This window comes from Drosophila mauritiana, chromosome 3L (genome assembly GCF_004382145.1).
Source record: "Drosophila mauritiana strain mau12 chromosome 3L, ASM438214v1, whole genome shotgun sequence".
Classification (NCBI taxonomy): Eukaryota; Metazoa; Arthropoda; class Insecta; order Diptera; family Drosophilidae; genus Drosophila; species Drosophila mauritiana.
Window position 1 is genome coordinate 12,831,706 of NC_046669.1, and position 121,896 is coordinate 12,953,601.

At 41.7% G+C, this 121,896-nt stretch overlaps 6 protein-coding genes, 1 long non-coding RNA gene and 6 other non-coding genes across 13 annotated transcripts; 8 read left to right on the plus strand and 5 right to left on the minus strand.

The window, feature by feature from the left end:
• Positions 1-26,613: 26,613 nt before the first annotated feature.
• On the plus strand, positions 26,614-26,685 carry Trnap-agg. The gene has a single exon. It is a non-coding gene; the product is annotated as a tRNA-Pro (tRNA).
• A 263-nt stretch (positions 26,686-26,948) lies between these two features.
• Positions 26,949-27,020, plus strand: Trnap-agg. Its single transcript has one exon. It is a non-coding gene; the product is annotated as a tRNA-Pro (tRNA).
• A 701-nt stretch (positions 27,021-27,721) lies between these two features.
• Trnap-agg lies at positions 27,722-27,793 on the plus strand. Its single transcript has one exon. It is a non-coding gene; the product is annotated as a tRNA-Pro (tRNA).
• A 1,681-nt stretch (positions 27,794-29,474) lies between these two features.
• On the plus strand, positions 29,475-29,599 carry Trnal-caa. Its single transcript has 2 exons — positions 29,475-29,512; positions 29,555-29,599. It is a non-coding gene; the product is annotated as a tRNA-Leu (tRNA).
• A 14,595-nt stretch (positions 29,600-44,194) lies between these two features.
• LOC117139352 (protein slit) lies at positions 44,195-94,237 on the plus strand. Its single transcript, XM_033301600.1, has 5 exons — positions 44,195-44,284; positions 53,694-53,731; positions 66,206-66,263; positions 79,979-80,194; positions 90,796-94,237. Exon 5 carries the CDS (start codon positions 90,923-90,925, stop codon positions 92,525-92,527), a length of 1,605 nt encoding a protein of 534 aa, XP_033157491.1. The 5' UTR covers positions 44,195-44,284; positions 53,694-53,731; positions 66,206-66,263; positions 79,979-80,194; positions 90,796-90,922; the 3' UTR covers positions 92,528-94,237.
• On the minus strand, positions 62,058-63,795 carry LOC117139353. The gene is made up of 2 exons (XM_033301602.1): positions 63,053-63,795; positions 62,058-62,998 (listed from the first exon to the last, which is right to left on the minus strand). Exons 1-2 carry the CDS (start codon positions 63,691-63,693, stop codon positions 62,182-62,184), a joined length of 1,458 nt encoding a protein of 485 aa, XP_033157493.1. The 5' UTR covers positions 63,694-63,795; the 3' UTR covers positions 62,058-62,181.
• On the plus strand, positions 64,592-64,663 carry Trnad-guc. Its single transcript has one exon. It is a non-coding gene; the product is annotated as a tRNA-Asp (tRNA).
• A 726-nt stretch (positions 94,238-94,963) lies between the features above and the next one.
• Trnal-aag lies at positions 94,964-95,045 on the plus strand. Its single transcript has one exon. It is a non-coding gene; the product is annotated as a tRNA-Leu (tRNA).
• Positions 95,046-111,428: 16,383 nt separating this feature from the next.
• Positions 111,429-111,678, minus strand: LOC117140742. Its single transcript, XM_033303824.1, has one exon. It carries the CDS (start codon positions 111,660-111,662, stop codon positions 111,483-111,485), a length of 180 nt encoding a protein of 59 aa, XP_033159715.1. The 5' UTR covers positions 111,663-111,678; the 3' UTR covers positions 111,429-111,482.
• A 1,853-nt stretch (positions 111,679-113,531) lies between these two features.
• Positions 113,532-113,732, minus strand: LOC117140787. Its single transcript, XM_033303882.1, has one exon. The coding sequence runs from the start codon at positions 113,727-113,729 to the stop codon at positions 113,583-113,585; it is 147 nt and encodes a 48-aa protein (XP_033159773.1). The 5' UTR covers positions 113,730-113,732; the 3' UTR covers positions 113,532-113,582.
• A 622-nt stretch (positions 113,733-114,354) lies between these two features.
• Positions 114,355-114,660, minus strand: LOC117141172. Its single transcript, XM_033304508.1, has 2 exons — positions 114,498-114,660; positions 114,355-114,447 (listed from the first exon to the last, which is right to left on the minus strand). Exon 1 carries the CDS (start codon positions 114,658-114,660, stop codon positions 114,526-114,528), a length of 135 nt encoding a protein of 44 aa, XP_033160399.1. The 3' UTR covers positions 114,355-114,447; positions 114,498-114,525.
• A 1,457-nt stretch (positions 114,661-116,117) lies between these two features.
• Positions 116,118-116,440, plus strand: LOC117140780 (accessory gland-specific peptide 70A). Its single transcript, XM_033303866.1, has 2 exons — positions 116,118-116,261; positions 116,334-116,440. The coding sequence occupies exons 1-2, from the start codon at positions 116,147-116,149 to the stop codon at positions 116,384-116,386; spliced, it is 168 nt and encodes a 55-aa protein (XP_033159757.1). The 5' UTR covers positions 116,118-116,146; the 3' UTR covers positions 116,387-116,440.
• A 371-nt stretch (positions 116,441-116,811) lies between these two features.
• On the minus strand, positions 116,812-117,434 carry LOC117141116. Its single transcript, XR_004459458.1, has 2 exons — positions 117,345-117,434; positions 116,812-117,272 (listed from the first exon to the last, which is right to left on the minus strand). It is a non-coding gene; the product is annotated as an uncharacterized LOC117141116 (long non-coding RNA).
• Between the last annotated feature and the right edge of the window lie 4,462 nt (positions 117,435-121,896).

Below are 121,896 nucleotides of genomic sequence, written 5' to 3' on the forward strand. Positions count from 1 at the left end.
GAGCGTACTAGAACTAGTTCAGTATGCTCACGCCTCCCAGAGATATTTATCTTTGTCTTTGTCGGAGCTAGTGAAATTCGCAAGAAATTAACACAATTAACACTTTAATTGCGAACTTCCGCTTGCGCCACTTTTCCCCTTTTTTTCACTTTGCCAAAGTTCCGCCTGGTTTTTCCCCTTCCCATCGCAATCGCACTGCATCTTTTTGTTCGACTTGTGGGTTTTTATTTCTGTTCATATGGGGGAAATGAGGACTACGCCCCGAATGAAAGCAATTAACACTTTAATGACAGTTTGAAGTGAGTGAGACAAAGTTTATGCCGCATTCTGAGCCGGATAGCCCCATCGTGGTCTCCTGGAGTCGGGATCCGAGAAGGTGGCTGCACTAACTCCTGGGAAAAAATAACACTGCGAAATAAGGAGACAAACTTATTATCTCAAGTCCCTGCAGCAGCGTACTTACCCAGAAATCTTCAAATAATGGATTTAGAAATATATAAAAAAGAGTTACAAATTGTTTTAGATATTTGTTTTAAAATTTTTGTTTAATCTGCTAACTAACCGAATATGAAATTTCACTTTTTTATTATTATTTCCACAGGAGAATTTCAATGTTTCCCTTGTCGTTCTTTTTCAGTGCACTTCCTAAGCTGATCCCATGCACTTTTTTGCATTTTTAAAGCCCATATAGCAACGACCTCGCACATTTACGTCCGGTCTGGTTATGACATTTTGCTCATTTTCAGGCAGGCTCACCAAAATTATCCCGGCCTCTGGATTGTCTGCATATGCAGAACGGAGTGGTCATATCCCCCATTCATTAGGAATCGGAATTAACAAACAGCAAATTGAGTCTAGGCCTCCGGTTTGGACTTGGTAATTCTTTCTAGTTTACCCCCGGGGCAAAGACGAATGAATGGCGTTGAGGCCTCCATTCTGTTCTCTGTCGGCCAGGAGTTATGATATGGGTTTTCCTAATTAGAGCTTAAAAGAGAGCTACACAGGAAAATTGTACAATTTGTGCAGGAAATTGGCAAACGATTCTCGTTTGAGGTCTTCACTTCTGGTTTCTTCTGCTGAAGATGTCTTTAAAAGAGTTGACAACTTTTTTGCACCGCGTTCAAAAGAAAATTGTTCCTCTGGGCTTTGACCATTGAAGATCAGGTCTTGGCCAATTGTCTGGAAAAGAAGGCTCATTAAAATTGCTTCTGGTTTGCCAGGAAGTGAAAAAATCCTTCAAACTTAGAGATGCTGATGGCAGTTTATCTTTATATTTATATTTTAAAGGCGTTAAAGCGCAACTTTGAGAGATTTTTAAGCAATATTTTCTATTGGCAACATCATGTGAAGTAAAAATGCTTCGAAAAGAACTGCCTTATTTCCACCGAAACTCCAACTTCACTTGTTCGAAAAAAACCTTCGTTTCGCCTCCTTGTGCTAGGATAAACATCAAAAGGCGAACTCAGGACTCTTGTTTCCTTTCAGCAGAGAACTCACCCGCATTTGTGTGCAAATGTGAGCAGCAAAAAAAAAAACATAAAACATCTTTCATTTAAAAGTCTGCCCGCCTTTGTTGCTCCTTCTGGTCGCACAGTTACTTCAGATCTCCTCTCCACTCCCAGCTGCATTTTGCAGGCCAGTTGCGATTCCTGCCCACTCAGAGAAAATCTAGAAAATGGAAAATATATGCCTAAAACAGTTTATTAAGTTTCCTCTTTATTAAAATGCATCGAAAGTTTGGAATATCATGTACTTACACATTATTATTAATTATACATTTATCGGTCTGACTCTAAAGGAGAAATAAATTCTTCCTGTGCCGACTTGCCTGTCAATGCAATGAGCGTAGCTACCAAAGGAGCAACGTAGCCCTCCCCAACTCACTTTGCCATGTTTATTGCAAGTATTTCAGTTGTTGGGAAAAGATAGGAGACCAGCGGAAAAGGATCCACTGGACACGGTAAAAAATTTGCTCCGTTCTTCTATTTTTTTCGGTTTTTTTTTGCGCCCGCTGTTGTTGCAGAGCTGCCTCCTTTGCATACACTTTATATTCGCCGGAGTTGGGTCATATGGCGGACTATATATATATATATATATATGTACATATATTCGTTTTTGTTGGTTTCGCTATGGGTTTGGCAGGAATGGGGCGGAAGAGCCACGCCCACTAGACGACCCGCCGTGCTGTAAGTAATTTGTGGTTTCAGGCAAATACTCGGATATGATGTTTTTCTTAAATGTTTTTCTCCCTTTCCCTGCTACCCTGCACTTCTTGTGTATCGTTAAAAAATGCCTTTAGGGCATTTAATTTCTTTTGTTCACTGGTCTCTTCCCTTTTGCCTTTTATGGTTTGCCCGGCCGGAGAACCATTTCTCAGCTACTCCTCAGCGTCGGCTAAACAAATCGGTCCACCCTCGCCATTCCAAGCAGTCCTTAGTTCCTCCTTTTAACAATTTTCAATAGAAAATTAAAACGCAACCGCAGTTTTTGGCAAGAAAAATGGTTCTTTTCGGCTCTTTTGGGGAATGGGTTGTGTATGCCATGTAATTGTTAGTTTGTTTTGGTGTTTTATGGTGAATTAAGGCGATTCTGTTCATAACTTTGTTTTGCCATTGCGAAATGTATTGTTAATAATGATGGTAATTAAATATAAATGCAAACACATTACCTAAATTTATGCAGAATGGGAACTGATTTAATATCAGTTATCAAAGTTATCAAAAACAAATATAACAATAGACTATTTGGAGTACATAAGTTTATTGTGCTTTTGCAAACATGGTTACTATCTAAAATTTGTCAAAAATGCAGCAGCTTTTTGCCCGGTTTAGCATTTATTGTATGTATATTTTTCCCCCCATTTGTTGACTTTGTCAGCATTATTTCACTCGTTTTCAACTGGTGCCGTCAATGTTTATTAATATTTGACATTCAGCACCCCAACCGCTGGCAAATGTTTCCAATCTGTGTCCGGCAACCCAGCGCGAATCTCCTTGGCTCAGTCAGGAGCTGCCGCCGCACTATTAAAATCGCCGAGTTGCGACTCAGCAGGAGGTGTATATTGCAGATTTGCGAAAGAGAATTTCAGCATTTGACTGACTGAAGGACGATTTATGAGCCCGACCATGGGGGGCAAAAATCGCGCGACAATTTCGCACAATGCGCAAAACAGGAAGCGGGAAATGAACCCGAATCTGCGAATCGCCGGGACTGAAGGTCCTTGGCCAGGAGCAAGCGTTTAATCGGCTATAAATTGCAACCCTTTTGTGCAAAAATCGAGCGGAAGTTGAGTTGAAGGGGAGCGGAAGGTAGAAAATTACAGTTATTAATGCATGGGGTGTCAAATGCTTTTTTGTGTGTTGGCCTCTATTTATTTCACTTCCATCCTGCGGGGCTACCCTTCTTTTATATTTTTCGGCAGTGCGACAATATAATTTACTCCTTTCCGCAAAATGTATGGCACAATTACTGCTTTTCGTGGCGCGCATGTCAAAATAATCTGACAGCTTAATTATATACGCGGAAATCCATACCATTGGAATAGACCATTTCTTTGCATCCATTTCGCAACGTTTAGCAATTCGTGGTTAAATCAATTTTGCACACTTGCCTCCTTTAGCAGCCCTTCCCCCTTTTTTTTTACCATTCCCCTTCATTTTTTTTCGCCAAACACTTTGACAGTTTTGGGTCAGGCTTCGCTTTGTCTGGCTGCGATTCTTTCTGGTGAAAGGTGGATGCCGTTTTTGGGCAAAGTCATTTAGCCTTTTTCTTCGGTTTTTCTTCTTTATTGTTTGTCCAGGGGTCATGAATTACTTTTCTGTTTTTTTTTTTTTTTGGGGCGGGGAAAGGGTTTGGTTTTCACCGACTGGCGCGAAATGTATTTGGCAAAGGGGGAAAATGGAAAACGGGTTCGAAATGATCGGCACAACGAAAAGTTCTCAAAGTGGGAGGTCCTAGATGGAGTTCGAGTTTAATATGGCCTGAAATTCGAGCTTATCTTTCCTAAAAGTACAATTATTACTAAAAACAAGACAATAAAGAACAATAATAAAGTGCTGTTTGACAGAAACGATTCTGTAATATCCTCTGGTCATCCCCTCTTTAATTTGCAAGACCTTCAATAAATCTCTCCTTTCAAGCAAACCTTTTATACTTTTCTTAGCTGAAGACGCCATTGTCTCGCTTGATATTCAATCAAAATTGGAGCAGCGTCATCCACTTAAGAGGTCACCATGCGCCACTCGGTGCCCATCATGTGTGGCGACCCGTGGGCATTCGCATCACCCTGCATCCTGATGGACGACGAATCCTCCCCGGAGGCATGTCTAATCTACATGGGGCCCCATATGGACATTTAAAAGCTTTACGCTGTTGTTTCAGCACTTCCTCCTCTCGAAGAACTCGCTTCCGCATCCATTTGCAGCTCAAAAATTCGATACATCATTCATCAAAACGCGTGCCGGCGAACCAAACCAAAACCCAGCTCACCCATCAGGATGTGATATGGGATGGGAGTGTGGTATGGGACCCCGTACTCATAAGTTTTTGAAGAGCCAGTTGCCTTGGAACATAATCCCGTTCTAATCGAATTATGCTCAAATCCCCTGGGAACTTGCGACGCATCGAGTTTGCGTTAAGGCAAATTCAAGCGTAAGAAACTAATTTCTGCCAGTCGCAAATCCGCGAGATATCGAACCAGACAGTCAACGAGACTTAACTCTCGTGCATATGCGCTCATTCCCAATTCAATGGAATGCTTCTGCCATAAAAATGTTGCTCCGGCCATCAGATATTTAACAATTGATAAAAAGGACGAGTGGATGGATAGAATAAGAACACCAGCGAATCAGTGGAAAACCCATGAGAGGCAGATTAGCCAGGCAAAACTAACAGTTGGCACTGAGAAAAATGGATGGAAAATAATTAAATAATTACAACAGTAAGATATATTAAAATTGCATTATATATATAAATAATGATTCATGGTTAGTGTTTAGCTGCTGCACAATGCATAAGATTATTTTCCAATTTTTAGCTTATAAAAACTCACATTTTTTTTCTGCCTGTAGATCACAGCTTGCGATGACGCAGTGAATATACCCCTAAGTGAGCAGGGGGTTTCCCACAGGACCCGCAAGCAGCCACCACCAAGAACCCAGCCCAAAACCGAAAAACCAAAACCAACTACCAACCGGCCACCCTGTTTGATCACATTGTTTTCCCAAATCGGATTTTAGTTTTACACTAATTTCTTTGGTTTAAGACTCGCTGGGCGCTTAGTGGTCCTGGTGCTGGTTCCTCATCTCAGATTGGTATTATAAACGCTTCGCTGGACATTTCTCGATGGGCAGGATAAACAGGGTGTGGGGGTTGGAGGGCTGATGAATCCTCTTTGATTGCACTAAACTGCAATCGAGACGAATGCCCAAAACGTGCGACGTCATGTGGGGTTGGGGGGGATGTCCTTCGAGTCCTGCTGCCCAGTGTGATAAAATTTCATCCTCAGTGCCCAGACTTTTTATCGCTGGCCTAGGATCGTGAGGCTTTGGCTTTAGTTACACTCGGGGAACTTTCCCCCACCACAACCGCCTTCTTTTCTCGGTAGCTGCACATTTTTATGGCGAAAACAATTTAATTGGCTTGAGACAATCACTTTTTCCTTCCCCATTCGCTTACATTGTCCCCAAAAATTCGCTGGATAAGAGTTTGATAACATTTGAATTCCGGATGAGTCATCTATCGGATTGACTCACTGTAGGCGGAATAAATAAAATCACTCTAAAGTAACTAAAAAGTTGCGTCAAGCCAGCTGAGTACTAAAACTAATCCGAAAGAAATCGAAAAAGTTGCAAAAACGAAATGGAATGAAAATTAAAAAAGTGGTGAGAAATTGATAGTCGATCAATGAAATGATGAAAAGTTTTTAATGGAAGGATTTTTGGTCAGGTGTGCGTGTTCGTTTAAAACTACTATTACTATTATTTAAAATAAAATTAAAATAAATAAAAGAATTTACAATTTTTTTCAGGGCTTATGGTTGCTTTTACTATTCAAAAACATTTATTGAATGTTGTGTCTTTTGGTGTAGATTCTAACATTAGGCAATTTTTTTAATACTTTGCAATGCCATCTTTTATTTCGGAATTACCAATCCTAAACTAAAGTGCACCTTAAATCTTGTCTTATATTTACATCCATCTGCTTTTGGTCCACCCCTCCGATGAGTCAGATGTCGAATCTTAACTTTTTCCCCGGTATTCATACCAACTCCCCTTAACCCTTTTGAGATCTCGACGTTGTCGTCGCTCCTGAGAACCAATGGCACTTAAGACGCCAGAACTTATTTCCATTTGGTTGGGCAATTATAATATTTTGTATGTCTTTCTGTCTTCGGCGAGGAGCAGAGATGCGTTTACCTTTTTTACTGCTGATTTGTGTGTTTTGCTTCTTGAATTTTTCGCAAACGGCTGTGAGGGGGGAAAACCGGAGACCCAACGACGTCTTAAATATAATATTGACATTTCTTTTGCAACGCTTTTTATTTACGGGTGGTTTAAGAGGGGGCGGGTGCCCAAAAATGAAGGGCGGTGGTGGGTGGCCACTTCAGTGGTTCCCAGCGGTCTGCAGACTTCGACTTACACAGTGCAAATAATTATAGACATTTTTGGTGGGGAAAGCAAAAAGGGTTAAGTGCTTACCCAAACGTTTTTTGGTCTGCACATTTTCATTTCTTTTTTTATTCTTTATTTGGCTCTTTGCGGGAACTGTCGCATAATTTGCTTTGAATTATTTAAGAGCTCTCTGGACCAGAACCAGCCGTCCATGCCTAATTAAAAATGCCATGCGGCACTTATAGCTTTGCTGGTTCTGGTTTTCTGCTGCCTTGGCTTTCGTTTTTGCGGGCATGTCTTTCATACTTTTGGGTTACTCACCAGCTCGTGCAATCAATCAATTAGCAGATTCCTGGACCACCGACCCTGGCCCAAGAAACCGCATAAAGGTACACAAGCTCTGACTCATCGAACACTTTCTGTCAATAAGTCTGTCAGCGAGTGATCCGCTACATTCGCGAAATTCGATAAGAGTTTCGCAAACGTACGACTTTAACATGATTTTCTCGCCACCTTCGTTATACTTTATTCAATCGATAATTAGCCTGAATGGGTCCGCAAATTTATGCATGGAATTCAAAATGATTTTATTGTTTCGCAGGAAAACTTGTCCGGCCTCGGCAGCACTTCAATGAATAAGCCCCCACATCGGACTGCTCTTAAGTTTCTTCGCACTCGGATCTTGAATTATTGTTATGATAATTGTGACTCGGAGCTGCGAAGTGGAATTGTCCAGCTGCGTGTGTTAATTTAATAAACACATTCGTTTGCTTTATTTATTTCACATTTACTTTAACGGCGGAAATGCCTTTTCGGAGAGAAAAACCCATAGATTTGTGTGCATGGTGAATTACATAGATTTTGCGAACCTGTAACACTAAGAACATTTTTCAAGCTAATATCTTGAAATTTAGTACAAATAAATTAATTTATGTAAAAGTAGAAAAACCAAACCCATCGTTATATATTTCAAACGCATATTCAATTCTTAACCAAACAAAGATGTATTTAATTTTCAAGCTTTTAATAATTTTCGACATTCCTTGTAAGAAATACATTTCTCCTTCATTTTATTTCTGGCAGTGAGTTGATAGCGAAACCGTTTCTGTTGCTTCAATTAAATTGAGTGAGTTTCCTGCCAGTTGTCCAGTTGTGTACAGCTGTCCTGCTGACCAGCTTTGCTCATCCCAACCCCATCCCTGCCAGAAAGAGTCACCAGCTGTCCAGCTGGTCGAAAGCTCCATTCCCAACCGTGCTTAGGTTGTTAGCCCTGTCGTCTGCGACTTGTGTTTTGATTTTGACAAGCCTTCTGCCAGGACTCTCCTCGATCTACTGCTGTTTGTTTAGCCGGTCATCTGGGTGGCGATGGGGGCGGTGGAGTGCGTGTGGGTGTGGATCTGGGGTGTCCTCCGGCCCATCGGATCCAACATTCTGTCAATGGTGAGGAACAGCCAGTGAACCAAAGCCAATTGTCAGGATGACAGACATGTTTCTGTTCCTGTTTTGCTTGTTTGTTTGCCTGTTTGTATGTTGTTTGCTGGCTGTTGCTAATCCCCGAATGCAATGTACCCATTCCATTGTTTGCCTGGGTGTCATGTAGCAGATTGCGTTGGCCAGAAATTATTTACAAATATTTGTAAAAATTCTTTGATAAATTATGCGACTCTCGCCATTCCCTTCAGCTGCTCGTGTCCCGCAAATATGATTGATTTACCATATGGGGGATGAAAGGAGAGGTCCTTTTTGGGGACATCGCTGTGTGTGGACCATGGTCCCCAGTTGATTTGTTCTAATGCCAGGACCAAGGTTCCCCTAAATCGACCAGACGCGCTTGAATGGATCCCATTCGATTTTCAGTTCGATTTGGAAGCCCATTCAGCAAGGACCAGTCCAGTTTGGTCCACAATCCGGAGACCAGGGCCGCCCGATGACGAGAACGACTCCAACACTCCGGCACTGTTGACAGCAATCGTATGTTTAAAAAGCATAATCCCAGACGAATGATGATGAATGGCCCCCGGCCAGGGTTCCCAAACCGAACCCAAAGCCCAGTCGCTGGGAAACGCTCTCCGCTCGACGTCGTTTAACTAAATCCTTGATGAATGATGTTGCCACCTCCCCCCGTCCTTGCCCCGGCCAAATCTCCGATCCCCTCCTGCGCCAGCAGTTCCTTCGGTGGCTGCGTTTTCATATTTGCACGAAAAATTCCAAAATGCCAGCGACATTAGCAGAGGTTCGGGGTTGGAGCGAACGCAATTTTCATTTACGCTTCATTTTAATGATGTTAAGTGATTGTGCAGAAAACGTCGAGCCACAGTCGAAATTCTGAAATGCACAGAGAGAAAAATGCTTTCTTCTGCTTAGCTTTCTATTCATAAGGTAATTTCCGGCTAAGTGTTCGTTCTTACAAGACTGAATATTTGTAAGCTGGAGATTTCTGATATTGAACTTAAACTGGATCAAGTTACAAAGCATGAGCAAGTAGCGGAAAATCCTCAAATCCTACTGCACTTCCTATTATTTTCCCCCAGTGTATAACCATTCCGATCTTCTGTTTCGGCTACAGTTTTTGCATTCAGCCAACGAAAGTTTTGCGTAAATAGATTTCTGCCCTGGCTGCTGCTGATGATGCTGCCTGATGATGCTGATGCTGATGATGAAAGCAGCTTGTAATCCATTTCAAATCATTTTTCACTTGTGTATTTGCTTCTCTGCCAGACTGCCAGTACTATGGGAGCTCCATGTGTTTGCCATGGTTTTAGTTTTCGGGCAGCGCGGCATCGTTTTGATTTGTTTGGTTAGTTGATAAATGATGTCTGCACCGCAGCCTAGACAGGTCTGCCTTGGAACCCAAGGCTTTGCCCAGTAATTGGTTGGCGTTGGGGGTTGCTTGGTATGGCTTTGGGTTGACGTTGCCCCCAGGGTTTTCCATTTTCCATTGGGACTCTTTGTTTCGTAAACAGCGAGCCGTCTCTTAAAAGCGTGCATAATTTCAAAGGCTTGCTAAAGAGTTGAAAACTATGTGCGGCCATTTGCGCTAGTAAAGTGAAAATAATGCAGATACATAGAATATATGCATATACACATATGAGAAAATTTACTTTTTCAAAAAATTTCATTTAAAAATTAATTTCTATTATTAAGCCACCATTTTTCAGACAATGCTCCCTGGACTTAATAGGTTTTAACATATCCTATATCTTTCTGTTGTAAACACCACCCCAAATTTTAAGTAACAATAAATGGTTCCCAAGTTATTAGATTTCATTAAAAGATTCAGGTTTAAAATATTTCTCTGAACTTTACCGTTCACAACCCGTTCCTTTATCAATCTTAAATTCCGTAGTTGATCTACAAGCAGTTGCCAACCCCAGGGGAACCCAATAAGTATTTCAATTTCCTGGTTTTTCATGTTTGGTTGACTTGACACCGTTTTGTGCGAAATTACTTATCGTTTTAATGTGCTTCTTGGCCATAATGAATTTGCTGGAAATTAATTTCGGAGACACTAACCAAGGCAAAGACTGATCGCACGACTGCGATTAGACCAGTGGCAGTTATCGTTTTGGGTTTCGTTCGGGGTGCTATCAATTTTCATGGGAGTGTGCCGAGCACTGGCCGATAAAAGTAATATCCTGTGAACGACACGTGTCCAACTGAGGTTCACTGGGGTGTATACATATATCCGGACAGATCCCCGAGCGAGTTAAATCATTATGGGTCTTTTGGTTCCGCGTCTAATTGCAGTGGTGCAGTGTGAACTGCAACTGGGATTTGTTCCTATTTAGAGGGCTCCTGTTCTCACTTGGCCAAATGGAAAGAGAGCAATCGCTCTACATATCCACCCTCGACACCTTGTATTCCTATGATTTTCAGGTTCTCCCTCACCCTTCGATTGAGTGCATCTACGTGAATTTATGAGCCATGGCTAAAAGTGCAATGTTCGTTGGTTCGCTTGGGGAAAGCCAATTCATCCCTGTCCTCTGAATGCTTTTTTATCCACTTTCCTTCTGGGTTTCACTTGTCACTGAGTCGTGTTTACTCTATTGTCGCTAATTGTCTGATATATAGGCTTGTTTGTTGTCCATTAGACATTGTTGTTATGGTGATTAATTCGTTGTGAAAACTTGTCAGGGGTTGCACTTGTTTATAAACCTGAACTCGCTTTCAGTTTGCCTGGTTTTTGGGCTTCGTAACTCACCTAGCTAATGGGGCTGAAAGCAGGTGTTGGGCTAAAAGGGGCTGCTATGATACTGTGCCCACAAAAGGCGTATTATGTCACCAAAAAAAGAAGGGGGAAGTAGAAGTACACTTGAAGTACCATTTGAAGTTTTTAAGGAAGCAACTGTAGCTAACATAATCTTAATTAATTTGTCACGACGCCTTTGATTGTACTTCAACAATATGAAACTTCAGAATAAACAATAGTGAATATTGGGAAACTATTAATATAATGTAAACACAAAACAAGCCTCAAGCTAAATAAATAAAAAAAACATTGAACCATCCTTCGACGAACAATAAACTGCAGCACAAATACACACAATTTTATTATTGAATAAAAATAAAATGTTTACATGAACCTGTGGTAGAAATATGAATTTCAAAATATTTTACAAATGTTATTATATATTTTAACATGTGCCTTTTGAATTTCCCCTCAGGCTGTCCCATCTTTCAAAACTCGAATGTAATTTTCTGTGCTAGCCGCAGGACCTTTTGAAGACCTTTTCTAGTTGCCTAAATATTATTATCAAAGTTCTGCCCTCCCCGGCGATTAAACCCATTCAAAGTTCACCTTTGACTTACATGACAGGTGCATGGCAGCTCTATGCCTCAACCAGTCCCCTTTCAACCAATCAAATTAACTACTTATAAAGTAATTTCGTTCAAGTTTGAGTGACTCCACACAATGCCAATGCGTCCTCAGAGCTCATGAAAAATTCTATTAACAGCCAGGGCGAAAGTGGAGACCAAGACCCCCCTTTTGGCCAAAAGCTTTGGCCAGCCGGAGGCAAATAAACGACTGGCTGTATGTACGAACGACTAGGTGTATGCATTTTTAAGTCAATCAAGTCGCAGGCCATGTTTGCTCAGCCACCAAACTCGTGCCCCTGTTCCTGCTCCGCCTGATGCTCCTGCTCCTGCTTTTGGTTCTGGAGCTCCCGTTCCGGTTTCCTGTCAAGTTTACTTTTGACACACCTGCTTTCATTTGAAACTTGCCGCGGGGCAATAATTGCAACGTCGAAGCGAAACCCGCCACAGCAGCAACAATAAACAAATGAAAACTTTTGAGCTGCTTGTGTTGGTGTGTGTGTGGGCCAGGCCTGAAATGCAGTTGTTGGCCAAGAAAAAGCCGGCGCTCCTGATTGAGCCCACGAGCTGTTTGTGCAGCGCGAAAGGGGGCGGTACTGGTGGCAGGAGAATCGGGAAGGGAGTTGGGTGATGGAAGGCTGGTGGATGAGCGTGCGCCTTAAATAAACAATTCACATTTAATTACGTCTAAATTTGGTTGCGCGAACAAACAGCGACGACAGCAGGAATAGGTCCGCAGTCTGGGTGGTTTATATGGCTGGCACACGTCCTTAGCCACCCAACCCACCGAAGATCCTGGCCAGCTCCTGGAAATGTCCTGGGCAGAACCGAGCCGAACGTCGTCAATGAATGAGTGACTGAATGCCGACAAATTGGCAACACACGCGATGAGGCGACGTCCAGGAATAATAAGCATGAACGGGAGCAGTCCGAGGGGATAGGAATTATGGCTTCTTTAAATTACTTTGCGCCAAAGGATCTCCGGCTGTCCTGTCCATACATCGAGGTCCTTTCGCAGAGGGTATGTATTTTGGCAGTGATGAATTATACGCTGGGCAATAAAATAGTGTGCTAATTTTGTTTAGTTTCTTCCGAAAACAAAGCACAACTTCTTATTTAAATTTATCACACGATTTTAAAAGTTAAGTTAAGTTGTTTGGTTCTACCTACTCTTAATCTTCTAAAGAATACGTATTTTGGATTTTAAATCATTGTCTTTTAAGAAAATACTTTACTTCATATGCATCAGAGAGATTCTTACTACTAAGCACTTAGGTATTCAGAGCTTCGATCCTTCAATTCAGCTCCATTCAGATCCCATTCCCACTTTTCTCCCCCCAATCGCCGAGTGTTCCTCCTTTTGAGTTGGAGGCGAGCCAGTTGCTGATTGCATGCAATTGAACGGGCAAAGTTTTGCTAACAAAAGTCTCTGGGTGGCCCTGGCTTTGGATGGACTCGCCTCGTTCCGATAGTTGGTAATGCACCCTCAAATCGATAGTAATGGCGGTCTGCTTGGGGAGTTCTCACCCCCAGATCCCCCTCCGATGGTGCTGAGCTGTGCCAAAGCACTAAATAATTGCCCATATGTGCCCCAGGAGCAGAGGCAGAATCAGGAGTGAAGCCACCCTTTTCAGCAGCTACACGGTAATATTTAGTGTATAATCAACAAGTAATGGTATACAATTTTTCAAGTTATTCATATATCTTTTAATACATTACTTTCATTTGTCTAATCATTATTCAGGGTTTCGTACACTTGAAGAAGCACCTCAATAAGTTTGGCCAATATTTAAATCCAAAATGGATTTTTCCAGTGTAAACCAGGGGTTGTTTGGGTGGTTCACACACCCCCATTCGTGCCTTGTTTCATCGATATTTCTTTTTTCAATTTATGCTCATTTATTCTATCAATTTAACGAAACATTCGCACACACTCGCACATGCAGATGGAAAATCTTTTGGGACACAAAAAGATTGCAACTCGTGCGTGAAGAAAAGGGAACTGGGCAGTCAGCAGGGTCGCAATCGGAGTGCTTGTGTTTGGAAAGCAAATATTTTCTGACAAGTGGAAGTCAGATGTCATATATATGCCAGAGGACTGGAATCTGGTTTCGGATCGGGATCGGGGAATTGCGGCGCTCCCAAAATGCCAAATGCTCGTCTCAATTGCTACTTGACATGCACACACACACACTCGCAGTCGGTGAAGTTGTCAAAAAAAAAAAATGACACCCCCTTTAGGAGATGGAGAAATCTTTGACATAAGAGCGAGAATACAACTGACAATTATTGGCTGACAGCTGACAAGGCCGATGGGGCGGTTGTGGGAGTGCGGAGGTCACCGAAAGAATCCCCTGACAGTTCTGTTCAGCTGCCAACCTGCTAAATGAGTAAATAACCTGTGCAATCAATCAGGCCTCTCTTTATTTTGGCATAATTACTTGCCATGGCACATCCAATGTATTTCAGTATTTGCATTAGTGTTGGTTTACTTATATATTTTATTTATTCGAAACACAATATTATTTAAAACCCAGTCATGCTGGTTGGTAACAATTTACCATTTCTTAACATTGGGTATCTGTACTCGTAAATAGAAATAGATACTTTTTATATTACATAATCTTCCATAACTACATCTTTAAATATGGTTTCCAAATATCTAAAATATTTCACAAAATCATTAACCATTGATATTCTGAAATCACCTAGTTCTAGAACTAGAAATATCTTTCGAAAGTGTATAAAATAACTCATTAGTCTTAAAATGGGAATTGCGAAAAAAGTAGAACGTTGGAGACGAGAAACCACCCCGGGAATGTCAACGCTCAGAAGACTTGTTGTATGATTTTTAATAATTTATGTATTTCCGATTTATGTCCGCACATTTTTCTTTACACCATCCACTTCCTGTTTACCTCGGCATCAGGCTCTGCATTTTATTTCGCCCATCCCACCCCCTCGAATTGGTCCCTATCAAGTCTTTTGCTTTGGGGTCTTGGGCTCATTTGTATGCGTGCAGCGTTGCGAAGCGCACTTATTGCGACCGGGGGACACTTGGGTATTAAAAAATGCCAGACTACGGGGCACTCGCCATTCTCCAAGACCCCCGCCCACCCCAAGGCCAGCCCAGTACCACCCCCCAACTCCAAATCCCTATGCCACCCTCCGTCTATTGGCACCAGTCAACGAAGCATTACTACTACAACCCACCCGCTCCACTGTCAGTCAAAAATTGTATTATGCACAAGTTGTTTTGGTTCCATTCTGCGCGGAGTAAGCATGCTTATGGTACCCCCATCTCAAAGAACAGCTTTTTATTAAGAAATCATCGTTGATTGTGTGGAAGGAAATAATGTTGATTTTACATTTTGCAAGTGCGTCGTAGGCCGGGCTTTTCGTGGGGGTGACTTCCCATTTCCCATATTCTACTTGTTCTTGTCGCGTTGCGGTGGCAAGTTTATTATAATAATAGGAGGCACTCTTTCGAGTACTTTGGGGAATTCCACGGAGAAGGGGGAATACGAGCAAATACAGTCTATTAAATTTATGACTAATGCATGATGTCTTCTCGATTTAATGGGCTTTTCAATAGACAGCAGATTTCCCAAGACAGGCTCAGTTTCGAAAGTAAAGGCAGGCACGTATTTAAAAATGAAAATGCAATTTTATACTTTCATACAACTAATTAAAAAATACCTAATGATTTATTTAACTCATTTAATGAAATCCTCCTGCGGTATCTCCCTTAAAGGGATAAATACTTTAAGGATATACGCCAGAACTTTCTTTAACCATGACCGATTTCCCCCCAAAGGTTCAGTCAACAGCCTTGCATAGGAACGATGAATGACTCTTGAGAAACGTATATAAATCTTTCGCCAGACATTAGTGCAAAAAGTATGTGCCCTCGACTTGGGTTTGGTTATTCGCCAAAACGAAATTAACACAAATTGTGTGAGGCAAATTGCTGTTATGGATGTTGCTGTTTTTGTTTCTGTTTCTGCTGGGGTGTTGTGCATAATCGTTAATGAATTATAGTGTGTATAAATGCCTGCCCCAACCCCCTTTTTTGCCATTGGAGAACCCCTTGCGTGTAGCATGTGTTTATGGCCATATGACTCTGGCCTAGTTCCCTGGGTCCTGGATCCCTTCTGCTCGGGACTCTAATGAAATTTTCACGCTGCCTTTGTTTTAATGCATTCCACACACCCAAGAAACACTCACAATCCCAAAAGCCCCCCTCCATATTTCCCTTTGTTTGTCGGGGTTTCCGTGTTTGTGCATTAGGTTTGTCGTTTTTCTAATTTCCAACCCTCGACTTTTGGTTTTTGGCAGTGCTATCCATTAGTCACGCGCCGTATCAAGGTGCTGCCATCTTGTGTTCCCAATTTCGACCGATGACCACACCTCCGCCGCCCCCCAGCACACCGTTATCCTTCGGCATTAATTGCTTTTTCATAACAATAATTTTTCTTCATTTAGGTTTTATAACAAATGCGATATTGTTAGCCGCAATTAAGGAGCACGAAATACACTGTCAAGATAAGAGATTTATAAAATGTGTATTTCAATAATGGTAAATTGTATTAAAAAAACACGGGAGAACGCCTATAGACAAGTACCTCGACCATCAGCTACCCGTTAGTTAGCTAACTGTTACGTACTTTTTAGGGAATCTAGTATATTATTCGACTATTAATAACTTTTTAAACTTTTTTTCAGGAATAATTGTGTACTGAAATATTACTTTTTATTTTTAGCACGGCTCGAACTTTGTTCAATGATTCTCCCTTTTTTTCTATACATTTTGAAATATTTTATAAACTCACTTATTTTTTTGCAAAACTTAAAAACAGATTTTTACCAAGCTGCAAGTCTTTGAACCCACTTTTAATCCTTTTTCATGGCTGGAAGTGAGCATTATGTGGAATACTTTGACTTCCTCCACGCCTCCATTTTCTTGACTTGGCCCCTGCGCATCATTCACACTTTGTTTGCTGTTCTTTCCTTGGAAAACCCCTCCAACCATCGACATGCATAAAACATTTTTGCCTTCGTTTTTCATTCATTTGAATTGAAAAGCTTTTCGCAGCGATTTGTTATGCAAGCTTAGAAAACAAGAACAAAACAAACAAAATGTTAAAAAACCAAAAAAAAAAAAAAAGGGTAAAGAAAGGAGCAGTAGAACAAGGCAGATAGATGGAAAGGAGCAGTCGAAATGAAACCTGACGCTGAAAATTTGTTGAATGCCTTGCGAAAAATCCCCCATTTTCCCCATTTCCCAGCCCCACTTTTGGTGCCCGTTTGTTTGTTATCAACTTTGTTGCTGTAAAATGTAATTGCATATGCAGCCACGCTTCAAAGCTCGCTCACAGAAAAAAAAGAGACGAATGGCAGTGAGGCCGGCAAACATTTTTCGCAATGGAGCTCCCCCATTTTCCCGCTTTTCCTCGGCTTCCCATGCCGTTTTCCCATTGCTCCGACTGAGGTTATTAGTATTTTTGATGGTGTTTTCCGTTTGAACAATTTCTGGTGTGAATTTCCACCAAACAATCCAAGCAAAATAGCTAAGAGCGGGAATTGCAATTGGATTTGGACACATTGGGTCAATTGAGGGGCAAGTATGGTTCTAAAAAAATCAATAAATTTCGAACTTTTGTCACATTTCAATATAAAGAAACCTAGAGAGTAATGCATAAGTCTTGGATTAAAGAATTCAAACTAAAATGAAGGTTTTACCATCATTTTAAAATTCTGTGTACCATTCTTCTCTTAAATATTATTATATTATATTATGGCATTAAATCAAATAATCTGTATATACCTAGAATATTTAAATTGGTTCATAGTCCTCTTTAAACACCTCTTAAAGCTCAGCACATTTTGCACTCAACCCAATTTTGGCATCCAACTAAACCCCTTACAGTATCAACAAGTCCCCAAAAAAGAAAGAACCCATACTCCAAAGCCCCAATTGTTTCCCTTACCCCCTGAAAAAGTTGCACAATTTGTTGTCAGTTTTTCTTGTTATTGCCGTTCAGCCATTTCGGGGGCTTCTGAGCCAAAACTATTTTTGGAACACATCTATTTTTTCAGCTTCCATTTAATCCTTTGAATGTTTTATTGCTTGCGAAGTGCGGGGGGGAGGGGCGAACAAGGATTCAGGGAATATCATAGCAAGTTTAATTTTTTTACGGCGCTGACTGCTAAAATAAACTATTTACACGATAGATACTATGTAATACCCTCGCGCATAGTTTCAACAATCGCATAAAGCTGAACAAACAAAAGTGGAAATCTCTAAATAATAAATTTGATACAACGTAACAAATTTTCAATGCGTCGTTTAAAAACTTGTTCACTGTCATGTTGTTTTCCTGGTCCCATTGTTTCGGTATTGGGAATGCCAGCGGAATGGGAGGGCCATCCATGGGTTTAGGGATTTGTTTTTCGGCATACCCAAAAATGTCTGGACTCCTGCCGAATTCCGGTTCGCAAGTATTTCGGCATAGGATAGGAAATAGTTTGCTTAAAGCGAATGCCCCCGCCCATGGTCGAGATACATATTTTGGTAACTTTAAAGTTCCGAGGGGCGTTTGGAGCTCAACAAGTGGTTGGCATCAATTATGTTCAATCTGGCAAACAGATCTTATCCACTCGCACATATTTGGGGTCGTCGTAATCCCGCGTCCAACTGTTCCGCACATAAATTGCTGTCTCGACTGGCATTACACGTTGTTATCCGCTGCATTTACGTTTTCAGTCGCGATTTTTCTCTGTCGATAATTAAGCTTAAAATATACTCGTCTATGGGATTATGTTTTTAATATTTTATGATTTTTAATGGCACACTTGTTTCACGTGCTGGATATTGAATATTTAAAGGCGAGCGCAACACGCACATAAAAATAAACCATACTCATTCGCAGTTCGTGTCAAAATATGAAATTCGAAAATATCATCAGTGTTTATGTGTGTGTGTGGAGCGAAGCATTTTTAAATGCATTCGTGTCAGCCATTGAATGCTGCGTTGGAAAATCCACACGGCTTAAGGCACTCAAACCAATGCAAAGAGTCGGTTTATTTTCCTGAAATCAGCAGGGGTAAATACAACTATCGAAAAATCAGAGTAATATTCACGCAACCGGGGTTTTCCGTGTTCGAGAACCCAAATTAAACCCTTGTGATTTCATCAGCTGTCGTCGTCAGGACTTTAATCCCAAACCCGGCAGTTGCCCGCCCCAAAATTAAGTATAATTAAGTTCTTGGAAAATCGTGGGCCCAAGCCAATGGAAATTCTGGTCAATCGGTAACATCACAAGTCAGTCGATTCTCGAGCCGTTGACACAATTTTACCCTTCCTTGTCTCTGTGTGTTGTATACAAATATTTGAAAAATGTATTTTTAATTGCACAAAGTCAAAAGTTTCGCTAAGCCTTTTTTGGCATAATTACCAACGACAAGGGAATGCCAATAATGGAAGTCTGCTCCTGTTTCTCCTGCTCCTTGAGTCCTGGAGCAGGTCCTGATTTGAGCTCCTGTTCCTTGACTTCCTGCCTCTGACAGGCACTCCTTGCGGCGACTGTTGATGCATATTCAGCAGGCAGGCAGAAAGGAAGGATCCTTGAGTCGAAAATATTACATAATTATTCAGCCAAGGAGACGAAGTCCCAGCTCGCTCCCCGGCGTTTTCGGGTGTTTGATGACCCTGTTTATGAATACGTTAGCATTAATTAACTTTGATTTAATTAAACGAGCCACCGAGTCAGGGCCAGACATCAAACCAGTCGGGACCTTGGTCATTTTCCGTGTCAGCCGCCTCCTGACGTCCTGCCTCACTTGACATGACTCTGCTCCCCCATCCACAACCAGTTTGTTAATCTCTTAACCCGCCGTCGTCGTGGTTTTGGGCTCCTTTTGCGGCTTGGCGCCGCCGATTTCGCACCACCCAAGGCAGCCAACTGGAAGAGCAGTCTCAAAAGACGGAGCGGACCGGATAGGAGGAACGGAGCCACCGACTGCTCTTTTTCTTAACGCTGCAGCTTGGCACTCCTCAAGTGGAAAATCCTTTTCGCCTATTTACGTGGCCTTAACAAGTCAACATTCCGTACATATACACATACATACATACTTATAACCCTGGCCGAGGTGGGGGAGTTGTCTTTGAGTTGGCCTGAAAGCGAAATGACTACTTGGTTGCTGCCGCCACCAGTGGCTTTTTGATTAATAAAATTATATTGCATTTAAGAGCTCTGATGCTCTTTCGCTGAATCATTTACACAGTGTAATGAAAGTTTGGTAAGGGCATTAAAATATAAATATAGATATACATAGAAGTAATTTATATGTAATTAAAGTGTATTGCTTTAATAGATAATTAAAGTTATATTACAAAATTTTAATAAGTTTGTTCATAGAAATTAAATGAAAGATGTTTAGTTCCTTCTAGTTTGTAAGTAAGTTAGATAGACTGTTAAAAAACGATCTTGTTTAAAGGCTAGTACTCTTATTTTGCGGTTTTCCAGCTCTTTGGTTCTAGTTCCCATGGTCCTGCCTCATTTCATATGCGCTTTGATTGTGCTTTCATTTGTTCCATCGCCTTGCGCCTTTGTTTATTTGCGTTAATAAATTAATTAATTGCCTTGAGGCTAGTCAACAACAGAGGCAGCAGAAGCGGCAGCGAGAAAGAACCAAAGTAAATAAGCAAAATATTTGCTTTAATTTATAAGCACATGGCGGGAAAGAGACAGACGCTCGGTGAGGGAAAGAGAGGCAAGGAGACACCATTCTGGTGGAGGTGCCATACCATCCCATCCTTTGTGGGCCCGTTTTCGTTTCCATTTACAAATTGCATTAGATTAAAGCGCGATAAACGCGGGGCGCGTTCACTTGGCATGATTTCGACTTATTTGCACTTACAAAAAGGCCAAGCAAAGTGGCAAAAGCCCCCGATGCTCGGCCATATTTTCCACGCCATGCACATTTTTATGAAACTGGCAACTGGCGGCCATGTAGAACATGGTTAATTAGCAATTAATGAAGCGATAATGAAGCCAAGATAAACGACAAACCAGTCCGCCGAACACGATGATGACGCCCAGTGTTGGCACTCTAATCTCGAAGGCATTAAGAATTTAGTTCAAGAAACTAAAATAAGTCGATATCCACAATGAAAATATACATTTTATTCATATAATAAATTCTCCAAGCAGACTTTACTATTAGAAGCTAAGTATCTACCTCCATTTCTGGCCATCTCTGGATTCTGCAGTGGCCTTGGAAAAGGACAAAAGGATGAGGGAATGAGGAAATGAGAGGACCCACTTCAGCTTGGTCACTTTAGATGGTTATCCTATCACAACAATACTCCGCATAGCAGAACCAGGTCCAGGACTTAATGCGCCCCAATTAAATGTATTTTTATATTTTATTACCACTTCATCATGATGGGAAAAAATTCGATTTATTTTTATAATTGAATTTCTAATATTAATGTACTAACAATACGCTATTTCTTAATATTTCGTAAAACGAGTGTGTTGAACTAAAATCATGTCACGACCTTAATATATCATTTAATTTTAAATAAATAACGTGCTTACTGAATTCTAATGAAACAGATGAGAAGTGTTTGCAATGCGCTCCATATAAATGTCCTTCTGGTTAATTACCATCCACATTGACCTTGGTCCATCTCTGGATTGGGCGAACCTACGCTTGTTTATTTTTTTCACTTTTTTCCAGCTATCCTCCTTTAAATTAAAATTTTTTGTTTTTTCAGTTGCCAGTGCTTGCCGGTCGTCTCCTACTGTCCGGAATTCTTCCACCAACCGCCTCGCCCAGGACCCATTTTCAAGCGCGCGAAATTGTATCATTTCCTCGGAAAAAAAAACATCTCTTTTCGGTCCATTTTTTCCTGTGTGTGTTGGTTTTATTTTAAGGCTAATTAGTTTGCCGGTGCCGCTTGGCCTGAAAGTTTCCTGTCACTTGCAGTGGCAAAAGGCGTTGCCAATTAGGTCTCGCTGCTTCTGTGGACAGACAGTTTTGACCTTGGCGCTGTCGATTGGCTCGGGAAGTTTTCGCTTTTTCGCTTTTTCGCTGTGTGAGCGCGGATTTGGGGCCTCCAAATTAGCTGGAAATTAAAAGCGTGCCGACCCGGAGTTTGGGCCAAGATGTGTGCCAGCTCGCGGCTAATGAAATTCGCATTCAAGTGGGCTTGAGATCTAAAAATCTGAACTGCTATAGTTTCAGATCTTTAAGAACAGACTAAGTTTCTTTATTAAACTTGAATGAATTTCAATCCTAATGCAAACAAAACTTCCTTGTTGGCATTCCCATATAATCAAAAGCGATGGCATGCAACATTACCAAGTCGACGGAACCACATCGATCAACTACACCATCTCCACTCCCAAAATTATTCCCCCATCAGCTTTACAATGGCTTTCGATATCTGCTGGTTGCTTCCTCTTCCTTATGACAGCACTAGCCGATCTAATTTTCATGTTGTTTGATAGAAAAGTCTTGTACTGCAGTCGCTACAAGGCAGGAATTTATCACAGAGCACACTGCATCTGCACTCCCTCGACATCCGATGCTGCAGTTGCAGATGCCGATGCTGCAGTTGCTGCATTTGCTGCCCTGGCTCCGACACTCTTGCCTGCTTAAATATTATCAAAAACTGTGTATCTCGGGGCTCGGAAGCTTCCTGATTCTGTCGGGGCTTGTTGGATCGACTGGGCATAGCAAACATGCTCACAGTTGTTGCCGCAGGGACGCTTCACTGGCGATCGCAGCAACAGGAAAGGAGAACTGGAATCCTAGGAGACCACGAACTTGCAAATACCCTGCGGATCTGCAGCTGTTCAAATAATAGTTTAAAAAGATACAAATATTAGGAAGTATAAGGAAGGAAATATAGATTGAAATATATATTTTTTTAATAATTGGGAATCCTATAAAATATTACTATATGTCTGATTTGAGTTGTGAAATCCCTTTTTCATAAAAATAAAATCGCTAAGCTAAAGCGAAGCTTTATACCTATGGCTATACCTTACGTATCCAACTAGTTTAAGGTTTGATGTTTAATGGCTCAGTAAAGATGCCTTATGATTGGGTATGATAACTGCAACATCCACAACTGTTGCTGCTGCTGTTGTTGCTGCGGCGCTGTTCGAGATTAAACAATGATTGCATTTTCATTTGCATTTTAAGTCACGGTGCAAGCAAAGCAAAGCAAGGCATAAGAAGTCAGAGGGGTCGAGATCTCACTTGGCAAGTGTTGTTGTTGCTGCCAATAGCCAACTGGCAACAGCGACTGCAACAGCAGCAGCAACATCAGCAGCAGCAGAAGCGAAATTCACAACAGCAGCAGCTGTTGCGGCGGTGGCTTCCCCATTTCAGCGAACAGGTTTGCTTGAGCCGAAACTAAACACATGCCGCCAAGATTGAAATGCAAATCAGTTAATGTTTCTGGGGCTACTCAGAAATCCTTGGCGAATGGAGAGGATTGAAAATTATATTGGTGTGCCCTGGCACAAAATCCCAGCAAAGTGATTTGACTTAGAGGTTATTTATATCAAAATAAATAGTTCCGAAATATAAATAAATGAATGATTATATTTAACTCGTAACTCTACTCTACGACATTTAGGTCTTTGATAAATAGGGCTTTATTTGAGACATGATGAAGGACTCATACTTACATATACTGTACCTTCCCTTGCTAGCTGTTATTATCTAATTGGCTAAGCTTGCGACACCATGCTGTTTTATTTTTCTGGCCTGCAATAATTCAAAGGCAAACAAATACCGGACCTTAATGCCAACGCGGCTCCGGCTCGTAAAAATGAAAATTTGTGCGACAGATTTTTTGCGAGGGACTAATCTTGGACAACAGCTGCTAGGGGTCGTTTGGCCCTCGGCGAGTGTCCTGTGTCCACTCATCTCGATTACGAGGTGTAAATTTACTGACGCACATAAAGCCATTTGGCCGTTCGCCGTCCTCCTTTGTCGGCTCCCCAGTTCTCCTAATCCCTGGCAGCTCAAAATCCAATTCATATATTTACCGCTCGCCGAGGGGAGACATTGAGCATTATGAGCGTTAAGCTATCCTGGCCATTTTACGCTTCGGCTGGGGGTAAAGCTTTATAAATTTTGATGATATGTGTGAGGATTGCTGCTCATTTGTGCCCGGCTTCGTGGCGCAACGTGTTGCCGCTTAATGTGCGGGATTTGCTGGACTTTGCACTGGATGACTGTGGTTGTGGACGTGGAAGGGTCCTCGAGAGCAGTTGGTGTCCCAAAAAGAGTTAAACGGTGGCTAAAGTGGAATCGACACAGCTGGACAGAATGTTTAAGTGCGGTTTTAAATTGACTGATGAACTAGAAAAAAGTGTAGTATTTTAGAATATGGAAACTATAAATGAATATAACCAGAATGTTAATATTGATTAATAAAAGCAATATAAATTAGGGTAATCGAATAAGAAAGATTGTGTCAAAATGTAACATAACTTCCCAATATTTATAAAATTCTTGAGTAATTCGCTGAACATGACATAATCTCATTTCACTTTCCGTAGATTCCCGAAGCACTACCTTCCCTTCTCCACCGGCTTATTGCCCACAAAGCCACCCATTGAGCCACTCGCAGTGTCTTGGCTCTTCGAAAAAGATTGCAACATTAACACTTACTGCACACGTCCTCGACCAAGCACTACCACTGCCACCAGCACCCTCCTCCTCTGGAGGGGCAACCTTTGGCCCCTGGCATCACACGTTGTGATGTGTGCCAGCTCCAGCTCCTCCATCATCATTATTATCATCATCATCGGCATCATCAACGCCCGGCGTCATCTGCGGCCTTTATCAATTCACCTTCCTTTGGCGAGCCTCCTCTTCTGGCTGTTTACATAACCAAGGCGGCGTGCCACTTTAGTGGGCGTGCTGCAAAACGTAAAAGAAGAATATACTATTAATACAAAAAATAAGAAAAAGTGTAAAATTTGTGTTAAAATTAATGCACGACCAGTAGAGAAGGCTGCGCCTTCCCTACGCTAAGTAAACTGGCCTTTCATCGGGTTTTGGCCATATATTTCCATTCGCCAGCCACCAATGTCGATCATCGAGCCCGAGATGCTGGTGTAGATTTTTCGAACCCATAATTACCGGGCTGTGTGTGCAAATATGTATATATCTATATATATATATAGAAAATTGTTGAGGGCAGGCGTGCGGAGATCTAGCCACGTTTTCTGGCAGATCCGAGCATGATTTAAAGGGCAGACGGCCCAGTCCTGTCTGTTGGCTTTGTTGTTGAAAGTGATTGTACTTTATAGATTGTGAGCCTTTGTAGACTCGCATTCTGCAGCACTGTAGTTGTAGTCTCTGCATTGCCAACGTTGTGCAACGTGTCAGGCATGTTTGCCTTAGAAGCCGCCACTCTGGTGGCTTTTGGCCACGGGATGCAGAAAGTGGCAGATGCCTCGGGAGGTGGTTGAGTCATGCATGGCAGCGAGTGGGAAATTTGGAGGAGACCAGGTCTTGGAAGGGCAAAAAATTAGTTTGAAATGCAGGTTGGGACCAGAAGAATTTCAGAAAATAAAAGTTTGTATGTAGGAGACTCTCCATAAGCAAACTGGCATCGAGCACGATTCAAAGCATTCAAAGTTGCTTGGAATTTGCTTTGAAAATGCGAATATATTTATTAAAATGTATATTAATAGTCCTACTACGGAACTCCGGCTTCTCCAATCATTTATCCTTCTCAGCGACCTCCGTTAGTCAAATCCCATGATAAATCCATTAGGTCTGGGCTTGGCATAGACCATTTAAACATTTAATATATAATTACGTCATCATTATTAAGTCTCTTCTGGCTCTGGGACGGAAATCCCCCAGTGACTTGGACCATTAACAATGCCACGGAGCTGTCACCTACAGGGCACCAGGATGATCAACATCAACCCTTAAACCAAATGCGCAGTTTCCACCGAATGAAAAGAATACAATTTCCCAAGAAAACGAGCCATTGAAGAGTAAAATAGCCATAGAATAAAGCTCTCGAAAACCTAATGAATTCAAATGAGCTAGCAAAGTTCACGGCCCCAAGGCTTTCACTTACTGCGATTGAGGATATCGTGCCGTATTAATTAGGAGAACCACTTACATCGTTCCTGATGGTCCGCAGTTAAAACAAGGCAGCGCTAAAATCATAACAGCTGTGACGTAACAAATGGCAACAACGGGGGGTTCCAAGGCAGCCCAGAAATCAACCACTTGAAATTCTTTTTTATGCCAGCCAGAATTAAGACATAAAACATTCCCGTGCGGGTTTCCGGCGACCCCGTCAACCCCTAATGAAGCCATCAACTCACGTAACTTGCCACAGTTGCCACCAAAAGTTTCTTCCCTCGCTGTGTGCGAGTGTGTTTTTGACCATATAAGGATAACGAGGAGAGGCTTTTGATGTTGCCTAAGCATTTTGGCAAATATTTGCCCGGAGATCCAATCCATTCAGGGTGGCTCTCAAGGTACAAATTGAAAACTTTAAAGGGCTGCAAAAGACGGAGAAAAATCACAAAAATCAATGCGGGTCACCCCTGTTAAAAAGAAGCAACAGCTATCCCTAAAAAATAAAAGACCAATGCACTTTGTGAGTAGAGACCACAACAAATAATGTTAACGAGCCCGCGGTTCGTGCGATTACAATCAGTGACAGAAGGCAAACCCAACCCCGAAAACGATCTAATCTCCCAAAAACACAGAGAGATTTGCAAGGTCCACTGTCTGACCCGTTGGCGGATTTTTTCAGGGTCCACCACCATATGTCCATAAGCAATCAACGAAAATGTACTTGGGCATATGTTGAATAAAGTGCATTGAGGCAAGGGTTTCTAATAAATCGGCGAGGAGGGTAACATGAGCGATTAACAGTTAATTGAGAACATTTATGGCCAGCTAAAAGCCTCTATAAACTGAGTGACAATAGGGGATTTGTGAGATGGCCATTAATGAGCGTTCCAAAACTTGACATTATACACTAAACCAGTTTAAATAAGAAAACTTTCGCCTTTCAACTCAAGACCACATGCATATCACGTTTGATACAATATTAAACTCGAAATCGAATTTTGAACATTCCGTTTTTAAAAAGTACTTTCGCGGCCGATGATCAACTGGCTCGTTGGTCTAGGGGTATGATTTCCGCTTAGGGTGCGGGAGGTCCCGGGTTCAAATCCCGGACGAGCCCAAGTGCAGTAAATATATTACAAAGTTTTATTTTACCTATATAACTACCTCGTTTGATTAAAATCGTTGTGATCATATTTAAGTGTGATTTCTAGCCTGGCATTTATGTCTTTTAATGTATATGCCGATGTAAATATAAGGGTCACCGCATCAATGTTTAAAGATATGCATGCAAATTTATTAATATTTAAAATAAACTTAATCTTATTGTATTTGTTTGTTTCTGAAACTGATATAAATTAGTGTGGTCTATGATTTTCAACTGGCTCGTTGGTCTAGGGGTATGATTTCCGCTTAGGGTGCGGGAGGTCCCGGGTTCAAATCCCGGACGAGCCCAAGGAAACGAATATTTTGCAGCGTAATATATCAGCCTATTATTAGTTTCATAATATATGTATTACGAAGAAAAGTTATAATTTATCATTTAATCAGAACTAAATGAATTTAAAAACACGTAGCAGTGCAGAAAATGCAATAGCAAACGTTTAAAGTTTTGTATATTTTAAATTGCTACAACTTTTTTAAGGCTTACGCCTTTTTCAAAGTCATCGATGTTGCAAAGATATTCGATCCTTTAAATAATAACAATTACTTGGTTCAGACCAAATTGGTTAAAAGGTAAGCCAAGTCGGCTCGATTACAGTTTCATTCGAGAAGGAGAGAACACAATGCAGTAGACGGATTGTCAGACGGGAGCCACAGAAATTGCAGACTGAAGCATTAAATGCATGTGTCTGTGACTCTTTGAGCTCTTAATGGAATACCGATGACCTTTGGAAAAGGGTGCGAGATACACTATAAGTTTTAAATTATTTTAAGTCTTTAGGGAAAGAAATGTTAAATGTTTAAACATATTTTTAAGATTTTCAATACTTCAAAAGTAGCTTTACAGTTCGAAACATTATACAGTAAACCCGTTTGAAGTCAAAAGCCATTAAGTTCAGACATATGCAGCTCACCTTTGATCAGTCCTACAGTCAAGTTCGAATTTCGAACATTTCTTTGATAAACAGTAGTTTAGCGGCCAATATTCACCTGGCTCGTTGGTCTAGGGGTATGATTTCCGCTTAGGGTGCGGGAGGTCCCGGGTTCAAATCCCGGACGAGCCCAAGTTATTTACGTTTTTTGTAATTGCAATGACATTTTTGTGTTGAATCAAATCTACCGAATATTTATATTTTGGAGAGTATTTTTCTCAGTGTCCAGACTGGCAATGCCCGGCCAATGAATTTTATGCATTGGAAATTAACACAACAAACTTTTCGGCTTGGCTGACCAAGCAGACACCGGCAGACCAAGAGCTCATGGCTGTCATTACCCGAAATCCATTTGCGCCCCCCGGGGCTCGAGGGGTTTTGGCTGGGCCAGATCTCTTTCGCATTGTAATAATATGGCACTCAGCCCGGCCCCTTCTCGTTCGCCGTCCCATGTATCCGATTGCAGTTCATAACAGCTGGAAGCACGTAAATCTCATTGTTTCGATGCGTTTTGCATGCGTTTGAAGTGTCTGGTTGTCGATTCCGATTTCGATTTCAATGCCGGCGTCTGCCCCAATCCTCTCGCTCCTCCGCCTATCACCATTCCCATCTCCCTTCCCCAAGAAGCCTGCATTTGAAAGCTTGCCTCCGCATGAGGAGTTACTTTTCGTAAACCATATTGGGATACCCATTGCTAAGAGAAGCGGTCAAGTGCGCGGGTTAATGATTCTGGTAAACGACATGTACTAAAATTGTTTTTAAATAGATTGTGTAAGTAAGGTAAGGTAAGGTAAGAATTGTAAAATTTGTATTACTTTGAGTATAAATGAAAAAATACAAATATTAAATTGTAAGTTGATTTACATTCTCGTTACATTTACTTGGTAAATTTTAGAGTATGTTCTTTTTTATTTAGCACTACTTGTTTCAATTAACCGGTATCTTCCTATTCGAATTCCCTTTAAAGTTATAGCTCTTTTATGATTTTTTTCTGACAAATATGTACATCACAGCAGTTGGCGAGGGGCTGAATAAAGTCTGTGGTTTCAGCACCCGGCGACAAAGAGGAACAACTCGCTTCACTCCTTAGCCACAGCCAGCGGGCTCTGCAATTGACTTGGACTCGTGGCGCATCAATCGAGTGTGTGTATATTGGGTGTGTGCACTGAGAAAGATTAGGGATAAATATGATATAACTATAAGCGAAATAGTAAAATGTGAATCCACAACCAATGCGGATACTCCCTTACCATTGACAGTTTTTTTTTTTTTTAATTTTAAATATTGACAGACGTACTTAATTGTGTGTAAATTAAAAAAACAGTAAACATTTAAATATGTTGACACTTATTATATGCATACACATATTCTCACTTTCACTACAGTGTTTTTTCATGTGCATGAGTTTGTCGAGTGTGGTTTTTTGTTGTTGCTGGGCTGCGGTTTGGGTGATTTTTATGATGAGGCCCCCGGGCAACAGAGGACAAGGCTCGATTCGGTTTTGATTGCCCTGCCGGAAACGGTGCTCAGGTTACGATTTAGCAGCGATTTAGCCGAGCGTGAAATGGCAACTGCAGCACTTAACCACATAGCAACCGGCAACAGTGACACCAGCACAAACACCAGATGCCACCAAGCTTTTATCACCTTTTTTAGCCGAATGTGTGGATGGTGATGGTATTTCCATTTCCCATTTTCCATTTCCCCACACTTGAATATATATTTTTTTTGCTTCTCTTATCATTGCTTATCTAATTGCTGTTCTATAAATAGCCCGCAGCGCATGGGGATAAAGTGTCGCCGAATTGCCAAAGTCAGGATGGCCGAGCGGTCTAAGGCGCCAGACTCAAGAGCGAAAGTCTCTTACCTTTCACAGCAAGGTTCGATTGAGCGTTCTGGTCCTCTCTGAGGGCGTGGGTTCGAATCCCACTTCTGACAAATTATTTTTTTTTAATTATTCACAGTTTACTGAATGTCAAATTAATAAAATTCGATTAACATTTTATTTGCATAAATCGTAACATTTTTGTACACTTGCTGTATCAACGATTCCCCTCATTCTATGCTCTAAAAAGCCCTCTTTGCTTTATTCTTTTGAATTACATAGACAATTATGTCTGGTTCCCTTTTTTTTTACTATCCCCTCTCCTAAATAATGTTATATCCTTAGTCCAAATGCTTTTCGCCTGATTTAATTCAGCTGTCCGTGGATATCCCCACTAAGCCTTAAGTCTGATTCCGCACCTCATAAACCCCAACTTGCGTTCTTTTCCTCTCATTTCCCTCGCAGCATGTCTGCTACTAATTAGGTTTTCATTTTTATATATTTCTTTATGGCTTTTCCAACACGTGTTTGGGCCTCCTTCCTCGTTTTTCATGCCCTTAATTTCCCCTGCCCGCTGACTGCACTTGAATGCACTTGTCAAAGTTCTGAGCCGTCGCCTACGTTGGTTCAATGCATTTTACTTTCGCAGCCACAGACAACATTGAACAACGGGGGGGATCCCAACCGTAAGTCACGCGTGCCACAATAGGCAGGCACCACTGTGCCCCTCCGCACTCACCCCACATTCTTTGATGGCCAACTGGAAACTCGATTTAAATCCAGTGCATATGCAAAGTGTCACGTAATTTCAATTACACAGCTTCAAAGACAGAGACACTTGCACTGAGAAAAAAATACAGCAAAAATTATATTTCAAGAATTTTAAAATTAATATTGTAATAAGTCCTTAAGTGTAGTTCGAAATAGAATATTCGAACTTATAATCTGATTCAACTATAAAAAGCCTAGATGCTAAAGTATAACGAAATTTGTATCACTACCAAAGTCAATAAACAGCGAATTTAATGTTTTAAAAGTGTAGTATTTTGTAAATATTTAAATATTTTCTCTAGTGTTCAATCGAGAGTGGAAGAGAAAAAAATGATTTTTCTCATTCTCCCTCTGCGATAACAAGTTTTATAAACTAAGCCAAGCGACAACGGTGCGTGCCACGCCCCCAGTCGCCGCAGCGCCCCCCACGAAAGTCCGGAAAGTGGGCGCCCCAACGCGTGTTGCATGTCAATCGCGGAATGCACTTGTTAAGGGGCAGAGCAGAGGAATCAGACGGAGGATATAGAAAGAGTGGGAAGTGACAAAGCCAACGTCTGACAATGGCCGTGCGGCTTAGTGACCCATAATGCGTTTGCCAAGAGACCAATTGAGTTAGCCCACTTCCTCGCGCTCGTCGTTCGTTTCCCAGTTTTCTCCTTCTTCTGGCCAAGTGTTCCAGCTCTTGCCTCCTCCGTTCTAACCCTGTAATCTACATCTTCAGCGTCGCCTACGCGTTCCGTCGTTCTCGAGCTCGACTTTTCCTGTTCCACTTATTGGCCTTGGATGTGCAAGTACCCTCTCGATGGGCATTATAACTTTTAAGGCATATTCAAATGAACTTTGAAATAGTTTGTTACGCATTTTTATACATTTGCTCAGTTTTTTTATCCACTAAGAAACTATAGAAATGGCGGTGAAAGTATTTAAAATATTTTATAAAAACTTGTACAATTTGTCTATTTCTACACCAATCGCCGTGAATAATCTTTTTTAAAAAGGGTATGCCGAACTTGCCGCTTTAAAACTGCACTTACCTTCTGAATTTTTTGTTTGCCACCTGCAGTTGGCTTCTTTCCTTCTATTTCTTTCCTAGCGTGAATAATTGGTTGGCGTTACAAATCCGTTTTAAATGTGACTCGTGTTGCTGTTGTTGCTTGGTTAACTGGGCAGGGAAATTGATTTTGTCTCGTTTGAGCCGTTGCTGCTGCTAAGTCCCTTGACATATGGACTTTCATTGACAACGACCACAGTACAGCAACGGCCATAACCGACATGACCGGCGGCATGTTACCAACAGCCAGCGACCGCAAGCCTTTTGTTCCGCTTCCATCGACCGCCGGACATCGTTGCACGTGTCTAAAAACATCACAGGGCCAAAAACACCTGCCTCGCACCTCAATTTGAAGGCCATGATATAAAGAGGGTTGTCAGGTGAGAGAGGAGGTGCAGTGTTGGACCCTGTTGCAGTTCGGAGTATTTAGCGGTTTGCACTGCATCATTAATTTTGATGCGCTGCTGTTGCCGATGTTGTTGCACTGGTGTCCGTGCTGCCAATGAAGGGAGTTCCCTTTGGGGTACGTAGGTACACATTTTCAGCGACCTTTATATATGCAGCACCATAAAATGTACAAAACTGATACCTACTCATCACTATTTTTGCTTATGTTGCTGTCACTCAACTGAATTGTAGCTATTTAGGTTGATGAACTTTTTGCAAGGTTAAGTGAGGGGAGGTGGGTTGAAAGTGTCAGTCTACAAGGGTCAACTACAGCTTAGTATTTGAGAAAATAAAACATTTCAATTCAATTATTCGTATTTTTCAGTTCACCATCTCCATGCTCAGCATTTTTAATATCGAGTATAACTTTTTCAACATCATTGCTAAATCCAATTATTTGTTATTTATCCAATTAAACTCAGCCCCATCGATTCACCTAAACCCTTAGCTATTTTCCCATCCCAGTGACCAGCCAGCCAAATCGCTGACAATTTCATCAATTTGCCAGACACGACTCTGCCATGCCAGATCATTCGGTCAGGGAATGAATCAAAGCCAGCCCGCAATCTTGCCACCAGTTCCAATTTTTGCCTTATCACCCGGCACAAAAGGCGGTTCTCTAATTAGCCGCTGACTGGCTGACTCCCAGACGTCCCCCGACTGGTCATAGCGGATTCACCAATTCACCGATTCCCCCCAATCCTCGTCAGACTTTTCAGAGAAGGCGGCGATGGGAAAGGCATGCAATTGGCATGACATTGCCATGTTCCAGCTGGGACAAAGCCCGAAAACCGAATTGAAAACCAAGGAGTGGGACTGCAAGCTAGTGCTGATGGAATAGTTCAGCCATGGCGTTGGGGTCTGAGGTGGATTCGCCACCAGCGTGGCATGTGGATGCCATGTTGATGCCGGCACGTAATGAGCGCATTACGCACTTCGAGGCAGTCGAGGGGACCAAGCCAGGAGCTGCCTGATAACAAGACAGCCCTTACAACCTGCCTTATTTGCCACCTTTACACGCGGAAAAATAAGTGTGCGAAAGTGCATTGTAAGCAAGTTCGAAAGGAAAACCAGAAACATAAATTCAATATTCTATGTAAAATATGTATTAGCTGCTTAACATTATTTTATACAATTATTTAATTCAGATCAAAGAACTTTATTAAAAAGTTGCCTTTGAATAGGGGTTTAATTTCCGAGTGCAGCACTCCGCCGTCCGAATGCCTTGTTATCCTTGCCACATTATCGCCTTAGCCGAATACCTGGCGCATCTTGAGTGTGCAACATTGTTACAATCAAGTCCAAGTCCCTGTCTATTACCCTCTCTTTTTCGCCTTGTTGCGGCGTCTCGCTGGCGATTGTTGTTGTGCACGCTCCGCTTTTCAGCCTGCGGTGAGGCTAAGGACAATGCCCCACCACAAGGAGCGGGGCAGGAGGGGGAGCTGCAACTACTGCAGCCGCCCTCGTTCCACTTACGCGTGTGTGTGCTCAAGTAGCGAAAGGCCCCCGGCAAGAAAATCAAGCGGTGCAACATTTGTTTTTCCCATTTGGCGGTGGTACTCTTGAAAAGAGGATTACAATTATTTCTGACAATTTACTTGCGCCTGGTAAATGTTATTTTATTTTGTGGAGATACAAAAATAATTATTTGAAAATCATTTTTGATGAGCCATATTAATATTGATATTTTAAAGCATTTGAAAGCACTTAAAGGGTATTCTATAATTCCATAGGCCACCTGTTACTTAGTTTCATTTTTCTATTGGATCCCCAGCGGATGGCGAAGACCCCTTTTGCTACTTCAAGTCGGCTAGTTTGGCGCTCTGCCAGGTTTCAGGGCAGGAGGTGGTACACATGTCGGGGGATTTTTTTCGAGTCGGCGGAGGAGGCCAATGTGTTGCACCAGTTTTAAGGCCACGACGCACAGCTGAGCTGCATTTTGCAACATGTTTCGGTGTCCCGAATGCAATGCCATGCCTCAAGCCGCAATTCCCCCACCTGCGTTCCCCTTCACCGATCTGGTTTTCGGATTGCGGTCTCTCGAAATCTTGAAATCCGTCGCTTGCCGCTTGGCGCTTGACTCTTGCAGGTGTGCTTCACACGACTTGTCAGTGTCAGCGCCAATTTTTTCATATGCTCCGCGCTCTATTTCTTCGAGTTTTGTGGCATAGACAAAGCATGGCAGACATTTTTTCTATGTTTGTGAAAATATTTTTGGCTTAAGCATTGATGGAGCTCCGAGGAATTTACGTGGCCGGGATGTAAGGCAACTGGGAAATTATCGTCGTATTTGGAAAGTAATATATTCTAGAGCAAAATGGAGCACAGAAGCATTTTAAAAATCAAATATATAAACCTTTACTATGACATAGAAAAGATCACTAGTGCTAACTGGCAGGTTTAACTTATTGCATAGGGCCTTGACCCCTAACCTTTGTTACACAACCCTGCCCTTCTGGGGTCACCGACCCTCGACGAACAAGTGTCGTTGCACACATGACACGAGATCGTTTGGCCCTTCTTCCAACTCGATCTGCATGTGGATAAAGAGTCAGTCGGCCAATTAACTAAACTGCGCCTAATTGAATACTTAATCGAGCTTGAAACTGCAGCTAGGAAAGCAGCACACTCATCAAGTTGAAGGCAGCTGCCTTAATTAGTTGGACTCTCACAGTCAAAAGTCGAAAGTTTCCCGCTCATAAATTTATGTAATTTGACAAAACAAAAACGAGGGAAAAAATCGCACATAATTTCTAATGTGAGATAAAAATCGCAAAATCGAAGGCCGGAGGAGCGTCTTCCTTAAGACCCGAGTCTATTAATTTGAAATGGCCCGAGATAAATTACTAAATGACTGTCGCTTACGTGTGATCCATCCATCAATGCCATCATTAAGCCAAAAATTTGACAGAGCGGCAATGGAACGGGCACAGGATGGGAGCCACTGGGTCTAACTTCCTCCCTCATTCCCCGTACCATATCCCCATGCCTACTAGTATAGTACAGCTTTTCCCTTTCGCAATTCCCCAGCTTGAACTGCAAAGTTCCAGAGTTCCCAATCTCAATCCCAGCCCCGGACAACAGCTCACTTCTGGTTTGGCTTAGCCGTGCACCGGAGACCCCACAGTCGGTCTTTCAGCGGTTGTCGGGATCTCAGAATCGGAGGCGACGTCTTCGTCTACGCCGCTGTCATTCGAAGCTAACTCTGGGATGTCTTTGGGTCCGGACCTCTTGGGGTTCGCTTTTTGCGGGCATGGTACCCTGGAATAGACGGCCAACTCAAATGGAGGAACCTTAGTTTGAAGCATTCTTTCATTTGTTTGTCATAACTTTTCTTGGAAATAGAATATAACATGCAGTAGTAAAAACATTAACTTATAATTCCTTATAACGCATCAATGCGTTGGTTAATATTAAAGCATGCTTTTTAAGATCTCCCAGCATTTACTAGGTATCTGTTTGGCGACCCCTAGCCCTTTTAAAAAAAGGCCTAGGGTGCTGTCAATAGGATTCCCTCTCAAAAGCGAACCGCTGGCACTCAGGCGTGTCCAGGTATTTGTTGTTGATCATGTTGATAAGTGGCCGCCACATATTTCCCAACTGCACTTGTAATAATTTGTTTGCCATTCCGCCGCTCTGCATCGCTGTAATCAATGCCGCCAAAAGTGCGTGGGGAGGTGGGAAGCCGGGAAAATCAGGGGACAGACACGAGAAGTGGCATTCCTCCAGACGAAAATCTGCCTCTGTGGGAGCCGTTTTTTTTCCTCTTCTTATTTTTTTATTTATTTTTTTTTTTGCTGCTACTGCTTCCCTTCCAGGAACCAAAAGTATTTGGCGTGCGGGTTTATCTTTTTGATTTCGTTTTGTTACTTCTGGTATTTTAATGAGTTTTAGCTTTAAGATAAAACAGAAAAAAGCCAGCGAGGAGACCTTTCCTCTCACATCAAAAGTTTATGAAACGGTTGCCATTAGCAGCGTTTCCCATCCGAGCTTTGATGTGAACCCAGCTGAACGCACGTGTGCCCCGAGATTGCCAATATCCGTCGATATTTCCAGTTCTCGATGCCAGTGTAGACAATGGCAAAATATGCAGATATGTTAATGAAGCATGTTCCAAGCGAAACTATAAACCCAAGGCGAGCCCAAAGACTTGTGAACGGCTGGTTGGCTCCGTCATAAATTAAATTATGCTGTACTGAGACAAGAAAAGTGATAGCTAGTTATGTAAAGTCGGTAGGAAAGGGAATAGATAAGGGATATAAAGGATTCCTTGGAAAGGGGGCAAATAGATAGTGTCATGTGGCAGCCTTAAGGAGACCAATAATTTAAAGAATTTTTTGATAGAAATATTCGTATTTTAGTAACTCTTAGCTTTTGGCTTATAAAATATAAATAAATAATACATATTTTATATTTATAAAAAAAGGCTTTAAGGAATCTAATCTAAACTAGATCTTTAAGTTCCTGCTTTTACTCTTTATTTTTGTACTATATACATATATAATCAAAACCTTTCCTTTCTGGCATTTGAGTTATTTGGAGGCTTTCGAGCGGCTGGCTCCTTTGAAATTTGCAATTTTCATTGAACCGCATTAAAATTCGCCATACCCTCCCATCGGGCGACTGACCCACCCAGAAAAGTGCAGTGCAACATGCAGTCCAACTTTCGCCGGGTTTAGATCGAGGGACATTCAACATTCAACATCCGACATTCACCCAGGGAAAGGGCGGCTTTGATTGCAATTATTTTGTGTGCTCTTGGTCTTTCACTTTCCCAAAGACAAAAAGCCGAAAGCATAAAAAAAGAACTTCGCATAATTTAGTCGCTTTGCCATTTAAATGGAGCACAAGTGTAACTAATCTCCAAGCGACATCCAGTAGATACTTTTTTGGGCTCTTTTTTGCGGTGCCTTTCACAAACGAAAAACCGAAAAAGAAACCTGAATGGAGTACGTGGCCAAAAAGACTCCAGTCCGCTGAGGTTTTTTTTTTTTTGCCTCCTTTTCTAGGTTAGCCACATGAACTGGCTTATGGGAAGGGGGGAGGGGGAGGAAGGCACCTGCGGCCAACAACCAGGCCAACAGAAATATGCCAAAAGCGTTGACATTTCGTGCGGTTCCATTGCAATTAGAAGCACTTGAAGCCAGCCCAGTGAACTTCGATCTGAAACTGAGACTGCACTGAAAAAAAATGGTATATATAAGTTGCATTTATTAATAACATAGTTTATACTATTTTTAGTTCATGAGCCCATTTCAACATACATAAAGTGCTTGCTCTTGGCCAACAAATGAACACAAGTTAACTATTTTTCGCCGAGTGAAAATAGTTTTTGGGGCACTTTTTTGTAATTGATTTGCCATGTAGGTGGGTAAATAAAAGCTGCCCAAAATTGAATTAAATATTGGCTCAGCCGGCGACCAAAGAAGTGAAGCTGCCGGCAAGCCAACATTTAAATTTCTTATAAACAAATCTTTTCCATTATCTGGCCAGCACTCTCGCAGGAGAGTAGCACGTGCAAACACGTGCCTTCTGTGGGTCAACGGAGGTCAGAGTCGGGCCATCCATAAAGTCTTCTCTGCGGGGGAGTAGGGTGAGGGGAGGTACTCACCGGCAAGAGCATGGCAAACTATTAGAAACTTTGACCCAAATATAATAAAACAGAAATTTACTTAGAGCAAGAAAGCGGTAGAGTTTGAAACGATACCTTACTCGAAAAGTCTGGTGATATCAATATATATAATATATATGATATTATATATTATACTATATAAACTCGAACTTCAAATATTATAAACTTATACTTTAGATAGCAAAGATTTCAATATTATTGCAATTTTGTATTATTTTATTAGAACAGCTTGCAGCTTGAACTAATATTTTAATATGTTTAAGAACATATGTCTTTTCATTCTTACATATATCTTAAATAAATGTTAGTTAAGCTTTAATTTAATGTGAGTTGTTTTATATTTGCTGTCAATTTTAAATGATTTATATCATCTTCTATCTCTGTGAAATATTTAAAATATTTTTCTATTTTGCAAACCTTGTTTATGTGCCCATTACACCCCTCTATATAGGGTGTAAATAGCTTTTTCTTTTCCATGCAGAGTAGATTGTGAGTTAGTACAAGTTTAAAGAGGGAAAGGTTATACCTATGCCACCACAGTACATACATACATACATATGTACATACATATATGATAGTATATATGATAGCTCCCCATCTGTTAACAGCTTTCCCCACAAACCCTTTAAAAACTCTCGGCCAAAGTGGGGCGAAAAAAAGTTATGATTTAGAAATTAAAGTTTGCAAAGCAAAAGCAATCTTTTATTTCTAATAGTTTCATATGCGAAAGTTTTATGGCAAAGGGGCTGGGGGGGAGGTGGCCTTAAAGCTGGCGTAAAAAAGAAGCTTGCTAATGACAAAAGTATAAAGATTGTCAGGCTGTTCCGGCTAATCCATATGGAATGCACTCGACGCAAAGCACAGGATCGCATAAAAGTTCCGTACAAGTTGGGAATCGAGAACGTTTTTGGGGCAGCAGGTGCTGTCGTTCTACCGTTTAAACAAACTAGAAACAATGTTTTCCAAAATCTAAGGGACTAATTTAAAATGATTGCCGAAAATGTGGGGCACAACAGAGAAACTTTTCCAACATTACCATAATTTTTTGCACAGATATAAGCAGTTGCAACAATCAATAGTTACATTATTTTTAATTGGAAACTAAGTGTGATGGCAAATTACATAACCTAAAAAAAAAAAGCAAATATTTGCAATTCCTCTAATTTACTCTCACTATTTGTTATCGTAAGTGTTTGTGCTGCTGTCCATTGAAAAATCCCATTAAATCAACGGAGCTGGTCAAGCCCTCCTCGATAGTAACGAAAGCCACTCCACATTAAAACAATTGTGAATGCATTTGGACTCCATTTCAATGCCAAAATTAATATGCTCCCATAAACTACATGAATGGGGCGGACTGTGCACTATATTTCCCTGCTCAAAAAATGATGCACTGAGATAAATGGGATTGAATAGGGTGGGAAGATAGTTTTATAGCTTACTTAGTTACAAAATCTAAACTGCTTTATTATCGAACTTTTAACTTAAAAAAACTTTATTGGGAAACATTAAGTAGAATGTATTCTATAAATTGGCGTCATTATTTTTTTCTCAGTGCACATAGAAAAGAAAGGAGCAGGATCCGTCCAGTAACCACAGGAGAATATTCCCCAGGTGAAAGTATGTGAAAGCATGCCATAAATCGCCCGCCTTGTTGTGGCGGAGTTTGTGTGTTAGTGTGTGTGTATGTGCCTGTGTTGGGCAGCGTGATAGTGTTGGATGGGCGTGGTGTCGAGGGGGCGAGGGTACTGTTTTCGGCTTCAAGAGATTAGAATTGATGTGGGTTACTAAGCAAACATGAAAGGCTATTACGTTAAGCGTTGCGTTACGTTGTGTTATGTTCTGTTACGTTGAAAGTGAAATAGTTTTCTTTTCATTAAATATATTAAATGACAGGCGACAGCAAAAGTCAAAGTTATAATTTTTGTTTGATTGATGGGGATGTACGTTTAAATTAAAAATATTTAACGCACCTTTAAATGTGAGTTACACAAAGTTTATTATTCATTTAGGTGTTATATATATATATATTTATTTGACACTTATCTACTTCAACAGTCACGCACTTTGTTAGCTCTTAAATTGAGATATTCAAATTATATTTCATTTGTTTTTATCCCAAATTTCTCAATGACTCAGAGCCATATTTCTGAATTGGCTGATCCCATCCACCGAATTCCCTTAACCCAGCGTTTAGCCCACGATGTGGTCCCAAAAAATATTAATTACACATTATTAATTTGCCAGCTTTTGCGGACATAGCGCGATGAACACGAAGGATATGAAAAATGATTTGTTTCCTCCTGTTCGGGCAAAGTGGTTCAGATATTATTTAAATGAATTGTTTTTAGCCACCAACGATGGCGATAAAAACACTTTTTTTTCGCCGCACGAGGAAAAAGTTCTGTTTCTGCGTGGGCGCACAAAATTCGATGGGTTACACCATCGCAGATTCGGTGAAAACTCCTCCTTTTTTATTTTTCTGATCTGACCGGAGGCCTATCTCGATTATTGTTTAATACGCTGTCATTAATCAATTTGTTTGCCATTGTTTGGGACCGCTTGTGTGTGTGTGTGTGTGTTGCCGTTCTTGTTTGGCCAAATTAATTATGGCCCCAACAAACTCGGTTCTGGGCTGATAAGCAACAGCAACAACGAACAAAACCAGTGCAGAATAGTGACAAATTTTTTTGGCCAGCATAATAAATGACTTTGTTTTTGGCCTGTCCATGCGAAATAATTGATTGTGCCATGCACAAAACTAGGTGAAAGAGGTGAAAGATGTGGAGCAATACACGAATGGGCCGATGGAGTTGAATCTCACACTTCAAGGTCGAAATTGGATAGATTAATTCACCTGGTGGTTAATTGAAATTGTAGTAATTGTAGCTTAATGACTATTTTATTTTATTCAAACAGTCCAAAACAATGCCTGCACTAAGTAAACAAAGAAAAGTTTCCAAGTACTTATATTGAATTCAACATTTATGACCTATGACCACTTCATCGACTCAACGAGTTGATGCATTTGCTGTGCATATTTCAAATGCAAATGTTTACATCAATTAAAGCGATTTATTTGCGAAATGAATAGACGAATCCCGCCAGACACAAATAATCGACATGTGAACGGAACCTAACTCAATTAAATTCGCCATCATTGAAGTGCATCAAACACCCGAAGAGTCCTTGAAAGAGCTTTGAGCTCTGCCCAGATCCATTTTGGTTTTTTGCCCCCGCTCGATTGATTTCGTTTACCTCAAACGCACTCTATAAATGCAAATCAGTAGTGAGTAGCGCATTGGAAAACCAGCGAGACACTTGTGCATATCCAACGGATACACATGCCCACTGTCGAGTATCTTTGAGGTTACCGTGTGCTGCAGGCCGAGATTTCTTTTGGCCATTTACAAATTGCTCAATGCTGGCTGTAATAAATTATTTATGTTATTGCGGCGTTGTCAATAAAGACATAAGTGCGCACAATCAAAAGCGAAACCCCAAGCGGATTGACACCGAGCGGGGGATCAAATTGCTCGGGGGAATCGGGTCGAGCAATTACTATATGCTATATGCTACAAACTCGATGGTATACCAGCTGGAACACCAACAATGGGGCCATAAAAGCGCAGCCCAAGTGCAGGCCATAAAAAATGGAAATAACAAAAACACACAAAAGGCCGAAAGAAAAAAACCTCCAATTTGACACCGAAATCAAATTAACATACAAAACTTACATTCCACATTACAATCCGGCAAACAGACGTAGCTTTTGTGCAAGCGAGCAACAAACAATTGAGTTGGGGAAAAATCCGAAAATCACAGTTGGATGTCGGAGACCTGTCATATAACACTTGTTCTCCTCACTTGTTGGGCCTTTTCTTGCCTGCATGGCCGCATACAAACCGCAGAAATGGCTTGTTTTTCCACATTTTCATTTTTGTTTCGTGTTTAGTGCGCATTTTTTTTGGCATTTACAAAATTCTTGTAGCTGTCACGTGTCGCAGCGACAAATTGGCATTGATGTGGGCGGTGGAGTGGGTGGCATTCCAACAGGTGTTCGAATTAGATGGCATTAACCAACACTGAAAGCGGCTAGCGGGTGTAACTGTACTTTTTACCTTTGTAAGATCGTTGAAATCATAGGAAAGCATAGCACAATTTACACCTAAATATCAAATACCACCTATTTTTATTAGTTTACTTTAAATAGAATTATTTTGTAAGAATGCCTCGTTAGCAGTTAATTTTTGAGCTAAGTGTAGTGAAGTGGCTTGAATGCGTCATTTTCTAAGCTATTTGCTCGTGCGATCGGTGGAGTGCAACCCCCCAAAATGTGGTACTGCTATGTAGAACAACGCCAGCATATCAAAAACTCCTTCAAGGACCTTCTCCAGTGCCACTCAAACTGTAATTAAAGCCAACGCTGCTGCTCATCGACTCTTGAAGCCGTTTGCAATCCGTTCGCCCAACAATGGGTGTTTAATGTGCGGGCCCGGGGCATTTTCATCGCATAATCTTTTTTTGTGCCCGAACAGGGATCATAAATATGTCGCAGGCACTTGAGGCAGCCTCTCGCATTTATGTCGCTGCACACGGAGGAAAACCAACCCCGTGCCACCCCATTCCACTACATTTTCGGTGCAGGTTCTTGAGTGTACGTGTACGAAGCCTGCACTCTCAATTATGTCTTAATTCGTATCTAATGGATATTTTCTGTGTGAATTTTCATGATTAATCGCCGCCCGAGGGTGCAGGGGGGGACAGCAATCACACTGAAACAAAAACTGCACTCTGAATGAAGTGCTAACTAGTTACACTAACAAATAACTGATTTTCTTCTGACTACAGAATTTTTCATTTTCTTTAAGCAGTAATAAATTTTAAAATATATATAATTTCCACGCCCAATACTAATTTGCAGAATACACCTGATATTGTTCTCAGTGTACGTAAAAGGGTGGTTTGCCGACTGCAGTTGTTCACACATGTTCACAAAAAGAGTGCAAAGATTGGGGGTGGTGGGGGGCGGACAACGGGAACTGCGAGCGATAACTCAACTCCACCGAAGGTTCCCAACTTTCTTTCCCCCTCGATTTTCTTTTTTGAAAATTTGCAAGGCGGTGGCATGGGGTAGGTGAAATTTGCAATTGCTGGGGTGTGGCAGTTCGGCATTAACGGCATATGCACCGTATGTAGGTTTTTACGTTTGTGTGCGTAGACGGCGACGTGTTGCAACTTCCGGTGACGTCGACGTAGTCGCAAAAAGTGATTACGCGGCATTTGTGGCAGCAGCAAACCGGCGACGGTTTTTGCAAACATTTCCAAGAATGCAGCCGCATTTGCCGCCACCTCGATACTCCCCCCGCCCCCCCTTCCGCGCACAAACACCAACCACTTTTTCGTTGGTAAACAAAAAGCATCTGAAATGCAATTCGCACTTCGGCAGCACAATGGCGCCATCTAGCCGCGTTTAGGCGAACTATGAAAGAGAGCCAGATAACGCGGGTGTTTTTCCGAGAGAGAAAATTGGTGGAAACCCAATCTAGTTGGGAATTTTATCTAAGAGCAAGAGAGAGTGTTGCCGGTTCTCAGTTAAATTTTCCTCTCTGTTTATCTTTGACTGCTGCATTTGCATTCATTTAAGGCGTTATTGGTGTCTCTGCTGCAACCGCTCCCAAAAAATCAGATTTACATGTCGTTGTTGTTGGTTCTTTTTTATTTATTTATTTTACTTAGCATCGCATCTGATAAGAAAGTTGTGTGTGCTGGTCGAGCAATGAACTTATTGGAGCCCCTGTAGGCAGGGCTAATTGGGACCGGTCAATGCGAGCGGTGAAGGCTAATTAGTTGTGGGCGGCGGAAGTACGACATCTTATTGGATGGGAAATGGAGAGATAGGACTAATGGAAAATCAAAGATTTTCTTTTGTTTACGGTTTGATAAGAAATTGTATTAGGCTCTGCATTGAATTTATAGCCACTGAAGGTTTTCTTGAGTACTTGATAAACATTATATGAAAATAATCCTACTTTCTTATTGGAAAGCTGTATATATCGAACGAAATATGATTTATTGTTAACAATACTAATACAATATAACTTCAGATCCTTTCAAAACTCAGTCGCTTGTTTGTTAAATTGCATGGAGTTGATATTTCAGTTAGCGTGGTTTCAAACCATCCAGTCTCACTTTATCTGACTCAATGAGAATCCAACTTGAGTCTTGCCGGCTCAGATAAGCCCCGTTATCTGAGCGAGAGAGCATCCCATATGATTTTTGCACAAAACGCCGAAGTATGCGCTCGTGCTGTTGCACACAATCGCACTCTCTTCGTATGTGTACGTGTTTGCCTCGTGGTCTCGCTCTCCCGCTCTCGTTCACTGTTAGCTCGCTTCGGCACTTAACAGCGTCTGAGAATCGAGGTTTTGAAGTTCGTGGCGTACACAGATACAATACAGCGTTAGTTCGAAAAAAATCGTGAACGTGTTTGGACACGTTGTGGAGCGCACCGTTATTTCCTATAGCAGACAGCTCAGCAGATTCGCGCGTGCAAATTCTCACCCTTCTCTTCATCCTCCTCTCCCACCCACCACCGCCATCGGTCGCTGTTGTAGCTGTTGTTGTTGTGCGGGCAACTTGCTTTTTGGGGGCGGGGCACGCGGGTCATCGCAAATAGCAAAATCGTCAATCGTCATCGGCGAAACGTGTGTGCAGAATTAATGAAATGCCCGCGCCGCTTCATCAATGAAAACAAAAAGCGAGGAGACTATCCGACAAATAGTATCTCAAAGATTTGTAGCTGTGCTTTCGGTTAACGTTGTGTTTGGGCCAACATTTTTGTTTTGACAACAGTGCGTGCTTACAAACCAGCCCAGAATTGCCAAAATTATCGCGGTAAGTCCTTCGATTGGTGCCTAATTATTATTCTGTGCTGTAATGTTACTAAGTTTAGTACTGATATTAATTGGTTTAGTTGATACCTAATATTTACTTCTTTGTTTTTGGTGTGTGTCGTATTAGTAAATATACATTGGTTTAGAAAAAAAAGCTAATAAGCATTTGTAGTTAATATGCAGAAAGAAAGAAACTGGTTTATATTGATAAAGAGAATAATACAGACTATAGAACTAAATATAAATAAGAGTACTTAGTAATATTTTGATTGATAACGATCGAATTTTAATCAATAATCCAAGCAAATTTGTTACCTTACATATAAACATCTTTATAGCTACATACATAGCTAAAAAACTTAGTTTAAAGGGTAGATTTCGATGTTTTATTACTATTTGTTTAAAATAGTGTGTAAATAAGTTAGAATTCGTAACTAAATATTGACCTTATCAGATATAACCGTTACACTTAATGAAGAAGCTCTCTTTAAGGCCCGAAAAAAACGCCTTGACAGCAGCATGACATTCTCTTTTCTTTCATTGCCGTTGTTTCAATGTTCGATCGATAAGTTTTATGAGTTTTCGTTGTGAAATTTTGAAATCATTAATTATGTCTCGGGCGGCAGACTCGCTCGGAGTTTCCGTCCAGGTCCCCAGCCGTCTCATTTTGGGGTTTCTGTCTGGGGAACAGGTTTCGTTAGAGCGAAAAACTTAAAGAACTTTTCGAGGTTTGTGCGATTCCGGGAACTTGTTAGGTGCTGCCTGGTGGACTCGTGTTTGCTCGCCCCTCTTTATGGAGATGTGGATCTTTATGAATGAACGAGGTGGGGCTCAGTTCGGAGGCTCGGGCAGCTGGCAGCTTGGGCGGCTGAGCGGTCCGAATGTCTCGTGTTGTGGGCCTTTCTCGTTGACACTTTTGAGGAATGTTCGCTTGGCCCCACTGGCCTGGCCAACTGGGAATGGGTTAGACGTGAGCTGGCGTAAGTCTAAGATGCTGGGATGTACTAAAGTTCGAGGAATTCGAACGGTGAATAGAGTTTGGGCCGAAATCAAGAAGACTTCAAGGAAATGGCAGTAGGAGAACATTTTTAGTGGCATTAAACCTAATATGCATAGTAACTTTATGGGTTTCAGAGTTACTGTGTTTTGTAAAAGTGTTCTATAGACAATATTCCGACATTATAAACTATTTCAAAGATGATCACCCATAGAAACGATTTTTTTTAAATACATGCTTATCTTTATGTTGCGCCTTCCACTCTGTGCTTCTACCAGCTTCAACCGGTGACCTTCATTATCTCCATCTGAGAACAACCTCGAGGCGAAATCTTAAAGCAAATCCCCTCTCATTAAAGCTCCCAGCGCCACTTTTGTTATCAGGCCCGAAAATGCCCACCGAAAACGCCAAGGCCGAAGCCGAAAACTTCCAACCTGCATTAGCTAAGCAGACAACTGAGCAGGGGAAGCTTGCTGGGTCTGAAACAGAAAACTTTTTAATTACCAACAGGAAAAAACATTTAAGATAAAAGCCAGGTAACATGGGGGCAGGTGGGAGAGGCCACTCTGCGCCCACCCCCACCCTCTTTTGCATAAATTGAAATTATGGCAACTGTTCCAGACTTCAGGATGAAGAAGAGTCCGAGTCGAAATCGAACCTTTTACTTCTCACTCACTGACCCGAAGGTATTTATGACCTTCGTAAATAGGAAACCGAAGGAATAAGCAGCAGGTTTAAGCCATCTGAGAGCTACAAATTTTACAGCTTACATATTTTTTAGCCATTAGATAAACAAATAGAAGGGGCAGAACCAGAGGTAGAAGAGAAGAGAAAAGAACGAAAATATCTTTCAAGTACAATGTTAGGTAAATATAAACAAAACTTTACGTCTTTAGAGCTCACACTTCTTTTTACAACCTCCAGACTTTTAGATGCTGCACTTTGGCTGTTTGCTGGTTTTTTGGTTCTTCCTTTTCAGCTACTTAAAGCTTTTAGAGCGGCAGCTAGATGTAATATAAATTACATTAGCTAAGTGCCAGGCGGCAATTAAAAACAAAAAATACTCGTGAAGTTTTCCTCCGCCTTTGTTGTTGCTGATAATGTTGTTAATGATGTTGCGGCAGCATCTTCAGCAGCCCCATCCCTTCGGCGGCATCATCATCAGTGGCATCATCATTAAGAACATCATTGCCACCATTAGCAGCATCATTAGAACGTCAACTTAATCAAGGTTAAAAAGCATGTGGCGTGCCTGCCCCAAAAAAGTCGAGGAAAACTCAAGAGATGCGGGAGCTGGCATCCCGCTCTATCTTTCTCTTTTTATGTGTGGTATATATGGTATATGTATATATATATTCGATTCTGTAATTATTGACGCCGACGTTGTCTTCCACGTTAGACATAAACATAAACATATTGCGATGACTGAAATTTGGTAAGATTAGGAAAAGTTATGCAAGGATTGGGCAAAATATGTTGGCTAACATGGGGTAATATTTTTGGGGATGAGGTAATTGTAGTGGTAAACATAAATGGCAGCTAATTGGAAAGAGAAAAATTGAGAGCGAAAATGTTGATAAATCGAATAATGATTTATAGCTAGGGAATAGAAAGGGAACTACCTCATAATGACCAGTATAATCTAACACAAAGAAATAAAAACTTAAAACCCCGATGGTTTAATGTTATCAGATTTAGCAAATCATGCCACTGATATTTTTATAACCCTTGTTCGCTTTTCACTTTTCAATTTAACCACCATTTGGCAACCCCATCATCAAGATAGAATCGAGATTCTGCTGCCTTGACATTTATGATGCCAAGCAAATACTTGAAACTCTAATAACCCCAGAAAATCACCCCAAATTACAAGTACGAAAATAAGTTACCCCGAATGACCGCCATTAGGTCTGAAATCAAAACATTTTACAACACCAATTATGTGATTTTTTTCGTTTGTTTTTTGCGCGATCAGAGCCAAAGTCAAAGTAATTTCTATTTTAATAACTAGGCAGCGTGGCCAGGCCAAGTCCATTAAAAATAAATATCTCTAGAGATATACTTTGCAATTAAATCAGCAACAAACTGCAAATGAACCGAATCGAAATGCGAGAGAAGCAGCTCCATTATATGGGCATTATCTGGCTGCCCATAACTATCGGCTCAATCATAAATTTAATTAGCATAATTGACTCCGCAAGAACGGATGTTCGTTTTCGATTTGGGTTTTCAAAATTTCGCTCACGTAGTGGCAATTAAAAATGTGCTGGCTGCTTTTCAGTGCCATATGCGCAGTTACGCCTCATCAGGCCGAAAAATATTGAAGATCAGGTGCGGAAAATGCGAGGAGAAAGGTGTGAGAAAAGCTGGCAACAGCTGGTGGAACGTGCCATTGACACTTTCGAGTGCGAGTTTATAAACATATCCAGTACTTGCCATTAAAATCGAAATATTGAAATCAAAATAAACTCGAGCCGTTTTCTAAATTATTCGTTATTGTTTATATTTTGGCCTAGCCTCGTCCGATGAACCATATAAAATAGTATTTCATTTTCCATTCTCACTTCCTCTGTCCCAATAATAATATTCTATGCGTCATTTGGCAAATGAGTGGAGTCGCTCTGTGGAACGCCGGTTATCTTGTGTTTACCTTTGGGGCGATAAGGCGCCAACCCGATAAGATAGAGCCACTCTGGATCTATGCCTCGATAGGGTGTGACTTGGCTTCGATTTCTGATTTTCCACACAAAAGTAATTCGCTGCATTCAGTGTGTGCTGTTGTGCAAGCTGCTGCTGCTGCTGCCATGGAAATGGAACGGTTTGGGGGAGTTGTGGAACTAATGGACTGTTTACTTATTTATGGGCCCTGAATGTTGGTCAATATTTGTGGTTTGCCCGGGCGTTGAGGGGCGGCCACAGGGAACAAAGCCAACTCACCGAGAGGAGCTGAATGGAAAGACGTCAAAGCTTGCTTACTGTTCTTGATGGGGAATGGAGTGGAGTGTGGGGGCATATAATGTGGAAATAATTTATAGATAGGATAAGCCCGTAAAGAAAGAATTCGTTGATTAAGAGTACTTCGACAGAAGAGGGCTGATGATTCACGTAGTTTATTTTCTATTTCGAAAGCACACATTTGCCATTGCAGTTTCTATTCATAAAAGTGTGCACTCATTTGCTTATATTTTGGTTCCTAAATATATTCACACAAAGGTATTAATATCTAAAAATAATTTTAAATTAAATAAACACATTTTTCAACGGCACAATTTATGTTCTTAACATGAGCTTCCATAGCTGATTAATGAACTAATTGCTCAAGAGATAATCGTTCAGCTAATTTCGCATTAACTAAACTCACATGTTTTCAAAAAATTTCAGGGCCAGAAAGGCCAAGTTCCGCCAGAAACATCTGTGCCGAGTGTCAAAATGTAAACTTTGCTGAAAAAATATGTATATAATGACTCGCGTTGGCCAAACAAAACAACCAAAATCCATTAATATAATGCGGAACCATTTAATAGTCCGAAAAACTAGCATGACGACAAACAGAACATGATCCATAAAATCGAGATCGGGCGGTACAGCAGCGAGCAATTTACGACAAATGTGCAAAAGCTTAAAGTTACAAGACACCAGATATGAGATACAAGATAGATAGATAGATAGATAGATTGTGTTGTGACCGCACTGGAGACGCCCACAAAAAAGTCTGAGCATAAATAAGAACAAACGTCACATGAAATGTGAGGCAGAGCTGGGAAATAAATATGAAAATTGGGCTGACAACAACAAATTTATATATATATATGTATTTACATTTGTTTGGTGCGGTTCGCTTTTAAATTTATGGGTTTATTGATACTCTCGGGGGCAGGAAAGGAATTCAAAATTTGCTTTATCAGCATGTCAGAAAGGCGAGCAAGAAAGCCCCAAACCGCAATCTGTAAAAATGTTCTCAGCGAAATGATTTAGCTTTCTATCTGTGTCTCTGTTAGCACCGCATCTCTCAGATTCTCATTGTGTTTTCGCTCGGTGTTTTGAACAATTCTGCCTAGTCGAACAATAATATGTCAAAACAAATTGGCTGAACTTGTGTAGAATGGGTAGAACAGACGTCGAAAAATTTACGTGATAATGAAAATAAATTTTTTGTACCATCTCTTTGTGTACTATTATTGTTGAGTACACGAAATGCATACAATATTCATAAGCTGGTTGAACTAAAATGTTATATATATATAGATAGTCATATGAATATAAATAGGGGGGTAAACTATGTAATGTTTTGGTTGCAAATTTGGAATATGTTTAATTAACTTTTCAGGCTTAATATACTATGACACTCACATCTGTTAGTTCAACGAACTTCTGGCCTGGATTCCTTGGAAAACCCGTCAAACCTTCACCTGGTTTGGCACTTCTGCGTAATTCTTTGGTTCGCACCATTTAGTGGCCATTTGATTTTGCATATCAATTAACGAGATTGAGCTGCCTCGGGGGCAGTATTTTGGGTCTGTTCGGTTAATCAGAGTTGTTGAGGCGATACAACGATTAATTAAAGCCTCAAGTCGCTGAATGGTTCGTTTACGGTATCGACCTCGCTGACTGCCTAGACAAAAAGATCATTAGTTAGAGCATCAAATAAAACAATTTGATTACCCATAATTATAGCTTACCGAAAGTGGAGGCAAAAAAATGACGGTGGTAAACATTTTGTCGCCTTCGGATTTGATGCCTTCATTAGGAGCCAGAATAGAATAGACAGAAACTTCGGCGGTGTGCCACACGGCGTATGCATAATCGTATAATTAATTGCCATAAATGTTAATTGCGCATACGCCACGTTGCGGCAATTTATCCTTTTAATAAAAGGGTTCCCACGCTCACATTTTCCTCCATCTCCCCGTGTCCTTTCACCCGAAAGTTTTGCCAGTTAATTAAGCAAGTATTTTCCGCTTCTTTTCGTGTTTACCCAGTTAATTTCTGTTAAGTTTTGTTGACATGTTCGTTGTTTACCTATAAGCTAGTTTGCCAGCTGCGACAAATTAACTTGCTTCGTGTTAAAGTTTCTGTGGTTTAAGTTGGTTCTGAGAAGTTGAACAACTTATTGGATTAGTCAGGTGTTTGAAGACGAATTAATGAGATTAGAAACTGTACAAGCTGAAACAAGAAAAGGCAGTGAAATGGGGAGGGCTTTAAGTGGGAAAGAAAGAATGGCCTACATTTATTTCCAATTTAAAAAATATCAAAAAGGAACTTAATTTAAGCCCTCTTTTTGTTCATAATTTACAAACAGTCAAGTTCCGAACTTTGCACTTCCTCACTGAAACTTGGAATTTCATAATTTTATGAAAGAAACTTTCATACCAGGAAGCAATTTCGGAAAATACCAGTACTCAAATCCCATTTGAAGCCTTTTCTACGAGCTTCGACTATTGCATTGATTGCTTGTTGCTGTTGATTTAACCCAAATAATTTTCGAGTCAAACAAACAGAAAATCAACAAACAAACAAACAAACAGACAAACAAGCGCAGGCCAAACAAACAAAATGAACAACAAATCAGCAAAAACTCGAATGTAAGTAAAATCAATAATATGTTTAGGGTGACGCCCCCTCTTCTATATATTTCCCCCCCCCCCCCCCCTATCTCTATCTCTAACTATCTTTATCTATCGCTGGATTGTGGATGCAACCCTTTTAAAGCGAGAGAGTGAAATTTTTTCTATCCTAAGCTCGAGCTGTTTGCTTTTAATCAAGTTTCACAACATTTATCTAATGTGTGCTCAAGTCGGGCTAATTAATGGGTTAGGGCGGTCTGGATAGTTCATTTGAATATTTAACGATTGGCGTTCAGCGGTCGCCAAGGGGGCGTGGTCGCTCGGGGGGCGCCACCTGTCCAGCAAAATTATTAATCAATTATGCAAAGTTCTCTGGGTTAAACTGCGACTTCAGCGCGGAACTTCAGCTGTTGAAATATTTGAGATTCGTCCAATTCACCTTGGGAAACAACAACAGAAATGAAGTCATTAGCTGGGCCAAGATTCAGACTACTGCGAGTATTTGAATGGCATTTTGCGAAACAAGTTTCGCTCAACACGTAAATGTGAAGCGTAACAAAACGCTAAAAAAAAAGTAAATAAATAAATATGTGAGAAGAAAAAATGAAAAGTTAAATGCAAATGCGACTGGCTTTATTTTTTGCTAGAAGGTTGTGAGAGAATCTGAATGATGTAATTTGTGGATGGGTGAGCTCAGCTAGCGAAGTGACTAACGAAAGTCAGTTAAACTGGAAACTGGAACCATCATTCTTATTTCATAGTTATATAGTAAGTAATTCTGCAAGATTTGCCAACTTTGCAGACATTCTTCTGCATGTACTTAAACTCGGCAATAAAGGCAATTAAAGCCGAAGCCAAAGGCGAACTTAAAGTGTCTCCGAAGTCAAGCGTAAATGTGCTAAAAGGTTAGAGTGCGGGCAGGAAATCCCTAGAAGCTACATAGAAAATATACACACACTGCGCCATGTGAAATAAAATGCTAAAGTTATTCATTTTGCAAATAAGCAGGGTAAATATTTAATTAACAACTCAGCAGGCAAACAAATGGCAAGGGGCGGGGGTGGTGCTTGGAAATATGTCTCACGTTTGCGTCGCGGGTCTAAGGTTTCCTGCTCGCTGAGGGTAATATAATATTTATTTATATGCCGCACAGCCAAAGTCACCTACAAAACGAGACGACGACGACGGCGATGACGACGCCCTAGAAATTGCCGCAAATTTTATGTTTCTGTTCCATACCGTACTGTCTCTCCCTCTCTCTCGCTCGTTCTCTATCTGACTCTTTCCATGAGTGTGAGTCAATGACATGTACGAAAAGAACTAGCTTCCTCAGGGGATTTTGGGTCTGAAGGTGTGCGACATAGACATAAGTCTGTTTTAGGTATCTAGAGGATTAACATTTATATTTATATTTATGAAAGCTGAATTCAATATTTAGTGTTATACAGTGTTTATTTCTATATATCAGAGTTAAAATAAAACCTTTAAAATTTAAAAGTACATATAAAATCAATCTTAAATCACATTGATAAAAACTACAAACATTTAAAAATAAAATTCTTATATTTATGGCTACTTATCTATATACTTATTTCGCGCACCTTTTGTCTTCGCCGTGCGTGCTCCCTTTGTGCGCAGGGCAATATTAAACATTGTATCGCTTGAAGTCTGATTTCATTTGGCGCGTCTAACTAAGGAAAGGAACCCCAGACAGGGACTAAATAGCTTACTACAGCCCCAACCTGAACTAATTAAATTAGTTTAGTCTGCAGAAAAAGGTTTTTCCAGTGGCGGCAGTGTTGTTAGTTGGGCCTTTAATTGCTTTTGTGATGAGTCTTTAAAGCCGAACTGTGGACTCGGTCGATAAGGTGGCTAGCAAAATTAAGCAATTAATGAGGAATTTGTTTATGGTTCCACAGAGCACAGATCCTTACACATGCACAGCGTAAAAAAAATACAAACAGGAAAAGTGTTGGGCTTTCGTCATTGTTTCAATGTTTTATGAGTGCTCGTAAACGGACGGAAAATGCTCTTATAGCTTTCTTTTTTGTTTCCATCCTTGAGGATTGGGCTAGCTATTAAAATGTCATCATGCATCGGCCAGGATGGAAAATGTAGAGTTGTGTGGGCCACCACCAAGTGAACTGTAAGCACGATAAGTCAGAGCACGCAATTCTTGGGCCTCCCAGGCGCCCGGTTTTATCGACTGGGAGAGAGAGCGATTCCTGGGCGTATTTATTATTTAACACCTAGAAACCTAAGCGGGAAATGGCTATAAAATTGTTGACCTTTTTTCCCGCTGCTCATCATCATACTTTCTTTTTTGGCACACGCGTCTCGTAACTCATGCAAAAGTTTCCCAGCCCATCTTGGGTGGTCCAAAAGACTTGGTTTTTACGACCAAGTCGGTACTCCAGTTCGTTTTACGATTCAACCAAACACACACAACATAGGTCGAAATATTTAAAAGTGCGCTTAATTATGCCCGCAAAAACGAAGGCGAAATAAACTTCGCATTAATGCCGAAAAAAACTGCCAGAAATTCTAAAAAGGCACACGGCCATTGGGTAATAAACTTTATTTGCCTTCGCTTCTGGGGTAATCAACAAAGTCTTCTATGTTATATTGTGTAAGAAGTATTCGCGGTGGGTGGGATTCTTAGAAACAGATTGGCATTTAAACCAAGTTAATGCGGCTAAAATGGTGCTTACTTTTGTGGGTGGAAAGTATAAAAGCCAACTTTCAAAAGCAGAAATCGTGTTTCCTTAACACACAAGAACACATAAGAAACATTAATAAGAATTTATAACACATTCTAGTTAACTAATTAGATTTTCTCACTTTTACAGATTTAAAACATCTCGAAACACCTGCCGCTTAAATAAGGGTAAGTTCAGACCAGAGACTCAATTCCATGCCAATTCCCAGCCATCTAATGGCATCTCAGCCGTCCAGGGCTGTTGTCGAACAAGTTGGCCGTTTGCCGGGGGATAAACTACATATTCTACATATTCTACATATTCCCTGGTAGTCCGCACCGTTGTCCATTGGCCATTCAGGCCACCGATCATAGCGAACACATTTGGAAAAGTGGGGACATGACAGGCTGAATGCTTGAGTCTGAGATCGCCGTGGAAATATCCATACTTATATATGTAGATATTCTGCAAGTGCAGTTAGACTCCAGACTCAGGTGATATATCTCACGACTCACGAAACTAGTTTACGCAACATGTGGCAATTTTGCATGCCACAAGAGGCCACAGAGGACGTGCCACACAGCGCACAGCGCACTGGGGAAAAGAAACCGAAACAAAAATTGACATTTTGACATGCGGCTTGTAAGCCGGGCGGTACCTCAAGATTCGCCTCCGATAAACTACAAATGGTTGCACAGCCAAGAAGTTGGGCAGCATACCGGTTCGCCGGCGCTCAAAAGCAATCCGTAAAGTGTCTTTTAAATACAAATGTTATCTACCGTGAAGAACCGAGGAGAGGAGTCCATCCAGACCAAGAAATAAAAACCGTACGTGCCGCATTTGCTAGTGCTGTTTTTGTTGTCGCCGGTACGATTTTTAATGGATTGACGGCAGACACCGAATGCACATTAGAAATCCAATCCTGGTCCAGGTTTGCGTCCAGTCCCAGTCCTGCGATCGCGGGTCTCCCAAGTCATGCACACACATGGGTCCATCCATGTTCCTGTCTGCATTTTCGCCATCCTCTCCAGTTTTCCCGCACCGCTTTGCGTGCCAGGAAAATTGTCTTCGCTACTGCAATTTTCCTTTCTGGCTTTTGCATTTCAATAACTGGATGGGTCAGTGGCTGTGGAGTTTTGTTTGGCACGTACGGCATAAAGTATCTGTCTGGGCTATCGCTTACCACCTCCCGGCCACGCCCCCCTGCCAGCAAAGGGGCGTGTGCGCCATTTCTTTTGAGTCAGTGTCTGCATATATTTGTTTAAATTGCATCGAGTGTTTGAGTGTCTTCCAGATACTTGATAAAACAAACTTCGTATCGGGTTCAGGTTTGGTCAACTAATTGGAGAGACCAGCAAAAGGTGGTTGAGGTAATTGCCCAGGGTGGAGCTATCGGAATGAGGTGATTGGATTAAAACGAATCCCTAAAATAATGTTAATTCCGATGTTGTAATCCTAATAGTCTACAGGAAATATTAAAAATTATCAAAGGATTTAATTAAATTGGAGTTTTCATCTAGAATATTTAATAGTTAGTTGCCATGTCATACTAAAAGTGTAACATATTTGTTTTTCAAAAATGTATCATGTTTATATGGCTTAAAACATAATGGCACTGATTCAACATTTTCCATTTAATTTGAACCTTTGCCATGGTCAACCTTCCCCCACCACATTCTACCAAAAATATTCTCAGCAATAGAATATCTGCCCAAATCAAAGTGGGGGAAGGTTGATTGTGATTCAAATTTCCGCTGTTTAATGGGCGCTAATAGATACAACCTTCATCAAATCGAATCAAATGGGACAAAACGCTATTGACATAATGCAAGTCAATATGTCAGGCGAGCAATCAACACTCGAAAACGAGAATGAAAATCAAAGCGAAACCGGAAAATTGTACAACGCCTGAAATGCCATAAATTCTTTTGATGGCATTAATAAATAAATAAATAAATAATAAAAAAGGGCTGCCGTTTGCCGTTCGATTCATTTTCAAATTCAAATTAGCGACATATCAAAAATGTGTCATCAGCAATGAAGATGGACTGACCCCACCACTGGCCAGTTGGCCAAAAAGGGGGGTGTAGTTGGGTATGTAGGACCAGGGAGCCATAAAAGTTGAACAAAAGCTATGCGAAACTGACTACCAACCAACCTAGAGAGCCGGATAACAATCACAGACCATAAACTGTGTTGAAAAAATATTTGCATACAGTCATAAAAAAAAGTTGGATGCTGCTGCAGGCTAGTTGGAGTCATTAAAACAAGCCAGCGACTATCAAAAACTAACTGGCCAGGGGACACTTTTTGCTCCAGACGTGGTAATCAAATGGGTAACCCAACTATATTGATAAGCCTGTTTTTTCTAGTAGCTTTAAAACACTTTGTTTATATTTAAAGAATTGATGTCAAACTTAGTTTACCATTTAAAGTGCGTTAAAATTGGTAATTACCATTTATTATATCATTCGCCTGTTTTCCCTATTAATATTAACGATCACATTAAACTCACTGAAGCCTGAAGTTTGATAGAACAAAGTTTATACCATAAACTTGGCAGCTAAGTGCTTAAAACGCGATGGTAAAAAACTACACTTTATTTTGTACATTTGTCATTAGGTGTCAGATCATCATTATTTAAGCAGCACAAATCAAAATAAAAAAGCTATCAAAATGAAAATATGAATATTATTTCAGTTCATTTGGTTAACAATTTTGCAAAGCCACTTATTCTATTTAAAAAATAGGGTATCTTCAAGGCTCGACTCAATCATTTGCTCGTTTCCTACTCGTCTTATTTCAGCTTTTTTTTATGTTCATTTGTGCACTGTCGTTTGGGTTGTAATTAAAACTTGTTGGCAGACTGTCAGGCAGCGAGTTAACAAGTCGGCGGCTCCACAGTGGAAATGGGGGGCAGCGGGGATGAGCTGTGAGCTGTGAGTTGGCGAAAATATTATTTAATTGTCAGGCCAGGCGCTAATTAAAGTCCAAGCCGGGCCGCCAAGTCTCTCGCCCATTTTGGCCATAAAGCCAAACACTTAACGATGCTCCACGAGCATCTTCAGTCCGATATTTATGTTTATTGACTGGTTGGGCTGCTGCTTTTGCTGGCTGGCAACTGACATCATCATCATCAGATGGAGGAGCTGCGTCCGCTGGTAAGAGCCAAGTTAGTCATAACACTTGGGAGCAATGTGGCCGAAGGTCTGCCTAGTGGAGATGTCAGACCGAGTTATGGAAATTGTTGCAAATTATTTATTTATTTATGCACGTGGCATCCACAGCCGCGTTTGTCGCCTGATTATGTGCTTATTTATAAGAGCCAGGTACACATAAGGATAAATGCGGGATTCAGCGACTGCCACTAATGAGATGCAAGCAAACGGCATCCGCGCTGCATATGAATATCAATTATGAGAGGTGGGGACCATGAGGATCATGGCCGTAATCGCAACTCAGGGGGGCTGCCACGCCCCCAGTTCTGCCAGCTGCCTCCTCCGCTCGGCTTTCGGGCCAAATTGAAGTGGCTGAACAGACGTCTAGACCAAGTACGCGATGCTATTCGGCGGTGGTCGTAACAAAGCTTTTAAGCCAAAATGTTTGCCCATTTGCATAGTAACAAAGGCCCGAAAGTGTCGGGGAATTTGAGTGCAGATAGTGCGGACAGCGAGCAGATAACTGATTCAAATGATTCCACAGCGAGTGGCTGGGGAGCATTTGGGTTTTTCGCAGATGGAGAGATTTTAGTCTGAACTTAAAAATATGCGGAATATGGTACATACAAAACTGTTGTATGTATGCGAATTGTACGCACATTTTTAAACTATTTTAATATTAAATAAAAACGTAACTATTTGTCTGGTAAGATCCGCATAAAAATTCACAGCTACATAGTCCTTCGAAATCATTTTGCATGCTAGTAAATCGTTCCTTTACTTCCATGTTTTAACGCTTCGATTTAAATAACCTTCTTTGAGCCCATCTCAATTGACATGATTGCAGATATCAAACGTCAAACCTCTTGGGTCATTTCGACACTTGACGACAACGCCTGTCGCAGGACCAGCTCCTTGAGATCCCTTAACCGGCCACGCCCTTCGGCCCTACGCCCCCTTTCGCTGTCCTGCTTATTTACAACTTGACATTTCACTTGCGATTCGCGGGGCACTTTTATGCGCTCCAATTGCATTTTATGACAGACAAAACTGACCTACTTAAGGCTCTCTCCTACGCACACAACCACCCACCCACACACACACACACCCGGGACACAGCTGCCACGCCCATTTCGTCCTTGCTGGGTTTCTGATTCTCTCTCCAGCGCATTATAAATTTAATGGGCTTGACCTTTTTTCCCTCGATGCTCGACCGCAATTCCAATAGATTGGCAAACTGAAATCTGAGTCCAGCGAAAATCGACATAAAATTTAACTAAAATGTCCTTAAGTAGCTCAAGTGCTTAAAGGGGGGCGAAATGGTTGGGGTGAGTAAGTAAAGGATCCACAAGTGGGAGAAGTAAATTTGAAACTTTTCTATGGCTGAAGAAGATGCGCTTTAAATGGCTGCGAAACTCTTTTATCTCGCTTTGTTCGCCGGCCAGGGTTGTCGCATTTCACGCTGGATGCACAGCGGCCATGGCCACGCCCCCAGCCGCCTTCGCCATTGTCAATATCCTGGCAGCCATTTCCTGCTTTGTTTTGCTGGGAAAGGTCGAACACTTTTTGCCGCCACTGTTGTCCAGTCATGGGTAAAAATTTTTGTGACTGAAACTCTCAAGTAACTTGGCTCAAAGTGTGCTTTCTTTTTTGTTTTTTTGTTTTTCATTTTAGCCGCCCACCGCTGGCATTGAATAAGGCGTCCTCAACTAGAAGCAAAAACATTGAAAATTGTTTTCTTTTCCAATTTTTTTTTCCCACTTTTCCCAGGACTGTCTGTATTTGCTTTTATTTTTGCTACATTCTCCTTGGCTGTCATCTTTTTCTTCGGATGATGCCGCTGCTGCTGCTGCACTTGAGGAACTTTTTGCACTCGCCAAATGTTATTTCAATGCCTGGGCCACTTTTTTGTCGTAAGCCCTCCGTTTCTATCTGGGCGGATTGTATTGAATGAATGATTTTTGGTTCGTGCAAATATTTTATTGACTATTATTCTGCCTGCTCTCGAGTTGCGTTTCAGTTCCGTTCGATTCGGCCGTCCTTGTCCTTATTGTTCTGTGTGCGAATCCTTCAGGGTCTCCGTCTATTTTCCTCTCAAGGGTTTATTTTGGCTGTGTTTTTCCCGATACACACCATATATGCGTACATATTTTTGTTGCGCAATTCCGCACTGCCGGATAAATATGAAGAAAAGCCGAGGAAAAACACAGAATGGCATTTATATTCTCTTAGAGCTGAGTTTGCTTGTGCAAACGAAGCAGGAAATTCAATAGGAAGAGCGCTGGAAATTGCCAAATTATGAGGAAATTTATGGCTGAATTTAAATTATTTGCAAGCCATCATTTTAAAGTTGGCACAATCGTTGTTAAGCTTCGTCATGCTCCTCGCCAGTACTTCTCTCAAATTTTCGCTAAATTCAAATAGCATGTTTAACCTTTTAAATTAACGAAATTGCCGCTCATTCAAAGCGTTTCGAATGTTTTGCACATGGCTCGTTCCCTTCGATTTCCCGCGACTCGTAAGCCCCAATGAATGGCGGCAATTATAACATTTAGCACGCATTTCTGTTCAGCTAACGCCACAGCTCATTTATCATCATGACGGCATGTCTATCCCGCTACACAGTAAAAATGGAAATATTTATGCAAGAACCATATTAACTATAAAGCATGTACTTAGGCAGCGGAATATTTAAGCAAAAGTGAAATAACTTGGAATTTGCAACCCCATGTCCTTTCAACTTAATTTGCATTCACTAGGGAACATATAGATACACAATAAATATTCCAAGTGTACCGACAACTTTTTCTATTAATGCTTGTAGAAATGTCGGAATATATGTATTTCGAATATTGAACGTCGTCTCTTTCTATTTTAATTGGCGGCCTCAAACGGCGCGAAACTAATGAAAAAATCATCATCAAAGAACCTAGAAAAAAGGCAATGAATGGATACATCGAATGGGGGTGGAGTGTTGGAAAACAGCGTTTTAAAGTCATTGCTACTAATTTTATGAGACCTTTCTTCTTTGTCACTTTTCCTTTTTGGCCCGCTTCCTTTTTCCTTTTGGGCGCTTCCGCTTCCTTTGCTCGCCAAATGATTATTGCAAGCCGTAAAAGGAGAAATGAAAATGAAACACAAATGGACGCAGCTGAAATGAAACCATCCTTGAAATCTATTGTCTGTCTGGCCGTCCAGACAATTGCAGAATAAACAAACATAAAAACTGCCGAAAAAACAGCTATGAGAAAAAACCAAATCGGGCCAACAAATGATGCCTGGCGGGGGGGAGGGTGGAAGGGACCCTTAACATAATTGAAAAACATCAAATCGAAATGAAAATCAAAGTACATGCCTGTCAGATGGGCAATAATCGAATGCAGTCCAACTGACATCTTTGAAATTTAAATACACTTTTAAGCGCCCAAGTAGCATGAAAATCAGCATAAATATTTGTTGTTATTCTCGCCATAATGACGGTGTCGTATTCCCCCCTCCCCGCCCCTGTTTTTATCCCTTTTTACATGGGACTCTACTGCAAATGAAATGAAAACATGCAAAACAATTAAAAACAAACAACAAAATGACCAACAACAACAATGGCAATGGCAACCCTGGCAGCTTGTTATTGAAAATCCACCAAGGGGTAAAGGTGGATTCGGTGGGTGGATTTCGATGGGGGCGGGTTGCGGGGCAGGGATTAAAACAACAAGACCATGTCGAACACCTAGCCAAAGGTATACAACCCATCAACATCAACATCAGCCGCTGGCAACAACAATGCACTGCCACAACAACAACACACAAACACACAACTTCATTTGCTGCGTTGCAATGGTAAAATAAATAAATATTCATGTTGGAAATTTACTTGTAAACACGCAAATTGTAAAGCAGCCGCCGCCAATGAAGGACTTTTGGCAAATATCACAGGGGTGGATTCACAGTCGATTGCTTTGTTTTCCCACTTTTCAAGTGCAGGTCAAAGGCGGGGGATTCTAAAATGTGGCAATTTCGAGAGAGGTGCCCAAATGGAACAAGCCATGTTCAATTGTAATGGTCTTGCTAGTTTCAAATATTTATGAAAACATAATTGCGTAATGCAAACGGGCTGAGAGTATGCAAAACAATTGCAAAGGGGTAGATTATAACATTTAAAAATACCTGTGATAGGGATATATGGAACATACATATGACATTATCAAGATTTGCTTATCACTAATTATTAAATGAAAAATAAGAGCTAATACCTTGTAATAATCTTTAATAGAAATTCAATCATTTAAATCATTTAGCTGGAAAAGATTAAAAACATTTAATATTATATATTATAAAAACCTTATTTACAAAAAGTATATTTGTCTATTAATGAAATCTGACAGAACACAGTTTTACTTGTGTGGCCTTATTAAAGGTAGCTTACATACGCATAAATGCATATTCCATTACGTAATACACCAAAAACGTGAACAATAATGCCCGGCACACTATTTTGCGCTGTATTTTCATGGTCCTTGGGGGCGAAAAGCCAAAAACCCACACACACAAGCTGAAAATGAAACTGGACTCCGAACATCCTGAGCTGCTACGTGGGCTATAAACAAGGACACGTACGCAATTAATTGCAGAATTATTACAAATTTCATTACATGCTAAAATATGCAAATTGTTTGACGTTGCCTCGCCTGCAGCTCCTCTCCTATCTGCCTCTCGCTCTTTCCGTTTTTGTCTCTCTCTGCCTGCGCCATGCAATTAAATGCATTTGCATACATAATAAATAAATAATGCAGACGCAAAATTGCAGCATTAACTTTGCCGCTGATGTGCGAAAAATGAAAAGAGAGCGAAATTCTTTTAATTATCATTTTAATGTGTTTATGAACATTTAGAATAGTAAGCGAAAATTGCTCCCTAAATTGCAGTGGGGTGGCTTAAAGTGCCGAGGGGCGGGGGCGGGACAGCTGCATTCGTTTGCACTGCAATGTCATAAAATGGCAACAATTTGCACACAGCTGTCGCCGGCGAGGGGTGTTCAAGTGGTTCGCATTGAGTCCGGGAATGGGTTTTATTCGCACCATTCTCTCCTTCCCTCCAGTCACTGGAAATATAACTTTTCACCTGGAAAATTGCTTAAAAAAATGTATTTAACTGCAAATATTGAATATGTATTAATTCCAGACATCGCTTTAAGTTAATTAAAAGAAATTCACATCCTTACTTTTGCACGCTTTCAGATATATTAAATGAACTATGCATTTTTTCAGTGCCCTGTCGCTCACTCAGCTGCAAATTGTTTGCAGCCTGTCTACATAAATGTTGCATGTCTACAAAATATTTGGGTTAAAACATTTGCACAGAGCCGGAAAAAAGAGTATATATTTGTATTTGCATGATTGCACAGCACGGGAAAATCCAAAAGGGCATAGGGGTATATGGGACATGGGATACGGATGACATTGGGTGGCGCATCAAGTGGCGCATCAAGTGCGGGTTCTGTTGGTCAAGGAGTGGCTGGAATCGGAGATGGAGTAGGACAAATTGGAATGGTTTGACTTCTCGGGAACCACGTAGGTGCTGTTCCTTCCAAATCGAATCGCCATCCTGCTTTCCGACTCCATCTCCTCCTCCCCTGGCACATTGATCCACACAGGTCGATGGGTAAATTTCTCGGATTGGGTTCTCTTCTCCGCGAGCCAGTGGACCCGATCCCCATACTCGTCCAACTCGGTCCGCTCCCCTTCTGTTTCAACCAGGTCCACCTCGCGATTAGACTTACGCAGCACTGACCGACGATAAGATAGTCTTCGTCTTGGGGGAAGCTGCACCTTCGGCTCTGGGGGAGATGTTGTCGGAGCTGGATGCAACACACCAGCACAGTCAGGGCCACCACGTTGGTTGCCCGGGCAAGTTAATCGCGTCCGATCACCCTCATCATCCTCATCCAAACGGCCGAATTCGCAGTACAACTCGTCCAACTTTCGCTGCAGACAATTGCGTAGATTGTTCTGCCGGCAGAGTATCTCCTCCAGCTCCCGAATTCTTTGACCCTGAGTCTTAATGACCTTTGTGAGCTCACGCCGCACCTGCTGCTCGCACTCGCAGCCGCATGGCGGTTGGGTGAAGTACTCCGTATGGGATTTGGGACAGCATTCTGGATAACAGCAGGGTTCGTCCTGTGGCAAGCCGGAAGGCTTCGAGCACTGCTCACACTTGCAGGGACACTCGTCTGTGGCATGGTGTCCGCGGCCCAGGAGCAGGACATCCGTGCAGCCTGGGAGGCAGTTGTTGCGCCGCCGCCTAAAGTCACAGAAAGTAGAAAATAATCGACACAAATGCCATGATTTTTCTGACCTAACACTCGGATCCTGCTCCTGTTCCTCTTCCTGCAGCGCCTGCATCTCCTCTTCCAGCTGCTCATCATCTTGCATGGGAGTGCGCAGAACGGTGACCTCGGTGCCATCGATATCGGGAAAGTTACTGCCGGTGTCTTTAAATTCGGATTCCTGCACAAAGATCTCCGTGTCCGATTCCTTGGAATCTAGCCTCTTGGTTATCTTTAATTCGGAATCGCCTTCTTCCGCCGGTTGTGGTTTCAAATCCACACAGGACTGTCCCTTGCCGCAATACGTGGGCAACGAAGCGCCATTCAGGAGGAGAACATTAACCGATGGACGTTCCTGACCCGGCTTACCATCATCCGGACATTTGCATCCTTCACCATCCTTCTTTTCATGGCGACGCTTCTCCTTCTCGCGCTCCAGATTTCGCAGCCTCTTCCCGATTTTCTTGGCCCGCTTCACAAAGTCGGGAATGTGCTCCACGCAGACGCAACACTGGTTCTGAATGCTCTCCAGGCAGCAGTTCTTCGCCGCCATGCTGGACTGCCAGATCCTGGCCTCCTCCTCCGTCTTGGGATACGCATACGCCTCGTTGCCCTGCGCATCCTTTGCCGGTGGCTCCTCGCCACAGATGACACACCTTCGCCCAGACATGTAATGGAATTTTTCTTTTTAACAAGCTAATTTTAAATTTTCTGGATCTAACGAATTTAAAACATCAGAATTTGTAGAGGAAAACTATTTCTGTAGGGTTGATGGCTAAAGCAAAGATTGTTAAGGGAAATATTTTTGAAGCACGGAAATGAAAAATAACATCAATAATGACAACTTTTTTTTAACTTTTTAGAGGCTTAAAGGAAGTTAAAATATTGCAAGAAGTATATGTGGTAGAATAAATTGTTGTGTTGCAACGCTCGTTTTTATTGATCCTCTTTTTTATGGAGATAGCGAAATAGATCGCGCTGCAATCCATCTTGCTTGCGTAATTGCTTTTCCTTTGTTTTTTTGTGCAGGCATTTTTCGCTTTGAATGCTTTTGAGCAACTATAACAACGCACCTTGCGGTTTTTGCGGCAAGTGAATTGGGCTGTGAAAGCCGAACGCGTTGCATGCGGATTCGGTTTGGTGTGGGGAGCGGTGGGGAGTATGGGAGCAGGGGCAGGTGTTTCACCTGGCTGTTATGAGGTGGGAATGATTTCGAAACCGCTGTGGCACAGACCCACTCCCGACTGCACTTCACGGCTGGTCTCTGGGGCCCCAGAAAAAAAAGAGAGAACGCGCTCTGGTATGCCCCATAAAGTGGGGCAGCAAGGCGATTACTATGCTGCGAACGCATTAAAATCAATTGATTGCGGTGGAAAATGTATAAGATATGTGAAAAATCCGGATCAGTAATTACAACAAAATCTGTAAATTAAATTGTTTAAAGTTGTCGCAAGCGAGTGGAGAACGGGCGTCTGAAATTGCTTAGTTTTTCTATTTAAAAGTTCTCATTTCTCAGATAAAAAGTGGGCTTATGTCTATGAGTATAATTTGACAATCCGAAATCAACATCCTCGATAGTATAGTGGTTAGTATCCCCGCCTGTCACGCGGGAGACCGGGGTTCAATTCCCCGTCGGGGAGATGGCTAAATTTTTTTTGTTACTATTTTTTTAATAGGCAAATATTTACTTGTGGAAAATAACCATAGTTATATCTGCAAAATGATTAAACAACTTAAATTAACAGGTTAGGCAAAACCAAACCAATATTTTTCAAAAATAACAAAACCACCTCGACCACTAGTGGTCAATTCCCATTAAATTCCCCCAGGCATTAGGCCCTAAAAAACGACTAAACTGTCAGAAAGTCGCGCCAACGCCCACTAAATAATGGAGAGCGGAAAAAAGTGCGTTTCGATTCAGTCAAGCCCAGAAATCTGCGCAAAACCGCAAAACAATAGCTACAGTGAGCGGAAAATCTATGTCAACCACCTACCCTGCAACAAAAACGACCAGCGGCCAGTGGACCACAAAAATCACGTTATTTCAATTTGAATGCCAAACAATCGCCGGTCGAGCACTAGTATCAGAAATGGGTCTATCTCTGGCCTGGTTTGGCATTCTCCAAATGCCTTTTTGTGGGTTAACGCCCACGGCCAGAAATTTGAATAATCTGCTGCCGTAATATCGCCAATTTATCACTGGACCATTGGGCCCAATCCCAAAACCCGGAGCTCCGTTCGCCAACCCACCAGCTGGACGCATAAAACGAAAGCAAATGTGGGCAGTTCACATTTCACTTTCGTTTCGAATTCAGATTCGGAAGGGAAGAAAATCGGTGGGGAGCCAGCCGGTCACAGACGCCTCTGCTCTATCGCATTTTCCAATTTATCAATGGCAACACGGAGGCGCGCTGTTAATGAAGAATTATGTTCATAATTTCCAAATATATTGTCGCACATCTTCGCTTCTTCACTTCGAGCTGGCTGAGGATCGCATCGGATCGGATCGTTTGGGATGCGATCCGCTGATGATGGGGGCTGTCCGACACTTAAGTGTGTCAAAATGTTATTGCTGCCATGTGGCATGCTGGCTCCGCCGAAGATCCCCCGATGGAACCATCATCGTGTCAGTTACGGAGACACATTTCAAATATTTATGATGTTTGCTCGCTCTGACCGAACAACACACAATCCACACACTCCAATCCGTGGCACTTCAGGGCCATCGATAACTCCATGTTCCATGGTTCACAGTTCAAAAAGTCATTTCAAGTTTCTTGTTACAGTTTCCAGTGAAAGTTTTCCCCTGGTTTCCCAATTTTTTCTCTTCGACTATTAATTTTCACTTAGTCAGCGTTCTTGGGAAAGTATTCAGTTTCCACTCAATCCTTTAAATCGAAACAGATGCCAAAACATTTTCATTTTGCCATTGGCAACGGTTTTTAAGTGGATTTAATTTGTTTCCGAGATTCCCCCCGCATCTGTTTTTGCTTTTGTTGTCCGCTATTTTTAGGCTTTCAATTCTTTTTTTTATTTTTCTGGTGGCTCTCTATCTAATTTAGTGTTCAGCTCGAATGATTTTTTTTGGGGGCCGGCTCTAGTATATAGATTTAAGTGCTCATGAGAGAGCGGAAAATTTATGTGACAGCTTATTAAATTTATATGTTTGCTCTTCATTACAGATTATACCGGCAGAACGTCAGTGGGGCAACGAGTGATTGGATACACATGTGTTAGCGGGTAAGTGCTCGGATGAATGGGCTTTGGCTATATCGAAACGATACTATATGTCGGATTAAAGAGCTTCGGAAACGGGGGCTTAGGTTAATTCTTCATGATCTCACACATGTGTCAGTCTGTTTGGGAGCATTTTAGTCTATTTGCGAGGGATTTAAAAGCTATTGGGCGGGCAAAGATCTGGTAATCAAAACTATGAGATGCGTAAAAAAATATACTAAAGTACACATTTTAAAATACACTAAACTACTCCCTGTAATTAAGACATAATCACCTCTTAGTGGACCATTCGCTTTGTGTTCGAGTGCTTCCCCACTAAACGTGCCCTGGACTCGAACATAAACCCAACGTTAACCCCATTCAATCCGTACTTAAATCAACTGAACCTCCACCCACCTGTCAACCGGGCCGTTGGCACCTTCAGCCCAGCAGATAACTCAACTCGGCTCAGCTCGGGGCTCAACTTGGTGCAATCGCTGAATGCCAGCCAGCCCAAAACTGCAGCTGACTTGATGTGAAAATTCACACTATCCTCGCCGGACACAATAAAATGTAGAGCCGCGCATACGTCCCCAAAAATCGTTGGCGCTCTGGCACTTCATTAAATAGACGCCGTGGCGGCGCTTTTCCCCACAAAAACACAGCGCAAAAAAAAAAATAACAAAATGAAGAAAAATCCAAATGGAAAAAATTCGTTGACGACCACACCCCCCACATTACTTGGGGGCTGAGCTCGGGAAACTTGCTTATTTTTCACACATGCGCGTCAACAAAAAATAAAAAACAAAACCGGCGAGAGGCAGAAATTTAAGCAACAAAATCGTGGCTTTTTTTTGCTTTACTCACATTGTTTATGATGACAATTTGGCGTTGTTGTTGTCGTCGACATGTGGCCATAAAGTTGTCGGTAAATAACAAACAGGCCTTTCCTCTCATCCAACTTTTTCCTTTAAAAATACCGAAACTGCCGACGACAACTTTTGGAGTATCCTTTGTAGTCTGTTGAGAGGATTCCGTCGCTGGAAGTCCTGGGGCTAAAAGCCACTCAGTCTAAAAGTATCTCATGGGTTGCAACCACAAATTAAGCACATAGGCCTCAAAATTGTGACGAAGCTCGGAATGGCTAAAATACAAGTGAATATTTCGGTACTTACTTAAGAACTTTAATCACTTGCAAATGCTTCACTCGATGTATTTTTGCTTATTTAAAAACCAATTTAGCTGCGTTGCTTAATATTCATCTGTACACATCTAAACAAAATATTGCAAAATTAAAGCTTCAGAGTAATAGCATCGAAATTACTACCTGACATCATCATAAAAATAATCAAATATTTAACTTTGCTAAAATCATTATTTCGCGTTTGCTTTTTACAAAATTTGTTTTCGGCTGAGCTCACCTTAGACCAAGCCTGCACTTGACTAAGTGGAATGAATTATAGCGGCGACCTTGAGGCGCTCGATTTCAGGTGGAAATAATTCCATAATTTGCCATGCTGATTACTTCCAGCCAAAAGCTGACAACGCAATTTGTTTTTCGAAAAATTCTTAACGTGTAATTGTCATGTTGTCGGGCAAACAATGGACTCACGAAAAGGCAGCCCGAAAAGCGCGCTCACAGAAAAACAAACAGATCGGCCAAAAACCCAACTTGCGGCCCCACCCTAAAAAGCAAAAAGACGTCTATTGTTTGACTTTTTCCAACGGCTTCGGTCGCATAAATAACCAGAAATTAGCAGGCAAATAAGTCAAGTCGCATGTAAACTCGTTTTGGCATTGAAACACCTGCAAGGCAAGCGATTCTTTGCATATTCCAAGTGCTAAATCACCTGCCCGCCGCCAGACTGGAGGTAAAAGTTGAACTGGCTAATTTAAATTTATATACTGGAGATCTAAGCCGAGATGCGGCCCCCTGATTTATGCCCACCAGATTGTCACTGGCGATAGGGGAAATGATATACTATACGAGCATATAGGAAATGCGCATCGATGGGAATTGTATGCAAATGCCAGACGCACATAATGATGATGAGCCGCAGATAAAGATTAGGATGCTGGCATTGATGTAAGCAGAAGCACCTCGACAGGTGTAACAGCGCTCTTAAGAGATCTAACCAAGTGCCACTAGTTGAACGGATTTGTCATCCGGCTCTCCATCTGTATCGCAATCGGTTCGGTTTTTTTTTCGTGAGCTGGCTTCGATTGAAGGTAAACCGATGATGACGTACTGTTTTGGTCTTGTGACAAAAGGTGTTCGATTTCGGATTAGCTTGTGGGCTTAGTGGAGCTGAACTTACCTTGATATTGAACTCGGCTCGTTGCGGCGGAATCAATCAACCGAGTTGCGAGGTAATTGGAGCTACGCAACAGCAGGGGTCTCCGAGCGGCAGGCACGTCTAAATCACGTATAAAAAAGAAATTCATCTTCATAAAAACATAAAACACAGCGAAAAAGGGAAAACAAAAACAGACGCCGACCGACACATATAAAAACCGGCAGCCAGTTCCCCCAACAAATGAAAGAGCAATACATCCAGCTGCGAGAGATAGTTTACTTGCGGTAATCACACCAAAACCAATGCCCTCACTACCCATCGTAAACACTTGAAAAAGTGTTGGAAATTTCTGTTGTACCACTGACAAGTGGATCGAAAGGTTTTCTGTAGGCCTCACTTGTCTCCTCCCCTGCCCATTTTTTCGTTTGAAATTACATTTAATGTGTGCCTGAGATTTCGATAGAGGCGTGAACCTGTTGAGATACTTTCAAAAGTCCAATCGTTGGCTCATCCTCAGCAGACACACAAAAAAAAAAACAACAGAATTGGAGATAGAAGCATCATTTGTTAGAACCTGTCGATTTGGATTCAGTTGGCAGCTCATCGACCCTAATCGCGTTTGAAAGTTATAGCATCTACGAAAGCTATGCCACTGTTAATTGTCAGAGAGTTTCGACTTTCCTGAGCTGCCTTTTTTCTCTCGCTCGGCTTTCTTTTGGCCAAGTTGGCTAATTGCCGTATTAACCTTTTGGCCCTGGCCCCCTGCGATGGTGATGACGATGATAACCAAAGTCCGGCTGCGTGCTCGAGTTGTAACTGCGCCTCTGACTTTGACTTGGCTTATTTGCAAGTTGGATTTGATGACGGGCCCTGGTCCAGTGAAAGTAATTAGTGGCTGGCCAGCCACTGGAAACTGGCCTTAGGGTGAAAGCCGAGCTTTTAATTGAGCAGCTGTCGCTGCTGTTGCCGCATAATCAATCAGCTGGTTGTGTAATTGGGGTCTTATGTGTACACATGTAGGCACCAAAACGAAAGTGATCTGTTGGAAAATTCTGGTCAGGTCAGAGGTCAGAGAAAGGGTTGACCTTTAACACGGGAATTATAATGGAATGCCAGCCACTTAAAGTTAGCTACGTCTCAGGAAGTATTATATTTGATAATTGGGCTGACGGAAAATAAGGGTTATATCCATGGAATAAATATCCCTTGGATATAATTATATATTCAGCGATCAGCCCCATGCGGTCATAACTCCCAACCTATCCAAGTCATCCGGAATCCCAGAACAAAAAGCTCTCACGCTCCCTGTACTTTCAAAAGAACAATCTCCCCCACTTGGTTCCCATCCTTGGCGAGCAACCCAAATCAACCCCCAGTGCACGGCATTCCGAAGTGTTTTCGAAAACTGTGCCAAAGATCTTTTACTGCGATCTTTCGCCTTTCCTCTCCCAAGTCGATTATATCGAGAAGTGACCCCATACCAACACACACACACTTGCGGATACAACCGATCTGGATCGGCGATCAGCAGCCGCGAAAAAGAAGAGCATGTCAAGAAATGAACATCAAGCTGAGATGATTGTCATAATTAAGGATGCTGGATGTTGGATGTTGGCATCTGCCAGACGCATGGAGAAGAATGGTGCCGGGGGAGAATCTTCTGCAGCACTCCAGGCACTTGTAAAACCAACAGATAACCGTAAGAACGAGTTATTCTTTTTTTTCATTTTTTACTGCCCGCTCTGCTTTGCTCTGCTTTTGATTCACAAAAGACCCGCGCACAGAAGACGAAGCTTCCGGTGCAGTTCAGGTTTCTCCTCATGTGAGCACCCCTCCCCAGCCAATTCTTCTGGCTCGTTTGGTTCAAGATCAGCCCCGCACATCTCATAATTGCAGCTAAGCAAAATTATATAGCCCAAGTCGAGTCGAGATCCAGATCAGCACACAGAGAGAAAAGAGCAGCATGTGTGTGGAGGGGTCTCAGCTTGTCTGTGCAAATATTTCCAGGCTATCGGTCTTTGGACTGGACGGACTCTCTGTCCTCCCTTCCAGCTGCAGTCCACAACAATTACCGGCCGACTTGCGGCAATCTCTGTGGCAGACCAAGGCCTGCGAGAGGGTTAACGCAAGAGGGTACACTGGGATCAGGGGCAGCCGCAGGGGGGTTTGCCTCGCACTCGAGACAAATGTATATCATTCATCAAATTAAAAGTTCAACTGCATTGCAGCGTTTTGCCAGCCGGCCGGGCCTGACTTCTCAGCTCTGACTGCCTGTCTGCCAGCCGTGAGTTAAATTGATAAACGGGTGGCTTCGCAAGTTCTGGCAAAAGCGAATGGGTGATTGATATCGATATATCACAGTTAACCTCATTCTTTCCATTGCACATCCTCTTTTAGGTGCCTATAAATTTAAGATACAGTTCTTAAGCTTGTGATAAACAAGAGTAGGCCTTAATATAAAAAGCTGGTTAAAAATCTGTACAAAATCTAAATCATTCTGCAATTTGGACTGCAAAATAAAGTATATATCCTCAAAATCCACAATGATCTTGGTGTATTTAGCTTAAATATTTCTTATATATTTAACTTATTAAGAGTTTAAACTTTAGTTTTGCAGCTTTATAAACTTTTAAGCCAGCCCTCGTTTTCTGGCAGCCAGGCTGTCATCTTGAACATGCAACATGACCGCAGCTCTGAGGCAACAACTGTTGCCGCCGACTGTTGCTTTATTTTACAGCCCGTTCTGCGGCGTTTTCCCCTCTCTGTCACACCGCTATAGCCAACCTCTTTCTGCTGCCAATCATTGGCCGAGGCTTGCGCTGCTCATCTTTCGACTTCATTCACTCAAACATCAGCTGAAGTGGTTTCTCCTTAACCCTGCCACACTCCATCTGGGCCCCTCGTTTTCCACTTGTTGCCGCTCGCTCGAATGCAAGTTTTTATTTTTATTTTTATTTTGCTCGAGTCTGGCAAAAATGCTTATTAAAAGGGCTTTTCAACTCGAATGGGTTTCTTTACGGAGCAACTTACACTTACACTCACACGTAGTTGGATTATTTTGTGGCCCTAGAACCAACTGGCTGCCCTTTGACCCCCGACCACCGCTGTGTCATGCTTATATCTGTATTTGAAAATAACATTTATGAGCTCAGGAAGGCTTAAGACTTTTTATTGGTTATTAGTTGTTGCCATTTCTGCTGCCAAGCTGTGTGTTTTGAGTCCGGGATTTATGTCTTGAATTTTCGGTTGCAAAGAGTTTGGAGCGGAAGGAAGGTCTTACGAAGCTTCATGTTGCAAAAGAAATCAGGGTTCCTAATAAGCTTAACACGTGCTGGTCATCCATTTCCAGTGACTTTGGTTTTATTTCCCCCACCCTGGAAGACTTTAATCTTTAATTGCTTTTCTGAGGACTTTTGAGGGTGGCTATCCACGTCCGAGGATGTGCGTTTGTTTTGGCTTAGTTTGTGTTTACCCAAGCGATTTGGGAAGATCAAGGTAAAAAGAACAAAAAAGGCTGAGATTTGTGGATAATTTAGAGTAAAAATGCAGAACTGATACACGGTAACATATACTTTAAAACTCAAATGAAGTTCGGAAACAAATTAAGAAAATCATATAAATTTAAAAAGACTTTAGTTTTTATGTTCAGCAGCCTAAGATGAAAAAGCTTTTAACTTTTGTTATGTCTTCACTGAGCGTTGAACACAAGAATTATGCCAAATTTTGGAACATCCCCTTTGATTACGGCCCATTAATCCGCAACCAGTTTCTGCATCTACATCTTTTTTGATTTCGAAGGCGGGCGGCAATCCGTGGGATGATTCATCGTCGGCAATTATCCCCCACATGGCAATTATGCAATTTTCCACCGATCCCGAGCACTTGTCGCACTTTAATGGCCAGTTGCCAGTGGCCATACGACCGTATCCGATGATTCACACGCCTCCCAGCCATTTAGATATGTAGCGAATTCCACATGCCTCGATACCGATGCAGATCTACGACCAGAGCGGAAATCTTTGCACTTCAGACAATGGAAATCAAAAAGTCTCGACTGGTATCCGATAGCATTTGGCGACCGCACATGACTGACTCAAAGATGGAGATGTGAGATGCGAGAAGATGAAGATGAAGATACATACCTGGAGGCGGTCGAGCGGACTTCAAACGAGTGCCGCCGTTCGCATAGCTACTTCAGCTAACTGTAATTGTATCTAACAGCTACGTTTGACAAGCCGGAGAAGCAGAACACCACAAAAAGCCATCCCAAGTTGCAATGGCAACGCGTCGCCCTGGAACTTGTCTGACTTTTTATGGGCAACACAACGACAACAACGGCATCAACGCGTGCTGGCAGCTTCCAGGCTATAGATTCTATAGACACCGTCTGTACCCCCAACTCTGAAACTCCGACTCCGACAACGTTGGCGGGGCCACCCAAAAATGGTCAACGTAGCGCCACTCGAAAGAGCGAACAAGCCCGACAGATACAGATAGTTCGAGCAACCAGCAGATACAACTTCCCTCCGGCCTTGGACAGCACTTTGCTGGGTTAGATACATTTGGCCATCCAGATGCAGTTGGCCACGCCAAACTTCGATTTCTGCCGTTTGCCTTTGAATTATGGCTTGGAATCAAGATGAAACCATTATTTAAGCCTTAAAAAAGGGGGAGTGTCCTTAGAAAAAATAAACAAAGCCAAATTCTAGAGAACTTGAATGCAAAAAGTTGGGGGAATTGCAAACTATAGAATGATTGAAGCACAGAGAAAATATAAATGTTATTTTAAATATTTATTATTATATAGTATAGTAGATTTTAGTGCATGGAAAATAGTTCATAGTTAGTTGGTTAGCATTGAAGTTTTTTAATTTTTATTGGCATACATTTACCTATATCTTTTTGGGACTATTTTCAATATCGATTCTTCCTCTGTACGTAAAAATAATACATGAAAATAACTAGGAACAACCCTGTGGACTTGAGGGAACTATAAAGTGGAAAACTGAAATGGTAAAGGAGAAGGAACTCGAAAAGGAGCGGAATCGGGAGTGGAGTGAAGTCAGAGTCAGAGTGAGGGATAAAGTCAGTTTGGGGAGCCAAGTCAACACGACAACACTTGGCAGGCCGACAACAGCCCGGGGGAAATTCTGTAGGATGGGCGACGGACTCCATCGAGCGTCAATTGAGTGGCAAACTGGAGCTGGAGGAGCTCTACATCCTGTCCCCGAACACTCTCCACTATTCCACTATTGTCAGAGTAAATAATAACTTGTGTGTATGGTGTCGGGGCCAAAATGGAGCAGGATGGCCACGGAAATCCTAGCTGTGTTCGCTCTTCCTGCCCCATCGATGGCAGATGGCGAATGTAAATGCAAGGATAGTCGAACTTTAACTTCGATTCACGCTCCGGCTGATAGACCTTCATCAGTCGGATATTTGTAACCATCGAATGCAGTCAACTCGAACCACAGAGTCAAGCACATAATGTTAAGCCCTCAAAAAACACAAACTTTCTGCCAGAATTTGTCAGCGGAACAGGGAGGAAAAATGGAAAGGACTGGGGAAAAATGTTTTATGAAAGGGAATTTTGTATGAAAGTAACTGAAACCAGGAACGAGGACCCAGCCAGAAACTCTGTCAGTTAAGTGCAAATTATTGGTTCGGAATTAGTAGAGCGAGAGAGCCGAGAGCAGGCGAGATGCAGATATAGAACAGGGGAGATACAGCCAAGCTTTTGTGGTTGCATTTGCTAATGGAAAACTGTGCTGGCCCTTTTCCATTTCCCCGCTCGTTCGTTTTTTTTGGTTTGGCCCCCTTTTCTGCAGTGAACCTAAACGTGGCAAATGTAAGGGAAAAATTTGCATGGCCCTGCAGATAAATTTTCAACACTTCGCAACCAGTTATTCCCAGAAAACCCCGGAGTAAACATTTTGCACCCAGCCGTCATTTGATTACTCAATGCGAACTGCGAACTGCGTTTGCGAATGCAGCAGGATCGTATGTAAACACTCTTATTAAATTCCGACTCGATGGAACAATATTTATGTGGAATCGACTTTATCATAGAGTGTTTCAATTTCCGAAAAGCCCGAATGGCTAAGCGCCTTAAGAGTTGTAAATAAAATCAATTGATTTCTTATTTATAAAGCGAATTCGAGAACTGCCACCTACTAAGCCCTTGGCAAACATGACAAAAGAAGCCGACTCAGATCCCGAGCCGGAACAAGTAAACAAGCCCATAAATAAATTATTTGCTTAGGAGCACTCGGCAGAAGTCAGCGTCAGCAGTGGGAAAGAATCAGGAGTCGGAAGTCAGAACTAGGCCTTATTTTAGCAACTGGGGGAGGTGTGCAAATATATATACATATATAAATACCCACAGCCCCACATATATATTTATTTTTTCGTGTTTCCGCTTAGTAAACACAACTGAAATGACAAAAAGGCAGCGATGTCTTGACCAACTTGAGTCCCACTCTGCCCCTGCCCCCCTGGAAACATTATCAAGGCAAACAGCGGCGTAATGGAGGACCAGCCTAAGGACTAAAAAAAAGTGAGACGAGCTCGGGAACTATTACGCTGTGTGTGGTCTCCTCGGCGGGAATGGACTGGGGGAATAGGGCTGGGTCATTGTGATAAATAAGTAAATAGCCGGAGACAGGCTCAGACCTCAGATCGATTTATGCAAAGCTCCCCCACCTCACCCCCCTTGGAGCAAACAGCGCTTTTAGTGACATTAAGGGGCGTGGTCCTAAATGTTTAATGGCCTGCAAATAAAAGTTATGCCATCGCATCCAGGATGGCAGGCTGCGGACATTAACGAAGCGGAAGATTATATCGGGCAAAAAACACGCGGAGGAAATGGAAATCCGCTGATAAGCCCCAACTCATTTGAGGCTTAGCGGTAATAGTAAGGGTATAATTAGCCCAAATCACATATGACTGGCAGAAGTAACGAATGCTGTTCTACACTTCCCAAAGATATATACTAGAATAAATACTCCGCTAAAAAACTCCGAGCTAAGCTGATTTACTAACTTTTGCTAATTTTAAGCATATGCAAAGACCTAAGATACATTCAAACGCAAAAGATGCAAATTAGTATTGCTGTTTGGCACCTGAAAAAGGCTTAAAGTTAAAATTAATCATTGTTTAATGACAAGCGCACCTTTGGATTTTTAAGATTATGCATGAATTCTGTGGAAAGAGCGCTAGGTGAAACCAGAAATTTATAAAGATTAAACTTTGTGTCTTTATATATAAATAAAGATCGTTATGTCATCGCTTCGCACAAACATCAGCAGCCAATTAACCTTAGCAATAAATTTTTATAAAAAAAATTTACTTTGCTTATCAAGGGAAACATTCCAGCGTGTTTAAATATATAGATGCATGTTTACACAGATTCATATGGTGGATTTGCATTGGCTGCCGATCTGTAATTACGCTAAACGTTATGCGCATTTATTTCCCATTGATTTTGCATTTTAAATTTCGTTCGTGATTTTATTTGTGAGCTCCCAATGAAATAGATTGTTGTGTTGGAAATGTAGAGCGTAAATTTATATAGTTCAAAGTTGATTACTCGACATGATTTTGTTTAAATATGCAAATCTGGTGCTTGATAAACTTTAATATGCAGCCGGTCAAAGAGCCAAAAACTAGTTTATGGTCAACGCATTTTTTTTCGGATGCATAATTCGTTCGAAATAGCTGACCAAATGACTTTTTATTCGGCTCACTCATTTCGAGCTCATAACAAATGAGAGCAAAGTGGGGGTGGCTGCGATTTTGGTTCACCCTAATGAAAGGGTGAAAAAAAGGCGGATTTGGTCAGTCTCGAATGTTTTTTTTCGCAGATACTTTACGCTGTCGTTCGATTTCAGTATTTATTTGTGTGTGCGAGCATTTCTCTCGGTTGCATTGACCCAATTTGTTTATTTATTGAAATTGCTTTTATGGGTGAGCCGAGACAGAGTGTCTACCTCGCTTTCGTCCCCCAATGGTATCTCTTCAATCTACAGTCATTTTCTGGCCTCTGCACACCCGACTTCAATTATTATTTATCGATTCCAACGCAATTTGTCAAATATATATACATATTTCGCTCTGCTCTCTAGTGAGCCAGTGTTATAATTTGGCATTCGATCCAATGCATGATTCATGGAGGCTTAGATTCTATCTAAAACTTGCTCCACATCAAATGAGGTTAGTAATGTCCAAGCGTCCAAGACTTCGAGGACACTCGCGTGGAAATTAAATTATAAATTTACACAGATTTATTCTGGCAAAGTCCTCTGGGCATGATTCCGGCCGCTTGGCCTAATCTCCGAACACCACCCACCCACAAATCGGTATAAATGACTTTAGTGCCTGGGGGCGTTGAATGTTGGATGTTGGATAACGTGTATGGAGTGCTACTTTGTGGATCCAAAAACGTGCAGCTCCCTTCGCCCCGCCCCTTGACATTGTCACCTCAGACTGTCTGTTGTTGTAATTGCTTAGTCTAATTTATGCCAGCGGACGGAGCAAAGTCAATGTCGTTGTACGTACTGGGCAAAATGAAACCGAAATGGAAAAGCGACCAAAACGAAAAAAAACACACTAACGAACACTCGGCACCCAGACGACAGCGACATGGAAAAGCGTTTATCTAAGCAAAATGTTACCGAAGTCCGTAATTACAATTTATTGCAGGTAATTATGTAATTTTCGTGACGGATTTTGTTGTTTAGAGTTTCAACGAGGGGAGACAAGCTAAGTGCGTGCGTACACAGCGAGAAATAATTGAGGATTTACATCTCAAAATGAATTGGCTAAACGATAAATATTATGGGAGCGGATATTCTCAAAAATACCAATACAACATTTTAGTAAGTTGTTTTTTGGCTCAAAAATACAAATGTATCTTTAACAATATACATTGGTTACATTACTCGACGATTATTATTTTCTGTGTGCGAAAGTACATATTAAATCAGCTTGCGTCGCTCGATGCGTACCTACTTTAAATGAGTTTTCGGATCGGAAAACTTCGACGTCTGATTTTTAGGAGCCCCTTGCATGTGGCATGCAACGTTGATTGCCGTTGACCATGGCTGAAAATCTTGGCTGGAGTTGCTCCTTGTTTTTGCTGGCTCGCAAGTGGTTTTGATTTCTTGTAAGCTCGGTCAGCTCGTTGTCATTTCCTGTCCAAGGTTGGAAAATGGACATACGGCATGAGGATGCAGCGAGATGACTGATTTTCCAGCCGTTTATTCTAACCCCTTTAAGATGTTCTCGTTTGGAGCTGAGACACGCACTTCCTGCTGGGATTAACAAGGATTGCGACAAGTCAATCGATTAAGCATTGTGGGAAATAATCTTTGATAGGAGTTGGCATAAAAGACACTACACAAATACTATTTGAAATCTAGTAACAAGATTTCACTTTCATAAATTTCCCATAACCAATAGCGTAAAGCTCTTCACTCATGCTACCCCGTTTTTTCTGTTCCCGCCAATTAAAAACCCAAAGCTATCCAAATCACATTAGACCCGAAGAATGAAAGAGAGAAATCCCTGTTCAAACCGCTTCCGTTGAAAATTGAAATTGAAATTTAATTTGCGAAGCGAGCTGGCAAAAAAAAGCGCCAGCTCATCAACGGCGGCATTAGTTTGCACATATTCAAATCAGTTTTTTATTTGCCGAACAAAGGCTGCGAAAGAAACGGGGAAAATCGTTAAAATAAAAACAGTTGAAGAGGTGTTGGGCAAGCGGCGGTAAGGCAGGAAATACGTTTGGCCAACTAAACAGGGAAAATGCCGTGGAGAAAAACTGGAAATCATTGTGTGCCCCGCACCCACCCCCCTCCTGCGGCATCATTAACATATATTTGAAAACGCAGAGGAATTCCGCTCTGGTCCTCATGAAAATTTGTAAGTATGTTGGACTTGTCACTTGCACACTTCATGACCATATTTGTCACATTTGCGCCATGTTCGCGTGGCCATGGAGCCCGCGGGGTTACCAGCCAGGGGTCCAGCACTGGGTCCGCATCCTGCAGCCCCCAATCCCCCAGCTCCCGTTCCATGGCTCTTCCCTCGACGGGCAAATCAGATGCGCAACTAACGAGCAACAACCACGACAACGACAACGACGACGACATGGAAATTCGTTCGCTCTGCGTTTTGCCATTCCGAGTGACCGCGGGGTAGCATGGGGCATGATGAACGTACAAAATTTAGAGACCACAAAAAAGTAATAAAAATATTAACTTAAGTATCAAGTATAGTCAATTGAAATACGTTTTGTACGCTCAAGAACCAGCACCACCTCCTTCTACAATAATCTAAGTTTAAAATTGATGCGACTCATTTAATATTAACAAATGACATTTGTGCATAATGATAGGATGTTCCACATTCGACAGCCAGTTAAGTTGAAGCATTCACAACTTGCTTTTATTGTTCTGCCGGCTGCGACTCCAACTGCTCTCGACTGCTGATGCTGATGCTTTCTGCGGTTGCCGCAGACGCCTTCTGGCCATATTTGTATGAATAAATGCGTATTTAAGCACATACTTACAACACTTGCCATGTATGGAGCCCGATGGCCAGGAGCCCAAAAGACAAGGGACACAGGCTGGTCCAGGAGAAAAGGATCGGGAGTCGGGGGAATTGGGCGGTCGGGCGGCTCCCAGACAAGGGACAGTTTCCCAGTGGCAATAGGCAAGACCCGGCATTTTGCATTTTCCCTTGTGTGCTCCTTGCCAGTTCCCCACATTTTCACATACATATATACATATATATTTTTTATGCTTCGGTCAAGGCTCACATTTGCTTTATGGTGCCTCACCTCTGTGGCTCCTTTTGCAGCATATTAAATTGCGGAAATATTTCACTTGCGAAAACAGTTGCACAGCCAAATTGCAGAGCAAACAATTTATTAATTAAGACCGAACAATTTGTTAAACGCTTTTTTACCACCGATTGGGAACCTATTCAAATGCAAAATTGCTGTTTGAGTAATTGAATATTAAATAATTATCTAGAGTTTATCTAGTTGAATTCGGACGGGAAATAACATAGGAACGTATTAAGTGAAAAAATGTAATTAATGCATGATTTTAAATGTAATCAAGTGTTTCGGGAAATATATGGAAAATCAATATCATCGAACTATTAAGGCATAAGTATAAATAAATAATTAAAATGGAAATTATAAAAGAAAATTGCTGGCAATGGGAGCAAAAAAAAGGATCCCGCAAAAAATATGGATATAATATAAAAAGTGAGTGTCCCCAGAGCGATTTTACTCGGAAAGCATTTAAATGAATATTTTAAGCAAATCATAAATTGCCGACATACAAACCTCTTTGCCATATTATTAACAATTTACGATGCCGCTGCAGCTGGATTAAATAATTTATAGTTTTTTGCACATTTCTCTCGTTGCAGGCGGCCCTCCATCAACAATATGTTTGACAACAAGTTCCGGCATTGGAATTGAATTTAATAAAATAAATTAAGCCACCAGGCAGTCGGAGTGGGTCAAAAGCACACAGTTTGAATTGTTAATGAGCGGCGGCAAAAAGTGTTAAATGCTGATGACGCTGCGCCTCTGCCGACGCCGCAGTCGCTGCTGATTCAACGGTGCTTAAAAGTCAATTAAAGGTAATCAAATCGAAACTGATTGCATTACAACACCGGCGACAATAATTTTAATTCGCATTGATGTCGTCACTTATTCCATTTCATTTTCTGCTAAATCCAACAATTAATTGGGCACAGCTCCCTGTCAATCCTAAGCCCCCCCGGCACCCCCTTCAACATTTTCCAGCCCCTCCTGCGTTTCTGCTATCGCATTGCGGTTTTAAACGCGCCGTCTGACGAGTTTGCGCGGCTTTTGTCGCCACTGCGTTTTTTCACCAACTCGTTGCGAGTTTTTGGTTTCGGATTCAGTTTGGTTTTTTAGCAAATGCATTGATATTTGAGGATTACGGTTAGGATTTGTTATGTTAAGGGGCTTATGAATTAAGCCTTATCATACAAATAGTAAACCAGACTGTGCACCAACTGTGTTGATTGTAATTGGATACGAAAAAATGAATAAAAAACCATATTTATATGAGCTATCAATACTTCAATCTATTGCATATATCAATAATGCATATGAGATGAAAAAATAACATATGTATAGTTATGGACTAAAAGGTTTCTAAGTTATTCCTTGATTTCTTAAGTCTGCTCCCATCCAGTAACAACAGCTTAATCTTATTGCCCATTTTTTTTAATTCCTCCAAGTAATCAAATACAAGTTTTCCAAACTTTTACCCAACCACTGGGACTTGGACTGCGCAAATTACGTGCCTTTTTGGGGTTAACCAGAACTACTTAAATCCAGCGGCAGCAGCAACATATGCACACTAATTGCAAGTTGTTAATGTTGGCAAAACAGAGCGAGCGGGCAACTCAATTGAAAATCGTTGGCGACTGTGAAAACTTGGCAAAGTAATATAAATCACCCAAGGGATCAGGAGAATGACCCGGGGAGAACTCGAACTCGAACCCAAGAACTTGGGCTGAATGGTCGCCGGTTTAATGACGCAAGTAATTGCAACAGCAACCGGCAACTGGCAACTGGCAACTTGCAACTGGGAAGTTGCAACAAGATCTCAAAACTGCAAGGGGGCTACACTTAATGAAAATCAAACAAAACAAGCTGCGCGCAGCAACAATAACTCAAAGTCGGTCAACTGTGCAGGGGAATAGTCTGTTGATTTTGCCCTCCCCGTTTTCGGAAAAGCAATAATTGATAAACGAACATGAGCGAACAGATGTACAAGTGTTCAAATGAATGAATCAAGCTCAATGACGATGATATAGAAGACATGCGAGCCAAATCAATTGATTTATGCAGCTGCAGTTGCCTTTGAGGATGGCATTTCGTTCGCATTTAATTGAAAGCAGTAATTAAATTAATGACTCGCCGTCCGGCGAAAAGTCTGGTTTTAATTAAGTCAAGGAATGACGGGTTCGCAGATCTAACTAGACAACAGTAGACACTCTGGCATGTGCAACATAATTGTCACGCAATTCTTCTTCGCCCAGGCCAATGCACTCACTCATTCAATTCAGAATGCGGAAGTTAAAATGTATTTTTTGTATGGCAACTTGAAAACGCGCCAAAAAAGTAAATACTGAGCCATGGCAACGCGTTTAAAACAGCCCCTGAAACGCGCTCATCGAATTTAGCTGACAAAGACGCTCCAGAACGTGACTTTTGTGTTGACTTACAATACACTACAGATATCACTGAATATATGATAAGTTATTATGGCGTGTTTAGGTGTATCATTAAATATTAAGTGCTTAGGTTTTAGTCCTTAAATATCGACTTTTCTTTTTTTTTTATAACAAAGCAGACCTCAGGAAAATACTTTCCCTCTTTTCTGATTTCCTCACAATATTTCTATATAATTTATTCTTAAGAAATCTTAGGGGAATTCACCCCTTTGGGTTTTCTTAAAAATGTTAAATGATTTAATCAAATCTGCCATTTTATTGCATTCCTCAGCGACCAAGTATTTTTGCGCTCCGCGTCTTCCTCCACATAAATACATATATCATTCCTCTGGCCGTCTTCAGCTTATGTATTCATAATTAAATTAATTAAATTCTTGCGCTTCAATTAAAATCTTATTAAGTTTCCGTACGCCTAGCCACCGTGCCCCTTCTTTCCAGCCAACACGATTCCCTTTGAAACAATGGGGGAAAACTGAAAAATTGCCGAGAATGGTGGCGAATGAGAGATGAGATGAGCGGCGGTGGACAAAGAGGAAAAAGCGGGAAATGAAAAACTTCTTACAAAGCTTACTTATTCACACATCACACAGGCAACTGCAGACTTTTCACTCGCAAATACTTTTCCTGTCTCCAGCACACACAGACGCACACGTTAAGCATTATTCACCGGCCAGGAAAAAATGAGGAAAAATATCGTCCTGCTGCCCCTGTTGGTCCTTTTTTGGGTGCTGCCAGCCAGCACGGGATGCCAAAAACAAACAGGACGAAGAAAAATGCTTGCCGACCATGTGGTTCACTTGATGTTGCTGCTGCTGCTGCTGTTGCAGTGTTGCAGAGTTGCTGCTGCTGCTGCCGTTGCACATATTGCTGCTGCATTCTTCGCATAAATTTCGCCATCGCACTTAACTCATGTCTCGGGGTCTCTCTTTAAATGAGTCTGGTTAGCTCTCGCCATTCTTGCACTGAGAGAAAAGCCGAGTTCACTATAAAATTTCTACCTCTTGGAAAATATTGTCACAAAGCGGAAATTTTGCATTTAAGCCAGAAGCTCTTACCTATTAGCTCATGATGATTACTAAATCGTAAAAAATGCTTATCACTTCTTTCAAAAGTATGTTTTGTCATTCTAAGTGGTGGCATATATAATTATATTGTATTATTTTTCTTTGTGTAGTTATCTACTTCTCGTTCCCGCTCGCTTTGAGCACGGAGCATAAACAATGGTGCTTAAAGAAAAAACCACGCTGCCCCTTGCCACACGCTCCGTGCCCCTTTCCATTCAGACCCCCCTCACCTTCGCTTTCAGCCACGTAGAGTTCTGCACACATGTGTCGCTGTCCCGCTGCACCCACCGCCCACCGAGACCCACCTCCCAACGGCCTTGCCTCATGTTAAATTCACCGGGGAACGCAGCGCCGATGGGGGAAGGGGATGCGCATGGGGCAGTAGGCAAAAAGTTGAGACTTATTTTATACTTTTTTGTACTTCATGGCCGTACAATGTTGAGCGTGGAAATTTAAAAGCAAATGCAAACAATATGGAACATTTTAAATGCACAGTGGAATGAAGAGCAAATTACTAGTGGCCCAAATCTCAACTCCTGTCTCTCGTTTAACAAAAAAAAGTAACCAATTGTGCCAAAAAGCAATGTATTATTAAACTTTCACTAAAGCTAGCCGTTTTCGAACAATATATTATTTACAAATTTTAAATTACCTTGATACTCCTGCCACACTGTGTTCCTTTTTTCGTAGGACAGCAGCGGCCGAGTAAATCACCGCAACTGTGAAACTAAATTTCCAGGGCACTAAATTTACGCACAGCCAACTAAACCCGAGCGAAACTGAGAGAGCAGTCTGAACCCCAGTTAACCCAAAACCGAGTGGAGCAGTGTAAGCTGCCCGCTTAGATCCTTGTCTCGCTCTTCTACTCCGGCTGTCTCTGTCCCTTTCGCTTTGCTATATCCTTGCCGTGCAATTTTCACCATTTTGTGGTGCACTTTGCGCCCGGCCGCGATTTTGCAAAAGATTTATGGGCCACGACATGGAAGCGGAAGCGCTGCTGTCCAGGCCACTAAGTCCAGCTGCAGGTATGCAGCAAACACCACCCACCATCCACGACCTAAGCACCACCCACCACCCAACTTCCTTCTGCTTCTGTTGAGTCAGCAACAAAGGGGCTCAGGGGGGGAAGGCATTGTCGCGAATAGTCCTTTCCTAATGCCTGTCAGCAAATTCCGTTGTAAGGAGCTCAAGCCCCAAGTCCTTTTTACAGCGGAAAATGTTAGAAACAATGCCGAAAATTGTTGACAATTCAGAAGATAATTATAAATTAATTTTAAACTTATATACAATAATTAATATTTGAACATAATTTATAATTTAAGATTCCTTTTCACCAAGGATAGCAATAAGATTTACAATAGGAGTACAGAATTTTTCTCAAGTGCATTCATTTTCGTCCTTATCCAGTTGTCTCGTTTTCATTTAGCGCCCTTTACCTTTTCACTATTTAATGCTTAATTTAAGTACAAATCCGATCTGTTTGCTGACTTTTGTCGATAAGCGCCAGCAGAAATGATGGCCAAAGTTGGCCAACATTATCCCATCTAATGGAGAAAAGAAACGAAAGCGGCAGCAGAAAAAATCATTTTGCCTTGGCAATGGCAATTTAATTTGCTTTGGCTTAGAAGCTCGGCAAACTTTTCGGTACTTGAAATGAGAGTTCGGCCAAAAGGATCCTGGGGTCTAGAGTTACGAGGCTTCCTGATGGTCCTAAGTCCTGGGCACACAAAATCAGAATCAAAATTGGGATTGTGGTGATGGCAGTGGATTGAGATCCATTAAATTACCACTGGTACTTATAAAATCTATAAGAGTTTTCCATAAGATCCTATCAAATCATACTTTCACTGTATTTAATATAATTAAACTTTAAAATTTTAAGATTTTATATGATATAAATGCATCTACCAACTGGCTGCTTATTCTTGAACTCAGTGATATCGAACAAATTTCATATGCTCTGTCTCTAGTCTGCCCAAAGTGCTCCTTTAACCCACCATTTTCTGGCAACCTCAGCGAACCACCTCCTTCTTCCTACGAACTCCACTCGACTCCATACACAGAATTTATGTCTCAACTTGCCTAAGCCATGTTTGTAGTAAAACCTCCACTATCGCGCCTTAATTTTAAAGCCCTCGACGCTAAATGGTCTGCCGGAACCTAGAAACCGAGTCCAAAGCCCCCTTTTTTTGTGGGTCTTCCCGCCATCTGCATTCGCTGGCAAAGTTTATGTTCGACATGCTGTAATGGCGCCATATGCGCGTTTATCAAAAAAAAAAGGGCACACCCCACTCTGTTCTAGATTCCTGAATAAGTCTGGGATATATGGGTTAGTTTTCCGCTTGCCGTATAAATTTGTTTAAGACACATAGCAAGGATCAATAGCTCGGGATTTATTGTCTGCCACATATAACTTAGTCTTGGCTTTAAACTCCCAGACACGGAAGTGCTAAAAGGGCGGGCACTGCTGGATGGCAAGGTCGATGGGCGAAACTTTTTTACCTACTTTTGGCTGTCGCCGCTTTCTGGGCAGAAAGCCAAGGGAGAAAAGCCACGGCAAACGAGATGGCTAGAAAATTATGGCTAAAATGGCGACGTCGTCTGGGGCCGAGAAGAAAACCTCCACGACGACGTCGTCTTGCGGTCGTTTATATGTAAAATATTTGGTTTACTTTATGACTGCTTTGGGTATTACTCTTTACTTTCTTGCAGTGCCAATTCTCGCTCGTTCTCTTCGTCTTTGGGCCAACTTTTTGGCCAGGCTGTAAAAACAAACAGCGATGCGGGCAACGGCGATGGAGGTGCTAGGAATTATGCCATAAAAGCATCGTCGTAGTTCCAACTTTGCCAAATTCTTGGCTTGTCGTCGACATCATCCTCTTTGTCATCCTCCGGTTTTTCCCAACCACCGCGGTCTTCAACGCCGTCGCCGTCGCCTAGTCTCAATGTTCAAGGGGGCCATAAAATACTTTTTGAATCCGAAGCGCCGCATTGCTCCTGTTGTTTGGCGGATAATATGGCGGGCAGAGGAGATTACCGGCTAGGGACATCTTCCCACCATCACCGAGCCAGAACAGAACCAACAAATGAGCCAACTCACTGGGGCGCCTCTTTAACCGCTCATTTCGGGGTGTTGAACCTGCAATGGATTACATCCAGAGAATGCCAAGTGGGGGAATCCCCTGGAGGTGTGGGAGTGACCACCAGGCAGTTTTGGAAATTTAGAAAGTAGAGTACAACTTTTGCATAATAACCTGGTGGAAATTTCAACAATGCATTAAGGCATATCATGTTTTGGACCTATAATAATGCATTGATCAGTTATTTAACAATATTTTGCTAGGCAATCCTTTCCTGGGAGATATTTGTTTGAAAAATTAATTAAAACTTGTGGTATAACATGGAGAAACATAGCGCCTTAGATTAATCTAATCTTTTCTTGTACTTAACTCTGCGAGTACTCGAATTAAGGTCTCCCATGTGCATCTTACCCACAACAAGTTCTTTTTCAGCACTTGAAAGTGGCCCCGCACACATGTATCCATTAAACCTGACTCCCCCTAAAATTAGCTTCTCCGAGCTGATTATAGTGTGCCCCTTTTCCCAATCACATCTACTCCATATCCGTGTAGCTTTTGCGGTTCATAAACACAAATCAGCTGCAGAAATGGAGAAGCAGAAAGCGTTCAGTTCGTGCGCCAAATTCCGAATCGAAATCCAAGCCCAAGCCCGATTCAATTGCTGATTGGAGGAGTGGGCGGTTGGGTGAGTGGGGCAGTGAATGTGGAATGGAGAATAGGAATGGGACTGAAACTTGTGCCCGATTACCATTACTGAAAATTGAAGTAACATGTGTGACGATGCGCAATTGGCAAGCGCCCCCTGGCGGCCACTCTCTGTAAGCTGTTACGCCCCACCCACCCACTCAGATACAGAAACCACCCATCTATTGTTTCGTTTTCTATTTCACAGACGAGTGGCTGTTGCCGCGGCGACTTTCACTGGCACACAGCCTTCAGCTTTGGCCTCCACTGGGGAACTAGGTGGCTGGGTGGTTGGTTGGCTGAGTGGGTGGTGCTGCTGGATACTGGATGCTGGTTGCCACGGCGGTGCCCCAAATACCGCTTCCAATTTGGAGCTGGCTGTGCGTGAGCCTGCCATGTCTTTGTTTTGTCTCCCTGCGATGGCAAATATTTGGTCTGCCCGCGTCGGCAGGAAAAAGTATCTTTCAGATGCACACAAAAAGTATCTCGCCGAAGTCGAAGAAGTCGTAGCTGCTAAAACTGAAACTGTAAACTGTGCAAATAGTGCAAATCGGGTGGAGGCAGCTCGGCACATGTCTCGAGCGGAAACTGTGCCAAAAGACGTATGGCACAAAGCAGGATAAATTTGCCAAGTTTATCATAGCAAACGGATGGGGGCGTTGCCGGGCGGTACAGGACTCTCGTGTAGGGCGGCTGGACGGGGGGTGCGGTGAAGGGAGAGATGGGGGGCTGTTGGCAAAACATGAGCCAAGGCATTGAGCATAAAATATTGTCGGCGATATTTTAACGCGCGCTCAAGCGAAATTGTCATATAAATAACGCCCAGGGAAGGGGTTTCTTTTTGTGGGCCCCGGGGGTTTCTGGTTTAAGGTTTTAGGATATTGGCTGGCGTTACTTTGAAATATTAAACATTTGGCAAACAGGCAAAGTTGAAGTTTATTGCCGACGTTGATGGCTCGAGTTGAGCAAGTTTTTTGTGTAAAGGGGGGCCCGGTGGAAAAAGGGAGGAAGAAGGAAATTGGGCCAGGCCAGCTGAAACCTGGAAACCATTATGGACCCGTCGATTCCGATGCTATTTTTAAGCACCGTCAAACTTTTTCCGCCCGCCACAGATAAAAGGGGAAAACTGAGTTCGCCACGGGCACAACTGTACTTGCCAACTCTTTTCCATTTCCCCCCACTTTTTTTTGTCTACCATTAAATCAGAAACATGCATTTATTTAGCAATTTCCACCAACTGCAACAGAAAAGTTGTGGCAAATGATTCTTTTTTGTGCTGGCAAAATTTCAAAAAAGCAAAAAAAAAAACAATCTCTAGACTAAACAAAAAGCAACAACAGAAAGTGTTAAAAGGGGGTGGCTGGTGGGCGGGGCAGTGAAGCGGAAGTCATAGCGCTTGGCCAAAGCAAAAGCAAAACCAAAATCCGGGGACCAAAAACCGACAAAAGACGGACCAGAAAACGGCACCAGACAGATACAATAAAAAGAGGTTTGTCCACCCGCAACACCCCTTCTTTTTGGGCCATGGCCGCAAGGCTGTTGGACTCGCTACCACTCAAAGAAAATCAATGCTATATTCAGGAGCTATATATAGATTTCTTAAAGGTCATATAAATTCCTTAAATTAAATTGCTTAATGTGATATCGATGATCAGCACATTTGGATTTATATTAGGAATTGTTATAGAAACGAAAACAAGAACTTTTATTAGAGTATGAAACAGGCTATATGTATAAATAAATATATAAATAAATCAAATATAATGTAATATAATAACTAATTAGTAGTGCTACATTCTAATTTTTGTTCACTGTACAAAGTTCCAACGGCAAACATTTTGCAACAATGGTCGAATAGATATAGTCATGGGCGGGGAAAAGTGACCGAGAGGGGTCAAAAAGTGCAAGTCGGACACGAACGGAACTAATAAATGAGTTCAGCAACAGCAGCAAACCAAATAAAAATGTCCTGAAAAGGCAACAAAAGCAACCGAATAAAATCTCAGCGCCAGACCATAAAATATTAAGGGCATACTCTCAATGGATGGGGATTGAAAGGTTGCCAGGGGTGAAGGGAAACTTTGGGTGACAATTCAAATAGCTGCATCGCATCCATGGGGTAGCTCGACCAGTGATTTTTAGTCAGTAGAGCTCTGTAAAGAATTTAATTAAACAACAGCTGAAGGAGTAGCTATAGTGTTTTATTTCAAAGTCTTTTTTAATCTACCGCAATCTGCGCATAAACTAAATCATGTGTTAGCACATTGTTAAATTGTAATGGCAAGACATAGAGTTAAATCATGCAATCATATTATTCCGGGTGTATTCAAAATTCTAAAGTATATAACCCACAAGGAGCGTTATCAGAGATTCTCACTCCATATGTGCCACCTTAACTTGTAACCTTTGATAAGGAAAAGCACCCGACCCATCCTAACCCTACTGATAACTTCTGAACTTCTCGACGGGTCGTGGCTTGGAGCTCATTGAAACCAGGCCTGCGGTATCGCGTTGGCCATTTAACAGGATTTTAGCAATTTAAATATGATTTTTCCCATACCCATAATCATCAGCCATATGCATTTCAAGCAGCTGGGCTGGCGGCATTTACAAAAGAAAAACTTCACAGTTGTTTTTATTCGCCCGAAAATGTTGTCGGTTGTTTGTTCTTCGAGGCGGAGATCCCTGCCTCAACAAGTTGCTTTATGGCATATGCATGATAATGATGAGGAGTCGGAACTGGGACCGGGATAAGGCCAGGAAGGACCCTCCACGAGTGCCATTTTTTGTGGCCTTCGTTCGTATGATGATGGCTGCTCCCGGGTGTTTATGTGATATTTACATAATAAAAAGCGAGAGTTCCAGGGGATGGAAGTTATATCCTTTTGGTTGTAGGGGGGAGGACCAAGACCGCTCCCCGCCGCTCTGAAGTTTTGACCCACATCTATGATTATTTTCATAGCGCCTTTGGGGCCCAGCCACGCCCACGCTGCGTAAAGTTGAAAAATATGGAAAGGGGGACGATACATCCTTTGTCTTTTTTAGCCTTTTCCCATCCTCTGAAAAAAAACAACAAAGGAAAGAAGAATTTCGCCTTTGTTTTATTTATTTTATGGCCCGTTTGGGGAGCCCAGTGCCGATATCCTTTTTCGGGGCCCCATCCTTGAACTTCTCGCAGTTGCCGCGCTAAATTAAGTTTTGTTTTGCCAGTTGTCCCCAGATCCCAGATCCCAGCTCCTCCACCTCCGTCCAATGTTGCCCATCAGCCCCGGAGCTGATAAATGTCCCCAAAGCAAACAAAGTGCAAGTTGTTTTTTAAGTTTGGCCCCAACTATGCGGCATATCTTTGGCCTGTTTGGAGATCCATTGGGAAGTGGTAGCTTTAAGGCAACCGGGCTTAAATGGGGGTTGAGTTTTGGGGCCAGGGTCTGACTTTGGGGACCTGCCAGTTGACACAAAGGGTTGCTGGCGTTGGCCCTTTGTCTGACATGTGTGCCAACTTGGCCGGGTTAAGAAACAGACTTTGGCAATGTTACATGGTTCTGGTGTTCAAATGACATAAATATTATTAAAGCCATTTAGGTTTATATTTAAAAATATTGGACAGTTCTCTCTGTAGTAAGTCATGGAGTGTATACTTCAGATTTAATGAAGAATTCCTGAGGAAATCGTGCGGTTCCGTGCAATCTGCTTCCATCCATTCAATCGATAACCCAACCCAAGAGTTCCGATCCAATTCGAGCTAAACTGCCTGGCAACCATTAGGTCTGCAGCAGACTGGCAGGCAACTGTTAAAGTGAAACTCGAAACAACTTCCATTTGCTTTTAGCCAGTCGCTAATTCCGTTCCTAATGTCCAGGCCGTGGCCATTTAAATTGTCTTCATTTGTTTACTGCCCGACAGTCAAATGGGGGTACACTTCGGGGCGAGTGTGGGGGGTGTATGGAGGGCTGGAGCTGAAAGTAATCCACAAAACTACCGATTAACTCCCGACGGGGGCAATGCGATTGCTCTGCAGCTCTGCAGCTGCCAAATCCAATGGAAATCCAAAAGCCAAGCAATTTTGAACTCTAATGGAAAATCAATTTAAAGCGAAGCCCGGATAACCCCGCACCTTTTTGTTTCCTTCATCTATTTGCAGGCGAATGCCGGAGTCTGGACTGGAAAGCCATTGGCGAACTTGGCCAGAACGTAGTTAACGTAGAAAAGGAGAGCGGCACAAACGAAGCGACGACGAGTGCAAAGAGCCAAAAGACAGTGAGCGTGTAATGAGCAGACGACGGGCAATTACCATGTCGTTGGCTCCCCATCTTGGCCAGGCTTTTAGCCTCTGCCTGTGCCTGGTTTTGGCCACATTGCCAGTGGCCCTGGGATTGGCCAACTGCCCGAATGGCTGCGAGTGCGACGACGACACCCTGATGGTCAATTGCGGCGAGGGAACGCTGGACGTCCTGCCCATCGCCCTGAATCCCGCCATCCAGCGGCTGGTGATCAAGAATAACAAACTGAAGACCATCGACTCATCCATGCAGTTCTATGCCCAGCTCACTTTCCTCGATCTGTCATTCAATGACATGCTCACCATACCGGAACGTTCGTTTGCGTATCACGCCAAATTGCAGGAGCTGCATCTGGACCACAATAAGATTGGCCAGGTGTCGAACAAGACCTTCCTGGGACTGTCCACCATCAGTGTTTTAAATCTGAGAGGCAACTTGATTGCCGAACTGGAGTACCGCACTTTTTCGCCCATGGTCAAGCTCGCTGAGCTTAATCTCGGCCAGAACCGCATCAGCCACATCGATCCACATGCCCTGGATGGCTTGGACAACTTGAGGGTGCTCTATCTAGATGATAATACACTGACCACAGTGCCGGGAGAACTAACCTTCCAGGCACTCCACTCCCTGGCTGAACTATACTTGGGCACCAATTCCTTTATGACGATTCCCGGAGGAGCTTTCCAGGATCTCAAAGGATTAACCCGATTGGATCTGCGCGGAGCTGGCTTGCACAACATCTCGGGAGATGCTCTCAAGGGTCTGGAGTCCCTTCGCTTTTTGGATCTGTCAGATAATCGCCTTCCTGCGATACCCACAGCAGCTTTCCAGAGATTGGGACGCCTGGAACAGCTAAACATTGGCCAGAATGACTTTGAGGTGATCTCCTCGGGTGCCTTTTCGGGTCTCCGTGAGCTGAGGCACTTGGAACTGACAGGTGCCCAGAGACTGAGACGCGTGGAGAGCGGTGCCTTCAGTGGAAACACAAACCTGGAGCACCTTAACCTCTCCAGTAACAAGCAGTTGAACGAATTATCCTCCATTGCCTTGGGTGGCTTACCCCATCTGAGCACAGTGGTGCTGAAGGCCAATCAGTTGAGCAGCCTGGATGAAGGTCTAGTGCCCTGGGCTGATCTGCAAACCCTTGATCTCTCGGAGAATCCATTTGAATGTGACTGCCGACTTCTGTGGCTGCGTCATTTGCTGGTCAGCAGGAATGCCAGTGGTCAGTATGCGCCCGTCATCTGTGCCTATCCAACGGCTCTGAGGGACTTGCCACTGGCCCATTTGGCAGAACCACTTTTAGGCTGTGCCCATGGAGCCGCCAGTAAGCAGGCGATCATCGGGATCCTGGTGGTGGCTTGTGCCGCACTGATAACCACTTTGGCCCTGGTTCTCTACACCTGCCGTCACAGGATTCGGGAGATGCTAAAAGGCCATTCAGCGTTGGGGCGTAAGGAGCGCGAATACCAGAAGACCTTCTCCGATGAGGAGTACATGTCGCGACCACCTCCCGGTGGCGGTGGAGTTCATCCTGGGGGCTACCCCTACTTCGCTGGCAGCAGCCGGCCGATACCGGTCACCGAGCTTTAGCTAGAAGCACCACCCCCGCCTCAGGTGCGGGGTCGGGGTGGTGGTGGTGGCGCCAGCACCGCCAGCGGCGCCGTGCAGCAGCTCCAGGTGCCCAGTGCCGTGGACCAAGCCTCCAACTCCTTCGCCCAGCTCAGCCACATTCACTACATGACTAATAATGGCCAACAGCAACAGGCGCAGCAACAATCAACCTCGAAGATGCACCACTCGCAGCAGGACATGCGTTTGTTGGCCTGCAACGGTGGGAAGCCACTGAATGCTACCTCGCTGCCGCGCCACCGACCACCGGTGGTACAGGAGAGCACCCTGTCACACTATAGCCAGCCGCTTGCCAACGGTATACGTCTCACCCAGGACCACTTTAACCACAACCAGAACCAGAGCCACAATCAGCACTACGGAGGAGTCTATGCCAAACCGTGTGATGCGATGTCTGAACCGGGATATATTCACAACAATTCGCATTACTCGCTGCCATTGGATCACGATTTGCCACCCAGTCCCACGCCCACACCACCACCCCCCGCCCTGCCGCTGAGGAATGGAGTGGGCATGGCCCTGATCCATGGCAACACCACCGGGCGCAGATCCTTCAACAACAATAACAATGTGTCTACACTGTCCAACAACAATCATCATGGCATTGGCGGCGGAGTGGGCGTGGCAGTCGGCGGCACTGTGGGCAACAACAATGGGAGTCTGAGGCGGTACCACTGATATCCGGCCAAGACGTGCGGCACTTTGGGCCGCACCATCATCAAAACCAGGCCGGATCCGGATATCGAGCTGCATTACTTCTACAAGGGTTAAAGAGGAAACTTGAAAAGCAAGGGAATCGATCTAATTTAATCGGGTTTGCTTTGGTTCTCACTTTTGGAGAGAGTTTTGGGAAGTATGATATATATGCACTTTGATTTATTTTCTTCAAAAGTGAAAATCGCAGTAAATCTGTATATTCATACTCTAGTTGTATATTCCTATGTTACGTGTATTCGAGCGAAAGAATTTTGTATAAATTAGTATTTAGTTCGAGAGGTTGTCGACCAGGAAAAGCGCAGGAAAATCGCAGGTGTATATAAGAAAATCTTGCGCACAATTTGGCGGACGGTGTGGATTGGGCAAAAATGAAAACTATTTTACATTGACCATCCTGCTGATCGGCCATTTAATTTGCATACAGTGATCTTAATATTTAGGTTATGTTAAAAGCAGTTCAATTATTGTAAATAATTAAAAGCTTTTTATAAATACATAAAAAGAAAATAAATTCAATTTCTAAAAAAAAAATAAGCAAGCAATTAATTTACTTTATAATATAACAAATAAGCTACGCGCTTAAGCACCAGTCATTAAAACTATGTATGTATTTAGCCTAAAGCTATCACAAAATATTCCAAAAAACAGTGAAAGAGCCTAAAAATAAAAATGGAAATAAATATGCCGAAACTGAAAAGAATACAACAGATTTTTATAGTTAATAGACTCAGTAAAGAATAAACTACTCATCGGAATAATAAACAAAGAAGATGTTTACACAATGTAAAATGAGAATAGCATAACTATTGAAAACTCAGAAATATTCATGTAGATTCCACGCCGCATTCACAAATATGAATAAGCAATTATGCAACATACAAAAATACAAAGTAAACCTATATATACGAATTATGCGTGTAAATAAAAAGTAACTGTGCTCGAAAAAAACATACATTTTACATTGTTTTAATTTTGAATTTATCATTTTTCCAGCGTTCGCTGAGGGTTTTTATTTCAGCATTTGATTTCATTTACTCTTTTGACTGCAACAAGTCGGCCACAATTTTGATCAATTGTACATATTTAACAACTTAATGGAACAAATTGCAAAAACCAATACAAGGGAGTTAAAAGTAACCTACAAATAAAAAAAAGCTAAGATTACCATATATAATTGAAAACTTATTCAAACGCAAATTTCATATTCATATTTCATAACGAAGCAGATCTTTCATCTAGTTATACGACAACGCAACTATAAATATATTAAATCAATTCGAACTACAATTTAAGCAAATTACAAGGGACAAGCATAGTTAAACAAGCGAAAACACAAAATGGTAAATGAATATAAGCCAGATATAGGGTGTAGCCGAATGCAAAAAATATCTGTGGATCAGCGTCTAATCGTATCACTAAAAAAAGAAGTCAAAAACAAGTCATGCAAGGAATTCTCTTAATGTAATGGATAATCGCAAACGCGAACAAAATTGAAAATTCAACAGTGTTCAAGAACTAGAGGATAAAATCAAATAAAGAACAAATTTAACAATATACGAGCTGTTGCTTTAAATTATTGGGGTTTTTTGCTAAAACATGTTTAATTTACCTGGGTTTTTTTACAATTTTGTTGCAAGCTCTTCGCATTTCATTGACATTTTTATCCAGCCGCACATAGGGGGTAGCGTGGCCGAGCGGTCTAAGGCGCTGGTTTAAGGCACCAGTCTCCTCGGAGGCGTGGGTTCGAATCCCACCGCTGCCAAGCGGAAGCACTTTTTTGTTTCCAATTTTAAATTTCTCCGAAATTTGCAAGTTGTTCAGCAATCTGCTAACGATTCCGGACGCAAGCACTTTGGGGAAAGTAGCGCAGGAGGCCTGGCATGGCAACTGTTTGTCGGTGTCAAATGCAAATACCTAAAAACACTTTTCCATGGCAGTTTAGTTAATGCCGCAGCGACAGAGTTGAAGCTGCAGTGGGAGCGCATGGCGCTCATCTGCATAATTTAATTACATTTAACAATAACAAAAACACGCGCTCACGCACACATGCCCCAACGTGCAGCGTTTTGCGCTAATAAGGGACAGACTCTTTTCGACGCCCTTTGCAACCCCTTTTGCTGCTGCTGCAACACGAGCTGTCAAGCGATGCGACACTATGCTGAAATTTTGAACGAACTGGTGGAGCAGAGTCACGTGTCACGAACAATACTTTATTAGTCAGTATTTTCATTTCAAACTTTTAAATATTGAAATATATGTAATCTGCTTATTTAGAACTGATATTAGGATGAATTGTAGTATATGTTCTAGATTAATAACTATTCCAAGTAATAATAACCCCAACTGATCTTGGTTTGCTGATGAATTGAAATCAACTCTACATTATACACATTATAAAAAGTCCTGAGGGCTTCGCTCACGGTGCCATCGCTGGAGGATCCAGTGGGAGATGCAGAGTTTGCCCCGGCATAAACAGTTGCGCATTTGCATGCCCCTCCTGCCACAGGATGCCTCCAGCTGGTGTTGCTGATGTTGTTGCTGCTTGTGCATATGCGACATTAGTGCACGCAAACAACGTACACACAATTAGAAGAATTAACAGTAGTTAAGGCAACAACAACACGCTCAACTTGTTGGCAAGATGTGCATCGGTGAGCAAGGACGACAGGGGGAAAAGTGGGCGAAAGTGGGCGTTCGAAGGACGACGGGAATGGGGGATCTATTCCGCTGCCGGCGGCTGTTGTTGCTGCTGAACTTGTAATTTAGTTTCGAAACGAGTTCCGCTGCATGTCCGCTGCTGCTGCCGCAACTTATTGGCCACAACATGCCAACTTATTAGGCAAAAGCGCAAAAGTTATAAATTGTTTCACAAGGCGCACATTGTTGCGGCCGTAAATATGTGGATACCGAGTTAAGGACAACGGGAAGCCAGCAAGTTGCCAAGGATGTGCGTTTATCGCTTTAAAATTAAGGTGCGCAAGAGATCAAAGTTGAATTGTTTCGAGATAAGAATAAATATAAATATTCCATGACAAGAATGACATAACAATGACGTATATATATAATATAAACTTAAATATAAATACCAAAGCGACGAGAACAGCTGAAAAATCTCACAGTCCTTATCCCATTGTTTCAAATCATTGTATCAAATTTAATTAAAGTTGTACCCCATTTTTATTCCCTTCTCGTATTCAGCAACTAAGAATAACAAAATATTTTTAATTGCCAGCCCTAAAATTTATGCCACGAAAATTGTTTTCAAAACAAAAGGAGTCTTTCCCTTCAAACCTTCGCCCCCAAACATTTTGTCTGCTTTGCTAATTTATATGATAATTTTTTTCCCATATTTCCATTCACAGACTGGATAATATTTTTGTGCTATTTCATATTTCGTTGATGCGGTCGCTTTATTTTGAATACAAAAACGAGAAAGGATGCCAAAAGCCCCCAAAAACAACATAATGCCATCGTCTATTCAAAAAGGCGTTTTCGGTTTGTCTCTTCCTTTTTTCCCCCAGTTTTTTGGGGTTTATTTTGCATGAAATTTTCGCTGAACTGGCACAAAAACAAGTCGGCAAGGGGATTGGGGTTGGGTTGGGGTTGGTCAGGGGCTCATAGGCAGCTTTTTAATTTTCAGCATGAATTAGAATAATAGTCAACGGATATTACACAATGGCAGGCCAGGGGCGTGGCTGCAAGGGGGCGGCTGCTGCTGTTGGGGATTTCCGGTCAGCTCGGTTCGCTAGGATTTGGGTTGTGGCCTTGGGGCGAAGGGCTGCTGGCCATTAAGGGAATTGCCGATGGAGGAATCTTTAATGAGAAACTAACAGCTAATAGTATTCCCTTTTCTGTACGTGGATTAACGAAAGAGTTGCCAAAAATTATTTATTACATATTCAAAGTTGAAAATGAGAAATTGTAATTTATAATGCTAAGTTTGTTCTTCGAGAATTTCCGGGAAAGCATTTTAAACTTTTTTGTTGCACTCAACATCTCATTTGTGCTGTGACAAATATAAAATTTGCAAGGTATTTAAAATAAAGTCGCCCACTTCTTGGAAATGCTTAAAACAAGCGAAAAACAAACGAAGAACGAAAACGACAAAAAAAAAGGAAAAACAAGAAGGTAAAAAGTGCTGACACCTTTGAAAAATTTTCACGCTAATAAAACACAAAACATGCCAGGGCAATGTGAAAAGCGTGGAGGAGTCCACAGTTCCCGGCAAGGAGACCACCGAGATGGATGGCGATAAAGTCAGGGAGGGTCCAGGACTTTTCCAGTGAGGCGGGTGTCAGTGGGAGTTGGGCCGGAAAACCCAACAAAAGGAGCAGCCGCAAGCAACCGCAAGTGGGAAAGCTGGAAAGCCCAGGGAGCCCAGCAGGACTTGTTTTGTATTTGTCCCGAAAAAAGGAGGAGAGCAAAAATTTGTTTTAATGCCACGCTCTTTTTATGCTTTTCTTTATAACTTCTTTTCAGCTTTTTTGTCATGTTACAATTCTGCAGCGACAGCAGTAAAAAATAATATCCCCACACCCGCCGCCCCCAACCGGCAACCGCAACTTGTGCAACATCATAAACCCATTTGCGTTTTTAATTAGTAACATCGCAACTTGGCGGACTGAAGCGGTCGGCCGAGGGCGAAAAGTAAATGACCATGCACAAAATGTTGCACAGATAACAAGTCCTGGCCTCACAAGCCTCACAAAAAAGAAAAACTAGAGCAAATAAGGTAAAAAATTTTAATTGCCGCAGAAGCGAAAATTATTAAGTTGCGGTTTCATTTCAAGTAGTGCGAACGCAACTAGCCATGGAACAGGAACTGGGCACTGCTAACTGGGAACAGGGAGCAGCCGGTGGCCAGTTCATCCTCATCACCGCCATAAAAGAGTCCGCCGCCAACAAAGTTGAAAAAGCGCAGCTCAAGTGGAGCAGCCTCCAGTCGGCGGAAATGGTTTCGGTTTCGGGTTCGTGGCTCACTTTTTATATTTTTAAACCTTTTTTTTAGTTCGTATATGGGGCAACGACCCTGGGTCACTGCGACTGACCAGAGAAGAGGATTCCGTGAGGGAGGTGCCGACAGGTGTAGTGTCCTTCAAGTGGCAGGGATAATCCCCCGGAACACCAACGCTAATTAAAGACGGTGGAAAAAGTTATTGTGATATCATGGTGGAACTGTGAAGATCTAATGTTCTCTTCTATATAAATAAAGGATTGAAAGGATGTTTTCCCATTAAAATTTAGGTAATAAAAATAGCCCATCATATAAGTCCAATGTATTTGGTACTTTAATGTTTTTTAAGGTGCCAAAATAAAAGTCGACTAGTTTAACCATTTTTAAGACTTGAGGCGATGGGAAACATCTGCGGAGGGTCGCTGCGTCCAGTTTCCTTTCCTTTCTGCTCCGCCAGTTAAATCCACAAGTTTATGGCGCATCGAGCACTAAACGCTTTTCCGAAAATGCTTAACCCCCAGCTCCCGAAGTTTATATGTGTGCGCTGTCCCATGTGCTCGGTCCAGTCATATTTTATTTCCGAGTTTTCTTTGCAGCTTTTCCGCTGGCCCCACGTACAAGTGGCCAAGTCGAATGGACAGAAGTCACAGCAGAGCAGTTGCCACAATTAACACGTAGGGTGGGCCGCGGGTGAAATGTGGCCGGCAAAAGTCCTGAAGTGGGTTAGTCGAAGGACGTGAGCAGTGCGAACAAATCCGTGGAGCGATGCACGCGTCATGCGTCACACCAGATGAAGTCGGATACTTGGATACACGGATACTCAGCTAACCCCCATAATTTCGTACATTTTTGGTGCCGATGTATTGTGAGCACTGAAGTGGAAAATTTATCTATATATTTTTATATATTTTTTTCCTCGTGTACAATACAGTTTTTAAGCTACAACTACCTGTTTTTAATTTTAATAAAAAATAACTAATAAAACTTTTAAGTTTCCTTCAATGATGCTTTGTGCCGTAGCAGATACTTCTGCCTCCTTTATTATGAAAATAAAATATATTTACAAATTTTACATCGCTTTTCATCACTTTTCCGGCCGAGGGTTGCTCTTCAACAACTGACAATAATAAATTATATTTTGGCAAGTAACCCCTCTCGACGATCGTAAAATGCGTACCGCTTTAGGCCTCCGATGGGGCGGCTATTAAAAATTACATAATTGCTCAGTTGCAGCTGATTCAGAAGTCAAGCACAAAAGGTCTTTTCTTGAGTTTTATTTTTTGCGTAGCAAATTGCATTTATTTACAATACATGGCCAAAAGGAGCAGGGGTGAACGAGACAGTTTGGGGGGTTACGGCGGACAACTTGAACAAATTTGTTTATGAAAATTAATGAAATCGACCGTGACTAATCGATTACATAACCGGACAACTCGGGAAGGCTACACGAGTAATATGCCAAAATATTGCGAATTTACTGTTGTGATGCGGAGAACGAAGCGAAATAATGGCATAGAATTAAAAGCAATTATTTATACTCGCATCCTAACAGCTATTAAAGAGGGTTAAACCATTTATGACTCTTACAAGTTGAACATAGATCAATTGATTCACAGAAAGGTACAAATATTTAAGTTAAAATACAACTAGTTTGCATGTGTTAATTACGCATTTCGAGCTTACACTTATCTAAACATTTTTCTGAATAATTAATATCAAATATTTAGTTATTATTATATATATTTTTTTTAAATATAAATTTAATATAATAATATTGATTATCACTACAGAAAGAAAAATATTTTACGATAATTTTTAATAAAAATAAAAATCAAATGCTGTGTCTACATGGGTGTTGTTCACTAACAACAAATATGTGGGCAAAAACCAGAGAGCAAACAGATTGCTTAAATTGCTCGTATATAATAATAACAAACAAGCGGCAACAACAATGATATTTGTATGGAGTGTAATTTGGTCTTTTTTTTCCTGTTGGCCGATAAACTTGTAACTGTTTGAATTTTTACTGGCCAGCCAAAAAGGTGAAGGGGCTGTCGGGGGCTTGGCGAAGAAACAGCAGTAGCATTTACACAGCAATTGAACCCTAAAGTGCCACAGGGCTATGCCCTTACCCCCCGAGGTCGATAAAATGCGTTTGGAGCTAGAGGAGCATTGGGCGGAAAAAACTCAGGCAGTCAGTTTTATCGGCCGAGTTGGAGACGACGCTGCAAAAATTGCATTTTATTACACGTTCGATTGATTCCAGCGGGGCCAGATGGGGTTAATGCTGGGGCATGGGGCGTGGGGCAGGGGCAGGGGGCGTGGCAGGGCACTCGCCTTTATTAAGTGGAGAGTTTATGTTTATATTTACAGCCAGGGAGTCATGTGCGAAGTTTCCGAGTGCAGCAGTCTCTGGGGCAGCCCCCACACTTCTCGCCTCAAATTGAAATTGTCGATTTAACATTTTGAATTATCGTTTAGCAAATGGTCAATATTTTCCACTACTCCTTCTGCCTCGATGTTGTGGCACACATAAATTGTACGACCATAAACAATCAATTACTTTGTGTTGGCCCCACACTCCACTCTCCTTTCTGGTTTTTCGTCCCAGGGGTCTGTGTTGGCAATCCCTTTCTGTTTATCAAACAAAATCAAGTTCTTGTTGGCCGTCATAGTTGATATGTGCTATATGGATTACTGTTATGGCACACTGAACGCAGTTTCAGAACTTTAAATGTGACTAAAAAATAGAAAGCTCGTGATGGGAGGCCAATTGTATTGGGCAGTAGGGAATCAAAACAGTCATTAAACTCAGTTCAAACTAAGTATAAGAGTTGGACGGTAGGAAAGAAATTCGCAAATTACTTTGGTTTTTTGGTTTTATGGAGCTTAAATTTAATAATTTTGTTAAGATATTTATAAATTTATTTCACATTTCTTTTCAATCAAAAAGTTTTTCTTGGAACCTATCCAGACTGACTAATTACCATCTCAAACGTCTTAATTTTGCTCCCAGCCACCAATGGCCATCATGTTAATGGTGTTCACACGCTGCTGAAAAAGAAGCGATGTGATATGCAAAAAAAAAAGGCAAAAGAGTTTGTGTTTCCACGCTTAATTAAGCATAATTAAAGCTCAATTAAAACCGCTCAAATACCATTTCTGTAGCCTTCGACGCACCCACCACAAAAAACCTGAGCAAAAGAAACACCTGAAGAAATATTTACCCCCGCGCCCCACTGACTCTGATTTTTGGCAAATAATTATTGTTTAATTTTGATTAATGATTGGAGCGATACGAGTATGTACGGCGATTAGAACGTGACTTTTGCCGACACGAAGGCGAAAGCTGCTGAATGGTGAAGTAGAAATTGCTCAACTGTGACTCCCTGGTGGTCGCGTCCATTGAATTCTGGAGAATAGGAGCTTGAATCGATATGTTTCCCCGCTTCTCGTTTGACTCTTTCTGTTGACTCGTTCGTCTATATAAAGTCTATAAAACGCTTTCTGATTGTAAACAATACAGACGATTTAATATTGCGCGCTCGTTGGCTCTATCCGCCCCTTACTTTCCGTAATGCCCCCTGGAACTCCCCTGGAACTCCCTCCGCACAGCTCAGCTCTCAACTCAACCCGACTGAACCGAAAACTCAGCTCCCTGCGGAAACTTCAAATAAGCAAACAACACGCTGAGCACGCGGCATACCAGGAATCAGACCCACCAGCTACAAAAAAATACGAAATACAACGAGAAAAAATAAAAATGAAAATGAAAATGGAAAAAAATCGGAATTGAAACGCATGTGCGCAGCGAAATCTACGGGACCAGGGGGCTCGTCGGGAGTTTTTCTATGTGGTGTGCGCTGAATGGAAATGAAAAAAGTTTAAGTTTAATTTGAAAACGCCGGGGCCAGAGGATGGATGGTGGAGGTTAAGTGATGGCAGTGAAACCGGGAACGGGTGTCATGTGTGCCGACAGTGTAAGGACTTATTGACAGTTGCCAGTTCCACGAAAATACCGAAATACGTACGCCAATCAATGGCCACAAGAATCCTTTAAAGTCAAGCAATGGCATGTAAACAAAACGATTTCCAGGATGGATTTATTCGCAAAATGTTGGCTAAAATCGTTGAAATCCATAGGTAAGACCAACATACTATATATGATCGCTTTTTTAAGTGCCATCGCATAAAGCTGCTCAAAAATGGCCTGCAACATTCCGACCCTAATCTTTGCCAGAAACTGTCTCACATTTGTTGCCTCCATTACAAGCCATAAATGGCTCAACTCTCAGCGAAGGAGTCATAAAACGAAGAAAAACTATTTGATTTACGTTCTTCTAATGATGCCTCACAACAATCAGCCACAATTGAGACCTAGAACAGAAATACTGAAATACCCTCGGCCAGCCGCTGGAAGCAATACTCGTAAACAGAGGAAATCGAAGCCGCAGAGCTAAAGCCAAAGTCAGCAAATCAACATCGGGGAATCGAAGAAAAAACGGCATTATCACAGTCAGTTCGTGGCCTAAGTCTCGGTTTGATTGCCACAAAAAGGGGCAGAAACAGAATGAAAATAAAAAAAAAACTGAAAATCCAGCGGTATTCAATACTCTTGGCACTATAAATTACATGGCCGGGCAAGAAATCGAAATCATGACCAGAGCTCCTCATCTCGTCTTTGATTATGAGACTTAAATTGAGCGAGCCGGTGGAGGGAACGATCGCATTTCGAGTCATAAATAATCATAGTTGTGCCATTTATTATGACAAAATATCATTTGGACATTTGTTTGCAGCTCCGGCTTTTGCTCCCGGATCCCTCCTGTCCATCCTGGCCACGCTGCTCCTCCTCGCTTATCTGGATGGCCGGATCTGCCTGGCATCTCTGCGCCTGCTTTTTTTTTCTGGACTCGAATTGTTTGCACAATTTTCATTGCAATGTCTTTTTGTGCTGCGTTTTAATATAAATTATTTTTAACAATTTGCTGTGTGGCTCCTTTCTTGCCTCGTTCTTTACCAGCTCTCTATTTATTTTTTTTACTTCTCTGAGGGCTCTTATTGCGCAATCCGAGACTGGAACTTAAACTGCGGCTGAGGTCGACAAAAAGGCCCAAAAAAAAAGAGCAAGAAAGCTGAGATGTACAAGGAAGTGAAGACTGTGGAATACCCTTTCCTTGAAATACTACAAAATATTTATGGTTTTGTAAGCTCGCAGTTTTTGAAGGACTTTCAGATATGATTATTAGTGTGACAACCTTACTATCTTTGTATAATATTCTGAAGTTCTTTGTAGTCTCGCAAAAGAAAGAAGTTCTTTGGAATTCAAGAGCGTATATATCGACTCAACTTCAATATTGTTTGTTTACTTTGTTATAAATTAATTGAATAGTAGGCTTCTAAGAAGAACTTTATCACTTACCATGTGGCTTCCGCATAGCCCTTGAACTCTGATTTGTTTAGAGTATAGGCCACACGCCTCAGACCTCGGGCCCTTGACCTGCCCTCGCCGACTTGGCGGCTGCAACCAAAGGCGCATTAATCTCAGCCAACGAATGTCAGGAATTGTGGCTATGCCGACATTTCGAAGGGGGTCCAGCCCCCGTAAACCGTGGACCCACTGAAAAGTGTAAGTTTCATTTTGTTTCGTTTATTGCCGCCAAGGCGCAGTCGAACAACAATGTTCTTACCTAGCATTCTTAGCCTGCTGCAATGCCATGCAATTTTTGATAAGCCGGCTAAGAGCGGGAGAAGGGCCCCCAGAACCTCAAGATGAGCCAGTGATGAGGAGGGAACTCGTAAAAAGCTATACCCAAATATAAAACTCTGATTGTAGGACAACAGAAACAGCAGATAATGTTACCCATTAGCAATAAAAATAAGTATAGCGTTATAAGCTTTTTTTTTTTTTACGGTAAGAACGGAATTTTAATATGCCATGTTTACTTTACCATTTCAATTTTTCCCTTGGAACCTACTACACCAGCACGGAGTAGCTAGATCTTGGCCATAACTGGCTCCCAGACATCCAGCCAGTGTCAACAGTATTGCCTGCAGTTTGCTGAAAGCGGCAAACAAAAAACAAAGGAGGCCTCGAGAGCCGCGATTCATTTTGAATCGCCTGGCATCAAATCGAGCTGAGTTGCACTCAACTTTCGGCTCCAGAGTCTCGGGTCTTTGTGCGAAAAGTTCACATTGCCCGGGGATAAATATTGTCATGATTATTATTTATGGCCAACTCCGACGGAGACGGAGACCAAAGAGTTTTGGCATTGAAACTGCTCTAAGGTCTTCGGCAGTTGATACCAGGAAGTTAATAGTAGTCAATAATTAAAGTGCTTGGTATTATGGGGCTGTCCTTTATTCAGTTTAATAAAACTGAATTTTATAATATGGGTGAAACCTTCGACTTGTTCGTACTTCCATTTTGCCATTATTCCATGCGCACCGTAAACCTATCTAATTGATAAGATTTAAATCAAGTTAAAATCTTCACCTCCTGGTTAAATTTACCGAAATTATTTATCGTTATCTTTATTCAGATATTTAGCAGAGAGTGCCAGAATCCCTTGGCACATTACTCAGCTTGCGCGCCCCCAAATTCGGAGTACGAGCATCTCGTCTAATTAAAATTTACAGCATTTTAAATGCTCGAGGAGAAGATGCAGCCTCCTGCTGGGAAAGCCTTTCCCCCTCGCCCTCACTCCTGTTTGATCTCTTAATGCAGCAATGCAATGCAGTTTAATTTATGCTGCAGACGCAACTTTCCTCAGCATTTCCCTTACGGCTCTCCTTGTTTTATTTTTAAATTTGTTTGCACTGCTGCACGCGCAACATTTCAATGTCAGTCCACCCATTCCACTCCTCCATTATCCGGCACTATCACCCTCTTCAGCATCTGCCTTATGTAATAGACGAGTGATGTTTTCCCCGGGTTTTCCACGAGTTTTCCTCCTTGCCGGCGAGCTCGCTTCGTCACCTTTTGATTGTGCGGCGCTATTTTCGTAGCACTTGAAATCCGCTTAATTGGTTCCTCAACACTGCTCGAAATAGTCGCCCCCTCATTCGGTCGACCCTCTATTTCGGTGATTCCGGCGCTTCACCCTTTGGTTATTAATATTTACAGCCTGGCCAAGTAATTTACAACAGTTATGAGCCAGCTCGCGAGCAGGGCGTTAATAAATATTTGAAATTCCTTTTGAAGTGCCTGGGCCAGGGGAGTGGGAAAGTGAGTCAGCTACCAAATGATTTGGAGCTGGAAGATTGTTGTGATGTGCACTTATTTTTGTATATTCAATCGATTTGAATCAGCAACCAAGCAGAACATCAGAAAGATAAATCAATTGGACTGAAAATCACTGTTTGTGGTATCTAAATGTCTTTTGTTTTTAATTTCTAAAATCTGCAAGTCCATTAACAATATAGTTTTCACATAATCGTCGCAGTTGACATGGCCAAAATATATCATAAAGATAGCTACAAAGAGGATTCATGGAAACTCTAGCCTGAAGAATAGCTCAAACTTTGGTTCTGGTGATTCTGGGAGATTAGAGAAAGTCAAAATATGGCAGAAAGCAGTTTCCCATGGGTGGACAGGAAGAGGCAGAAGGCTTGGGCAAGCTAAATTTATAATATCACGTCGGTCAGCTCGGCTGCCCCTCTCTTCCCATAAAGAGCATGGAAAATTCTAAAGAAAAACTTGGAAAACTCAAGCATGGCATGCCAATTGCAATAAGGGAACCGGCTGAGAGGGGAAAATGCAGAACTCGAGGATGCGGGTGGGGCATAGATTTGGAAACCGAAGTGCACGACTTTAGCGTTTTTTGATGAATGCGACGACAACAAAGTGGGACCAGTGGGGTTCTGGGGGGCACATTGGCTGGAGCTTCAAGAGTTTTCAGCTGCGACTTTGGAACTTCCACGGGCCTTGCCTGATTGCTAAAATTCACGCGACTCGATTGTCCAACGGAGCAGACAGAGCCGAATGTCGGTTGGCCAGAGTTATGAGCTTTAGTTTTAGTTAAAAGGTCTGCGCTGGCCCTCATAAACAAATTTCAGCCAATTCCCCTGGCCAAGTCAATGGGAAAGTAATTTAAATGCAACGCCGTCCGGGCAAATTGTGGCCGTTTAATGAGCGATTAGAGCGTCTGCGCACCAGGATGATTATGATGATGGCATGGAGGCACGATACTTCCAGGGGAACAGATGCAGGCTGCAGTCCGTGGAACCGTTATGATTGGAAGGGGATTGAATGCAAATACATTTCGAGATGCCATCGAGGTGTCTGTAGACTCCAAAGAACACTCTAATTATTTAATCAGTAGAACCAAAATCATTTATATCTTTGTATAATGATCTTTTGACCAAATGATTATCGAATTCTTCAGGAATTAGTTAAATTCAACATAAGTTTTATCGAATGCCTTTATGTTATACCATTATATACACATTTTTCACGGTCCCACAAGGATCCCTGTTGTAGATGGCACCATTTCACAACTGTTAAGGCCTTTGATTAAAAAAAAGAACAATGTAATCTACTGTTTAGAACTTACGATCTTCATTCTTTTTTAACCAAGCTGCATCAGGTTTTATTTCAGAGACTACCATTCCCATCAGGCAAAAAAGTGTCAATAGTAGAAAAACCAGCGTCTTCATGTTGAAACCGTATTGCAACGATGCCAAATGTTCTCAACTTAATACATCAAGACTGCAGATACCCAAGCACCTTTATTTATTTTGTGAGCTATAATTAATATTTATGTAAATAAGATGGCCGTGACTGCTCAACAAATATACACGATTATTTTAAAATAAAAACTTACTTCGCTGCCTTAATAAGGTAGAACACCCATTCCTGCTTTCTAATTATTCCACTTACACTTAGAGAAAAATGTATACTTTATTTTTGGAAAAGTATGTATATAGTAGATGAAAGCGATTCAACGTCTCTCTTCATTTGTCCAAATTATATGAAAATTCTCCTTTGTTAAGTAGATCTTATAGTAGAGGATAATCGACATCTTTGAATATTACATAAATTAAATATTATTATAATTTAAGTATAATTATATTAATTATCTGTTGCTATGGAATCTCTAGGAATTGCATACAATGTCAGAATTCCAAGACACTAGAGACTTTTGCATGACTACTTGACGGCCCATTGCAACTCTTTCACGCCACCCGCTCATTATGCTAATCACGAGTGCAAACCTAATTGAACTTAAATGGAAACTCATAAAATGCACTCCAGAACCCTTCTTCCCCTGCCAGGCAACTGTGTTTACAACCAAGCTCATTGAAGCCGCCACTTTGCCGGCTGACAAGTCGGGCTAAGCCCACGCGATTAGTCCGGAGGAAAAAAGGAGGAGGACCGTGGGTAAGTAGAACCAGAACGAGCCCAAAACGCCACTCGAGTTCACAACTCAACTGGAGTGTCAATTAAATTAATATCAATTAAAAGCGGCTGCAACTTGTTGCATCAACTCTTCAGCTCGTCAGTCTTTCTTTCTGCCCGCTCGAGCCGGGAAATTATGCACACGCCATCGGTGCCACCGCCTCCGCTTGAAAAAGAAAAAAATAGAGAGGGTGGGAGTGGCACTTAATGAAGGGTTGACTAGCAGCTTCGCTGGAAACTAAATCAACTATTTCCTGGAAAAATAATTAAGTCGCATAGCAGCTTCATTGAAGTTGGCAAATCTTTTTAAATGAATTATAAAATAAAAGCATATCTGTCAGTTTCAATAAGAATATTTCATTAAATGTAACCCAATTCAGATGACCTACATTGTTATATGGGTGAGTTGTAGCTTAATACAGCCAAAGAACATGAATTTGAATTTATAAATTTAATTTTTTACTGTGCACCTGCCGTACTTTGTCAGGATTAATAGAGCGAAGGAGCAGTACAGAAGGGAGCCCAGATCAACGCTCAGCTGCCAAAGTTGCAAAAAACGCTCCCGTGGGTGAAGTGTCACAAAATTTGCACGCAAACGCGGAAAGCCACATGGCAGCAGATACGTCGAGTGTGTGGATACCGAATCGCAGATACAGATTCAGATATATAGATACTACACAGAAGCCAAAGTTGAAGTCGAAGTTAAACCTGCGGCGAGGAGTGGAGCTCGAGTGATGGCTGCGAAATAACAGTAGGATGACAGTCACTGCCGGCGGTGACTCGTTATTCATTGCAGTTGGGGAATGGCCATTAGTTTGGCTTTAAACAATAATTAATTGAGGTTATTAACGACACAGCACTTGGTCATGCTCCCGAATATCCAAGCTTTGAGGTCTTGCTTAGGCGCTTCCACTTCTGAGTTATTCAACCACAAAACGGACTATATAAATTTCTTGGAAAATATACTTTTAAGTTTCGTACTTTTTTACTAAAGTATTTTTAGTAATGAATATTATTTTAAATAATAATCTGTATTCCAAGGGAATGGAGAGATATAATTGTGCACTTTATATTTAATTTTTTTTTACAGATAGTAATTAGTAAACAGAAGTCACTGTGATCACTGGGATGCAAAGTCCTTTCCTCCTCCGCCTTCTAGAGGCATCCTCGTTGCATCCTCGTCGGGTGGCGCACATGTCAGCGAGTATTGAATGTCGTCGCTGGCTGGTCTAGCTATATCAGCTGCCAAGGTTGTCGCTGGGAAGGAAACACCATCCGAGGCAGAAGCACTCCCAGTTTCCATCTCACAGCTCCCATCTGTCTCCGACTATCTTTCGCACGCACACGCATTGCAATGCATCTCGGCATCCAGCAGCTCCGCATCCCAGCTCCTCAGAATCCAACGCCCCAGCATCCAACATCCGTAGCTGAGTCAAGGAAATGTGCGAAACTTGGGCACTGGCAAATTTATAGCGACAAATGTTGACTTGAGATACGACATCGGGTGTGGCGTAAGGGAGGGGCTGACTTTAGTCGGGGGGGAGCTGCCTGCTCAAATTGAATGTCAATCGATTTTAGTTTTTAATTTAAAAAACCATGCCTCGTCTTCGATCCCTTGTAATTTGGTCTGGCGTGAGTGCACTTGCTTAGTGGTGGCAAAAACTAGTTACGGATTATATGCGGGTAAGCACATATATAGCATAAGATGTAAGTTGTTAGCTTAAAATGGAAAAATAATAAGAATGCAATGCAACTCTAACTTTAATAATACCTACTTTTTACAAAACTTAAGAGTACTTAACATAATTATCATAGTTCATGCCCAGGCACGACTAACGGTAACTATGCCATCACCATTGAAAAAAGAGGTGCATCTTTGAGATACTTGAAGGCAAGCGCTTGATTGCAAGTAGTGGGCGTGGCAATCAGGGTCTCCAGAGGTTTTCCGCCCGAGAGCCAACGGTAAATGACAGTCGGGGGGAAACACAATCGCGATGTGTGAGAAATGTTTATTCGACAAGCGAACGAGTGGGAGCTGTGATTCCCTGGGACAGGGCATTGAGGCGTTCTCCAAACGAGCCTATTCAAATAATGGTCCGCTAATTGTTTAATTGATAACCAGCCAAATCCCACCACAAGCTTGTCTCGCATCCTCTATGCGGTCTGTCTGCAATTTGTGCAAATTGCACGCACATAGAAACCATTCATGGCCCATTCACCACCTATTCCCCACACCGAAAACCCCGCCCATTAGGCACTCTGTAAACATATCAACACCTGTTATGGCGCATGGGCCTGTGTAAGCCCGCTGCAAATATTGAAAATCACTGGTCAGTTCGCCTCTGCAACCTAAATAAGTTTTATTTGCTCGAATCGCCCAGCTCAGTTTTATGCAAAAATGTCGGCCGCTGATGTGTGCAGGTGTCCGTCCCAGTCAATCAATGGGGCACGTCGACAGGGGACGGCATACAGGAAGCCGGACACAGGACATTTTCATGAGGTAAGGCCGGTCCACGGTGCGCCAGGTCCTTAATCCCGCACGTTGGCCGTTTGTCGCGTGCAAAATTATTCACCCTACACTGCAAAACTAAAACTCTTTGATTCGAATGTGTATTGAATGTATGTTTAAGTAAGTAACTTAAGAAAAACGTTTATTACACTTACGACAATTAACTACAATAGGTATATATCATCTATGAACAGCTTTGTATGTTTATTTGCAGTATCTTCAGATTATAAAAATATTTTAAGATTTGTTTTAAATTATATGACTGTTTTCTAGCTTAAAGTAAGCGATTTATATTTTGTCAGTGTTCAATGATCCCAAATACCTCCATGCCCCTTGCTTCCTTCCCCTTTGCAGCTGCATTGTCAATTTCACACGCCAGTTGGTCTGCTCCCCCCTTTGCTCGTCCTTGTCCTGGTCCTTGGTCCTTTCTCGGCCCCTGCTCACTCCTACCACCCACTAGAGTGTATTTTGTTATTGCTAACCATTCGTGGCACGTTCAATTGATTGAATTGAAGTCGCATCGCAGCGAAATGGAACGAAGCACTGAGAAAAAATGTGTTTGTTTGTAATTTGGATTGGAAGCTACTCTTCTGAAAAAGGCAATCAAAAGAACTCCCAAAATAAGAATAAATCTCTGAAGGTGTGAATAGTGTGTCTTGGAAATTTGACTTTTGTATTAATTATAAAATTGTTCTCAGTGTGAAGAACGATTGCATGGACATATGGAAACTGCGATGGAGGATGGAGGACACTGATGTCCTTTCAATGTTATTGTTATTGTTGCCTAGGCTTGTTAGGCTGCGTTTGTTTTTGCTGCTGCTCGATCATACGTCGCTGCCATCTGTCTCTTTCTTCCCATCCGGCCGTCTCCCTCGCTCTTCGTGTAACAATTATTCAATTTGATTTACTCCTCCTCATCCCTTCCCGCTCGCTCCCTTTGTTATCCTTCGCCGTGTCCCTTTTCTATTGGGCTTGGCACATTGTTGTTATCACACTTGAATAGCTGCCAAATGTGTCACCCGTTGGCGGCGTCACAGTTTACACCTGTTCTCCCCCGTCCACCTGTCCCTGTGTCATCTCCCTCTAAAGCGGAAGTCGTTGCTCCTCCAACGGAAGTGAATTTAATGCGAGTGCAATTTGGACAACCGCCTAAGTAGTCAGCCATTAACACCATTCGATGGTGATTTTGCAAATTCGGGATTTAATCAGTGCATAATTATTTCCAGAATGAAACATAGCGATGACATCGTTTCTGTAAATTCACACCAAGCGTAATCCAAAATTATATGAACTCATAATATATATATATATATATATATATTTGCATTTTCAAACATTATTTTTCATTTCTTTGACAATTTTGGTTCCAAGGCTCACAATATCTGGTTCCTGGTGGATTGTGCTTGTCTGGTCGTATCCAAATTTCAAACTCTCTTTTCTTTCTTTTGGCCTCAAGCATTCCTATTAGGAAGAGGACGACCAGTAGTATGTGCAGTAACTTCATTATTGTGCCCATAACAGAGTCTATACCCATTATATAGTTTCAAATGTTTAATTTCAGCAAGATGCTAAATGGATTGGTTATGCCAACTTATTATTGTTCTAGAGTATTTTGCGACTCTTAATAGGATTCATCTGTAATAATTCTACGCTTTTTGCTCATGCAACTGTGCAGACACTTTGCAACGAATAGCAATCAATCGATTTATCCTGCCGTTTAGTACATATTTTACATCAGCCCCCGAAGAGTGTCCCTTTTGGTTGCGAGTTGCAACCTCTTCTGAACCTTAACAAATAGCGACGAAAATTGCAACAAATGTGTTACGAATGGTTCGTGATCGTGGCATGACAGAATGTCGCCGGCAACAACAGCAAAAGCGAGCTGAACTGGAGAATTGTGGACCAATGAGGAAATCGTTACCTTGGCTTAAACCACTTAAACATCACGAGTTGAACTCTTAACAGCCTGGGACTCCAGTCCAAACTTTGGGCCGTTGCTGGGAGAAGACTTTTGCCGCGCTCCACTGATGTTGATGAGGAGGAGATGACGACGACGACAACAAAGAAGTTGACAACAGCAACAGTCTAACAGCAACTGCAGTTACACCGGGGAAAAAGTGTATGCCATAATAATAATTCTTTGAAAACAAACTTTAAACACAGATCAATAAAAATTATCCCCTATATCACTTACATACAACCAAGAATGGATAAACAATTTTATTTAAAATTTGTTTTTCATGCAAACAGGGTTAAAGGTCAAGACAAACAGTTAAAAGAACATAACACTTGACAGCTTTTTGCACAGTTCTGCTTAGCCACGTTGATTAGATACAGGGATCGGAATCGGGAACGAGAATGGGCAATTGGGTTTTTGGTAGCTACGGGCTGCTCAGGATGCTTGTTTGTTGTTGTTGGTATAGTATCTGTATCTGAAGCTCTGGCCGTTTACAACGTAACCAAGTGTCTGTCGGTCGCGGAGTTGTTGTTAGTTGGAGCTGATGCAATAAATCGCAATGTCCGAGGTTGTTGAAGCGATTGTGATAAAAGTAAATCGCTGCAAATGCCAGTACACGATCTTTGGGCCCTAGAGGTAGTCTAATGCTACAGCATCGTTGATATCGAATTACATCGCATTTAAATTACGCAATAGGCAGCCTGGCCTTGTCCCACTTAGCGGGTCCTGCTGCAGCTGTCTTTTCTTATCAGTTTCATATGGGCAACACGTAGGAAAAGTTAGCACACACACCCAACCGACAAACTCGTTCTATTTCGCGTTTGTTGGGAAGAGAAAAAGTTCTTCAAACCACTTCTCCAGTTCTGCTGCAAAATCCCCAAAAGCGTTGCGTTGGCGTATTCTAAACTTTGCGCTACTTTTTGCCGAAGCTAAAGTCATTATCATTAAAGCCATACTTTGCTGCTAGCTGCCGAAACTTTCACTTGGCGAGCAGGGCGAAGCGGAGCGGAAAATATTGTAAATTGTATCTAACAGATACTTTATCGAGCCGAAACAGAAACTTCTGCCATTGTCCGCGAGCGACAAAACTGACACACATGTGGGGATATTCGCAGGACCGAGGGTCTGAAGGGCTGGGAATTACATGCCAAGATAATGAGAGTATAACTGGGCGTGGCGGCAACTTATTCTTCGACTGCGCAGACTACCCAGAACTTTTCTGAAAAGTTTTGCGATTCTGCAGCATGCTAAATTTGGGGAGAAAAGTGTGGTAAAAAGTACATGTATATCTAAAACGATGCACACTTGCAAACGGTCGTCTGATTGGCAAATGTTTTCTTTCGAACAAATAAACGTGCAATAAATTGAAGATATTAGATATTTTTACGGGGCATATACCCTTCTAATATCTTTTTAACCAATCTAAACTAAAGTCACACAGTTTTTATTAATGATCGACTTCATTAAGTTTATTCGCCCTTATTCGCATCCTGCAGGGGCGCATGGGTCGTTATAGGTATTTTGACTTGGTCGGATCCAAACCTCGACATCCCTTTTCTTTCTCCGGGCTGGTGCCATTCCGACCAGGCAGAGGATGACCAACAGAAAAAACAGCAGCGACTTCATTTTTGTGCCAAATCAACGATATTTCTCCTTTTATAGCTTATTCATATCAAGTTTTAGGAATGGATGAATGGCATTATTAACGGATACCACCATGACCAATTTTGACATTTTCCATAACCAACCAACACTAAATAAACTAAATGTCAACAATTTTCTGAGGGTAAGTTACATAAGGAAATCTATATTGCACTTAAAACGTAATTAATATTAAAGTTCTGCACAAATCATTTAGCATAACGATGTGCGATACTTGGCCACATTTTTATTCAATTTATTAAAGTAAAACGAGAATAAAAGTAATGAATTAATTTTTTGATGTGTATACCATATTTATTGGCTCAAATTAAAACTATAGCTAACAAAAGCAGTCAGGGCATCTATTTGTGGAAAGAGATGTGGCTTCCAAACATAATTTCAACAATTTCTGAACCCTAAAATCTCATTTTTTAACAGCTTTTTTTAACTATTATTTCTAGGGTTTTATGTTGACTTCTTATTGATAAAATCATAAAGATATTCCCGAGCTAATAACAAAGTATGTTTTTATTAGAGATGGGCATGGCTATCAACTAACTACTACTTTTCAACCCACGAATTATATAATTATATGAATAAAACAAAACGGTTTAAAATACTGTGGCCATTTTATTAATAAACAATAATGTGGTTATTATTTGTACAATTCCCCAAACGTTATTTAAATACACATCGTGGCAACCTAAATATAACTATCATTATATATCATATACTAGAAAAGCTAATACCTACGGAAAATACGATTCAAGGGTCAAATGATCTAATACGGTTCTGGTATTTCCATAGGTTTCGGTCTTATCCAGATCTCAATGTTTTTTTTGGTGTTTTTCTTTGGTGCGGCCGTGGACACTGCCAAAAGACCAAGAAGTACTACTACCAAAAGCTGTAGCTTCATTGTTGTGCACATATATCAGCTTATTTCCATTTTATAGGAAAACTATATAATATAATTGCGGGACATGCCAAATTTGTTTTGCCTCGCTTTAACTGTACTTATCACCAATGTAAAATATTACATAATAAATTTGTAAACTCTTAAGGGGGAGTGTATCTAGCGTATATAAAGTCGTCTACCTTCCTAAAATATCGGATGTGTATCAGAACTTATGAACTTATGAAGATTTAAAGAAGAATGTATTTAACAACGTATATAAAATAATAAATAAAAAAGAATCCCTCCAATTAATTTTAATACTATTTTTTCTTTTGAGAAAACAATTGTCAGGAAAAAATATTGCTTTCTAACATAATAGCTCTTAAACGATACAAAATTAATGAATACTCAAAAAAGGTTACGTATAGTAACCCCAATTGATAGCTCCTGATTGAATGTAGTTCTTAAAAAACTTGAATGCTAAAAACTAACTTCTTTTACGATCAAGGTGATGCGATAAATGCAAATTTATAGATTTCCAACGTATGCAAAACGATTATTCCCTAGGCGCTTTTGAGACATTTTTCCAATTTGTAATAAAACAATTGCGGCCAATGGCTAAGCCTTTAGAAAGTATTGCCATACAAGAATAAGGTTGGCTGTTGGTCAATCGAGTTTTTGCATTTTGGTGGTGGCCAAAAAAAGTGGCAAAAGGAAAGGCCCACATTCTGCTAAGATAGGTTGGGAGGCAGAGGAAGTGATGGATTTTCAGGCTCATTGAATCAGGTTAGCAATTCAAAGACCAGAGCAGTGCAGAAACCAGCTGCAAGTTCCTGGCCGGCCTTTCACTCTTACATCTGCGGTTGCCGGGGTCCATCGAATTGCAACCATAAGCCCCATGGCCCGAAGCGTGGTGATTACCCCAGCATGTTAATGTCGGTTCCTGGCCAAAGAAGACATATTGTGGTCACCGATTGGCGATATTCTGGGTCTCCTAGTCTCGGGTAAATCTAATTCCATTCCGCAGTATAAAGCTGTTGCAACAATTTGGACAACGTGGCTTTAGAAACATAAAAGTCATTTAATCGCATAGTTTATATTTGCTAGACACATTCGATGTCAAGGTCATATAAGGCCGCAAATTCGCATAATAACAACACTTTTTTAATATGTTACTATAGTTGAGCATAGTGGTCAAGCTATTCTAACTGTAAAATGCAAAATGGATCACGTAGGATAGATAATAAATAGGTAAGTATAAGTATGCTGATTATTTAATGAGCTAATAATGAATATTTATTAAAAATACTATCTGTTGTTTTATAGAAATAGAATTTAAGTAAACATGTCCTCTAAAGGTCAAAGGATCAATTTGACTTAGATGTTGGATAATTTAAAAGTGTGAAAACCTTAACCGTGGCATTCGTAATCCTATTAAGAAGCTACGCCTATTTTATTTAGTGTTCAGACCTATAAAAAGCCGATTAGCTTGAATATCGTTGTAAAAATGAAAACTCTATCTCTATTCTTGGTTCTCGTTTGCCTACTCGGTTTGGTCCAGTCCTGGGAATGGCCGTGGAATAGGAAGCCTACGAAGTATCCAATTCCAAGCCCCAATCCTCGTAAGTTTTATCCTCTCCAGTTCCGACATTAACCATTTAACCATTTAACCAGCCTAACCATTTCTTTCGCAGGTGACAAGTGGTGCCGTCTTAACTTGGGGCCCGCCTGGGGTGGAAGATGTTAAGATATGAGTATTTGAGCTTAATATAAAATAAACCCACACCAATGTCATAAAATCCCTAACGTTTTGTTTTACATTTTACATTGCTCAGATGTAGATGCATGTAGAGAATATGTGAAACATGTTATTATTGCCTATTTTCGGGGCGCAATTTGAAATGACCAATTCTGCTCAGAAGTATGTGTCGTTTATCTGTGTTAAGTGAATTGAAGAACCAGGAAGACTTTAGACGCAATCACAATTAATCCAGGAATGAATTATTTAGGAGTCCATATCGATTTACTATGCCTGACACACATTCCATAGGTTTTCCCCCCCTTTTCTCCTTTTGCAGCTGTCGCAGACTTATGCGAAACAAAGAGTGACGACACTGAAAAAAATCTACCCATATGCGTACATACTTAATGAATAACAAAATAGCAAGCAAATCGTTTCAACGTTTCAATTCTTAAATATTAGAAAAAAAACCATCTGATGTTGTTTTTCTTGAATTTAAATTAAAAAATTTGGAAAATAAATATTTTCTCTGCATGCCTCTTGCCGATTTTGCCGCATGTGAACGTTTGCAATTAGCAGCGCTTTATGTGTTGATGTTGCAGCAGTTGCATGCTGCTGACAAATGCAAAGTCATATGATGCCGACTGGCCTGTGTAGTCGTACAATGACCCACATTGTGATGCGCTTTTATTAGACACGCGAGGCGCAAAAACAAAGGGCCAACAATGAGTCGGGAGTCCGGAGATAGGAGTCCGGGGATTGGAGTCCGGACAATGGCCCAACAAGGAGACTATGACGACAACAGTGCTGTCGTCATCACCGTACAAACAAATGAAGACAATGCAAATGTGGAACACACTAGGACATTAAACTCGCACTTGGATATCTTAACCTAAGGAAGAGCAAAAATCAAACAAGTTTTCATCTTCATTTTATGCAAGGATAAAAAATAAAATAATGTTACCGATCAATGCGATGATACAGCGTGCTCAGATGGACGACTACTACGATGATCCTGATTAGAATGTCTCCATTTTAAAGGTGGTAACCCTTGATAATAGTCACTATAACAATTTCACACAACTAAGATAAACAAGCTATAATAAGCAAAATAGCATAGTATTAAGTAATTACACTGTGAAACGCGAAATTATTTTAGTCTCGCCTGATTGATAAAACTTGGGATAGACGTAAAAATAATCTATATTCTAGAGGGGGATTGAGACTCCATTTGATTTGGCCAATTATTATTTCAATATATTTTCAATGGAAAGGACATATCTTATATACATCTAGAGATTGAAGCTCTACTTGATCCGTATTTCTAGTATGGTATATTCGCTTGTAATATTACTTCATTCTGCCAGCTCCAAAGGCTGTGTCATTTGGCTTATAATTGCATTTCTGATTAGATGGCTCCCAGACCCTTCCAGTTTTGCTGCTCGGTGATGATGGAGACTCCAAGGGAGCCAAGGGTGGCAGGTGGGTAGGTCGAGGACGTTGGCCAAGGCCTTTAACCAATGAGACAGTTAGTCAGTTCCAGTTAGCCACAGCAACAATCGCCATCGCCATCATCATCGTCAGCAGGTCCAGAAGGAGGGGAGGCGGAACCACAGACGTTAACAACAAGCGGCACATGCAACAAAGTGGGCCAGTTTACACCTGCAGTTAGTGTTCAGGTGATAGGGGAAAACAGGGGCACTACACAGTTTCACCTGTGCCATGGCCTTCGGACGTAATTATTTGTAATTTGTTTGCCCAAGTGTAGGCAAGCGGAGATTCGGTTGTTGGTAATGCAAACCAATTGTCCTAGTTGGTCCTGCCACTTCATCCCTCTACATCCCTTTTGTGTCCTTTGAGTGGGGAAGTACTTGGTTATGGTTGTTATTGCAGCTAATACAATATAGAGGCAGTGGGAACATGTTGGCTGTCGTAAATCCAAAATGCCAACAGCTTCTTAAAAGACTTTCTATTTGAAATATTGGACTATGCCCGGCCAAATGTCCGGGGAATGGGAACTATTCAGCTGCTTTCACCATTCTTTTAGTTATATAGATTGATGATGGCGACGACTGACAGCGGAAACGGAAATGCCTTTGCCTCTCTAAGACGGGCATTAGGAAATAATTAACCCGAGATAGGCAGCAAATCTGGGAGAAAGCCGAAAGCTTATTGCGTAATTGTCCACTGTCAGTGACAAAGAAAACAAAACGCCAAGGGATCCATAAATTATCGGGGACCAGATGGAGGGGTTGTCCATGTTGGTCTTAATTTACAGTAAAACATATAAACAACGGATCTTATATGTTTCTCAAAAATATGTTCGACTGGGGCTTAGAAATTCCCTATAAAAGTGACGTTCAAATATAATAAGTTCCAAACAAATAGTCTTTTAAGTGTTCTAAATTTAAAATGCTATTTTCGGTAAGATTAATGTTTTCGGATCTTGGTGTGCTGTCACCATACATGTATCTATGTACATATAACAAGATTTTGGTATAATATTGGTCTTGATTTTCGCCCCGCTTTCTTTCAAAAGCTTTGGGGACATTCTGAGTCTGCCAGCCACCCTGAGTGGAATATTTCAATTACGGCCCAAACCCAAAAACGAACCACAAAAGAATTGAACCCATGCCCGCAGGCATATGCTCGCGGCCTGCGTTCCTTTGAGTTGAATACATTTCGATTAATACAAATTTGCTTATTTCCCTCTTTGAATGCAAATCGAATTATGCGCGGAATTTAAGTGGAATTTTTCGCCGGGGTGTGAGCGGGAATTCGGCGAAAATTTGCATCAATTTTTCTTGGCATTAACAAACAGGGCATGGGGATGATGCTGAGCTATCTGTGCCATTATTGAGTTAATAAATCACATGCCAGCTTCAATTACCACAGCCTGTGGTCCACGGCAATGCTTACCTCAAAAATTCCGACGACTGACAACTCGCAACTTGGCCGAGACGCTCGAGGAGCTAAAATGTCATTACCAGCCACTTGAAATATTCGATTTTCTATTCAGATGCTAAATTTGCGTAATAACTCAGCCGATTCAGTCCTGTTTCGTCTCGTCTTTTTCCAATCTCGAATTGCGCTTGCTTGCCATTTGGCCGGGTGAAAAAAAAAAAGGGGAAGTGGGCGTCTTCCTTGCCGACTCCTTGGATGGATGAATAGTGACTTCGATGGGCGTCTCAAGGATGCTGGTCTTAATAGAAATCGCAATGGAATTGAATTAGACATGCGAGGGTGACACACGGGCGGTTGGCTGCTTTAAGTGCAAATAACCATTGAAATGAGTTCTCTTCAGATATTTTTACATAACCCAAAAAACACTTTTTGGGCTGGTTATTTATAATACTGTTCCATTTTTCATCGTTGCTGTGCATAATTTTGCGATGACACGCAAATCTCAAGTGATTTGCAATCATTATAAAAGCGCGCTACGATAAGTGGTACTTTGAAAAAACGACAAAGAGGACGCTTCCTTGAAATTCATCATGTGGTTTCACAGCACCAATTCTATACTTTATACCACTTCAAACATAAATCTTTAGGGATATCAGATATATTTTAGATATTTCTAGTTCTGATATGATTTATATCCTTCAATATACACACAAGTTAACTAAAAAGAAACTTCTATTCACTTTAATTAATTTATTTGAATTAATCCTATAGCCTCAAATGTTTTCAGCTGCTGCTTATTTGGCAATTTAATGAACGGCATACAAAGGAGCAAAAGGAGAAATTAAAGTTGCTTATTCCCCCGAGCCTCCCAGGACCTCTGAAACTGCACAGCGTGAACGTGCGAACAAACCGGATATCCGTTTATGGAGCGGATGTTGCCTGATTTCCGCCCCGTTGACAGGGCAACCAATAGCCCAATAGGCCACCAGCCCACCGCCAGCCCGAATTGTTTGCAATAATTTATCTTTCACTTGCATTAAATGACAAAAATGCTGTATTGTTGTGCCAGTCTGCGTCGTCGGTCTCATAAATCAAAGATCAAGCCTCAAGTACGGTAATTGCTTTGGAAATGCGGCCAAACTGGGTTAAGCTGAAATTAGTTGCTTAGAGTCGGACTAGCTGGCAAACATTTTTGATTTAGCTTTTCGATTGGCCGCTTTGCCTGCAATTGTAGTTTAGTTCTCAGTTGTTGGCCAAACTTTTTCCCAACGCTCTTTCACACACACACATAAATAACTGGCACAAACAATATTTTAGGACGGGAAAAAAGAAGTCGGTCTACAGTTTTCTGCTTGCATAGGGTACTATATACATATTTAGGCGTAAGTTTGCAGTCAATATAATGTGAAAAGCTGAAAGTTCGCGTAAATTGTAAACATATTTAAAATCTTTTCAATTTCAAAAATCCAAATAATATACATTATTAATATCACTTGAAAAATAAAAAATGAAAACGAATGAAATATAATTTTTACGACATTTTCCAGCATAGTTGGGTATTTATATCAGGGTATCTCCGAATTCGGTAATACCAAAGTCCCGGCTTCTTTCTTCTTCTGTCTCCGATTCCGGTTGGCTCTCTGGCTTTGGATATATTTCTGGTTCTGCTCTTGGCAGGGGCAGCATGCACAGTAAATTTTCATTTGCAAGACAGTTGGTGGTGTTTGAGGGAGGAGAGGGCCGAGGATATGCATTTAAATACGTGTTGAATTATTGTCCTGCAGGAGGAGCAGCAGAGTGCGCCGAGGATATGCTCCAGTTCCAGTTGCAGTTGTAGTTCCCCTCCCGCTCCTCGTGCCTATTAAATTAAATTGCTTAATTTTCTGCAACTGCAAGCAGCGGGAGCCAAGAGAGATATGGGGGTTCCTCAAGGAACATCAAACATTACAAAACTTTCATCATTGTGTGACATGGAATTATTTGTTTGCTCGTTCTTGCCGTTCCGTTGGTATTTTCTGTTGCCATTTCAGTTGCCTGGCAACATTCATTTCAGTTGTTTAGATTTTATGCTTTGCAGTTTTATTTATCGCAGACTCCTCGCCAACTTCCAACTTCCACTCGTGTGTTATTTACGTTCATGTAGTTGCATCTGTGCACTTCGCCAGCTCTGCTCATTGTTGTTTAGTTGGTCAGCATGACAATAATAGCAATAATAATTAAAATAAATGGACTGTTATGCGGTGTCATGTGCGGGGATCCGATTGTTTATGAAGCCTGCGGGAAGGAAGTCGTGGGTATGCAGAGCATTCCAGTGTTGTGCAATCATCTGCAATGAATTTGAATGCAATGAATTTGAATCAAAAGCCAGAGGAGTTCACAAAAGGCGAGCTTTTATTTTGGCTCGATTTTTGCTCAAGAAAAGTTGAAAGAATTTAAATATTATATCTTAGTATGTATGGAACATACTATTTTACGATACCCCCTTTGTTCTCTTCTTTAAAACCTGGTTTAATCACACCCTGCGATGATATGGATCATAGATCTTACACATAACATAAAAACGTACAGCCAACCTACAGCGAGCAGTGATTATAAGGAAGCCCAAACCCAAG

Excerpts from the sequence above, each read along its gene's own strand:
- LOC117139353 (XM_033301602.1), bottom strand. The coding sequence starts at position 63,693 with ATGTCTGGGCGAAGGTGTGTCATCTGTGGCGAGGAGCCACCGGCAAAG. Across the intron at positions 62,999-63,052 it reads GAGCAGGATCCGAGTGTTAG|GCGGCGGCGCAACAACTGCC; the intron begins GTCAGAAAAATC and ends CTGTGACTTTAG.
- LOC117139352 (XM_033301600.1), top strand. The coding sequence starts at position 90,923 with ATGAGCAGACGACGGGCAATTACCATGTCGTTGGCTCCCCATCTTGGC.
- LOC117140742 (XM_033303824.1), bottom strand. The coding sequence starts at position 111,662 with ATGGGCACAATAATGAAGTTACTGCACATACTACTGGTCGTCCTCTTC.
- LOC117140787 (XM_033303882.1), bottom strand. The coding sequence starts at position 113,729 with ATGAAGTCGCTGCTGTTTTTTCTGTTGGTCATCCTCTGCCTGGTCGGA.
- LOC117141172 (XM_033304508.1), bottom strand. The coding sequence starts at position 114,660 with ATGAAGCTACAGCTTTTGGTAGTAGTACTTCTTGGTCTTTTGGCAGTG.
- LOC117140780 (XM_033303866.1), top strand. The coding sequence starts at position 116,147 with ATGAAAACTCTATCTCTATTCTTGGTTCTCGTTTGCCTACTCGGTTTG. Across the intron at positions 116,262-116,333 it reads AATTCCAAGCCCCAATCCTC|GTGACAAGTGGTGCCGTCTT; the intron begins GTAAGTTTTATC and ends TTTCTTTCGCAG.